Raw genomic sequence first — 144,179 nt, 5'->3', positions numbered from 1 at the left:
GAACATAAGGGTAAAAGATATTCCAGAGGAGCATAGGATTGATGTGTTCATAGGTTCTTTAAAGGATAATATCCAACATGATGTTCGCCTTTGGGAACCTGATTCATTAGAGAAGGCATTCGAGTTAGCAAGAAAAATGGAAAGCAAAATTATGGCAACCAGGAAGCATACCACTCACAACTATAAAGACGGAAGTGTTGTTGCCCCTAGTCTTCCACAACCTATTAGGTTGACACCACAACAATTGGAAGAAAAAAGAGCAAAAGGGCTTTGTTACAGTTGTGATAGCAAATACATTAAAGGTCATAAGTGTGCTGAGAAGAAATTATTCTACATAGATTGTGAAGAGGAAGAAGAAAAGGAGCAAGAAAGGTCAAAAGAAGAGGATATACTCCAGGAACAAAGCCTAGATGAAGAAAAAATAAATCTGACCATATCTTGTAATGCATTGGCGGGAATTACCACTCCTCAAACCATCAAGATAGAAGGACAAATCAAGAAGAAAAAGGTAATAGTGTTGATTAATTCAGGAAGCACCCACAATTTTATTCATTGTAAGGTAGCAAAAGAATTGAATTGCTTCCTATATCCAGCACCAGAGTGTCAAGTGATGATTGCAAATGGAGGAACAATAAATTTCTCTAGAAAGTGCCATAATATCAAGCTATCCATGGGAGAATATGTATTGACTAGCCCAATGCTTTCCATTCCAATGGGAGGTGTTGATGTTGTACTAGGAGTCCAATGGCTACAATCCCTAGGTACAATAGCTTTTAATTTTCAAGAATGTTTCATCAAATTTTCTACTGAAGGAAAGGAAGTTGAATTAAGGGGTATTGCAGGGAAACCAGGAAAGATAATCAGCTCTAATAGTATGACAAAGCTTCTAAAAAAGGAGCAAAGAGGTGTAATTGCACAATTATGCTCGCTAGTTGTTTCCACATCGGAATCATCTATTTCTCTAGATCTCCAAAAAGTCCTGGACAATCATTCCAAGGTATTTGAGACTCCCAAAGGTCTCCCACCTATGCGTGATCATGATCATGCTATTCATCTGATTCCAGGAAGTGTTCCTCCAAACATCAGGCCGTACAGATATCCCTATGTCCAAAAGAGTGAAATTGAACATATTGTTGCAGAAATGCTAGAGGCTGGTATAATTCAACCGAGTCAAAGTTCTTTCTCTGCTCCAGTAGTATTGGTGCACAAGAAGGATGGATCATGGCGCATGTGTCCGGATTATAGGGAGCTCAACAAGCTCACTATTAAAGATAAGTTCCCCATTCCTTTCATTGATGAATTACTGGATGAAATGCATGGATCAATTTACTTCACCAAGTTGGATATTCGTTCAGGATATCATCAAATCAGAATGAAGACTGAAGACATTCCAAAAACACCATTTAGAACTCATGAGGGTCATTATGAATTTTTGGTCATGCCTTTTGGCCTTACCAATTCACCTTCAACATTTCAAGGTTTGATGAATTCAATTTTCAAACCATTCCTTAGAAAATTTGTGTTAGTATTTTTTGATGATATACTAATCTACAGCAAGTCTTGGAAGGATCATGTTGAGCATGTTGACAAGGTGCTACAACTATTGAAGGAGAAACAATTATATGCAAAAGGATCCAAATGTTTCTTTGGAGACCAGGAGGTGGAATATTTGGGTCATATTGTATCTCATGAAGGAGTTAAGGTAGACCCTAGCAAAATGAAAGCCATTAAGGAATGGAAAATCCCCACATCCATAAAGCATCTGCGAAGATTTCTCGGGTTGACAGGGTATTATCGCAAGTTTATTAAGAATTATGGGAGAATAGCAGCACCTCTAACAACATTATTGAAGAAAGATGCATTTTCATGGACTCCGGAAGCAACAAAGGCGTTTGAACATCTTAAAGAGGCAATGTGCTAAGCACCGGTCTTAGCTACACCGGACTTCACAAAAACCTTTATTATGGAATGTGATGCTTTAGGAAATGGAATTGGTGCTGTTCTAATGCAAGATGAAAGACCCATTGCTTTTGAAAGTTGTCCAATCTAGGGAAAGTTTTTAAGCAAAGCTATTTATGAGAAGGAAATGTTGGCAATACTCCATGCACTTAAGAAATGGCGACCCTACCTAATGGGTAGACACTTCAATGTAAAACGGATCATGATAGCCTTAAATACTTTTTACAACAAATATTATCCTCTGAAGAGCAACAAAAGTGGGTCACAAAGATGTTGGGTTATGACTTTGAAATCATCTACAAAAAAGGGAAGCAAAATGTGGTGGCAGATGCACTCACAAGAAAGGATGAGGATGTGGAAGCATTGTTGTGCGCCATTTCTATTATCCAACCAGATTGGATAAACGAAGCAAGGGAGGAATTGAAGAATGACGAAGAAGTATGGGCACTTATTCGAAAGTTACAACAAGATTCCAGTACTTCTGGTACATTTAGCTAGCAAAATGATTCATTATGGTATAAAGATCGCTTATACCTCTGTAAGAATTCCCAGCTAAAAAAAAAGATTCTTATGGAATTGCACACTTCTCCCTTAGGAGGGCACTCAGGATTTTTAAAAACTTACCACAGGGTTAAGAAAGAATTTTTTTGGGATGGCCTTAAATCAGACATTCAAAATTTTGTGGTTGAATGTTTGTTTTGCCAACAAAATAATGTTGAAACAATTAAGACACCAGGTCTATTACAACCTTTATCCATTCCAAGCCAACGTTGGGAGGAGGTTTCAATGGATTTTATCACAGGTTTACCCAAGTCTGAGGGAAAGAGTGTCATCATGGTGGTAGTTGACAGACTTACCAAGTATGCACACTTTTGTGCATTATCACATCCATTTTAAGCCAGTAAAATTTCTACTGCATTTATGGAAACAATTCAAAAGCTACATGGAAACCCAAAGATTATTGTAAGTGACAGAGATCCCATTATCACTGGCAATTTTTGGACAGAATTATTTTCTTGTCTTGGTACTCAGTTAGCTCATAGCTCATCTTATCATCCTCAATCTGATGGGAAAACTGACATAGTAAACAAATGTTTGGAAGGATATCTTCGTTGCTTTGTATCTGATAAACAGACACAATGGGTCAAATGGTTGCCTCTAGCTGAATGGTGGTATAACACTTCCTTCCATACAACAACAAAAATGACCCCATTTATGGCACTTTATGGGCATCAACCACCATCCATCACATCATATTTAAGAGAAAACTCTAAGGTTCAGGCAGTGGAACATCACATCGAACATCAACAACAAGTCCTCCAACTCTTAAAGGATAACCTCGTGTTGGCACAGAATAGAATGAAACAACAGGCAGATCAACATCGCAGTAAAAGAAGTTTTGATGTAGGTGATTGGGTATTCCTACAGCTACAACCATATAAGCAAATGTCCCTCAAGCAAGCTAAGAAGGATAATAAATTATCACCAAAGTATTATGCTCCATACAAGGTGTTGCAAAAGATTGGTACTATGGCATACAAATTGGAGCTTCCTGCAGCTTCTCAATTGAACCCAGTTTTCCATGCTTCATGTTTAAAGAAGGTTATAGGCGACAAGCTCCTAGTTCAAACAATATTGCCAGAACTTGACGAGGAAGGAAAAATTATATTGGAACCGAAAGCAGTCACAGAAACAAGAACTTGATAGCTACGAAATCGTTCAATTTCAGAGTATCTTATCAACTGGAAGAACTTATCTGCTGAAGATTCCACATGGGAGGATGAGAATTTTATGCAGAAGTATCCATAACTACTCAAGCATTGAGGAAAACACTTTTTTGAAGGAGAGGGGCATGTTGGGTCCCTATAATACTAGTGATTACCCCATTACTATTGTAGTTATACCCCTTATTTATATTGTTGTGCCCCTATTGCCCCCATATTGTTATTATTGTGCCCCATAGAATCCCTCTATTGTTATTTTTGTGGCTTTATATTATTATTGTTAGGTTGGCCGGATTATATTGTGACTCCTTAGACTCCTATATATAGAAAGGGGGTTTTTTCATTTGAATCATCCAAGAATTGTTCATTTATGTAATGTAAAGGAGGTTGCCCCCTCGAAGAGGCTGAATTCTAAGGCGTTGATCTATATTTTCTATCTTTTCTTGAGCTGGTTTCATAACAAAATGATATTTCAAAGGAGCATAGAATTGATTCTTTCTTAGCGACTTTAAAGGATAACATCCAACATGAGGTTTGCCTTTGGGAACCTAATTCATTAGAAAAGGCATTCAAGGTGGAAAGAAAGTTGAAAGAAAAATTATGGAAACAAGGAAGTTTACCACTCATAAATATAAAGATGGAAGTGTTTCTGTTACTATCCTCACACAACCTACAAGGTTGACACCACAACACCTAGAGGAAAAAAGAGAAAAGGAGTTTTGTTACAGTTGTGATAAAAAATACACTAGAGGTCATAAGTCCACTAAGAAGAAATTATTTTACATAGATTGTGAAGAGGAAGAAGAAAAGGAATAAGAAACATAAAAAGAAGAGGATCTATACCAACAACCAATCCTAGAGAAATAATAAATGAATCTGACCATATCTTATAATGCATTGGTAGGAATTACCACTGCTAAAACTCTCATGATAGAAGGATATATGAAGAAAAAAAGGTAATAGTTTTTATCGATTCTAGGAGTACCCATAATTGTATTCATTGTAAGATAGCCAAGGAATTTAATTTCACTTTATATCCAACACCGAAGTTTCAAGTGATGGATGCAAATGGAGGAACTATAAATTGGTTAGGGAAGTGCCATAATATCAATCGAACCATGGGGGAATATGTATTGAATAGTCCAATGTCTTCCACTCCAATGGGTAGTGTTGATGCATTATTAGGAGTCCAACAATTGCAATGTTTGGGGAGGATAGGTTTTAATTTTCAAGAACTTTTTTAAAATTCTCCTATGAAGGAAAGGAAACTGATTAAGGGGCATCACAGGGAAAATGGGGAAGATAATCAGCTCTAATGGCATGAAAGGTATTTTGAAGAAAGAAAAATGAGTCATAATTTCACCATTATGATCACTTGATGTTAAAACATTGAAATCGTCTATTTCTCAAGCTCTCCAAAGAATCTTGGACAATCATTTCAAGGTATTTGAGAATCCAAAAGGCCTTCCTCCTATTCATGATCATGATAATACTATTCACTTGATTCTAGGAAGCTTTCCTCCAAACATCAAACCTTACAAATATCCCTATGCCCAAAAGAGTGAAATTGAATGTATGGTTATAGAAATTCTAGAGGCAAGTATAATTCAACCTAGAAAAAGTTTTTTCTTTTCTCCAATAGTATTGGTACACAAGAAGGATGGATCATAGTGTATGTGTCTAGATTATATGGAGCTGAATACACTCATTGCTAAAGATAAATTTCCCATTCCTATCATTTATGAATTGTTATATGAATTACATGGAGAAATTTACTTCACCAAATTATATTTTCACTCAGGATATCATCAAATTAGAATGAAGATTGAAGACATTTTGAAAAGAGTATTCAAAACTTATGAAGGTCATTATGAGATTTTGGTCATGCCTTTTGGTATTACTAATGCACTTTACACAAATCAAGGTTTGATGAATTCCATTTTCAAACCCTTCCTTAGAAAATTTGCGTTAGTATTTTTGGATGATATACTAATCTACAAAAATTCTTGGAAGCATAATGTTCAACATGTTGATAGGGTGCTCAAACTATTGGAGGAGAAACAATTGTATGAAAAAACCATCAAATGTTTCTTTGGGATACAAGAGGTGGAATATTTGGGTCATATTGTATCTCATGAGGGTGTTAAGGTAGATCTTAAAAAAATAAAAGAAATCAAGGAATGGAAAATCCCCACAACCCTAAAGCATCTTCGAGGATTTCTTAGGTTGACAAGATATTATCACAAGTTGGATAAGAATTATGGGAAAACAGTAGCACCCCTAGCAACATTAGTCAAGAAAGATGCATTTTTTTTACTCCCGAAGCAACTAAGTCCTTTGAATATATTAAAGAGGGAATGTATCGAGCTTCAGTTTTAGATACTCCAAACTTCACAAAAACCTTTATGGTGGAATGTGATGCCTTAAGAAATGGAATTGGTATTTTTTTAATGCAATAAGGATGAGCCATTTCTTTTGAAAGTCATCCAATCAAAGGAAAGTATTTGCACAAACCTATTTACGAGAAGGAAATGGTGACAATACTACATGCCATGAAGCAATGGCCCCCTTACCTAATTGGAAGACACTTCAAAGTAAAAACAATTAGGATAATCTTAAATACTTTTTGGAACAAATATTATCTTAAGAAGAGCATCAAAAATGGGTCACTAAAATGTTGGGTTATGACTTTGAAATCATCTACAAAAAGGGAAGCAAAATGTTATTGCATATGCACTATCAATAAGGGATGAGGATGTGGAAAAATTTCTCTATGCCATTTCTATTCTCCAAGCTCACTGGATAATTGAAGCAAGGGTGGAATGGAAGAATGACGAAAAGGTGTGGAAAATCATTCAAAATTTGAAACAAGATGCTAGTACTTCTGATACATTTATGTGGAAAAATGACTCGTTATGGTACAAAGATAGCATATATATATGTAATAATTCCCAACTCAAACAAAATATTATTTTGGAATTGCACACCTCTCCTTTAAGTTGATGGTCAGGATTTCTAAAACTTACCACACGGTCAAGAAGGAATCTTTTCGGGATGACCTTATGTATGACATTTAGAATTTTGTGGCAGATTGTTTATTTTTCCAACAAAATAAAGTTGAGACAATTAAGACCCCATGTATGTTACAATATTTATCCATTCCAAGCCATCATTGGGAGGAGGTCTTAATGGATTTGATCATAGGTTTACAAGTCTAAAGGAAAGAGTGTCATCATGGTCGTAGTTAATATACTTCCCAAGTATGCACACTTTTGTGCATTGTCTCATCTTTTTAAATCCATTATAGTTGCTACTACAATTATGGAAACAATTCAAAAGCTTCATGGAAACACAAAGATTATTGTAAATGACAAAGATCCCATTTTCATTGGAAACTTTTGGAAATAATTATTTTCTTATCTTGGTACTCAATTAGCTCATACCTCATCTTATCATCAATAATCAATAATCAATAATCTTAACAGAAAACTTAGATAGTGAACAAATTTTTGGAAGGATATCTTCGTTGCTTTGTATCTGATAAACACACACAATGGATTAAGTGGTTACCTTTGGCTAAATGGCGTTATAACACTTTCTTCCATACTACAGAAAAAATGATCCAATTTATGACACTTTATGGATATCATCCATCATGTCATGTTTAAGAGAAAATTCTAAGGTTCAAGCAGTGGAAGATCACATTGAGCATCAACAACAATTGTCCAACTCTTAAAGGATAACCTCACTCTAGTGCATAATAGAATGAAGTAATAGGAAAACCAAAATCATTGTGAAATAAGTTTTCACATACGTGATTGGGTATTTTTATGGCTACAACCACACAAACAAATGTCCCTCAAGCAAACTAAAAAGGATAATAAATTATCACCCAAGTACTATGTTCCTTACAAGGTGTTTCAAAAGATGGGTAGTATGGCATATAAGAGCTACCTACACCTTCTCAAGTACACCTAGTTTTCCATGTTTCATTCTTAAATAAGGTTATCAGTGACAAGCTCCTAGTTCAAACAATATTTCCAAAACTTTATGAGGAAAGAAAAATCATATTGGATCCTAAAGTAGTCATGCAAACAAGAATCTGACACCTATAGAATCAATCAATTCCAGAGTATCAGATTAAGTGGAAGAACTTAACCATCAAATATTCCAAATGGGAGGATGATAATTTTATATAGAAACATCGATAACTACTACTTCTTTCCATGCTACCTCTTGGAATACACATGTATGATTGTTAATGGAGAAATAGAAATTATCTCATCTCAGTTACCATAATTCGTCCTAATTTGGTTCGGTTGAGAAGTTGCAGCAATAATGTCCTTTTCATATGAACAGGAAGGATTTCATTTAGGAAATTGAAAAGCAGTTGGTATCAATTCTATTCAACTGATTTTTATTTTGATTTTGAGCTGGTGAAGCTTGGGGTTAAATATCACTCTCTTTCAACATTTTAGATTTTTGCATTATTTCATCTACTTACAACATATACGATCAAGCTAAGGATGTTCAAAATCTATGTGTAGTGTAGGAAGGTCTAATTGTACATTAGACAAATATTACATATCAATTTCACTCAGGTACCAAGCCATTGAAGAAAAACATTTTTTTGGAAAAGGACATAAAATGAACAGTTTTATGTGTTAGAAAATGTAACTATGTTCGGTCTTCAATAATGTACTTGATTCATCATGTAATGTACTTGGATCATTATGTAATTTAGTTTTCAAAAGAATAAAGAAAATAATTTTTATTATTGTAACAATGAATTATTAAAGCATGTCTTTCAGGCTTAGGTCATCATTATATTAGTCAAAGTCTCCATTGTGAAAACCTAGGATTAATATTGAGTTTATAGAGTAATTGTACATTCAAAGAGACCCTTGTTGGGCTTTTGAAACATGTAAAAATGTTTTTCATCAAGTCAAATCTGAATTAGGTACCCTCGACATCAAATCTTCCTAAGAGTGGTCAAGTCAGCCTAAGGACCCTAATTTGACCCACAAGAAGCCTATATATACACGGAGGTTGAAATCATTTGAAGCATCAACTCTCAAGCTAGTTTGATATCTCAAGAAGAGTTGGAAAAGTTTGAATTCTTTTGCTGGGAGGTCAAAAGAAGTGCGAGTTTGCGGAAGTCTATAGAGAGGAAGAAAATTGAGATTTTGGGGCATCTCTCTCTCTATTTCATTCTTAGGATTGGGAAATCGAAGTCTCCTAAGATTTCAATGTGTTTGGAAGGGGTCAAAGATCTAGGAGGTAGACTTTGTGTAAAGGGAAAGTCTGATCCTAGTCTAGGGTGAAGAGTCTCAAAGAATACTATTGAAAGGAAGGATTATCTTGACTGGGTTTTCCACTCGAAGGGGATTTTTCCCTGGCATGTGCCTATATCTTGTGTGTCTTGTTTTATGATCTTCATACACACATAATAAGGTAATTTACTGATGAAAGATAAGATAATAAAGAAGTAAAATAATACAACACACTCACATGTAATTATTGATAAAGGATAATCAAACCCTAATATCATTACTTTGATTTTCCAACATGGTGTTGAATGTCCCTAGGGAATCAACCAAAATTGTCACATAGCAAGGCCTTGACTTGTTACATTTTTTTGCAAGGGTGTTGAACTTCCTCAGGATTATCCTTGTTTCTATGTTGGAGTGTGTATGATAGAACAAGAAAGTAATTATTGTGGCTAACTGACTGGTACCATAACAATGAACATCAAGAAGAAGTGGATCGACTGATGGCTAGAAGAATCCATGTCATCCTCACAGAAAATCATATGGGTGGGCAGTCCCTTAGAAGCTTGCACGTGCATGGTCTATCTCAACAATTGAAATTTAGTTCATAACAAATGTAGAATTCTTCATTTATTTTCAAGAGGAAAAAAAATATTGTATTAATCATAATACCATTACTGCTAAGATGGAATCCTCTTTGAAGGGAGATGATAGTTGTGTAGGGAATTTTAAACATGGAAATGCTATAAGGCCAATTGAAATTGCTACCATTACTGAAAAATATGGAGGCCTGGAGAACTCAATAGGAGTTAAGCATCTTATTCATCTGATGCAGGAACATGTAGATGACAATGCAAAGGAAGGAATTGACTTACTTTCATGGCACCTGTAGAAGTAATTGAAAACACCAACATAGATGAATGTCTAAATCAATCCATCCAACTCAGTGTACTTCTCAATATGGATTAGTGGCTTCAAGCCACACATAAAGGAAAGATGGCGAAGGTGATAGTCCAAAGGGAGGTGATTCCGTTGATGATGAACTTATTTTAATGTTGTTATATTCTTTCAAAAAGTTACTTGTAGATCATATGCTCTTAAAAAGTCGAGTGTTGGAAGATCAGTGAATTTATTGCTCAGGCACATATATTTTGAGAATAACAGAGCTAAATATTTAGTTGGCATATGGAAAAAAACGTATGGCTATAGAACTGAAGGATAATGATGCAATATCTAGACCAAGTTAAGATGCATCTTTTCTTTCTAAATATTCATTGGATGAAGAAGTTAATTTCCAATGTAAGGGTGGAGGATCTACCAAAGTAGTTCCTAAAGCATCAAAAACATTAATGCCAAGGTAAATGAAATTACAAGTATATTATCTAAAGCAGTGTCATGGAAATCTCAACTTATGCCACTCCAAGGTTAGTTGAAGAACTCTCATTGCACTCTTCAATCCATGGTTACAAATATTGTTATTGTAAGGAGACATTTATTAGTGCCACTACAAATATGTTAGTCCCATCAACAAAGGAAGAGAAAATCAGTAGTCCAATCCAGTCACAGAGTAATAGTCCATCAAGTTCCACTCTTGGAAAGGCTTCAGGATCATCTTGTAGAGAGGATTCTATGAGTTCTATAATGGTTTCATCGATTAATAAAGCCTTGATTTTATTATTTCACCAAAGCACGATAGCAAAGGGTATCACAAGATCTGATATGCAAGGAAAGCAACATGAGTCTATAGGACAAGACTCTATTGGATGTGGTAGCATACAGAATGTGAGGAAATGTTGCACTCTAGAATAATGTGTGACAAGGGGGTTGATGTTGTGCATGGAGATAACTGATAATATGATTCGTAACCAAGCAAAAATTAGATTTTCAAACATGGGGGACAGTTTGGGTTGTGACATGCGTACAAAACATAATGAAAATAATGAATCTATTTGTAATGTTGACCTATAGATTAATATTGAGTTGAAGAAGAGCACTAGAAATGAAGTTGGAGCTACTTGAAATGATGATGGATACAAATCCTTCACTTCTAATCATGCTGATGAATGCATTAAGAGTGTTGAGGAAGCTGGGAACCTAATACAGATTCCAAAAATAGATCAACCTTCTTCATCAAGATTCTAGGAATAGATAGATCCTGTAGAGGGTTTGACTAAAGTAAAGACATTGTTTCCTAGTCCAGATGCACCTATTGGTTGGGTGCGTGCATGTTTTCAATTTTGCTTCATGTTTCATCTACAAAGCACCGAAGAGTTGCAAAAATAAATATGAAGACTACCAATTATCAACTAGCAGCAAAAATCTTAATGGGTATAAATTTCTATAGAGGATTATGTTCTTCCTTTTTATAAATTTGCAAGCTATTTCATTCATTTTTATCGAATCCTTTGAGTCAATAGGGTTAGAAACTAATTCTTAAAAGAAAAAAAAATCTGTGAAAATATACAAATGATGTTTTGAATAGGAAGAGCAGAAGCTCTTAGTACATAAGTTAATGCTATCATTCTTTCAAATTGATGCACTCACGGGATATTTTTTAATAATTCCATATATGGTTTTATAAAATAGAAACCACCACTAATATGTATTTGGGCATCGGTTTTTATTTTTTTATTTCTTCTCTTTCTTATAAATTCAATGTGTTTCTATTCTTATGTTGTGATATCTTGGGCTATCTATGTTATGATTTATTTTAGAATAACCTATTTTTAGATTCTGTCATTATTATTTATTTGTTTAATTTATTTTTAATTTGAGAGACTATTAATTTCAGAGATGTAATGAGTTGAAATTAGAAGTTTCTCATTCTGATGGAGTTTTCCTAGTATTTGTATTCTATGAGGACATTTCTTTTGTTTGATCAGAGGCCGTATATTTGCAGGCTATGATGCTTATCTTCCATGAATCTGATAATGTAATGTGCGCCCAATAGTCTGAACTAGTTGACTATCATATTATTGATTACAATTTAAAATCAATAAAACATGGTTAAAGGTGGCTTCAGGTTGTTCATGAATCTCTCCTTGCTCAACAACACAAGCCAAAGTTGTTTTGGGATGAGAAGAACATGGAGCTTGCCAGCCTCCTCAATAAGTCAATATCAATTTTCTATGTAAATATCATTACGGTTGAACTTGGGGATCTTTATGATGCGACTCATACAAAGCCCATTCCTTGTCTCAAGAAATTTGATGTCAACTTTCAAGGAATATGCTCACTCACATATTCAAATTATCTTTCTTTGCTAAGATCCCTGACTAAATTTTTCTATGTAATTGTTAAATGCCGATGTCCAGGAACACTACTTAAAAATCTAAGAGCCTTTCTATGTGATCTAAATATTCCCGTGATGGGACAGTAAAGCATGCTAGTGGGAAGTTTGAATATGAGACTGTCAGTTTTTCAATGTGGCCTTGGGATCTAGGGACTTTAATGGAGTAACATTTCCATTATAGTGATGAGTATATGAGTAGGTAACCAGGTGGATCTTGGTTAGTGAAAATCACACCAAAAGTGCCTCTACACCAAATAGATCCTTACAGAGAATCTACGTCCTAATGTTGGTGACATCTTACTGCATTCACTTAATTTGCGAGCTTTCACCGAGAGGCATAACCGTATGTAGAGAATCTAGCTCAATGGGCCTCGTAGTTTGTGAGAAAGAGTAAGCATATCACATAGTATATTCTTATTTCAATTTGAGTACTCCTGATGATATACTCCCCTGAGGACCCTCCAAAAAAACTATTTTGTGTGAACAAAACCAAAAACTAATAAGGTTTTCCTAATTTTTATTCCAAGCGAACTTAGTGCCCGTGGTGAACTTGGTAGGAAATAAATCAATTTTTTAATCAGATGGTGCTATTGTCTGGTAAATCATAATCATTCGTCAAGACCTTGTTGTTACCGGGAATAGTGTCTATGCAAAGCTGCTAATCCCACTAAGGATGGCAGCTACCTTAGAAACAAACAAACTAAAACTACTTTCGTTTTCCTTTGTGAGAGATAGATGAGAGAAGAATAAAGGAGACCAACCTCTGTCTTGCGCTTGGTTCCTTGTTCGATTCCTCTCTCTTCTGGTAGTCCTTTGCTACTTGCTTTCTTGTGTACCCAGCTTCACAGAGTACCTGTAGAATCAAAGCAGCATAACACTATACGAGAACATAGATCTATTATCATAAGCAATATAGGATCATATGTATATTAACCACACAAATGCATAAAACATCAATCGCACAAGTGTATGGAGGAAAACTTGAATAGCTTTATTGATAATCAAGAAAGAGCCAAGAGAATTACAACCGATTGTTCTGACCCAACACCATCCTCTCATCAAGTAAACCCTTCTTCACCTCATGGAAAGCTTAGATCGCCCAACACTATGATATTGCCTCAAGAAACCAACAACACTTCCTTACAAGATACAAAATTCCAGACTCCAACCTCCTGGATCTCTAGGATGAGAGATCTATATATAGATATTTTCAGAGGTGTGAGTCAGCTCTGGGTTTTTGATTAGTGTCTTCTATATGATAGTTCTTGATTCCCCTTGGAGATATTATTGATCTCTTAATCATCCTTGGGCGATTCTGAGAGGCAAGTGTCACAGGAGAAGTCTATTGCCTCAAGAAACCAACAGCACTTCCTTACAAGATACAAAATTCCAGCCTCCAACCTCCTGGATCTCTAGGATGAGAGATCTATATATAGATATTTTCAGAGGTGTGAGTCAGCTCTGGGTTTTTTATTAGTGTCTTCTCCCTGATAGTTCTTGATTCCACTTGGAGATCTCATTGATCTCTTACTCATCCTTGGGCGATTTTGAGAGGCAAGTGTCACAGCAGAGGTTTCTAGAAGATTCCATGATCATCCACCTCGTAAACTGTCTCTGCCACTTGTCTTTTCTCGTGCATCACACCCCATAGAAGGGATTTTCAACATGCATCGCACTTTCCGTGTGTATTAGGTGGGATGCATCGCACTTTGACCATGGCGCAGGTGAAATGATGCAGTTTTGACTAGTTCTGAGTAGTTTTTCATGGATAACTTTTGGGAGATGCTGTAATCAGTTGACCTTGTTCTTTTAGGGGTTGGAACAACACCTTTAGGGACTTAGGAGCCCTTGGTTTATGGACATTTATGCTTGGGTTTGTAGTGCCCAAAAATGTCTATAACAGTTGCCCCCTAAAGCATGAGGTCGTTAATCTTTTGATGTCAGGTGAAATGCTTTATCATGAGGATCCGAAGCTTTTTCAAGCTGGAAGGCGACCTGTAATAAGATACAATACAATACATTATCTTCATAATATTTTCACGATCTAGCTGAGGCGGGCATTCCCATGCTCAGCTTTATAAATTCATTTTCATGTACATAGGACAGACAATCGTCTGAGTGTAGACTGATGATTTTGGTAGAGCCATCATCCCTTGGATTGGATGATTATCTGTGCAGCAATGATGTACATTTGATGTCTTTATTTTCCTGAATATATATCGTAGCCCAGATGGATGAAACTAGATCCAGGGTCTTCAATCTCATTCGATCTTCACTCAAAGTACAAGTCGATCGATGTGAGAGATGTTCTGGAGTCGAACATGGAAAGACATCGCCTGATTACCAGCCAATGATGTAAGTTGTTAACAGGCGCGAGAGTAATCACCGATAATGATGATGACCCTCAAGGTACTACAGTACAATTCACGTGGTGTGAATAAGGGACTTGGCGTCGAACACCACGCAAAATCTTTCGGTCGAAGGCCATTGATGTAAACCTGTCGCCGGAAGTGAGAAACTTGCCATTGAGGCATGCAAGCTTCAAAGTACTGAAAGGGTTGTTCCTAGACCAACTTCTTGGATAATGAGCTAAATCGACAAGAAGCGATCCGTCATAGGAGGGCCTTAGTGAATCCCACATCAATGACACAGAATGGAGAAAATGATTTTAATGGAGGTGAAAACGATCTGGTGATATAAGGTTCAGGGTGGCGGTCATGAAAGAATGGAGTGTAAATGTATTGCAGTGGGTGAGACACAGGTGAATTCTCTAAGTGACTTCTCTTGAACATATCGACGACACTGACATGATGGATTGCTAGCATTAACCCCAAATGTGGATGGTGTGATGGAACCATGGTGATGTGACCAGTGAATGGAACAACCCAACCCAACTCGGATGCGAAGTGAAAGTGTCATGTTCAAGAGCAACTTGCTACCAATAAAGTTTCTTCAAGTTTTCTTCCCAATTTTTCCCCAGTCATTGCTGACCAGTACCTCTTTATTTTTTTCAAGCTTGAGGAGGATAACATATGCTTGTTCTATAATTTTCCCTTCAGGGAAACCCATCGCTATGTTTTAACGAACCTAGCGATAATGAAACTCGTTCTTGTCTGTTATGGACAAGTTTGTCGCTATTAGGTTTTAACGAGTTTAACGACAAAGATAACTCGGTCCTTTTCAATTTTAGAGAGTTTGAAAAGGTACGTAAAGGAAACTCCAAAAATCCTTTTTCGTCATCTAATCCCTTAAGTCCGAAAAAGTATAAAATAATACAAAAGGGATGAATTTTCGGTAATTTTAACGAGCCGAACAAAATAAGCGCTCGATCTTTTTGCGTAATAATCCCTCAGGTCCAAAAAGATTAAAATCTAAAGGAGGGATAGCACTTCTGGTCACTTTAACGAGCTAGAGAGGCCAATGGCTCGGCAATATTTTCATATTTTATGAGTCAGTTGGAAAGAGCTTAAAGGAGACTCGTTTTTGAGGAATGAGTGATAGATTCAGGTAGCAGCTGATTCCAGGTAAGGTTTGGAACTTTCCAATCATGGTAGTGTCACAAGGATGGCTAATAAGATCACTCTTCATAGTTGTTCCTCAAAAGGGGTAAACAATCAAGTGGAGGTGAATGATCGGCCAATGCAGAGTGGAGGTGATGATGAGAACATGACCAAGGCTTCAAAGGCTAAAGTAATACATTCACGATGGTTATTTACCAGGAATTGGTTCATTTTTTAATGAGCTTAAACGCTGGGGGGAAACACTTGCTCATTTCTTATGTTTATTTTTTAATGAGCTTGAATTCGTCGTTAAAACTGCTCGAGGCGGGTTTATTTTTTAACGAGCTTGAACCTTGCGGTAACACTGCTCATGGCAGGTTTATTTTTTAATGAGCTTGAACCCTACGGTAACACTGCTCATGATAAGTTTGCATGCCCCCAGCATAATAACTCAAGTCGAGGTGCATGCCCCCCAAGCTTCATTGCATTCATCTTGGTGGTTGGAATGAAGGTTTACCTTCGAGATCTTCGAAAGACTCGACTTTGATTTTACGAGATCGTAATCAACGACTCGATTTGGAAAGGGAGTCGTTTCATTTTTTAATGAGGTTAACACAGTAAAAGAACTATCCTCCTGACTCCTTGTTTCATTTTTTAACGAGGTCGACACGAGATAAGAACCGTCCTTGGAATCCATCGTATTTACAGTATTTGATAGAAAATCAAAAACTAAAGGATGATTAAGGTCATTGGAATAATCTTCGTTGTAATCCGGGAGATGGGAACGATGGTGGTAATCTTCCCATGGTGCCTCTCCTAACATCATTAACTGAATGATTCCTTTGTCTATAGAATGTACATGCGACCAAGGATCTGAAGAGGTACCATATTCCTTAGACCTATCTATCCAAACACTTGATGAGCATTGATTTGGGTTTACCCCCCAGGCCAAGAAAATTGATTGCTACAATATTTCTAAAATGGCGATGATCCATGCTGACAAAATGTTTAGGAATCTTCCAAATCCATTAGATATAGAAGATTTCATATTGCAGGTTTCCACTATGGCCATTTCCGCCAGATTACTCGGAGGCAGTAGGGCAAAAGTACCCATTAAGGCAGGGCCTTTTAGGAGACCTTCTCCGATATTTTGAAGTGAATAATTGCTTCCATGGATCATTGGAATGCTTCCCGTAACTTGTGAACTGTTGGGGAGAAATGTTTGTTGGTCGACAATTGTAATTCCTCCTTGAAATGGAAATGCAATCTTCCTGAAGTAGGTCGACACAACTGCGGCCATGGCATATATCCAGGGTCTTCCGAGTAGGATGTTGTAATCGAGGTTTCCGTTGATTACTTCAACATCAATTTCTACTGTTTTCCCTCCTAGCTCAACTTGAAAGTTACTTATAATACCATATGGGGTATACGTTCGTCTGTCAAATGCTTTTAATTTTGTTTAAGATCGCGACAAGGTTGGAGATCCTAAAGTTTTCCCGAAACTCATCGACATAATACATGTAGATGCTCCCTCATCGATAATTGTTCAATGAACAGTTTTGTTGAGGGCTTTCACTTGAATGAGGAAAGCTAGTTGAGCTGGTAACTGAGGATCATATCCTTTATGATTAAAGGACACAAGATTAGAATCCTTTGGGTCTATCCTACCGATAGCTGATAACAAAGCCTGCTTTTAGGATGGGAAATTTTGAAATACCTCAAGTGTCGACATAGCGAATGGCAATTGGGCCAGATCTTCCACTATATTATAATGTTGTGCTGCTCTAGCACGAGGATTAAATGTTGACTTGTGGACTACTCCCTTTGGCAGTTTTATTGTTAGCTCAGGAATGATGGGCGGCGCAACTTCTGTGGAAGTCGTTGTCGAACTACTAGGTTGATCTTTATCCTTGTTGTTTGAGAGCTGTGGATTCCCATAATCTTTGTTCCTTGTCGATATCAAAGCATCATTTTTCTGTTTCGAAACCGACAACATCAATACTTGGGACGGGGAAGCATTTTCACTAGCAACCGTATTTGTCCCTGGATTTGGAAATGGATCAGTCAATACTGCCAAGGTTTTTTAATTCTTGATGAATCTTTTAAGCTCAACCTTCTGTGGACAATCTCTTGTCCAATGATCCTCATCACATATTACGCATGGATTTTTTGGTTTCCTATCTCCGGGAGGGTTTACAGAAGATTTTTTAGGTGATGGTTCCTCTTGTTTCTTCTTCTTCACTTTATTTTTATTCTTTCCTCCCGGTTGCTTGGTTTCTTTGCCTTTATCTGTCGAGACGACATTTACTTCCGAGGCAAGAAGTTCTTCTTTTGCATTTTGACTAGAATTCTTACGGGCATTTTTAGATGTAGCCTTTGTCAATTTCGTGTCTGTCGTGCCAATCACGCCATTCCCGGCATGAGAGTCATTGTTCGATTTAGGAGGAGGGGGAATGGAGAATTCCGGTCTGGGAGCGTCAGGTATTTTATCGTAGAGTGTGCCAGACTGAGTATAAATCAAGTCTAAATATTGTGCACGAGCAATAACTTGCTCTTCAATGACAACTCCTCCTTTTGCCACATCTTCTGTAATGGAAGGTAATAAAGACTTAATAAACCATTCAGCTAAAAGATGATCAGGAACATACGTTTTTACCATTCTACGATGACGTTGCCACTCATGAATATGATCGGATACGTGAGTGGCCGTTGTTTGCTTGAAGTTGGTAAGAAGTTCTGTCCCCATTTCGTACCTTATCGGTAACTGAAAATGGGTTAAAAAGGTTGTGGCTAGGGTACTAAAGTTGTCAAACGAAGCTCTGGGTAACTCGATATACCATTTTGCTGCCGAACCAGTTAACGTCCTCTGAAAAAGGCAAAGTCGAATCGAATCATTCTTTAGGGTGTTTGATGAACACCACAGATGAAATGTCATCACATGATTCGATGGGTCTTCACCTGGATTTCCATTAAATTTAGGAATATCTAACGGAAGTTTATGCGGAATCGCTGGCCACCAAGGGGCATAAGAAATTGGATCGTTTGTTAACCTATTTAGATCCGGTAACTCCAAAGTTGCCACGAAGGGTAACTGTTGATTCAAGTTTGGCGAGGCATACCCAGGATACGACGGAATTGCCTGAGCAGTTGGTCTTTGCATACCAGCATAATGCATTTGATGCTGGTAACTTTGGTAAGGTTGATGGGCATAACCATTGTAGAACGGTTGATTTTGACCATTTTGAATATATGACTGCCCACTATTTGCAAAGATTTGTTGCTCAGATCCTTGGTATACTTGTTGGAATTGTGGTTGTTGGTATTGCACTAGCCATGGTTGTGAAGCCATGTGTTGTTGTCCAATACTGACTGTTTGACCAAGATGAGGGGTAATTGTACCCGTCTGTGCCTGTGTCATCCCACCAGTTGGCGATTGTGGTTGAGTCGTAGGGACAAGAGGCTATTGCATTACCACCTGAGAAACCTGAGGTTGGCATATAACAGGCAATGCTTGTACTTGCGACACTGTCACAATAGCTGGCGTCGTCGGTATATTTGACATAGGTAAGAATTGTTGCATTGAATATACAACTCTTGGTTGTTGAGGTAGTATTGGTACCCAACCGCTAGATGTAATTCCAGCATAACCTGAATTTTGTTGTGAACTCTCGTATGGTTGTCCTCCCGGAGGAGACAATGAAAGGCTATACTACCCCCCATACGGAAATAATCTGGTACTTAAAGGAATTGTTTGCCCTTGAGGACCGGACTACCCAAATTGACACCCTGAAGGATCAATTTGCTGAGATTCAACATAAGAGTTCCCAGATACTATTCTGTATGAACAAATAGGAACGGACCATACTGTCGAAATAGCCCCTGAGTGGACCCCATCTAGCGATTGAGAGCTAGTTGGGACAGATGGTATGCCAGCGAACATTGTTGGAGTGACAGCAGGGAGTTCTGCCATCGCTGCGTTGGATGACATTGTCCTTGATGTCAACGGTTTTTCAAACATTTCCAGTCTATCCAAAAGATTGCCTAGCGATTCTACAGGAGCTTCCGATGGCGGTAGACTAATTTCTGACGAAGAAGGATATAGATTGGTCCAGACTCCAAATCGCGACGGAGTACTCGATGGAGGATCCTCCACAATCTATTCTATAGCAATCAGACTAGGTGGAAGAGGTAGACCGTTAGGTCTGTAAAATATTTCTGGTGTCGAAGAAGGTATAGAATCTGCAGCGACAGATGTTTGGGGAATAACACCTTCCGAATCAGCTGTAGATGGAGCTGGCTCAGTAACACAGGTGTTTACCTTCACACTAGGATCAGTTCTACTGTCCTTTGGTGGCTGTTGAACTTCTTCTGTAAAGGCAGGGATACCAGAAATGTTTGGAGTAATCGGAGTCTCCGATGGTGTTGGAACAGTTGTTCAAACTTTACCAGGGGATTTGGAACCGGTTAAATGAGTTCGCTTTGTCCGTAACAGTTTCGACTCGGGAGACAAAGACATTTGACCCGTAAGCCTCCGCGAACGATGGGGTTTCAATTGACTTTCTTCCACGGTTGCGGATTACTCAATCAACTAAAAATCAAAGGGGAAGTATGTTTCCGAATTAGATGAATTTTAGACGCTTTGACACAACTTGTTTTTTCAATTTTTAAGAGTCGAGAAAAAACAAAAGATGACTCTAGTCGCCTTCGATTTTTAATGAGCCTGAAGTGACAAGTGCTCAGATGGACCTTTTCCGTTAAGGAGTCTGAAAAGGAACGAAAGGGACTACTCTGGAAATCTAGACAGAGGGATTACCAAACCAATCGCAAAACTGTAGAGTACTTTTTACGGTACGGCAGTCAATCTTCCCGAATGCTGTGTTCAGCGCATTACGATCGATAGGGCGGCAGACATGGCTTCCTATGGATAAAGGATAAAGCCTATTGTGGTCTCCCAAAATATACTCGACGGTACGTGGGTGCATAAGTCCGTACTGGCACTTATCGTCTCAAAGTGGAGGAATCACCCAACAAACAATGAAAACAACAATTACCAGGCTTTACGACGCCGGAATACGTCTCTAGCCTAGACTTCTAGATGTTGTGCGTTAGGTTCCAAAGCGTTTTTAGATTCATTAAATTTATTTTATATTTGATCTTGCTTAAGAAATTTGCCTTTCAGGTTCACCGTGTGATGTAGATGTATAATTCCTAAAATGCAATCTAAGATGATAAACAGTCATTTAATCTTCTTTTTGCAATGAAAATCCTAGCTACTAAGGAAAGAGAGATGGCGTTCTTTCAACAAAGAGCATAGAGCACACACTATGTGCACTATTCTAAATCAAACCAAAAAATAGTCTAAATGCAAATGCACATGCATGTATTTGTTTTCAGCCTTCTTAATGTGTGAATGATAAAAAGAAAGCTAAGCACAAATCTAAATTATTTTCCAAAGCGACAATTACTAACAAGTTTCTTTTCAAAACAAAATGAGGACAATGACAACACTTTGCGATTTGGAATTGAAAACTTGCTTTCGACACTAGAAAAACTACTAATTCAAATCAAATACAAGACTAACAGTGTAATCGACTATCAAGAACAATCAGATTCTCTTTTATGACTGAAAACGACACTTGCGACACTTTCAAATCAAGAAACAACAGTACAATTACGCTACTTCTTTGTAAAGGAGAACTGAAAATGACTCAAAAATACATAAAAACATTTACAGTTCTTTGCACAATGGAGGCGGAATAACAGCAAGGAAATGGGTTTCAAACAGAGGTGTACTGACTACAGGCAGCAAAACTCCTGAATAGAGCTGAAAAGAGTGAACACAGAAACCAAAATTTAGGAACAAGGCCTTGTCTGATCAGCGCACCTGTAACACAGTGAAACTGAAATGTAACGCACCTACTACACTCGGGAAGTGCACTGCATTTGAAGTTCACAGAACAGACAGTGCACTGGACCAGGGACGAGACTTTGATTGGATTTCGGGTCACAGTTTGCAGTTCATTTCAGGGATTTAGGCCAAGCAAGTGGTAATCAGTAAATCAATCATAGGGGTAGATCTAAGGAGGTTACTAGAGCCACCAGGAGGGTAGTTGGAAAGCTTGTAAATAAATCGTTTAATTCATAAACAAAACTCAGAGATTGACTGAAGCAGCGTTGATCTACTTTGCACTTGCATAGAAAATGCAGTTCGAAGGCTAGCTGGCTTGACTTCAGGCTCCGTCTGTAAGTTTATAAAGTAAAAAAAATGTAGATGAACAAACAATCTACTCGTTCCCCAGTGGAGTCGCCATTTTTTTACCGGGAATAGTGTCTATGCAGAGCTACTAATCCCACTCAGGCTGGTAGCTACCTTAGAAACAAACAAACTAAAACTACTTTCATTTTCTTTTCTGAGAGATAGATGAGAGAAGAATAAAGGAGACCAACCTCTGTCTTGCGCTTGGTTCCTTGTTCGATTCCTCTCTCTTCTGATAGTCCTTTGCTACTTGCTTTCTTGTGTACCCAGCTTCACAGAGTACCTGTAGAATCAAAGCAGCATAACGCTATACGAGAACATAGATCTATTATCCTAAGCAATATAGGATCAGAAATATATTAACCATACAAATGCATAAGACATCAATCACACAATTTTATGGAGGAAAACTTGAATAGCTTTATTGATAATCAAGAAAGAGCCAAGAGAATTACAACCGCTTGTTCTGACCTAGCATCATCCTCTTAGCAAGTAAGCCCTTCTTCACCTCATGAAAAGCTTAGATCACCCAACACTATGATATTTCCTCAAGAAACCAACAACACTTCCTTGCAAGATACAAAATTCCAGCCTCCAACTTCCTGGATCTCTAGGATGAGAGATCTATATATAGATATTTTCAGAGGTGTGAGTCAGCTCTAGGTTGTTTATTAGTGTCTTCTCTCTGATAGTTCTTGATTCCACTTGGAGATCTCATTGATCTCTTACTCATCCTTGGGCGATTCTGAGAGGCAAGTGTCACAGGAGAAGCTTCTGGAAGATTCCATGATCATCCACCTCGCAAACTGTCTCCGCCACTTGTCTTTTCTCGTCCATCGCACCCCATAGAAGGGCTTTTCAACATGAATCGCACTTCTCGTGTGTATTAGTTGGGATGCATCGCACTTTGACCATGGAGCAGGTGAAATGATCCAGTTTTGACCAGTTCTGAGTAGTTTTTCATGGAGAACTTCTGGGAGATGCTGTAATCAGTTGACCTTGTTCTTTTAGGGGTTGGAACAACACCTTTAGGGACTTAGGAGCCCTTGGTTTATGGAAATTTATGCTTGGGTTTGTAGTGCCCAAAAATGTCTATAACACTTGTTTCTCCCAATCCATTTCATTTCATTTCATCTCCAAACCATTTTGTTTATTAGGCCAGCTGGGACTCAACCATCACGCCTCTTCTTTCTGCCAGCCCTCGATTCTTATCCCAACCTGGGTTTCTTCTCCCAACCTCCCTTGGTTTATTCTTCTTCTTATCGACCATATCTCCTTGATTTAAACCATCTCTCGGTTCACCCAGCCTGGGTTGATTCACTTGACCAGCCTAGGTTTGTTTCGCCCAACAAGAGGCCAAGAATATTTACAATTTTTTTGAAGTAATTTCTACTTATGAATCCTGTGTTTTTTTTAAGTAAATTCAACTTATTTTCATAATTTAAAGGGTTTCACTGATCCAAAAATCGAGAATGAATAAATGGAAGAGGAGCTTACGATGGTGGCATCACTGTCAATGCTCTTAAACATCTTTTCTATTCCTTTTGGCCTGAGTGAGGTGCGAAGGATTGTCGTAATGACCTTAGTGACCATGATGTTGACCTTATAAGAATTTAAGCTTCTCATTTAGTTCTTTTTCCCTTGCTATTTTATTATGATAAATGACAATGCATCAAATTCCAACACCATCCCTTCAAATAGTAACAAAATGAAACACAAAGATTAACCATGTAAACATACAAGCCTGGATAGAGAAAAACCAAAAAGTGGACTTTGAACCACAACCCTAAGGTGTGTGTACTCTCTATGTGGAAGACTGAAAGTGGGGTGAAAATGCAGTAAAGTTAAAAATGGAGCATACCTTACCTTCAAAGGTGGGGTTCAATATCGGGTCTGCTACTAGTTTGCAACTCCCTTCAATCTTGATTTCGCTCCCACCCTGTTAAAATCGAACAAACTACTTTTTTTGGGTTGAGAGGGGTTTTGTAAAACAAAATTAACCATTAGCTTTTTCAAAAATGAACTAATTCCCTCTTCCATGCTTTTGGTTGTGTTTAAAAGTATTTCTAGTTGTGTTTAAAAGTGTATCTAGTATATTGGGGATATTTATCATAATAATAATTTAATTTTAAAATAATTTTTTATACAATTATTTTGTTGTTAAAGTTTATAGAGTAGATAGGTACTTTTGGAATTTGAATGTGAGACTTGTCAAAGGAAATATGCTTTTAACTTGGTTGTATTGAAAAAATTTATGTGTAAGAAAGAAACAAGTGTTGTTAATTTAGTTGTATTGAAAACATTTAAGTGTAAGAAAGAAACTTGGTTGTATTGAAAACATTGAAGTGTTCTTGCATATTAGGTGGGTGCAAACAAAAGAGAATATATAGTAAGTAGATTTAATAGTTAAAAACAAGTGTTAGTTTCTTAAAAGTCATATGTCAAATTTGGAAGCAGCAGGGTATGTACCCTTATTTAGGTTAAATATATTTGAACTGTTGGGTGAATGGGGCTGTAGGACTCTATGTTTTCATCTTGAGAAAATGGAGTCATCTACAAGTCACTCACATAGTTTAGGTTGCATATTCAGGGAAAATTTTAAGGACAATAGTTTATCTTGAAATTTTTAGAAACCTTGGTGAATCTTACTAGTCATTAATATTTAAACTATAAAATGTTTCGTTATATTTTTATAGAATTATTGGAATTTCTAATGATTTTATATTGTCTCTATAAAATATTCGTGATTGGGTAAAAAAAAATTTTACTATAAAATTTTGGCGAATCGCTTTAGAAAAAAATTAAAATTAGCGAATCTTTTTTTCTCAAAAAGCATGGAAAATGAGGCCACCAACAAATATTAGCCCCTAAATTTTCCCCTGCCCATTGTTTACTTTAGGTGGTTTCAGAGAGGCATTAAAAGATGGAACGACCATGCACATTGGGATGCTAGTGTTATGTTATACTTGAGGCATGAGTGCACATCTAAGAAGACTTTAATAAGGGTTAAATAGGTGGAATCATTTGAGAGGTTGGGGAGTTGTAGCCTCACTTAGAGGTGTAGACAAGAAACATAAGCACCATGAGAAGTTGTCAAGAAAACTTAAGACATTTGACAAGCTGCACAAAGGAACCTTGGTAGTGGTACTAAGTGAACAATCCTTGATCAAATTTTATACCCTCTCCGTGGTACTACCACTTTGCAAGATGAAGAAGAAATGTCATATATATGTGCAACCCACTAAAGAATTTTTAAGGGTTGTTGCAACATCTATAGGTGGTTTTGTCATGTTGCAAAAGGAGGTGTTGGAACTTAGAATATGACCATTAGAGTAGATTTGTCATGGAGTGTCAAGGAGGTGCAAGGATCTGACTAGGAGTGAATTACACAAATCTAACAAATAGGCCATATTGGGTTAGGATATTACTATTTTGGGACATCCAAAGTTGAAGGTGGATTTTATGGAGGTGTAGCCTAAGTGCTTGGATTTGGGCCACATCTTACGAGTATCTTGGAATTTTGGTGTGTGCTAATGGTGTTAGTGCATTGTGTTTGATGAGCACTAGCCAGAACCTATTCCATGAAGGAAACAAGGGCCACTAGTTTGAGATTGCTTAACCATCTGGCATTGTAAGGTATGTTATGCACTAGTTTTAGGAGACAATTAGAACCATCTTAGAGTGTGATTGTTATGGACATATTTGGGAACTGCAACCCCAATCACATGTGTCCATAAACCAAGGGCTTCTAAGTCCCTAGGAGTGTTGTTTCAGACCCTAAAGGAGCAAGGTCAGCTGATTACATCATCTCCCAGAAATTCTCCTTGAAAAACTACTCAGAACTAGTCAAAACTGGACCATACAGACTGCTCAATGCTAAGGGTGCGATGCATCTCACCTGCCACATGCAAAAATTGTGATGCATACTGGAAAGCCCTTTTGTAGGGTGCGATGAGCGAGAGCAGACAAATGGCAGAAGCAGTTTGATATGTGGAAACCTAGAGAATCTTCTAGAAGTTTCTCATTCGACACTTGCCTCTCTGAATTCGCCCGGGGATGAGTAAGAGATCATGAAATCTCCAAGTGGAACCAAGAACTATTAGAGAGATGACACTAATCAAAATCCCAAAAGCTGACTCACCCACCTGCAAACATCTATATATGGATCCCTCATCCAAGACATCTAGAGGCTGGAATCTTGTATTTTGTAAGGAAGTGTTGTTGGTTTCTCTGTGCAACATTGTATTGTTGGGTGATCTAAGATTTTCATGAGGTGAAGAGGGCTTTCATGCTGGGATGATGGCATTGGGTCAGACCAATGGGTTGTGATCCTCTCTTCTATTACTTCTATCAATAAAGCTATTTGAGTTTTCCTCCATATTCTTGTATATCTCTGAATCTTGTATCGATATATGCATTTGTATGGTTAATATACATCTGATCCTATATTTTTTATGGTTATAGATCTCTATGCTTTGATGGTATTATGCTGCTTTGACTCTACAGGTGCTCTTTGAAGCGGGACAAGTAAGGAAGGAGCAACAAAGTTCTATCAAAGGGGAAAGGAAACAAGCAAGGAGCCAAGTGAAAGACTGAGGTTGTTACTCTCTGCTTCTTTCTCATCTATCTCTCATAAGGGAAAACACAAGTGGCTTTAGTTTGTTTGTTTCTAAGATAGCTACCCGTCTTAGTGGGACTAGCAGCTCTAAATGGACACTAGTTTTCCCGATATCAAAATGGCGACTCCGCTGGGGATCGAATAGTTTGATTGCTTTTTTATATTTGTTTTCTTTATAAACTACAGACAGAGCCTGAAATTAAGCCAGCTAGCCTTCGAACTGCGTTTGCTATGCAAGTGCAAAGTAGATCAATGTTGCTTCAGTCTATCTCCAGGTTTTGTTTATAAACCAAACAACTGACATGCAAACATCATAAGTGCCCTGGTGGTAGCTCAAGTAACCTCATTAGATCAGCCCCTATGCTTTGTATTTACTGACTATCATTAAATCAGCCTAAATCCCTGAACTAAGCTGCAATCTGTGACCAAAGACCAAGTGAAATTCTTGTCCCTGGACCATCGCACTGTCTCCTTTTGACAGTCTGGATGCATCGCACCTCCCGTGTGTAGTAGGTGAGATGCATCCCTGTTTCCCTATGTTACAGGTGCGATGATCAGATAAGACTGTTAATGCCTCCAGATTTTCGTTTTTATTCATTCTCTTCAGCTTTATTCAGGAGTTTTGCTGTCTGTGATCATTATGCCACTATTGAAACTCCCTTCCTTTGCATTATTCAGCCTCCATTGTACAAATAATTGTGAACGTTTTTATGTATTTTTTGCCATTTACAGTTCTCTTTAGCAAATAGTATCTTAATCGAACTGTCATATTTTGATTTGAAAGTGTCGCAAGTATCATTTTCAGTCAAAGGAAAGAATCCTACTCTTTTTTATGGTTGATTATACTATTACTATTGTATTTGATTTGAATTAATAGTATTTCAAGTGTCAAAAGCAGTTTTCAAATTGAAGTTGAAAGTGTCGCTCTTAGCCTTCCTTTCATTTTTTAAATCGAAATTGCAAAGAGTCGTCTTAGCCTTCTTTTTGTTTTTTGAATTCGAAATTGCAAAGTAGTCTTCCTTTCATTTTTTGAATTCGAAATCGCAAAGTGTCCTCTTAGTCTTCCTTTGATTTTTTAAATTTGAAATCACAAAGTGTCGTCTTGTCGTCCTTTCGCCTTTTGAAGAGAAAATTGTTAGTACTATCGCTTTGAGAGAAAAGATAGTTCAGATTTGTACTTAGCATTCTTTTTGTCACTCACACATTAAGAAAGCAGAAAACAAATACATGCATGTGCATTTGCATTTAGACTGCTTGCTGATTTTGATTTAGGACAATGCATCTTAGTGTGTGCTCTCTGCTCTATGTTGAAAGAATTTCGCTTCTCTTTCCATAGTAGCTAGGATTTTCATTGCAAAAAGAAGAGTAAACAATTGTTTATCATCTTAGATTGCATATTTAGGAGTTGTATATCTACATCACGTGGTGAACCTCAAAGGAAAACTTCTTAAGAAAGATCAACTATAAAATAAATTCAGTGAACATAAAAACGCTTTGGAACCTAATGTACAACATTTAGAAGTCTAGGCTAGAGACATATTCTGGCGTCGTAAAGCCTGGTAACTGTCACCTTCATCATAGGTTGGGTGATTCCTCCTCTTTGAGATGACAAGTGCCAGTACGAACTTGTGCTCCCATGTACCATCAAGTATATATTAGGAGACCACAATAGGCTATATCCTTTATCCTTAGGAAGCCGTGTCTAACGCCCTATCGATCGCAATGCACTGAACATAGCATTCGGGAAGATTGACTGCCATACCGTAAAAATTATTCTGTAGCTCTGCGATTGATTTGGTAATCCCTCTGTCTAGATTTCCAGAGCAGTCACTTTTGTTCCTTTTCAGACTCCTTAAAAGAAAAGGTCCATCTGAGCACTTGTCACTTCAGGATCATTAAAAATCGAAGGTGACTAGAGTCATCTTTAGCTTTTTCTCGACTCTTAAAAATTGAAAAAGAAAGTTGTGTCAAAGCATCATAAAATTTATTTTAATTGAAATAACGTCACTATTCCCTCGTTGGTCTTAGGTTGAGAAAATGGAGTTCACCAATCAAGGATTTACCCTTGGGGGAAATGCTAGTCCCTTATCCTCTTGGGGAGATGTTGGTGCACCTCATATGGCCACATTGTCCCTTCTAGGACTGAAAATTGGCCTGCCAATGTGGCTTTCTCAACCTCTGTTGTTCAAAACACCGTGATTCTTGAGCAATCAAATCAGAAACCGGATGGTGCTAGAGTTACCCCCCAACCTTCTACTTCATTTTTTTCTCCCTCACCTTCTTCCTCTTCGCTTGGTGAAGCTAGTAAAGCTAAAAACCAAGTAACTGAGAAGAAGAAGAAAGGGAAGGAGAAGAAGAAGAAGAAGCCAACAGCAAAAGGGGACAACCAAGCATCATCTAGCGAAAATCCACACACCATCCAAACCTAAATCTCCATGTGTCATTTGCAATGGGACCACTATCATCGAGATTTTCCTTGCATCCCATGAATCTTAAGGGACTGGTCTCCCCGCTTGCACAATCCGGTGTTGTCAACCTCTGACGATCATGTTGAGAGTACACCGTCAACTAGTGAAAACAAAGTCAATGGAAAGAAAGGAAGATCCAAATTTCCTTGTATACTGTGTGAAGGCGATCATGCTCTCCACCATTGTCCCTTCCTGGATGAAGCTAAAAGAGTCTTGGATAACTATCCTGCGTCACCATAGTGACTTCCTCCTGGATACAAGAAACTCTTGCCGAATCCATCGCTAGTTGAAAATCCGACTGACACACCTTTGTTGTCGTTCGAAGCACCTATCATTGAAGATAAACCCTCTGAGTCCACATCAAACCAAAGTCAACAAGTCGAGATGGTAGTCGACCCAGTCTTGTCTTCAAAGGATCCACCTTCAGATGATACTGTCACGAAAGAGAATGAGAACGACACCGTTCAAATTATTTTCATAAACACAGAATCCAATGAACATGGGGGAAATCTACCTATTCCCTTACCGCAGGAAGGAAGCTCATCAGAGATTTATCCAGCCGTTTATTCTGTCCCACCTCCAAGCAACCTAGTCGTTTCCTTCGACTGGAATCTACTAGACAGACCCTGCCTACCATCTAATGTACCATTCTGAATCATAGTGAAAACTTACAGAATGGTCATGGTTGGTACCATCATAGATGAAGGGGCTTCTATGAGTATCCTTTCCTCAACTTCTTGGAAAGTGCTTGGTTTGCCATCGCTTCTGCCTGAGATGCGAAATCTAACTAGCTTCGACAAAGGAACCAGTGGACCGTTAGGGATCCTTCCAAATTTGCCTATAACTTTGAGAAGGAAAACCATTCATATAAACGTGATGGTAGACCAAGGACCTTTAGATTACAGTCTACTCCTTGGGCATGACTACATTTATAGCATGGTAGCTATTATTTCCTCACTCTTTCGAGTGATGTGTTTTCCACATGAAGGCAGAGTGGTCCAGCTCATAGACCAGCTTTCATTCCCCAGTTCACACATAGCTAGTAGTCAAATGCCATCCCTATCTAGTATTTTTACGCAAGGAATGCCTCATCAATCTGCAGTCCGCCCACCTGATGAGCCCAAGTAATTCGGTGATTGTAACTGAAACCCAGGAGGCATGCGCCCTGGTCTGCTTCGGTAGGAAAACCCGAGTTATAAGGTAGGTTTCCGCGTAGGAATATGACTAGTCTAACACACCCATCCATTTAGGAAAATGGGATTAGACTGGAATGAGATTCCTCCATCAGAAGGTATGCCTTTCCTGATAGAGCAAGAGTTTTGTCTGCAAATTGAAGGGTAACCTAGAAACTCTACTTCGTTATACCTGGGGGCATGCAAACCCTTTTGCATGCAAGTAAAAAGCGACCATTTATTTTCTTAGTTTGTAGGTTCTTAACAATTTAAACTCATAGGATTGGTCATTCCTAGCTTGCATAATGGAAGGATCTAGAGCAAAGTTTCAAATGGGGCAAGCTCCATAAAAGATGAACCTATTGATGAGACATCCTTAGTATACGACTGGCACGAGCAATTTTACGCAAAGTTCAAGCTCGTTAATAAATAAACCTAGCAATGAGCATATGTTCCACCATAGTTTAAGCTCATTAAAAAATGAACCCACCTTCGGTAGATAACCATTGCGATCGTATTATTATCAACTTTTAAGCCTTGGACGTGTTTTTACCATCACCTCCATTCTTTTTTAGCCGATCATACACCTCCATTTGATTGTTTACTCCTTTTGAGGAACAGCTACGATGAGTGATCCTATTAGCCTCTTTCTCTACACTGTCATGATTGAGAAAGTTCCAAACCTTATCTGGAACCAGCTGCTATCCGAAAAACACCACTCGTTCCTCAAAAAAAGAGTCTCCTTTAAGCTCTTTTCATCTGACTCGTAAAATATGAAAAGACTACCCAGAAATTGGCCTCTCCAACTCTTTAAAGCGACCGAGAGTGCTATCCCTCCTCTAGATTTTAATCTTTTTGGACCTGAGGGATCATTACACAAAAATATTGAGCGTTTGTCTTGTTCGGCTCGTTAAAACTATCAAAACGTCATCCCTCTCGCATTGTTTTATACTTTTTCGGACTTAAGGGATTATATTATGAAAAAGGAATATTGGAGTTTCCTTTCTGTCTCTTTTCAAACTCTCTAAAATTGAAAAGAACCGAGTTATCCTTGCCATTAAACTCATTAAAACAATAGCAACAAACTTGTCCATGCAGACAAGAGTGAGTCTCACTGTCGCTAGGCTTGTTAAAACATAGCGACGGGTTTTCCCGAAGGGAAAATTAGAACAAGAATATGTTATCCTCCTCAAGCTTGACAAAAATAAAGAGGTACTGATCAGAAATGACTGGGGAAAAATTGGGAAGAAAACTTGAAGAAACTTTATTGGTAGTAGGTCACTCTTGAACATGACACTTTCACTCCATCACCATGATTGAGTCGGGTTGGGTTATTCCGTTCACCAATCATATCACCATTGGTCCACCGTACCATCCATTTTTGGGGTTAACGCTACTAATCCATTTCAGTGTCATCAATATGCTCAAGAGAAGTCGCTCAGAGAATTCACCAACCCAACTTGTGTCTCATCAACTGCAATACCTTCATGCTTCATTCTTTCATGACCACCACCTTGAACCTTGTATCATGAGATCATTTTCACCTCCATAAAATCATTTGCTTCATTCCGTGTCGTAGATGTGGGATTCATTAATGCCCTCCTACGACGGGTCACTTCTTGTTGACATCAGCTGATTATCCAAGAAGTCAACCTATGGACAACCCTTTCAGTTCTTTGAAGCTTGTATGCCTCAATGGAAAGTTTCTCACTTTCGGCGACAGGTTTACATTAATGGCCTTCGACTGAAAGAGTTTGCGTGGTGTTCGACATCGACTCATGTATTCACACCACGTGAATTGTACTGCAGTACCTTGAGGGTCATTATCATTATCGGTGATTCCTCTCGTGCCTGTTAACAGCTTACATCATTGGCTGGTAATCAAGCGATGTCTTTCCATGTTCGATACCAGAACATATTTTCACATGGACCGACTTGTACTTCGGGCGAAGATTGAACGAGCTTTGAAGAACCCGGATCTAGTTTCATCCATCTGAGCTGCGATATATTCAGGAAAATAAAGACATCAAATGTACATCATTGCTGCACAGATAATCATCCAAACCAAAGGATGATGGCTCTACCAGAATCATCAGTCTGCTACAGAGATGGTTGTCTGTCCTATGTACATGAAAATGAATTTATAAAGTTGAGCATGGGAATGCCTGCCTTAGCTAGATCATGAAAATATTATGAAGATAATGTATTGTATTGTATCTTATTACAGGTCACCTTCCGGTTCAAAAAACCTTGGATCCTCATGATAAAGCTTTTGACCCGACATCAAAAAGATTTACGACCTCATGCTTTAGAGGGCAACTGTTATAGACATATTTGGGCACGGCAACCCCAATCAGATGTAAAGGTACCCCAAGAGTTGAGGAAAATGATTGCAATTCTTACCTATATAAAGTTTTTATGATATAAGATTAATGTTTTTTCGTTGGAGAATGGAAGAGAAGAAAGGACATGAACTGAGGTTTGTTGTAAATCAATCAAAAGGAAGAAAAAATGTCTCCTATTAGTAGGATTTTTCAAGTTGTGTCTTCAATAGGATTAAATTTTATTTAGACCTAGGGAGTTGGCCTCAAAATCATTGGTTAAGTACTCTAGAATTCCAGTACCTGATATATCCAAGCTACTCCATTAGATAGATTTGTCTTGGGCAAAGATTGCAAAGGCTAAGGTGCAAATCTTCCCTTTTTAATGCCAGTTTTAAACTTTCCATTTGAGAATGCTAAAAACAAGGTCATGATCTTGAAAGTAGGTCCTTGAAAATCAATGCCAATGCTGAATCCATGGTGTGATTCTTTCTATTTGGGTCTGGACTTGAATGATGAAATTTACCTTTAAGTCTAATAATCAATCTATCATTTCATTTATGTGTTGAGAAAGGTTTAAGGGATATGGGGGATACGATGGTTATTTTCCAATACCTCTCCCTTGAAACCCTATAAAGAGATGGTGTGCCTCATTTTTTTGTCATAATATTTGAACCACGAGCTATTCCTATGAGGATACACTTGAAGGGAGGGTATGTAAAGGAAGTGAAAAAAAAAAAATCATGTTGAGTCAAAGGAGGGGTATAGATTGCAAGTGTCTCTAAAGGTCTTGACAAAAGTGAAGGGAAGGGAGTTTGTGACAAGAAGTGTCAGTGAGTTCCAATTGTGCTAAGGGAGTGACAAGATATTCTTTGTAGTGCTAAGGAATGCTAGAGGCATGGGCAATGATATGCCAAGATGTTCCAAGTGTTAGGGTGTACCAATGCATGCCATGAAGTGTTAGGGAGTGCCATAGAAACACAAGGGAGCGCTAGTTTCAAATGCATGGAAATGAATGAATAAGAGTATGTGATAGGGAGTGACAGTGATTTCTAGGTGTGTTAAGGAGGGATTGAAAAGGTATGCTAGGTAGTGCTAAGGAATTTTAGAGTGTTAGGGTGACATGCCAAGATGAGCCAGGTGTAGGGAGTGTTTGGTAGTGCCATGGAAATGAACAAATAAAAGTGTGTGATAGGGAGTGTCAGTGAGTTTCAAGTATTTTAAGGAGGGAGTGACAAGGTTATATGCTAGGCAGTGCCAAGGAATGCTATATTTCTAGGGCATGTCAAGGAGTGATAGGGTGTGTTAGGGAGTGCCAAAGCATGTCAAGCAATGTAGGGGTTCCTAACATGTGCCACATAGTGCCAATGGATTTTTAGATGTGTTGGTGATATGGCATGTCAATATGTAAACTATGTTGCTCAATTTTTTTATGGCCATGGTTGGACATGAGCCTTGACATGGTAGCTTGTAACTTGTTAAGTTGGATGAGTTGAAATTATACATGAGTGGCCTAAGATGAGTTATAGTCGGTTCTTAGGTGAACAAGGCATAGTCTATTTGTAGTAACTGTAACTTGGTCAAGTTGTTGTAGTCGAGGCAAGACTAGGTTGGGTTCCCAAGTCCCAAAAAAATTAAGGGTAGTTGTGAGGGAATTATAGCTAAGGAGTGTCAGGGCATGTAAAGGAATGAAATGGCATGATAAAACATGTTGGACATTGCCAATGCATGTTGAGAAATCTTAGGGAGTGTTAGGACATCACAAGGGAGAAATAAGGCAAAATACATGGAAATGAACAAATAAGAGTGTGTTCCAAGGAGTGTCAATGAATTACAGGTGTCTCAACTGTAGAAGTTCCCACTGTAGATCACCTGGGAATGCAATGTACTAAAGCAAAACACTTGATCTACTTCTACAAACAATTTAGTGGAAGCTTAATTGAACATGAGCAACATCAATAAGAACACATATAACTGATAAGAAGGAACCAATCACACATAATGCAGAAGAATTTACCCGGGGAAAGCCTCAGCCTAAAACCCCAACTCTGTATTATCATACAAGTAGAAATATAGTTAGTATTACAAAAAGAATCAGCTCAAAAGTTATCCTGCTCTATCTACAATACCTCTGCTACTCATAGAAAATCAAAGGCCTCTATCTAACCTATGGTCTACCCTCCAAGCCTCCTATTTCTTCCCGCAATTCTGATTGGGGTCCAGTGCAACCACTTGTGTGAATTGGCCTCTTCACACACTCACTAACCTCTAATCCAACTACGCAGTCCTGAAGGAGATAAATCCTCATCATGGATGAGCTTCCCTTATAGGAAAACTATTCATCCAATTGATAGTACACTGTCCCTTCTCTGATCTCAACTGGGTCTCTGTCTGAACTGACATGCATGAGTTATCCATGAGTGAATACTCAGTTATCTAAAATACAGTAGTTACATGCATGTAAGCATTAACTAACTGAACTCTCATTAATTTAACAAACTGTTAAATTAATCTAACTAGACTTGACTCAGTTAACTGAGCCAACTAATTACAACTCATCCTTTTATCTTTAACTGATGGATAAATCCCTCAATTAATAGATAAACTATTGCATGTCCTCACATAGACTTCAAGTTTGTTTTTCCTTAACTAATTAACTCAAGATGAATTAATTAATTAATTTACAAACTACTGTTAATATCAAATTCGAATTTTACTTCCTATTTTTAGTTTAGGGACTGACTAAAATAGGAATCCATCCCGAACTGCTAAAAATAGAGTGTTATTTTTAGCACTTCCATTTTTCATTCCCTGTTGCCCAATCCAGCACTGGTACTCAAACTGTTATTTTTAGCAGTGCTATTTTTAGCACTTCTATTTTTAGCATTTATTGTTGCCATTTTCAACACTCCCTCTCAACAAGAAAGGCATTCAACTTGAACCCGATCCTATACCTTTAGAATGTTCCACATGCAACACCTCTACCAAGTGTGGTTGGTCCAGCAACTCTCGGAACAAAAAAAACTCCCAACTGACCTCTCTGTTGGGCTAGAAACATACTCTAATGATGAACCTCTACCTGTTGCTGACAAGTGCTCCCTCTCTGACCTTTACGCTACTGCAACATATCCATGCATCTCGTATTATTGCACACCTCTCTGTGCCATCTTGCACTGGTGCAACACACTTGTGCCTCTCGCATTTCTGCAACCTACTAGCTCTGTGATGTCTTGGGATTCCTACACTATAGCTCTCTCTGCTGCTCCATCCGCATATGTCTCTACCCAATCAGTCAGTCCTGTTACTCCTCATCGGGGCTCCTCTAGCAAAGTTGAATCAAATAGGTTGGGTACCTCAAGGATCCTGCCCCTCCTCCTTGGGACGATCACTCCACATCGCCCCGCCTCCTACCTGGAGGTATGGCTGCATGTGATCCCTCAGCCCACCTGGCTAAAAGTTTCCCCCTACTGGAGGTCTCTACATGAGTAGATGTTTCTACTCAATCTCCTCTCAACTTCCCCTATTGTGGCTGCTCCACAACCTCCTGAAGCTGCTGCACCAATTGTGGCTCCTCCACAATCATATGAGACTTCTTTTGACGCTGCATGTTGAGAGGTAATATACTCTCCCTCTCAACCACTGAGTCTCCACTAGCTGCCTTGCTGCTCAAGGCTTTGCATGCATCTTGAACCTCAAGAGCATACAGGTTCTTGACCCGTGAACCGATATTCTTCACCTTTCTACTGATGATGTGTCTAAGGAAAACCTTTCCCTTACTAAAGACTACATCATTGCCTTTGTCTCCCAGCATCACGATCGACACCAAGTTTCTCTTCAGTCCTGGTACATACTTGACATCAGTTAAGGTAAGGCGAGCTCCATGCTCCCTCTGAAAAATAACCTTGCCTACACCTGAGACACTGTACTTTTCATCATTATCCATCGCTATGAGTATTTCAAGATCTTTCTCCTCCAAAGTACTGAACAAACTCTTACTGTTGGTCATGTGGAAAGAAGCTCCACTATCAAGAAACCAACCATTTCCCACCATGGATGAAACCATGCATGCGAAGAGTGTGAAATCCAACTCGAACTATGAAGGAAGTGCCTCACCTTCATATCCTTCCCCAGGTCACTTCTTGGATTTCCTTTATGGATAATTTGCAGCAAAATGGCCCACCTCATGACAATGAAAGCATCACACTTTCGATTTGTCAAACTTCTTCCCACCATGGGAAGAGCTGGATTTGGAAATGGAAACCTTCTCCTTCCCCTTCTTCGTGTTACTCGCTAAGGCACAATTTTCTTCATCGTCCATTGATGAAGAACCATCTCTGGTGCTTCTTCTTATCTCTGCCTGCATCAAATCCGACCAAAGTCATTCCCAATCTGGTAGTTTCTCTCTTCCATTAACCGAATCCTCATAGCTATGCCTGCTCTTAGGAAGACCGAGGAGTGCAAGACTCACCATGTCATCATCAGCTGTCACGATCCCTAACTTCCAAGCTCATCCTTGCATGAGATGAGCTTGTTTAGATACATAGAGATCGTTTCACCCTTTTCACACTTGATCTTTCAAAGTTTGTCCTTTAGTGCCAGCTTCCTCTGATCACTACTGATAAAGATCTTTCAATGTTTTTCACATCGAAAATGAAGTCTCCTTCCCATGGAGGCTAGAGACAATGTGATCTTGAACTCCCTCCAGGAGGATTCTCCTTGCTCTAGCCACACACTTTTCCCATTCCACCAGTTAAGTAGCATCAATCAGCTTCTAGACTTCTTGATCAATGAAGTCCTTTAGACCATTATCTTCTAATACTGCCTCTATGCGATCCTTCCAGGCTATATAATTCGAACTGCCATCAAGAGCATATTCGAGTCTTAAACCACTGAATTCCATTGGTGAAATAGATGTGATAAGAACTCAAGTCAATATTCAGAAACCACAAACTTCAAATTCTCCCTTCTTTTATATTGTTCTTCCTTGATCACCTGTGCTCTGATACCATGTAGAAATTCCCATTGTAGATCACCTAGTAATACAATGTACTAAAGCAAAATGCTTGATCTACTTCTACAAACAATTTAGCAAAATCTTAATCAAACATGAGTAACATCAATAAGAACACATATAACTGATAAGAATGAATCAATCGCACATAATACAAAAGAATTTACTCAGGGAAAGCCTCAGCCTAAAACCCCAACTCTGTATTATCATAGAAGTCGAAATATAGACAATATTACGAAAAGAATCAGCTCAAAAGCTATCCTGCTCTCTCTGCAATACCTCTGCTACTCATAGACAGTCAAAGGCCTCTATCTAACCTTTGGTCTACCATCCAAGCCTCCTATTTCTTTGCACAATTCTGATTGGGGTCCAGTGTAGCCACTTGTGTGAATTGGCCTCTTCACACACTCACTAACCTCTAATCCAACTACGCAGTCATGAAGGAGATAAATCCTCATCATGGATGAGCTTCCTTTATAGGGAAAATATTCATCCAACTGATAGTACATTGTCCCTTCTCTGATCTCAACTGGGTCTCTGTCTAAACTAACATGCATGAGTTATCCATGAGTGAATACTCAGTTATCTGAAATACAATAGTTACATGCATGCAAGCATTAACTAACTAAACTCTCATTAATTTAACAAACTGTTAAATTAATCTAACTGGACTTGACTCAGTTAACTAAGCCAACTAATTACAATTCATCCTTATCTCTTTAACTTATGGATAAATTCCTCAATTAATAGATGAACTATTGCATGTCCTCACATAGACTTCAAGTTTGTTTTTCCTTAACTAATTAACTCAAGATGAATTAATTAATTAATTTACAAACTTTTGTTAATATCAAATTCGAATTTTACTTCCTATTTTTGGTCCAGGGACTGAATAAAATAGGAATCCATCCTGAACTGCTGAATGCTATTTTTAGCACTTCCATTTTCCATTCTTTGTTGCCCAATCCATCACTGGTACTCAAACTGCTATTTTTAGCATTTCTTGTTGCCATTTTCAACATCAATGACAAAGTGTGTTAGGAGAAGGTTTGAATAGGAATTGTACGATGTGATCCTATGGTTACAATTAGAAGGGGATAGTCAAAGCATTTTTAGACAAAGGGAGACTTTGGGTTGGGCAGAACACTGTTTTTCCAATGATTTGGTTTGGTTCCCAAGTTGCAAAAATAGTAACTATATCTATGAGGGCATGAAAATTAGGGGGTGCCAAGGTGTGCCAAGGAATGCGAAGAAGTACTAACACATGATAGATAGTTCCAAGGCATGTTAGGCATGCTCAAAAAAGTGAACTATGTAGAAATTCCCACTGTAGATCAACATATTATGCAATATACTAAAGCAAAATACATGATCTACTTCTACAACGAACTTTGCGGAATCTTAATTGAATATAAGCAAGATAGAATAGAACAAATATAACAAATGAAGAGAAATCAATCACACATGAACATAGAAGAATAACCCTGGGAAAGCCTCAGCCTAAAACCCAAATCTATGTATTATCATACAAGTGGAAATATGTTCATATTACAAAAAGAATCAGCTCTCAAGCTATCCTAATCTCTCTGCAAAAACAATACAGCTCACAAACTGAATAGACACAAGATATGCCTTCCCTCAACCCTCCAAGCCTCCTATTTCCTTGCGTAGTTTTTCTTGGGGTCCAATGATGCCACCTATGTGTTTGGCCTCATCACACACTCACTAAACTGAAGAAGTAACTTTGCAATCCTCAAGGAAGGAATTCCTTCTGCAAGCAAGAGATAATCATAATGGAATATTCCTGCAACTGATAGTACACTGTCCCTCCATCTGATATCAACTGGGTCTCTGACTGAATTGACATGCATGAGTGATTTATGAGAGAATATTTAGTTATCTGAAGTGCAACAGCATGCATGCATTGACTAACTGAACTCACAATTAGTTCAACAAACTATTTGAACTAATATAACTAGACTCAACTCAATTAACTAAGATAACTAATTACAACTCAAATTACAACTCATCTTTATCTCTTTAATTGATGGATAATGTTATGAAACCAACTGACAAAAAGATAGAAAAGATAGATCAACGCCTTAGAATTCAGCCTCTTCGAGGGGGAAACCTCCTTTACATTACACAAATTAACAATTCTTGTATGATACAAATGAAAAGACCCCCTTTCTATATATAGGAGTCTAAGGGGTCATAATATAATCACAGCCGACATAACAATAATAACGTAAGGGAACAATAATAACAATAGTGGGCTTCTATGGGGCACAATAATAACAATATGGGGACTACATGGGCACAACAATATAATAAGGGGGTTGTACTAATAACAATAAGGGGTTACACTAGTAGTATAGGGACCTAACATACCCCTGTCCTTCAAAAAGTGTTGTCCTCAATGCTTGAGTAGTTCTTGATGCTTCTGTATAAATTCTTGTCCTCCCATGTGTAATATTCAGTGGGTAAGCTCTTCCACTTGATGAAATACTCTGAAATTGATCTATTTCATAGCTTTCAATTTCTCGGTTCTGTGACTGCTTCAGGTTCCAATATGATTTTTCCTTCCTTGTCAAGTTCTCGCAATACTGTTTGAACTAGGATCTTCTGCAACTTTTGAATGAGTTCCCACTCCTTTGGGCATATGGATATATGTAAGGCCTGATGTTTGGAGGAACACTTCGTGGAATCAAATGAATAACATGATCATGATCACGAATAGGTGGGAGGCTTTTGGGACTCTCAAACACTTTGGAATGATTTTCCAAAACGTTTTGGAGATCTAGAGAAATACATGATTTCGATGTGGAACATAATTGTGCAATTACACCCCGTTTTTCTTTATTTAGAACCTTTTTCATGTTGTTAGAGTTGATTATATTTCTAGGTTTTCCTTTGATGCCCCTCAATTCAACTTCCTTTCCTTCCCAAAAAAATTTCAAGAAAAGTTCTTGAAAATTAAAAGTTATCATACCCAAGGATTGTATCCGTTGGACAACTAGTAAAACATCAACACCACCCATTGGAATGGAAAGCATTGGGATATTCAATACATATTCTCCCATTGATAGCTTGATATTATGGAACTTTCCAAAGCAATATATGGTTCCTCCACTTGCAACCATCACTTGACACTCCAGTGTTGGATATAGGAAGCAATTCAATTCCTTGGCTATCTTACAATCAATAAAATTATGGGTACTTCCTAAATCAATCAACACTCTTACCTTTTTCTTCTTGATATGTCCTATTTTGATAGTTTGAGGAGTGGTAATTTCTTCCAATGCATTACAAGGTATGGTTGGATTGATTTCTTGAGATTCAATGTGATCTTTCAATTCTTGAACATTTTTCTTCTTGATATGTCCTTCTATATTGATAGTTTGAGGAGTGGTAATTTCATCCAATGCATTACAACATATGGTCGTATTCATTTCTTCTTTCTCGATGTGATATTTCACTTCTTGAACCTTTTTTTTCCTGATATGTCCTTCTATCTTGAGAGTTTTAAGAGTGGTAATTCTTTTCAATGATTTACAAGATATGGTCATATTCATTTCTTCTTTCTCTTGGTTTGGTTCCTGGTGTATATACTCTTCTTTTGACGTTTCTTGATAATTTTTTTCCTCCTCTCCACAATCAATGTAAAATAATTTCTTCTCAACACACTTATGACCTTTAATGTATTTGTTATCACAATTGTAACAAATCCCTTTATTCTCTTTTTTCTTCCAATTGTTGTGGTGTAACCCTTGTAGGTTGTGGAAGGCTAGGAGAAACAACACTTCCATCTTTATAGTTGTGAGGGGTAGGCTTCATTGTTGCCATAATTTTTCTTTCTACTTTGTAACAAAGCCCTTTTTCTCTTTTTTCTTCCAATCGTTGGGGTGTTGCTCTAAAGAAGGTGTTTCTCTTTGTATCCTCATAATGCTTTATCATTTCCTCTATGAAAATTGACCACGTAACAAGTTATTTATGAGAACAAAGCCATTTATACCATAAAAATTGATCAGGTTCTAAATATGAAGATACAATACATACCTTTTGTAACATTGGTACACCATGTATATCAAAATATTGCTCCATCTGTAGTATCCAATTTACTAGATCTTTTCCATCAAACTTCCTCATATTTCCTTTTCTTGATTTCAGGAGCTCAATCTTGAAATGACTGTAACTCTATACTTTCGACTCTTCCAGTTCTAAAATTATGACCTACAGTAGCTCTCTGTATCCTCTTTCCAATGCCACTAGTCTGATTGAATTTATATTCGCCAAGAAAGAGTTATGCACAATCTCCCAATATAACCTGATTATATACCTTTTTAGAAGAGCGAACTTGTATGAAGTTCCACGTGTCGCTGTTTTGACCTTAGGATCTAAAAAACATATACAAGAAACTATCGTCTGTCCTATTTTTGTATGTTCTGACGAAATTTCAATCTGATGCTCAAAAAAATAGTTATGGCTATTTTCCCAAGGTCAGTTGTTTGGAATGTAATTCAAGAGTCTGCAAAAATACCAACTTCCTCAGATCATATCTCTACAAATGTTACGCAAAAAGCTCTAAAATTCAGATCCGCGGTTTAGCACGATCTCTTCTCAAATGGGTTTTTTTTTTCACTTCTAAAACATCACAAAGAAAAAGTTATAGTGAAAATAGACCTGTTTGGAGTAGCGAAACCCTAGAATCCAAAGCTCTGATACCAAATGTTATGAAACCAACTCACAAAAAGATAGAAAAGATAGATCAATGCCTTAGAATCCAGCCTCTTCGAGGGGGCAACCACCTTTAAATTACACAAATGAACAATTCTTGGATGATACAAATGACAAGACCTCCTTTCTATATATAGGAGTCTAAGGGGTCATAATATAATCAGAGCTAACCTAACATTAATAATGTAAGGGCACAATAATAACAATAATGGGCTTCTATGGGGCACAATAATAACAATATGGGGACTACATGGGCAGAACAATATAATAAGGGGGTTGTAATAATAACAATAAGGGGTTGCACTAGTAGTATAGGGACCTAACAGATAAATTCCTCAATCAATGGAGAAACTGTTGCATGTCTTCACATAGACTTCATGTTTGATTTTCTACAACTAATTAACTCAAGATGAATTAATTAATTATTCTACAAACAGCTGTTAAGATCAAATTCAAATTTTAATTCTCTATTTTAGTTCAGGGACTAGCCAAAATAGGAAGGTATCCGAAATGCTATTTATACTAAGTTAAATTTAGCACTTCTATATTTAGCATTTCTTGTTGCTATTTTTAACACTCCCTCTCAACAAGAAAGGGATTATCAGTAACCCCAATCCTGTCTCTGTGGAACTTGAACTTGCATTTTGATGATGCCTTCATCAAAATATCTACGTCTTGTTCCTCGGTCAAAACATACAGCAACAACATGATACTCTTGACCACACAGTATCAAGGATGGTGATACCGGATATCAATGTGCTTGGACCTGTCATGAAAAACTGGATTCTAATAGATTTTGATACAGCTCTGATTATCACAATAGATCACAGTTGGATCCACCTCTGACCAAACAATCCCACTAGAATATTCTACATCCAAATGGCCTCACATGCAACTTGATTAGCAGCCATGTATTCAGCCTCTACTGAGCTAAGTGGAACTGATTTCTGTTTCCTGTTGTACTAGGAAACTGCCGCTGAACCAAGGTTGAAGATTCCTCCAGAAGTGCTCTTCTAGTCCGATGGACTCCCTGCCAAATCTGCATCTGTGAAGCCCTGTAGCTTCACTCCCTTTGTCCGTCTGTACCATAATCCGAACTGAGATGTGCCTCTGAGGTATCTCAACACACGCTTCACTACCTTCCAAAACAGCTTGGTAGGTTGAACCATAGCTTGACTCAGCTGGTTCACTGCAAATCATAAGTCAGGTCATGTGTTCACCAGATACATAAGTGAACCCACCAACTGTCGATAAACAGTAGCAGCTACTACCTCACCTGAAGTAGAATCCTCCTTCCTCTAGTTCCCAGCTAGAGGAGTCGGCATGGGTTTGCACTTCTCCATGTGAAAGCACTTGAGTATCTCATTGGCATACTTACCTTGAGATACAAATACTACACCATCTTTCTACCACACCTCCATGCCTAGAAAGTAGTGCATAAGACCCATGTCTTTCATTTCGAGCTATCTTGCAAGGTCCTCCTTGCAAGACTGGATCATCTGATCATCACATGTCAAAATCAGATCATCGAAATAAAGAACAATGATCAATGGCTCACCTTCTACCATGATGTGGTAAAGGTTCGCATCTGCTTCACTCTTGGTGAAGCCCAACCTGATGAAATAGCTGTCAATCCTGGAGTACCAACCATGGGGTGCTTGCTTCAGCCCATACAAAGCCCTCTTGAGTCGACACACATGCGACTCACGATCGAAGGTCTCAAAACCCTCTAGCTGCTCAATGTACACCTCCTCCTCAATCTTCCCATTGAGGAATGTTGTCTTCACATCCATGTGATGGATCTTCCAACCCATCTGAGCTGATAGTGCCAACATCGATCTGATATATGAGTACCTTGATACGGGAGAAAAGGTCTCATCGTAGTTGATCCCCTCGACCTGTGAGAAACCTCGAGCAACAAACCTTGCCTTATGTTTCTAAACACTGCCATCAGCTGCTTGCTTTACCTTGTAAAGCCATCTCGAGCTAACCACTGGCTTGTCTTAACGTCTTGGGACAACATCGCACACACTGTTCTGAATGATAGAGTCGTACTCCTCTACCATTGCATCAACCCAGACTCCCCAACCACACACTCCCCAACCAGGGCCATGTACCCAGTGTACTACTCCGGTGACCTCCTCTGTATCCGCTGAGAAGATGGTTGTCCCACATTCTCCCGCACATCCTGCATTAACCTGTTAGCTTCCCTTGAGCATTTCTTCCCATCTCTAGAAGTCTCAGCATGAGTGGATGTCTCCACTCCCAGTTCCTCTGCATGTGACTGCTCCGCATCAATCTGAGGCTCCTCCTCCTTAGGAACTGAAATTTCCTCCTCTCCATGCAACTTGAGCTCCCTCTCAAGTGATACTCACATGGCTTTCTGCTTGTCAAACTTCAAATCCCTACGTACCATTGTCCTCTGACTAGTAGGTAGGTACACCCGATAGTTGTAGAGTGTATCCGTGTACCCCACAAGTATTCCCAACTTAGCTGTTGGATCTAACTTATTCCGAGCATCTTTGGTCGCATGACAGTAAACTGATGATCCAAAGATTTAGAAGTGACTAACATCTGGTCGCTTCCCTGAAAAGGCCTCCATAGGTGTCTTCATTCCCAGTATACGGTGCAAGTTTCTGTTCTCCAAGTATACTATTGTATTGCATGCCTTAGCCCACAAATGTAGTGATAGGTTTCATTCATGCAACATCGCTCAAGATGCTCCCACAATCAATCCGTTCTTCCTTTCGGCCACCCCATTCTGCTGTGGGTTATGGGGTGCCGTCAACTCCTGTTTAATTCCTTTTATAGCGTAGAAGTCTTTAAACTGTTGGGAGACATACTCTCCACCATTGTCGCTATGCAAGGCTTTTATTTTCTTTCCATATTCTTTCTCTTCCAAGGCTTTAAACTCACCAAAACCCCAACAAGGTCTGATCCTTTTGCATAAAGTAGATCCAGCATCTACGAGAAAAATCATCAATGAAAATAACATAGTACCTTTGTTTAGTAGTGCAGGCTATAGAGAAAGGTCCACAAACATCTGAGTGAACTCGCTCCAGGATTGCTCTAGCTCTACTATCTCAATCTGGAAAGGAATATTTCACATACTTATCCAAGGTACAACCTTTGCATGTATTCATCTGCTCTAGTTTTCCATTGGGAAGTCCGGTAGAAATCTGTTGCATGATCTTCAGGGCTCCATGGTGTAAGTGGCCTAATCCTATATGCCATAGCTCACCAACATCTTGGCTCTACACCATCTCAGCTTTGGAACTCAATGCATCACAGTCATTTACCTCCATCTTGTAGAGATTCTTTACTCAAATCCTGATTCGCTTGGTCTGTCCAGTGCCGGTATGCCTCAGAAATACTTTTCCTTTACTAAAGACTACATCATAGCCTTTATCTTCTAGCATAGCTGCGAACAGAAGATTCTTCTTCAGACCTGGTACATACTTTACATCAATCAGGGTGAGAGGAGCTCCATGCTCCCTCTAAAACGCAACCGTACCTTCACCTAAAACACAGTACTTTCCATCATCACCCATCTCGATCTGCATCTAGAGATCCTTCTCCTTCAAGGTACTGAAAATATTCTTGTCACCTGACATGTGTAATGAAGCTCCACTATCGAGGTACCACACACATCCCACCATGGATGAAACCATGCATGTGATAAGAAATAAATCCAACTCAAACTATTAGGCCAGTGCCTCACCATCAGAACCCTTCAAAGATTCCTTCTTGAATTTCTTCTATGGACAATTTGTAGCATAATGGCCCACTTCATGACAATGAAAGCATCACACTTTCGATTTGTCAAACTTCTTCCCACCATGGGAAGAACTGGATTTGGAATGGGATGCCTTCCCTTTCCCCTTCCTTGCCTTACTCACTAAGGCTATATTTTCCTCATCATCTTTCTTTGATGAGGATCCATCTCTGGTGCTTCTTCTTATCTCCTCCTGCATCATATCAGACCAAAGTCATTCCCAATCTGGCAGTTTTTCTTTTCCATTAACCGAGTCTTGCTAGCTATGCTAGCCCTTAGGAAGACCGAGGACTACAAGACTCACCATGTCATCATCGGTTTCCATGATCCCTACACTTCCAAGCTCATCCCTATAGGTCGTGAGCTTGTTTAGATATGTAGAGATCGTGTTGCCCTTTTCACACTTAATTTTCTGAAGATTGTCTTTTTGTGCTAGCTTCCTTTGATCTTTGTTGTTCTGATATAGATCTTTCAATGTTTTCCACATCAAAAATGGTGTCTCCTTCCCATGGAGACTCGAGACTATGTGGTCTCGAACTCCCTCCAGAAGGATTCTCCTTTCTCTAGCCACACATTTCTTCCATTCCACCAATTCTGTAGCATCAGCCACTACCGGGTTGGGGACTTCTTGATCAATGATGTCCTTTAGACTGTTATCCTCTAATAGTACTTCCATGCGATCCTTTTAGGCTATATAATTCGAGCTGCCATCAAGGACATACTCGAGTCTTAAACCGTTGAAGGCCATTGGTGAAATTGAGATGTGATAAGAACTCGATTTCTATATTCAGGAACCTCAAACTTCAAACTTCTCCCTTCTTGTATATTTTTCTTTGCTTTGATCACCTTTGCTCTGATACCATGTATAAATTCCCACTGTAGATCAACAGATTATGCAATATACTAAAGAAAAATACAAGATATACTTCTACAACAAAATTTGCAGAAGCTTAATTGAATATGATCAAGATCAAATGGAACACATATAACAGATGAAGAGAAATCAATCACACATGAACATAGAAGAATAACCCAGGGAAAGCCTCAGCCTAAAACCCCAATCTCTGTATTATCATACAAGTGGAAATATGTTCAGATTACAAAAAGAATCAGCTCTTAAGCTATCCTGCTCTCTCTACAAAAACAATATAGCTCATAGACTGAATAGAGACAAGATATGCCTTCCCTCAGCCCTCCAAGCCTCCTATTTCCTTGTGCAATTTTTCTTGGGGTCCAATGATGTCACTTGTGTGATTGGCCTCATCACACACTCACTAAACTGAAGAAGTACCAGCACAATCCTAAAGGAGATGAATTCCTTCTGCATGCAAGAGATATTCACAATGGAATATTCCTGCAACTAATAGTACATTGTCCCTCCATCTAATCTCAATTGGGCCTCTGACTGAACTAACATGCATGAGTTATTTATGAGAGAATATTCAGTTATCTGAAGTGCAGCAATTACATGCATGCATACATTAACTAACTGAACTCAAAATTAGTTCAACAAACTATTTGAACTAATCTAACTAGACTTAACTCAGTTATATGAGCTAACTAATTAGAACTCAAATTAAAACTCATCCTTATCTCTGTAATTGAAGGATAAATTCCTCAATCAATGGAGAAATTGTTGCATGTCTTCACATAAACTTCATGTTTGTTCTACAACTAATTAAGTCAAGATGAATTAATTAATCATTCTACAAACAGCTACTAAGATCAAATTCGAATTTTACTTCTCTATTTTAGTTCAGGGAGTAACTAAAATAGGAAGGTATCCCAAAATTCTATTTATAGCAATGCTAAATTTAGCACTTCTATATTTAGCATTTCTTGTTGTTATTTTCAACAAACTACTATGGCATGCCAAGATGTTCCAAGTGCTAGGGTGTGGCTTCAATGCATTCTAGGGAGTGTTAGGGCCAATTACCAAGGAAACACAAGGAAACACTAGTTTCAAATGCATGGAAATGAAGTGTCAACAAGTTCTAGGTGTGCTAAGGAGGGAGTGACAAGGTATGTTATGCATTTCCAAGGCATGTTAGATTTCTAGGGAAGCATACCAAGATGTTCCAAGCACCAAGGTGTGCCAATAAGTACTAAGGAGTGTTAGGGAGTTCCAGGGAAACATAAGGCAACACTAGGTCAAAATGCATGGAAATGAATGAGTAAAAGTGTGTGAGAGAGACTGTCAATGAGTTCCAAGTGTGCTAAGGAGAGAGTGACATTGTATGCTAAGTTTCAATAAGTCATGTTGGATTGATAGGGCAACATGAAGTCAAGATGTGTCAAGTTCCAGGGTGTGTCATCATGCTAGGAAGTGTTAGGGAGTGTCAAGGAAACATAACAGAGCACTAGGTCAGATTGATTCATGCAAATGAACAAATAAGAGTTTGTGACAGGAAGTGTCAGTGAGTTAAAGGTTTGTTGAGGGAGTCACAATGTATGATAGCAAGTGTTAAGGCATGTTAGAGGCCAGGGAAACATGCCAAGATGTCCTAGGTGCTAGGGTGTGCCAATGCATGCCAAGGAGTGTTATAGAGTTCCAAGGAAACAAAAGAGATCACTAGTTTCCAATACATGGAAATTAGTTATTAAGAGTGTGTGATGGGGGGTGTTAGTGAGTTCTAAGTGTGGTAAGGAGGGAGTGACAAGATATGTTAGGTAGTGCCAAGGAATGCTAGAGTTCCACGGAAACATGCTAAGATGTGTGAGGTGCCAGGGTGTTCCAATGCGTTCCAACAAGTGTTAGGGAGTACCGCAGAAACACAAGGGATAACTAGTTCAAAATGCATGGAAATGAACAAATAAGAGTGTGTGATATGGTGTGTCAACAAGCTCCAAGTGTTCTAAGGAGGGAGTGACAAGGTTATATGATATGCAGTGCCAATGCATGCTAGAGTTCCAAGGCATGTCAGGGAGTGCTAGGCATGATAGGGAGTTCAAAGAACCCGATGAAATGCATGGGATACTAACACGCACTACATAGTGCTAAGTGATTTTTAGACATGCCAGGTGCTATGGCATGTTAAGATGTAAACTGTATTTCTTAGTTGTTTTATGGACATGGTTGGATGTGAGCCTTGACTAGGTAACTTGTTAAGTGGGATGAGTTGAGATTGGAAATGAGTAGCCTAAGATGTGTTATAGGTAGTTCTTAGGTGAACAAGGCATAGTATAGTTGTAGTAACTATAACTTGGTTAGGTTTTTGTAGTCGAGGCAGGACATGGTTGGGTTCCCAAGTCTAAAACAAAGTAAGGGTAGTTGTGAGGGAATGATATGTAATGTGTGCTAGGGAATGAAAAGGAATGAAAAGGCATGCTAACATATGGAAGAAAGTGTCAATGGATGTTGAGGAGTTTTAGGGAGTGTCAGGGGAGCACAAGCGATAACTAGTTCAAAATGCTTGGAAATGAACGAATAAGAGTGTGTGCCCAGGAGTGTCAGTGAATTCCAGGTGTCCCAAGGATGAAGTGTTTTAGGAAAAGTTTAGAATAGGACTTGTAGGAGGCAAGCCTATGGTTTTGATAAGCTGTGGAAAAAGAAATTTCAGAGACAGGGAGACTTTGGGTTGGGCATAATATTGTTTTTTTCATGAATTGGTTGGGTTCCCAAGTCGCAAAAAAAGTAAGGCTATCTATGAGAGCATGACAACTAGGGAGTTCCAAGGTTTTGTAGGTGTTAAGGTCCTATCTTTTATTGAATGACTTGATTGTAGATGTAATTTTGTATATGAGATGTTCTAAATAATTTTCCATTCTGCAATTTATTTCCAAAGAAAAAACAAAAGAGAAAAATATAAAAACAAAAGAGGGTACAAAATATATACATATGAAAAGAATAAAAAATAAAAAATATTATAAAATAGAAAAAGAAAAAATAATGAAAATACGCCACAAAAAAATTTGTATGCAAGTGAGCAAGTCTAAATGCCACTCAAAATAAAAAATGCATATATAGAACTTCATATTTTTTTTGAATGTGTTATCACAAAATCAAACCCTAAAAGGCTGCTCATCAGGTAGACCTTGAGTAACTATTTCAAACCAAAATTTTGGCTGAGGCTTAGCCTTCTCAACATAAGAGGGCTCTCTCACTAGGTTAAATATTTTACTTTGAAGATAAGATGGCTAACTCTATGGAAAATTCGAAAAACAATGTATAAATGTTAAATACCAATTAACAAACTTCCATTGGGCTATGGAGTCAAAGTGTGTTTTAGTACAATAGTAAGATCAATTTCACATGGAAGTCAGGGCATAGAGGGTTTTAACATAAAAGAAAAACAGAGACATGATGTAAAGAACACAGCCTACAAACACATGAAGGAAGTTAGAGCATCATCAGTGAATTCTAAGTAACATGTGTCTATACCACTGCAAGTAAGTATATGAAGGAATCCATGAGGAAAATCAAACATTAAAACCCTTTCTGAATCCTGAGTAGTGAAAGCAACTCTTTGTATTAACCTGAAAACATACAGTCACATAAAATAACACAATGTGCTTGTTTCTTTGAACATTTCCAACCCTTGATGCATTACATCTCTTGTCATATATAGAGTTCATTACAAGCTTGGATTTCTTCCTCCATCATGAGGGGAATTCGAATTTCACTTGACCTGACACCTACTAATCCTTAAACAAACTATTAATTAGAACTAGTTGTTAACTAGCAGTGCTAGTGACCTAATACAACTAGGAGTGTAACTCCTTATTATGATTACAACAACCTTATCTAAAAATTGAAAGCATTCTTTTAAATCTGCATCCTCTTGAAGTTGAATTCGATGAATCCTCTCACGTTGTTACCTTACTGCTGATGACAAACCCTAGAAATTAGGGAACATGTTTCCCTATTTTTAGGTTTAGGATCCTTGAACATTGGCACGTGGGACAGAGCCTTTATCTTCTCATCCACGACATATTTTATGAAACTGAAGGAGGTTTTTGTATTCCATGCTATCTAGAACAAAAACCTCTCTTGGTTTTTTAGAAAACATCTCCAGCTATCCAGAATCTGTCCTTGAAAAACACTTGTAAAACAAGAAAAGTTTGTTCTCTGAAATTAGGGTTTCAAATAAATATTATTATATCCCAATTGGTAACACTTATGAAGAAATTGAGATAGGTTATTGTAGCTGGAGCGTTTTTTAAAAGAAACCTCCGTTTGAATTCCAAAATACCTTTTCCTGTGACCAGAAACGGATCTTGAAAAAGACTATTAAAACCAGAAGACAAAGCTTGACTTTCAGCAGTTTCGTAGCGCAAGTTAAACCATAAATTCCTCCCACCTCAGAACGAATTTGATGAAACTGAAAGATATTTTTGTATTTCAGTATGTTAGGAATAAAAGCCTCTTTCCGTTTTCAAAATTGAGTTCTCCGCTGCTCAGGAACCCTTCTGGAAGTTGATTAGTAAAAGCAGAAAACAAAGTCTTTTATGCTGAAACAGGCTTTTTCAAGGGTTTCGTAGGGTGCTACGAAAACTCCTAGTTCAGTGAAAATTCTGGGTTTTGCACTACAAAAAATCCTGGGCAGTTTCTTAGTGCATGAAAACCTTGACACATGTTTGACACATGGAAATTTATTTGTGATGTGGGACCAGTAATAGGCAAAACCAAAGTGTTGACCCTATTTGACAATACCAACAAGGCTCCCTTCTAGGTCTTAGACTCTAAGTCAAACCATGGAATGACTAGACCAAGACTAACACCAATCCTTTGGAATCCAACTGATCTTCAAAATTTAGGATTTTTTCTTGAGTGATAACAACGGCTCCATTTGGGATAGTGTGCCCTTGTGGTACACTAAGAACTTGCAGGTCCAGTGCTTCATCCTCTTATGATAAACAAAAATTTATTTGAAAGAAATCCCCTTTAAGATACTTGGGCCTTCACCTCGGGCTTAAGCTTGATGATCATTGTAGGAGAAAGAAATCTATATCTACTGAAAAATGCTCAGTCAACCTTGAGCTTATTTGCATTTTCCTACCTACCTACCCTATCAATTGCAAACTTCTTTCAACTCAATCAATGTGAAATTCCCAATGTAGCCAATCATTTGTCTTATCTGATATTTGAGTTTTTTGACTGCATCGAAGTTCAAAGCAACTATGATATTGTGATGACCACTGCCACTGGAAATGCCTATGATCTTCATAGAAAAACTAAAACACTGAAGAGTAAAACTCTTCCATGTATCTAGCTATAGGATCCCAGAATACATGATTAGCTTGATGATCCTCATAACATCTTGTTACTTCTAACAACTCATCTTTAGTCACACAACATTTATTTGATAAGTTATCCAACTAATTTTCTGAATGATTCCCACAAACAATGTAATTTTCTTCATTATTAAGATCGTTCTTTGATGTAAGCTGCTGCAAGGAATTACAAAAATGAACAACCTTTTCCTCTGCCTGAGGGTTATAAAAATTTTCTTCCAGTATTTCTTCTTGGTGTTTGTAATCATTTTCATCTTCATTAAGATCCGAATACTGACAAGTCTGCTGCATCTCTACATCAATCTTAGAGGATGTAATATGATTTTCATAAGTAAACCCCTGCTGATCTTCATGCTGCATTTCATGGGATGTTATCCTTTCTTCTAGTTGTTGAAATGTATTGTCATGAAGAGCCTCTAAAATTTCTTCACCATAAATTCATCATCATCATAACAATCCTCCATATACTAAATAAGACTCAAAGAATTTTTATAGCAATCTTTGACCAGGAATAAGGAAGGATGACATTCTTTATACATCTCATAGAATTCATCATGGAAATTAGCAAGAGAATATAATGAACCATTTTCCAAGCTTTTATACCAAGACCATGATTTTCCTTCTAAAGTGGTCATAAACATCTTCATGAGACAATCTTCAGGGAACTGAACCTTAAGACTATGTACATGCATATGGAACCTAACCAAATGAAGAGCATCATTGTCTTTCTTTTCATCTTTGAATATTGGAAGATCATCTAACCAATCAACATTTGGCATAGGATTCGAAAAACCACGGATATGAGACCGATTCATAGGGGCATACCTGTCATTCATTCTTGCAATGACACTCATCTTGAAACTTCATCAAGCTACTATTCTTCTAGTAGTGGAGTCACCTTCCAATTTTTTATTTGATGTGTGGAGTCACCAAAGTAGATTGCAGCCTCGAAAACTTTCTGAGCTCCTGCTACCTTCAGAAGTTCAGCTTCTTGATTTCGGGAATGAATAATCTTTAGACTCCCAGCAGATGCACCAAAATGTTATCACAAAATCAAACCCTGAAAGGCTACTGATCAGGTAGACCTTGAGTAACTATTTCAAACCAAACTTTTGGCTGAGGCTTAGCCTCCTCAACCTGAGAGGGCTCTCTCACTGGGTTAAAGATTTTACTTTGAAGATAAGATGGCTAACTCTATGGAAAATTCGAAAAAAAATGTATAAATGGTTGAAATACCAATTAAAAAACTTCCATTGGGCTATGGAGTCAAAGTGTGTTTCAGTACAACAGCAAGATCAATTTCACATTGAAGTCAAGGCATAGAGGGTTTTAACATAAAAACAAAACAGAGACATAATGTAAAGAACACAGCCTACAAACACATGAAGGATGTTAGAGCATCATCAGTGAATTCTAAGTAACATGTGTCTATACCACTGAAAGTAAGTATATGAAGGAAGCCATGAGGAAAATCAAACATTAAAACCCTTTCTGAATCCTGAGTAGTGAAAGCAACTCTTTGTATTAACCTAAAAACATACAATCACATACAATAACACAATGTGCTTGTTTCTTTGAAAATTTCCAACCCTTGAAGCATTACATCTCTTTTCATATATAGAGTTCATTACAAGCTTAGATTCCTTCCTCCATCATGAGGGTAATTCGAATTTCACTTGACCTGACACCTACTGATCCTTAAACAAACTATTAATTAGAACTAGCTGTTAACTAGCAGTGCTAGTGACCTAATACAACTAGGAGTGTAACTCCTTATTATGATTACAACAACCTTATCTAAACATTGAAAGCATTCTTTGACAGCTACAACCTCCTAAAGTCAAATTTGATGAAGCCTCCCACTTTGTCACCTTACTGCTGATGACAAACCCTAGCAATTAGGGAACATGTTTCCCTGTTTTTAAGTTTACGATCCTTAAAAATTGGCACGTGGGACAAAGCCTTTATCCTCTCATCCATGAAATATTTTATGATACTAAATGAGTTTTTTGTATTCCATGCTATCTAGAACAAAAACCTCTCTTGGTTTTTTAAAACATTTCTCCAGCTGTCCAGAATCTGTCCTTGAAAAACACATGTAAAACAGGAAAAGTTTGTTCTCTGAAATTAGGGTTTTAAAGAAAGCTCAGTATCTCCCAACTGATAACACTTATGAAAAACGTGAGATAGGTTATTGTATATAGAGAGTTTATGAAGAGAAACCTCCTTCAAAATTCCAAAATACCTTTTCCTACGACCCGAAACGGATCTTGAAAAAGACTGTTAAAACCAGAAGACAAAGCTTGATTTTCAGCAGTTTCGTAGCGCACGTTTAACCATAAATTACTCCCACCTAAGAACGAATTTGAAGAAACTGAAAGCGGTTTTTGTATTTTAGTATGTTAGGAAGAAAAGCCGCTTTCAGTTTTGAAAATGGAGTTCTCAGCTGCTCAGGAACCCTTCTGGAAGTTGACTAGTAAAAGCATAAAACAGAGTCTTTTATGCTGAAACATGCTTTTTCAGGGGTTTCGTAGCGCACTACGAAAACTCCTAGTTCAGTGCAAATTCTGGGTTTTGTGCTACGAAAACTCCTAGGTAGTTTTGTAGTGCATGAAAACCTTGACACAAGTTTGACACATGGAAATTTATGTGTGATGTGGGACCAGTGATAGGCAAAACCAAAGTGTTGACCCTATTTGACAATACCAACAAGGCTCCCTTATAGGCCTTAGACTCTAAGTCAAACCATGGAAAAACTAGACCAAGACTAACACCAATCCTTTGGAATCCAACTGATGTTCAAAATTTAGGAATTTTTTCTTGAGTGATAACAGAATGTATGTGATTCTAGTTAAAATCCCACAATGAATTAGGAGAAATCGATTAGTTAGCATAATCACACTGTTTAAATGTGATTAAGCGGGATTGAATAAATTTAGTTTAGATTAGTGAATAATTAACCACACAATTTAATCATGGCTGAATTAGATTAGGTAGAATAAAAATTGATTAACCAGATTGTTTAAGCTTGGTTGATTGATAAATAAATGAGAAGAAGAGGAAAAAACCTTAGAAAAATAAAAAATTTAGGCATGCTAGTCAAAATGCGCCTTTCTTAAGTCAATTAAGTGTGTTTAAATTAATTAAATTGCAAATATTTAACAATGATTATCAAATTTGTAATAAAGTTATGGTTATGGTCGGAAGTGACTTTTTGTCGTATGTGATAAGTGGCGAGCAAGTTTTGATAGCCACGATCCACCCCGCCCAGATAATCGGCGGGGGAATCACATTTGACCCCCCCCCCCCCCCCCCCCCCCCCGAGCCCTTCCAAGGTTTAATCGGTGGGGCAATCCAAAACGGTGGTAAACCTCAGTAATGTGGTGGCTCTAGAGTAATTCACACCCCCCCCCCCCCCCCCCCCCGCCCCTCGGGAAAACTGTTGTCTCGCTCCTGCTCATGCGACCGTTGACATTTGTTGCTCCTAGACCACTATCCTTCTACCATGTGGACTCCCCCTATCACCACCTCTCCTCTTACATCATCCTTTCCCCTCCTTTCATTGTCCACCACCTCAACCCTGCAAACCCTGATACCCTTTCACTATGTCACCTTGGTGAACTCCACATACTTCCCACCACCGGTTCTCCCCCAACACCACTCTACCATGTGGTACTCCTGCCACTACTTTAGTAAGTCATTGGGCCAAATAATGTTTCCCACTCCCGTGACAGTAGACCCATTCTGTTAAACAATTAATAAACAATGGTTAAAACACATTTTTCCTATAAACCCATCAAACCCCATTACTCTGCATCCTTTTCATTGTTTCAAGTGAATCAAGAAGCTCTAGTGCACTGCCACAAAACAAAATTACCACAACATCCAATCAGTAGACCATGCCATCACTCCGATAATCAACATAATAACCTACCGATGCCAAGTACCTTTCTTTGTCTAGATACTAATCCTCCTATATTTTCCTAGGTAATTCTGAATTTCTTGTTCTCTTGTTTCTAAAAATGGCACCAAAAGGAAAATCTAAAGCCTCTGATGAAAACCCTATGCTACCCCCTACCATAGACCTAGATTACCAGCCATTAGTGGACCAACAATACAAGATTGTTGAAACCAATTGCGATTTTGACCTCTATGAGCTTCACAGTTGGCTAAATAAAAAGTTTCTTGACCTAAGTGATGAATTGGGCCTTTGGGAATCCTCCCTACCCTAATTCATCTTCCCACAGACCTATCATTTCCTAGAATTCATATCTTGGTGCCAAATTCGCTATATCCCCAGCCAAAGAGCAATTGTGGCTCAAAATGGTGACATCCTTTTCACCATCACAACAAAAACCATTTCTCAGATGCTACAATTGCCAACTTCTAACTCCCTAAAGCCATTTATAGTAGATTCCCTCATGGAACTCTACAAAAACCTAACCTTTCCATAGAGAGCCAAAAATTTTGAGATTTTTCTCCTAGAAGATGCCCAATTACCCAAGAAAAATCCCCCCTACTCGTCTTCCATGTTTCCTGAGATGACCAAGAAAATAATTTCAATCATATCATGCATACTTGGCTATCACTTTGATCAATGGGTGGATGATGCGATTGTTGGATTTTTATTAGTTTTTACAACTAGTGAAAACCCCCCTATTGTCAATTATAGTGAATTCATTGCAGAGACAATTCATGACCAGCTCCTCAAGTTCTCTACTGAGGGGACTTTCAAGTACTCTTCAATGTTGGTGTATTTGTTTCTTTACCATCAATTATATAGGTTTTCATTCCCCTTGCAGAAATTATATGATCAAAGTAATCCATAGTCTCTCATACATTGGACCTCCCTGGTGAGGAAAAATTCCACCGAGTATAGTTTTTCTGATTTTTGTGATCAATTCCTACATACAGTTGCATGCTTACTTAACAGTGATGTAGAGCCTAGAATAGGACCAGAAATACAAAGGATTATACACCTCAGTGAGCAGACTAAGACAAGGGACTAGTACTTATACCATAATTATACAAAGATTAGGGTTTATGGTTGTGAATTGCCACCCTACAGGCTACCAAAGTATGTTCCCATGAGAATTTTCTCATTGGAATATATAAGGTAGATGGTACACATGGATGACTTACATTTTGTTGCAGCCAAGAAGAAGTCTCAGTTCAAGATCAAGGCACAGGTTGGACCCTTCATTTGTAACACCAGGGAAGTAGGTAAAGAGGCTGACTCACTCAAACAAATGAACTTCAAATTGAGTTTTACCTGGTCATATGACCCTTTTGGAATTATCTCCAAACTAAGAGTGGAGCAGAAAACCACTCCATACACTCACACTCTAAGACCAGAAATAGAGAAGTTCATGAATCATAATCAGTGGGAGGAGAATACACTACAGGAGGCCGAAGAGCAGGTCATATCTACAACAACCTCCCAGAATCCAGTACCTCAAGAGAAAAATACAAAAGGCCAAGGGAGGAAGAGTCTCCTTCAGTCATAGAGATTGGGGTCAAGGAATTTCTAATATACAAGAAGAAACAAAAGACAAAACCAGCCTTTTTGTAGGAAGATGAAGAACAATCCACCATAGTCTTAACAGGCCCACATGTTTCTACAAGGGAGGAAGACATTTTTATAGGTTCTCCCTCTTCTTCAGCTTCCCAAGATCCCCCATATGCAACTCAAAATATAGAATTGGCTCAAGATCAAGTTGAGCCTAACATATTTTCCAAGTTCAAGGATATCAAACAGAAGAATGAAATGCTCAAGGAAACTACATACACTCAGTTCTAGAAACAAACGACCTCCTCACAACATAGGTTGCTTTCAACCTTTGATACAGAGAAGGGAAAAATGCAGATTTCATTTCTCCAAGCACAGGTTCCATTCCCAAAGACACCAGCAGATTACAAGAAATCCATTTTTTCTTTTGATGCCAATCAGATTCATCTGATTGACCAAATGGATATGCACAAGCAAACTGGAGAAATTTGTACTCAACTTTAACCAATACTACCATGACAACTTCAAAGTTGTAGGCCTCAATTAGTAATATACAGTCACAATTGAAGATGGAAAAGATTTCATCTTTGGCCAAGGACACCAAGATCAAATCACTAGAGGACTTTGTCATCAAACTCGGGTATAATCCCAGTGATGTAAAGGCAGCAGAGGAAATTGTAAGGAGAAAAAAATGTAGATATAGAAGCATTGAAGAAACAGCTTAAGATGCCTTCTATAGAAGACCCAGAGATGAAGGAAGTGGGAGAGCTAGAAAAACAGAAGGATGACATGTTCAAAATCATAATTGAACAAAGCAGTCAGATTAAAGAAATGGAAATGGAAATGGAAAGACTACTGAAAGAAAAAGAGCAGTCATCACAGCTAGTTATAGTGCCTCTTACAGCAGTCCCTATCTCAGTATCAACAACAATAGGAACATCTACAATGACCGTAGCATCAACACAGAGTACATATTCTCCTAATGAGTTAGTTAAATCCATGGAAGACCTATCCATTCAGGGGAGAGAAATTGAAAAGTTAAAGGCTTAGCTCAAAACTTTGCAGGAACAAAAGTTGAAGATAGATAACTCATATGTAGCAGAGTTGCAGAAGTCTCACAAGCTCTCTCAGAAGATTGAAAAACTGGAGAGTGAATCAGTTATGGCACAAACTTTGGCACAGGAAAAGGAAACTATATGGGTGGAAATCAATGAGGCCATGACTAAGATATGGCCTTCCATTCAGATTATTTTTTAATAGGAAGACTTGATCCAAAAATCAAAAGAAGCAGTGGTAGAAACAAAAGTAGATTTGGGGCAGAAGCCTAGTGAAGCTAATGCACTAATAAAGGTTTGAATTCTAAAGCCAGAGACAAGTTAGAGGATTTTGGTATTTAGGACAATACTACTACTATTTTGGAGGTAAGAAGGATCCTTACCAAAAGGAGCCTGATGCTATAATTGGAGAACAAGTGTCAAACAATGGAATCCAACATTCAGAAATTTCACAAAAAGTTCAATGTACTTTATCAGAAAGGGCTGCTAGGGTTAATTGGAATTGGAGATAAGTTGATTAGCTTAGAAGATTACCACCAGAAGTTGTATAAAATTGCAAGAGATAAGTCAAAGTTTGTTGGCATCAAAGGAAGCATCACAGGGAAGCATTTTATGGAGGCCTTAAACTTCAAATTATTCATCAAACATGAGATTAAGCACCTATTTCTCATCAATCCTACCTTCCAAAAGTATACTGAGGTAGATGAGACTTACAGGAAGTTAATAAAATTTTCTACTTCAAGTGAAGATTGATGGGATAAATTGTGTGAGTTTCTTGAGTAAATCAATTTCACCTCCAATAGCCAGACTACAGGATGTCAACATTTTTTTATGCCTAATAATAAAAAACAACCCTCAAGGATAGTGCCAGCAACTTCAATAGTTTTAGATTGCCTAGATTTTTGTTCTATTTTTGTAAAACAATTTGAGATATTTTGTAATAAATATTACTATTTTATATCAAGATATTTAGACAAAATGTTTGTATAAATACTTCAACATTCGAAGTATTAGTGTTCGGACTTGTACTAAGAAAGAATAGCATTCATTATAAAGTTGTTCACTGAGTTTAAGTGGCCATTTTCATTAATACAAGAAATTTGTTCTAGGATTCATGTGTCATATCTATGTGGTGAAGTGCTTCTTATTGTAATCTTGTTACTCATTTGTTTTCATATGTGTTTCTTTTCTCTATTGTTTTAAAGAAAATTAAGTTCAGGCTTTGTTTTAAAACACTTTGTTTTGGCTTAAAGAAATATCAACGTTTTCTTCTCAAGTTTAAATATAGAATTCAGGTAACAATGCTCTATATTTGAAGTGAATCTAAATCAATTCTTCCTTCTCCATTTCATAAATTTTGAAGATCCAGTAGCATGCCTACCTTGCCCTATTGCACTTAAGCTTGGTTATTTCTACATTTGATCACTCCAATCCCCTTTGACTCCATTGCCCAATGGCCTTCCCTTGTTGTTCCAACCAAACTATTTCAAAAAACAAACCCTGAACTTTCACAACTAGACTAAAATCCTACTACCAACAAATATAAATTGTAAAGAGAGATCTCCCTCTAAATTTGGCAGGGCTAGATCCCATATTCCAAAGTGGTTTTGTGGTTACCTATGCAATTACTTTCATAACCTTAAGAAATTACGGAGTGATAACACTAGGGAATGTAAGGTTCCCAAGTCGTGGAAAAATGTAATTCTAGTTATGAGGGCATGACTTCCAAGGTGTGTTAGGGAATTCTAGGGCATGCTAACATGTGCCACATAGTGCGAAGGCATGTCAAACATGATAATATGTGCCAAGTGCTAAGGCATGCCAAGATGTGCAAGGGTGTGACAATGCATGCCAGGGACTGCCAATGCAATAACAGGCAGAAACAAGTTAAACTACAAGGAAATGAACACATAATAGGGTTAATAAGTCATTAATTTACCTTTTTCGTGAGGGGCATGTTAGGCACACTAACACTAGAAGCCAATAGTTGCCAAGTGCCAAGTGTCACTACAGTATAAGCACCAAATATTACTCTACTTCTTTTATAGAGTTCAGGCTTCTGTGATCCATATCAAGTTTGTGAGAGATTTTTCGGCGTAAATCACATGGAAAACCATTTGTCGACGCGTTTCGAACCAACTAGTGTGGTTCATCGTCAGGACAAGTTGGTTCGAAACGCGTCGACAAATGGTTTTCCATGTGATTTACACCGAAAAATCTCTCACATACTCTATTTCTTCTCATCTACTTTCCAATAATTGATCTCAAGTAATTTTAATATTAAACCATGCCAAAGCATACCAAGTAATCTCAACACATGCAAAACATGCTAAGACCTTCCATGTGCCAACACATGCCAAGTGCCAATGTGTGTCGGTGAGTGTGAAGCATGCTATCAAGTGGCATAGAATGCCAAAGAGTGCTTAGGTGTGCTAGATAGTGCCAATGCATGCTAAGGAGTGTTAGGGACTACAAGGACAAGACAAGGGAGCACTAGGTCAAAATGCATGGAAGGAATGAATACGAGGGTGTGTCAGGCAGTGTCAATGAGTGTTAGTTGTCATGCCAAGGAGGGAGTGACAAGGTATGTTAAGAACTAGTAAGGCATGCTAGGTAATATTAGGGCATGTCAATAAGTTCTAGGTTCTTTGGGGGTGTGATAACAAGTGCCAAATAGTACCAATGCATGCCAAGGCATTCCATGTGCTAAGACATGCTAGAATATGCAGGGTGCCAGAGTATGTCAATATGATTCAAGGCGTCTCAATGGACAAAAAGGAAAAACAAAGCTAAAATGCCATAAAATGGAAACGTAAGAGGGTTAATAAGTCGGGAATTTATCTTTTTCAAAAGGGGCATGCTAGGCACACTAATAATAGGTTCAGATACATTCCAAGTGCTAATGTGTGCCAAGTGCTAGTGTATGTCAATGCAATATCATGCCAAGGTGTTCCAGGGAATGCTAGGGACTATAGGGCATACCAACACATGCTAGGGGAGTGCTATGATATTCTAGGGCATGCTAACCTGTTCTTGGTTGTCCTACTTGTTGTACCTTAAGAAACCAATTTCCTCGCTGTAGAGAAATTGTGCTTAAGACATTAATAATTATTGTTTGTTGTCACTTATTTGTCACTTAGATATATGTTGTGTTCTCGAATGAAGGACCTGGAGGCTTGTTTTTTTACTCTCAATACTTAGGTGACAAGGAAATATCAGAATTCCATTTGATTAGCTAAATATGAATGATAAATGAGGAAAGCTTGAAGAAGTTAAAAATAGTATGCTTCCTTACGCAGAAACTACTATCTGTACAACTTATAATAATTATGAAGGTGAGAACTGAATCATGGACAATATGTTGTTTAACACAAAACCTACTATCTATGACAGCTTGAAGAAGTTAAAGATAATATGTTGCCTTGCACAGAAACTACTATCTATAACTTAGAAAGAAAGGTGAAAATTTCAAGTACAGGAGCACTCTTTTAAGGAAGTTTACCTTTATCTACCTAAGAAAATAAAGACCTGAAACTTCATTACCATACTTGAAGGAAGAAAACATAAGATGGCACATAATAGAGAGCTCACAAAATCATACCCAACAAATGCATGGAAACTTCTGATTCTTCATTAATCAACAATTATATCATGAATACAATGGCCTTGTCTCCAGGTTCTCCAAAATTTGAACCTCTTCTCTGTAAATTTTCCCCTTCTTATACATTGCGAAACAGTTGTTGATCTCAGAAACTGTCAAACTATTAAACTGTTTCCCTAACGATCTGAAGTAAAAACTATTACAAAATATTACACAGAGGATAAAATACCCCTCAAAAAGCATAAAATAACAAGAAAATAACTTAATTTAGAAGATAACGATAACTGTTGGCTTGCTCTATTGATCAGCTACCAAGTTCCTCTGTAAATGCTTCAATAATGATTAATCTGCTTTTACCATAATGAACCTTGTTTTACTTGTGTAAACTTGGGATTACACATGTATCGGGTGCATTTCAATTGGCCAAAACACCAAGAAACTCCACCAATTGCCTTTTCTTTGAATTTGGCTTTAACACTGATTTTCCCTTTATACAAAAAAATTAATGCAAACCTTTGGTTTACTACGGAGCTCAAAAAGAATTAAATCTATTTCATAATTCCATTGGGTCCACCCACTCAATGCTCCATTGACTTCCTATCGCAAATCGCAATCGGCACTTTCAAATGGTGTATCAACCCAAACGTTAATAGTGGACGATATGATGGACACGCTGAAGTATTAAACATAATGTATATATCATATCGGGTCTGCCCATCGCATATCGCAATCGATGGAACCAAAACATATGCATTCAGTGCTTTACGGACCCGTCGGCATTATAAAACGCAATATATCATTTTTCGGGTCCAGCCATCGCATATCGCAATCAGCGGAACCATAGATATATATATATATATATATATATATATATATATATATATATATATATATATATATATATATATATATATATATATATATATATAGATATATATATATATATAATACATTATGTGATATGACGGACCCACTGAAATTATAAAACATGGTATATATGTTTTTCGGATCTATCATAGCAAATCGCAAATAGCAGAACACATATACATGTAGCCCAGTCTTTCTTTTCTATTGGGACTTTATAACCACTCTTCATTAATCCTTCGATTAATGTTTATTAACCCTTTGATTACGCTTTATGCCGCATATATATATCCAAGACCCATAACCTTATTACTTTCAACATAGCTCACATAAACATCCTATCGACATTTATTTCTATTGTAAACCCTTCAAAAGGGAAATACACATAATACATACCTTTTTTCTGCTTATTCCATGTCTGTGCACATTTCTCGATGTGATATTTATCGCTAATCGCAATCGCATCCTCCGAGGGTCACATTCACATATGCCCCTCCAACTCCTCCGATATGTGAATAAACTATAACCTTCTGGATTTCAAATATATCCAAGCCGTGCTCAATACCTTATCAGGGCCGTCATATCTCATGTAATATTTCTTTTTGCTGATATAGGTCCCATGGATATTTGCGATGCGATCAAACTTTAAACAACGATTTAATTTTCCATTTCTTTTGATTTTTTGATTTGTTTTGTGATAAAACTGATAAATAAAGCTTAAACACAATATATAAGCTACAACATCTGGTGCCACCTAGGGATAGTGCTTTTGCCACAAAAGCACTAAGAACCGTATATTAGTGCCTTCACCTCGGGCATGGATTCATATATTGCTTTGCATTAATTTAAATTCTATGGCATTTGTACACTAATTTCACTCAGGTATTTACAATGAAATGATGATTATTCTTCAGAACTGGAAGTAATGCTCTAAGTATTGCCCATTGACAGGCAACTATAGAGTTTCACCATCAATATTTTAAAGAATGAAGGTACTATTGGATCTTACTTCAGCAATTCTAAAAGGGCCATACCAGAGAGGATCAAACTTCCCATTTTACCCTTATCTTCTCTTCTAGTGTCCCATCTCAATACTAAATCTGCAACTTCAAAATCAATTTCCTTGGCTTTTTTGTCAAAAATATTTTTCATCTTGGATTGATACATAATCAAGTTGTCTCTTACCTTGTCCCTGTTCTCGCTTATCTCCATCACTTTATTCATTCTTCTAATCAAAGCATTTGGTTCTTCTTTCGCCTCTTGAATCATTGCAATCACCGGCTTCACAAGTTGACTTGGAAACAAAGCCTGAGTTCCATATACTAATTCAAAATGTGATTTCCCTATAGATCTTCTTGTAGTTACTCTAACAACCCATAGATAAAACTTTAACTTAGAATCCTAATCTCTTTGATTTTCTGCAATGGTTTTCTTAAGGATCTTCATCAAAGTTTTGTTAGTAGATTCAGCTAATCCATTTCCCTGCAGATGGTAAGCTGTTGAATGGGACGAAATAACATTATACTTATGACAAAAAGCAATGAACTTACTTGAATTGAAGACTTGAGCATTGTCTATTATAATTTTAATGGGGCATCCAAATCTGCTGAAAATATTTTCCTCCATGAACTTTATTACTATCTGATCATTTTCTCTCTCAGTAGGGGTTGCCTCTACCCATTTGGTGAAGCAATCAGTTGTTGTGAGAACCCACTTGTGTTGTCTACTTGAAGGTGGATTGATTTCTCTGAAAAAATCCAATCCCCATTGTCTCAATGGTTCCTCTATGAACACTGGAATCAAAGGTAAAGGAGCCAATCTCTTTTTCTGAGCAAAAAGCTAACACTTCTGACAACTTCTAACAAACCTATATGTATCACCAAATAAATTAGGCCAATAAAATCGTACCTGAATAATTTTATGTGCAGTGATCTTCCAACTATAATGTCCTCCACATAACCCCTCATGATAATCTTTGATTGTTTCTGTAAATTCATCCTCTGTTAAACATAGCAATAAAATTCTAGCAGGATCCTTCCAGTACAATCTACCTTCCACAATCACATATGGTTGTGCCTTGATCTTTAGTGCCCTATACTTTGTTCTATATAAGGATTGGGGATAGGAAAGAAAGCACAAATAATGAATTATGCTTATACCATTCTGAACACAAAAATTTATACCTGATCTTCATACCTAGATCTTGCTTTCCTTCAATTTCTTTAGCTTCGTTTTCATCCACAGGTGCTAGCAAGTTGATTCCCAATGCCTGAAAAGATGGATTCTATCAACATTTTTGCCAATCCTTGTCCTTTCACCAACTTTGTGGGTTTTATGTCCAAATCATATTCTTGGATCTTGGCGTTCCATTTTCCTCTTCTACGTTTTACATCTCCCTGTAGTAATACATCTTTCACTGCAGCATTTGGCACATAAGCAATTATTTACGACTGAAGCAAATAAGTTCTAAAATATTTCAAGGCTTTTACCAAAGCATACACCTATTTCTCAAGAATATTATATTTCAGCTTAGAATCCCTAAGAATCTTACTAAAGAATGCAACTGGCTACTCTTTCTCTTCATCATTCTTCTCCAGTAAGACAGCAGCTATTGAACTTGATAATGCAAATGAAAAAACCTGGAAAGGATTTTGGTAATCAGGGCTGATTAAGACTGGAGCTGCCTGTAATGCCTCTTTGATCCTGGTAAATGATTCTTTAGCTTCCTTGGTCCAACTCACTTCATTCTCCTTCTTTTTCATATTAGTAATTTCTTTTACAATTTCTGCATAGTTGGACAAAAATCTTCTCAGGAAGTTTATCTTTCCAAACAACTTTTGAATATCCTTTTTACTCCTAGGCAATGGTATTTTTTGCACAGCTTGTACTCTAGCTCGATATATATTCACTCCATCTCTGGAAACAATGTGCCCCAATAGTTTTCCTTCTTCCAGAGCAAAAATTGATTTCTTGGGATTTAAGGAAAGTCCAAATATTCTACATTTATCAAAAGTTTTTTTCAAATGGTCCAAATGTTCTTCATCAGACTTTGAGAAAACAATAATATCATCCAAATATATTACTACAAACTTATCTCCAACAAAAGAAATGTCCATAGCCCTTTGAAATGTAGCACCTGTGTTCATCAATCCAAAAGGCATTCTGGCATACATAAAGGTTCCCCAGGGAGTTGTGAACGTTGTTTTCTTCTGATCCTCCTTATTTGTCTAAGCTTCTGTTTGAAGGGTTTAATTCCCTCCTTCAAAGGAATCTTGTGCTGAATAATATTTACATCACAGGTTTTGAGATCTTCATAAGACCATGAAAAGACATAAAAATAATTCTTGAAAAGTTTAATATATCTCTCTTGAAAATTAGGTGAAACTCCACCGTATAATTTTACTAACCTGGGTTTCTCCTGAGTTCTAATGTTGTGATCTTGAATATGTTCATCTTGTGAAATTTTCCCTTAGTCAACAGCCACATCATTGGAATTAAAAAGCCTTTCAAGAGGAACAAGTCCCTTGGGTAGAATATTATCTTTCAATTGAAAGATCTTCTAATTTGCAATTGAATGTTTTAAATCACTGACTTATGCAATTTTTGTTGTTTCTTCTTCATCCTGATCAATTTTTGTGCCTTGAAACTCTTCAAATATAGTCAAAAACTCCTTAATCTACTGATCATCCTCAAAAAAATTCCAATTCTTAACATTATCAGGAACAGACGGTCTATGTCTCATCTCTATCTCGTATCTTAGTCTTGGATTAATAGGAGGCTTAAAAGTAGTAGCAGCGACAGCTAATGAATCTACTAATATATTCTCATCTCTTGGAATGAATTGAATGTTAAAAGCTTCAAACAAGTTCTCAATCAAATCCCATACCTCATTTTTGTATGCCCTAAGCCTAGGGTGCTTTGTTTGGGAGTGATCTTTTATTTTCTTAATAATCAGCTCAGAATCTCCAAAAGCTAAAATTGACTTAAATCCCATCTGTTTAGTTGTTTGTAAAGAAATAATCAAGGACTCATATTCTGCCACATTGTTTGTTGCATCGAACTCTAATTTATAGGAAAAAGGGAACATATTACCTCCAGGTGCAATTAGAAGAAAACCAGCATCTGCTCCTTCCTTGGAATAAGCTCCATCAAAGAAGCATTTCCAATCTCCTTCAGTTTGTAGCTTTGTAATTACATTGGCTGAAGTAAGTTGCTTCTGATTATCTTCAACCAGCTCTACATTATCATGCAGTGGAAACAAGCAAAGTCATCCTTCTTCTGACTATATACAGGTGAATTACTTGCTCCATTTATTGTAATTGTGTTTACAAATCTAGTTTCTCTATACAATCTCCTCTCTTCCCCAGCAAAAATTGGTATAGCAGCATATGTAAAATCCAGTTTCAAAACACCACCTCATTTAGCCCCCTAGGACCTAGATAGAAGCATTCCAAATCTAGCAGGAATATCTGCTACTACTACATCCATGACCAAGCTTCTAGCTGTAATTTGGGCCAGTGACATTGCCAGATCCTTAATAACCCCCAGACACTTGACTTTGTTCAAATCAAAAGAGAACAAGTCCCTATAAGGTTTGGTAACTTGTAGATTTAGTTGCTTCATCACTGACAAAGGCATAAGATTATATGAAGCTCCTGAATCAAACATACAATTATGTAGGAGGAAATCATGAACCAATAAGGAAATATAAAAAGGAGGTATTGAAGAATCTACTTCCTCTGCATGTGGACCAAAAACCACTACTAGTTTATCTTCCTACAGATTTACAGTGTCATTTATACTCTCATTTTCTTTTAAATTAATAAACTCAGCAATCTCCTTTTGATAAATAGGTGTTTTTTCCAATTCTGTAAGGGGAACTTGTATTCTTACCTTTTCCAACTCCTTAGTAAGACTAAACAAGTGACCCTATTTTACAGTCCTTTCATTCTCATCTTCACCTTTCTTCATGACTGGAATTACTTGAGGAATTGAAACAAGTTTCTCCAAACGAATTTTTTCAGTTTGATCTTCAGAAGACTCACCTTGAAGCATCTATGTCTTGCCATTTACATTCTGTTGCTGCTTTATTCACTTGTTTTGCAGGCTGAGATTTTGGTGGAGTCGCCTTTGGTGAGGAAGTTAAACCTTGCTGCTCACTTTCATTTTCTTGATTTCTTGATCTTTTCCTCGATCTCAAGTCATATTTCTTATGTACTTTAGCCTGCATAAAATTAGAGAATTGTTTCCAATATTCATCAATTTCATTTTCATGATGAATGGCATTTGTTTCATCATATACATACTCTTCTCCTTCATTGCCAAGTTCATCTTCATCTACTGCATATAACGTAGAAATTTGATCTTCAGGTTGTTCTTCACTAGGATCTGCTTCTATATATAATGGTGCTTGAATTTAATCTTGATCTTTTCTTTCCCTTTGCAAGATTTGCAAAGGTTGTCTTCTATATTGGGGACTAAATTTCTTATTATACTGTGTTTGCTTCTGAAAATTCTTATTTTCTAACTCTAATTTATTTACCTTATCTGACAAAGTTTTAATTACATTACACATATCCTCAAATGCTTGACTTTGAGAGGATTATAGCTTTGCCTTTCCATTGTCTTGGATAGGCTTTGTTTCTGGTGCTTTTCCTACAACCACTAGATTTTCTTCTATCTCTAATGCATCTGTTTGGATTTGATCAAGGGTTGGAGATCTTCTTTCCTTTAACATGAATCCAATTTTTTTTTCAAAATCCCCTAAAAATGTTATTTTTGCACCAATAGGAGGAGGCTTAATCTCCACAGGAAGACTATTGTATAATTTTTTAAACCTTCTGACAAATTCGACCACAAATTCATCAAACTTTTTCTTTATGGCATTAAACTCTGTTATTGAATACCCATTATCTCTTTTTTCTCCCCATTTCTAAATGAATAAACGTTCCATCTCTTTCCAAGAAGGAATAGAATTATTGGCAAGCCCTTTAAACCATTTCCTTGCTTCTCCATCCAAGGACTGGAAAAAAAAAAAAAGTCTTAGAACAACATCTACATGTTCAACATTTTTGTTTTCTGAAAATTTCAAAATACTGACACATGATTCTCTGCAGTTTCTTCATCTTCCCTCGTAAAACGAGGAAGAATTTTGAGGTAACTATGGCATTTAATTTAACAGTTGTGGCAGTTGAAGAGGTGCGTACCTATTCATCAAGAATGCAGGTGCTACCATGTTTATTGAACTTTGATTACCCACAGATGTGGAACCTGACTGAGAGGTAGATAGAATGTAAGAGGTGGTAATGTGGCTATTGGTTGAGGTTGAATGATTATAGTAGATAAATGAAAAGTAATAGATTCTAAAGATTTCTCTTGACAGTTAGGTTCCTAAAATGAAGATGATGAAAAAGATGACTCTTTATCATATGAATGTTCAGGTGAGTTGTTGCTTGATGCAGACAATATAGGAATTGGTGTAATTGGAATCTTAGACCTTCCAACCCTCTTAGAAACTAGCCTTTTAGGATCTGAAAGAGCTTGAACCTTCTATTGTGATGTATCTGATCTTGTATGAGGTCTTCTTGAAGCTAGAGTTACTGCTTTGATTCAAAACAACCAAATATTTCCTCCTCACTGAACAACTAAAACCTAGGGAAAAGTGTTCTTGTCTTCTCTCCCTAGCAATGGTGCCAATTAATGTTGTACCTTAAGAAACCAATTTCCTGGAGGTAGAGAAATTGTGCTTAAGACATTAATAATTATTGTTTATTTTCACTTATTTGTCACTTAAGTATATGTTGTGTTCTCGAATGGAGGACCTAGCGACTTAGATTGTTACTCTCAATACTTAGGTGACAAGGAAATATCAGAATGCCATTTGATTAGCTAAATATGAATGATAAATGAATAAAGCTTGAAGAATTTCAAAATAGTATGTTGCCTTACGCAGAAGCTACTATCTGTAACTTAGAATAATTATGAAGGTGAGAACTGAATCATGGACAATATCCTGTTTAACAAAGAACCCATTATCTATGATAGCTTGAAGAGGTTAAAGATAATATGCTACCATGCACGGAAAACATAAGATGGCACATAGCAGAGAGGTCACAAAATCATACCCAACAAATGCATGGAAACTTCTGATTCTTCATTAATCAACAATTATATCATGAATACAATGGCCTTGTCTCTAGGTTCTCGAAAATTCGAACCTCTTCTTTGTAAATTTTCCCCTTCTTATACATTGTGAAACAGTTGCTAATCTCAGAAGTTGTCAAACTACTAAATTTTTTCCCTAACTATTTGAAGTAAAAAATATTACAAAATATTACACAGAGGGTAAAATACACCTCAAAGAGCATAAAATAATAGGAAAATAATTGAATTTAGAAGATAACGATAACTATTTTCTTTCTTTGTTGATCGGCTGTTGAGTTCCTCTGTAAATGCTTCAATAATGATTAATCTGCTTTTACCATAATGAACTGTGTTTGACTTTTGTAAACTTGGGATTACACATGATTAATCTGCTTTTACCAATTTCCTTTTCTTTGAATTTGGCTTTAACACTGATCTTCCCTTTATACAACGAAATTAACACAAACCTTTGGTTTACCGCGAAACTAAAAAAGAATTAATCTATTTCATAATTCCATCGGGTCCGCCTGCTCAATGCTCGATTGGCTTCCTATCACAAATCGCAATCGGCACTTTCAAATGGTGTATCAACCCAAACCTTAACAATCGATGATATGACAGATGCACCAGAGTATTAAACATAATGTATATATCGTATTAGGTCTGGCCGTCGCATATCACAATCGACGGAACCATAGATATAGATATATATATATATATATATATATATATATATATATATATATATATATATATATATATATATATATATATATATATATAATACGTTATGCGATATGACAGACCCGCCGAAATTATAAAACACGATATATATGTTTTTCGGGTCCGTCATCGCAAATCGCAATCGGCGGAACCCATATACATGTAGCCCAGTCTTTCTTTTCTATCGGGACTTTATAACCCCTCTTCATTAATCCTTCGATTAATGTTTATTAACCCTTTGATTATGCTTTATGCCACATATATATATCCAAGCCCCATAACCTTATTACTTTGGACTTAACTCACATAAACCTCCTATCGTCACTTATTTCTATTATAAACCCTTCAAAAGGGAAATACACATAATACATACCTTTTTCCGTTTATTTCATGTCTATGCACACTTTTCAATGCAATCTTTATTGCTAATTGCAATCGCATCCTCCGAGGGTCACATTCACATACACCCCTCCAACTTCTCTGATATGCGAATAAACATAACCTTCCGAATTTCAAATATATCAAAGCCGCGCTCAAAGACTACTCCAAGCATTGTGGTTTGCCTTCTTCATTTCTCAGATGTAGACCTACCCGCTCATCGGTGGGTGCAACAGATGACCCAAGCAGTTCTCGCGTGGCTTCTCCCTTTATTTCTCAACCTGCGTCTGATTAGGTTTCGATGGCAACTGACTGGAGGATCTACGCTTACGTTCCTGAAATATCGGCTCACTCTGCTTCTCAAGTTCAGCATGTTAGCAGTTGCTTGAATCTTTCCTTTGCCCATAGTGTTGGTGCTGCTGACCTGAGGGACGGTGTGGTCTCTCCTTTGTGTGGTCATAGTTTTCTGCAGGTTTCCTCCCGTAGTTTTCCTAAGCTTGATAATATGTTGTCCAATCGTAATAATAATGATTCTGTTTATATCAACAATAATAATTATTATTATAAGAATAATAATAATAATAATAATATATTAATATGTAATTTTAATAATAATAATAATAATAGTATATGTAATTTTAATAATAACAATAATAATATTAATATTAATAATAAAAATTTAGGTATTTTTAATAATATTAGTAATAATAACAATAATAATGATAATAATTTTTATAATAATAATAATTATTATTATAATAATAATAATGATGATAATAATAATTTATGTAATTTTGATAATAATAATAATAATAATGTATATGATAATATTAATAACCATAATAGTATTAGTGATATTATTAATAATCAAAACAAGGACATAGAATCTATTAACAATAACATTATTATTAGCAATGATATCCATAGCAATAAGCTTATGAATTTGGACCAGAACATTCTTCCCCCTCCCTCCCGGAATAATAGAGTTGTTAACTTATCTAGTTTTTCTTTTTCCCCTTCTGTTTTTAGACTTTTAGGCAAAGGTTTAAACTTTGCCCTTGCCCCTAGGAAAATCCCGGTGGATGACATTATTTGCGACGTGGAATATGGGATTAGAGATATTCCAAATAATATCAAGGACACTATTAGGCAGGATTGTGCTGTCGTCCTTAGAAAGGCTAAGCCCCCTCGGAAGAACCTCAGCAATGAGGAAATCATTTCCCTTAAATCCTTAAACCAAAACAATGATGTCGTTGTTCTAAAGGCTGACAAAGGAGGGGCTGCGTTCATCCTTAATATGGATGATTACCGCAAGAAGTGTTAGCTCATCTTTACAATAGTGTCAGTTATAAAAATCTGCATAAGAACCCTCTAAAGAAAATTTTTAGGACGGTGGCTCTCGCCATCAAGTCCAGTAGCTCGGTGACTTCCCTATGCCATAAACTCGTTGAGAGTAGTCCCATTACTCCTAGGATCTATGGGCTGCCTAAGATTCACAAAGAAGGGGCCCCTCTGAGGCCTATCGTCAACACCATTGGTGTTCTGACCTACCTTCTTGCTAAGTTCCTTTCCCTTAAGCTTAAGCCCCTGGTTGGCCGTACAAAGTCCTTCATGAAAGACTATACATCCTTCATTAAAGAGCTTAAGGACACAAAGCTTAACCCCGAGGACATTCTCGTCAACTTTGATGTGGTCTCCCTTTATACTTGTATCCCTATAAAGGAGGCCTTAGAAGTGATCTATCGCCTAACAGATCCCGATACCGCGCATCTTGTTGAGATTCGTCTCACTTCCATTTTCTTCTATTTCGAGGGCGAGTTCTTTGAACAGACCTGTGGTGTTCCCATGGACTCACCCCTATCCCCTATTGTTGGGAATCTTTTCATGGAAGATTTCGAAGCTAAAGCTTTAGCCTCGGCTCGTCTCCTTCCCAAGCTGTGGAAAAGGTATGTAGATGACACTAATTTCATCTAGTCCCATGGCCAAGAGGAGTTGCATCTCTTCTTCAATCACCTCCACTGTCAGTCCTCTGCCATTAAGTTCACCATGGAAAAAGAGGTCAATGGTTGCCTCCCTTTCCTGGATATTCTTATAGCTAAGAATAAGGACGGTTCACTCTCGAACTCAGTGTTTCGGAAGAAAATGCATATTAAGCAGTATATTCATGCCGATTCCTGTTGTTTCCCTGCTCAAAAGATGGGTATTCTTAACACCCTCACTACTCCTGCCCTTAGGATTTCTAATAATGAGAGCTTCGATAAGGAGAGATCCCATATCCTTAATGTCCTTGTGGAGAATGGCTATAGTAGGCGCCTAGGTTAGAAGGCTTTCCTTAAAGCCTCTAAAAATTCGTTAATTAAAAAAGAACCTAAAGAACGTTGACTAGGTGTCCATCTTCCCTATGTCCAGGGAACCATGAACAAGATTGCTCGGATCCTTAAGAAGTATGATATTCCCTCAACATTTAGGCCCCTCAACACCATTCGTAAATCCCTCCGATCGATGAAAGATCCCATTGACCCTAAAGACATGAAGGGTGTCTACTTGATCCCTTGTTCTTGTGGGACCCCGTATATCGGGGAAACAGGGCACTACATCCATCATAGGATCAGCGAACATGCAGTTGAACTAAGACATGGGAGAACCAAGTCTTCAACGTTACTAGAGCATGCAGAAAAAACCAAGCATTAGGTTTGTACAGAAGAGGCCAAGGTTGCGCAGTTCCATCACCGTAAATTCAGGGAAGCTATTGAAATTGAAAGAAGGCCTGGCAATATTAATAGACATGATGGCTAGAAGATCAGTAGTTGTTGGATCCCTGCCCTTTCTTCCTAGTCTTGATTTTCATTCCCCCCCCCTTTTTTAACCTTTTCGAGCTTTCGATGTTTCCCTTGGAGCCTTGTCTTTTCCTTCCTCCTAGGGTTTCTCCTTTTGGCTAAGTGGTTTACTAATGGTCCTGTTCCTAACCTTCTTTTTTAATATGTGTCGCTCATTCTATTTATTTTTTCCTGAAAGATATAAATAAATAAAAGCTTAACTAATATTCTTTAATGGTTTATTATTTCCATTAAATCAATTTTATTAAAAAAAAAAACACTTTTTTACTCATCCCTAGTGATATAAATACTTATTTAAATAAGTTAATTTAACAACCATAGAATAATAAATAAATATTTATATTTGTAAATAAATAAATAGAAATTTAACCAATATTCATTAATAGTTTATTATTTCCACTAAATCTATCCTTTTGAAAAAACCCCTTTACTTTCCCCTAGTGATTAATTAAGTTATTTTACAACCATAGAATAATATATAATAAAATAAAATAGAATAACATTCTTGGAATTAAATAAATTAATTTAATAACCGAAGAAAAACTTTCTAAAAAAACCCCTTTACTTATCCCTAGTATATAAATCAATAAGGAATTAAATATATTATTGACCAAAGAATATTATATGAATAAAATGGAATCACTTTCGGATATATAATATATTAAATAAATAAATAAATTTCACTATAATTATAATATTAATTTTTTATTACCTTTTGAATAAAATAAAATAGTATTACATTTGATATATAATATATTATAATTACTATATTTATAATATTATTATTATTTTTTTCACCTTTTAACTTTTTAACATTATAATATTATCTAGCCGTTTTTCTTTATAGCTGTTGTTGGTCAACCTAGTCAACCTAGCCGTTTGGAGGATCTCCTCTCCCTATTTAATATGCAACCATGATCTGACTCCTCAACTTGTCCTGATGATGAACCACACTAGCTGGTTCGAAACGCGTCGACAAAGATTTTCTGAATGTGATTTACGCCGAAATTTCTTCTTATAATTGTTATGGATCACAGAAGCCTCAATTCAACCATATTTCTTTCCACCAATATAGGTCCCATGGATATTTTCGATGTGATCAAACTTTAAACAATGATTTAATTTTCCATTTCTTTTGATTTTTTTATTTGTTCTGTGATAAAATTGATAAATAAAGCTTAAACGCAATATATAAGCTACAACACTACTCATGGAAATATGTTCTAGGTACAACGATGTTCCAAGACATGTGACGTGCCAAGGAATGTTAGTCTGTGCCAAAGCATGTTAAGGTGTGCCATGAGTGTTGAGGAGTGTTAGTTATCTCTCATTAAGAGAATTCGCATAGCTTTATTAAGTATTAAATTATATAGTTACTACACACACTAGTGGAACTTTATCTAAAGGGAATTTTCTAGATAATAAACATAATAGAAATGAATCATGTGTTGACTCATAGGAAAATTATATTATAATTACTTGAGGGAAATGATACACACTAATTACTTCTTAAAGAATTCACTGACACTAACCACTATGGCCTTGGACACATAATGAAAAGGACTCCAAAATATGGTCTTAAATCATTATCTTTTGACAAAAAATATAGTAACAAGTACATAGTGTCATCCAAAACTCATTGGAATGATCAATGATGATGAACATTTTTTTACCGTCACCAAAAGTAACCAAAAAGAGAATTGGTGAGGGTCAATAAAGGATCATCTCTAGAAGTGTCACCAAAGAGAGAATTCGTGATGGGCCTTTAATGACCCTCACCAAAAGTGTCACCAAAGAGAGAATTAGTGACAGGCCTTTAACGACCCTCACCAAAAGTGTCATTGAAAATGGCTTTGGTGACAAACCTTAAAGGAACATCACTATATACACTTACAACACATTTTTAAGGACTGTCACCATATGTGATATTGGTGACAAACCTTAAAGGTCTATCACACGCATGACCCTCACTAATGACCTTTTTTCTTGTAGTGTGTAGGCCCAATATTGTTATTGTTATGCCCCATAGAAGCCCACTATTGTTGTTTTTGTGACCTTACATAATTATTTTCATGTAGGATTTTATTATATTGTGACCATTTACATTCCTATATATACCAAGTAGGTCTTGTCATTTGTATCATCCAAGAATTGTTCATTTATTCAATGTAAAGGAGGTTTCCCCCTCAAAGAGGATAATTTTAAAGTCATTGATCAATATTTTCTTTGCTTTTGTGATGTGGTTGCATAACAAATTTCCTATGAAACAACATGGACAACCATAATAGAACACCTAGATTCAAGTTCTAAGAAACTTTGGCCTTCATTCCAATAAAATTAGGGATTTATATGTTGGATAGTTTCAAGCATGCCAAGTTGGAGGAAACATCCTTATATTTGATTAAGTTTTCAGATAATTCATCTAAAAAGCATTATCCCTTCAATATAATGCAGAAGAACTATAAAACGTAGAGTGGATTAAAAGTATATAACAATGAATATCTTCCATTTGATGAAATATTTACAAGGGTCAAGAATTGTGAAGAGGATTTTCTTTTCAAAGGTGAAGGAAACTATGTTTGGGACCTAATTTTGTGATTCATAATTAGACACAAGAAGTTATAAAGAACCAAGAAATTTAAAGTACAATTCCCCCATTGTTAAAATAAACAAAGGTAAAGAATACACAAATAGAGCACACTATGATAGAAAAGGAACAATTAGGTAAGATAAAAATAGTTGAAGTGAAAATTGAACATGCAAATTTAGATAATTATAGAAAGATTAGCCTTTAACTAAAAATTCACAAATAGAGAAGCTTCAAACAAAAGGGCCTCAATTTGAGAAGGTTAAGACTAAAAATATTGATGTTGTACAAGGACAAACTAAGGTACAAGTACAACATGAGCTACCTTAACATGTCCAAGGAAAGCATACAGACTAAAACATGCCAAGTGGATAAATCTAAAAGTCAAGATAATTTTTCGCGAGGTTAGTATCCAACAAAGGAGTTTCATACACCTGTCTCTAAAATTACTCAAATCCTCAACCTAACGAAAAAATATGGTATTATTACCACAAGTATTACTCAAAAACTCTTATTTGTTCTTATTTAAGGATCAGTTCACCTAAAGTTATTTTGTATATGCTAATGAGCTTATGAAGAATAAGAGCTTCCTCTTATCAGTTTATTTTTCAATAGTATTATAAAGGCCATTATTAAAGGGAGACCAAAGAAGATGAGAGTGGAAGAAAAGGAAGGATCCCCCACAAGATAAATGATGTATTGGTATGCCTCCAAGTTTACTTAGGATGAGTTTGGAGATGAAGTTGTTGATTTAATTACGGAATTTTGCCACGCCAAAAAGTGGTTCATAAGAAATATGAGACAAAAAAATAGAACAATAGTAGAACAAGATCAATGATATTGAAAACAAATTGCAACAAAAATATATAGTATCACATTGAACATGAGTATTAACAAAGTGTTTGTATTGATTTGTGTTGCAGTGTTGCAGATGTGTGCTTGGTTGTGATTGATGTCAACTTGGTCTCTTAGGCTACAGGTGTGTTGGATATGCATGAGTTTAGGTGGCTACAGGTCACTTGTGTATGGACTAGCTTGGAGATGGCCCTTGCCTTGTCTACTAGCTTGTACTAGATTGGTGATGATGGTTGAGGTGTATATGGTCCTTGGTTGGATGATGGTGTGTTGCACTAGTTTAGAGGTTTTACCATAATGATGATCTTCATGATCATGTTGTTGCATACATTTCGTGATGGTTTCTTCAGGATTTAGAGTTAACTAGCCTTGTTGGTTTGGTTTCCTTGGTCTCCATGTCCCGAATTAGGCCTCCTAAGATGATGATGTTATACCTTGGGCTTGGAGAGGGTATACATGTGTTTGTGGATGATTTATATGGTTGTACATGTATTGGAGGATGTTTGACATGTATTGGAGCTACATATTGATGGCAAGGACGTTGCTGACAAGTTTGATGGCCTAGTTGTTTAGTATGATGTTTGGATAGAAGTGAAAATTTTTCATTGGATTTTCTAGGAAAATTAGGATGGATCTCAAAATTATGAGACATGGGTTTTGTGGAGAACGGGCCAAATTAGGTTTCTAGTGAGAAATGTTTCACAATTTGGTATAGATTGAGAATAATGAAAGTCTCTTAGAAGGATCCCCTGCCTAGTCACATGGAGAGCAACTAGTGGGAGCAGTTTTAGGTCCCAGTCACTGATAGAGTATCCTATTGAACCGACTATAGGTTCCATTTGCATGGAAGTAGTGTTGTGGGAGTGACTAAGGCATTTTCTCTACTTTTTCTTCGCATTCCTCACGTTGTTCAACCTATTTTGGTGTTTTGGCGATGTTACTGATCATGAGATTTTGGCATATGGTCGAAAAACATTTGTGGGCCCTCTAAAATTTGATCAAGGTTGAATATATAAAAGGGTTGTTGGAATTAGTGCTTTATTTGGTAAAGGTTCCTTCCTCAACCAAATCCAAACAATGTGAAAAGAGTTGTTTAGTATTCCTTGACCTGTAGCATTTATTGAACATCTCAAAACAAGAATTTGATAAATAGAGGAAGCCATTGAGTCTATTTGGTTGGTTCCTTGGAGAGAGTGTGAGTATGCTATTGTGAGAGAATTGTGAGTGTGTAGAGTATGATGTAGTTTCTCACATATTTTATGCAGAGATATATCATATATTTGTGAGAAAAAATTAGAGATAGAATTGAGAAGAAGATACAGAAATTCTGTGTTTCATTATGGTGGAAATTTATGCATCTTGATGTGTTGAAGTAGTGAAGAATTCCCTTCTTTGGGTGAGATTTATGATTCTAATTTGATGAGAATAATGCTAGAGCTGTTGGGTTTCTCATGTTGTGTGAATTGAGAACCCAATTGAAATATTGGGAAACACTGTTTGCATGGAGGAAGTGAAGGTGTGTTAAGGCTTCAGTAGAGACATTGATTTGGGAATTCATATTAGAAATAGTTTTCTCCATCCAATATGAGTTGGACACTCTAATGGTGGTTGGGCGGGGATAATTTGTTGTGGGAGCTTCCAACGGATCATACTTTGTAGATATGTGAGAGAAACAAAGTTCTGAATTGATAGACATTAGCATATTGTAGAGGAAGCCAAGTCTTCCATATTATGGTGATAATATAATCCATGTAAAAATTTCTTGAGCAGATTAATAGAAGATTTTATCAGTGCAAAAACAGCAGGGTGGTTTTCTCTTGAAAGGGTTTCCACTAGAAATAATTATGTTCTTGTGTGTGCATGTTTGTTTTCTCATGGTTATCTCTTATGATTGTTTTGGTTTAATTTTATTGTTGCTCACATTTATTAATGAACTAATGTTATGGATGTGCATGGATAGTAAAAATTGACGAAAAGTATTTATAATTGGTCAAAAGTTGTATAAAGGTCATCACTACCTATTCACCCCCCCCCCCCCCCCCACCTCTCAGTAGTGAATATATTTCCAACAATTAGTATTAGAGCTAGTGTGATTTAGTGAATCTTAACTGCTTGGAGAGTAGATCGTGGATCATGGCTAGAAACATAAGGAGGATGTCTCAAAAGACAAGAATTTTCAAGAAGGAAGAAAATCGATCCATTGCAAAAAAAGTTTCAAATTCTAAATCAGATGTGTCATGAGGTACTATTTTGAAAAAAAAATTTAGTTATAATTTTGATGATTCTTTTGAGGTTGATGATGAGAAGAATATTCATATCATTTAAGATGAATATGAATCAACAATTGTTGTGATCAAGGAATTCGCTTCTGAAGTACTTAAGCCAACAACTACATGTTGAGATAATAAGAAATTGTTACAGTTTTGTGATGAGGAGGAGAAAAATCTCGAGGAGCTCACTACCTTGTAGAGTCTAAAGATTGCCCTACCATGACATCCTTTTTGCCCAATAATCCTCTCTTTTTCATGTTTATGCACCACTTAATAAAGCCATATCTCCAAGGTTTTGATGAAGGTATCCATTATTATGTTTTCTTGTTCATATTCAACTGAATGCCCTATTGTTTTAACTAAAGTTGCAATTAGCTACTGAATTGACGTGTTTCCACAACTAGTCAAGGATTCTGTAGCTTCCTTCATTGTTCATGAGGATTCAGAGCTCCAGTTCAGTAACGAAAGGCTCTGATGGATAGAATGTGATTCCCTCATGAATACCTTCCTATTCACTCGAAACCATTTTCCAAAGGTGGCACAGGAGATCGCGGTGAAACTCCGAATCAACCGTCGAATTAATGCAACACAGAGCCGAGATAAGCTTAAACTTTAGTGTTTTTCTTTTGAAATAGTGAAACGATGGTTTCATGATATAAGATTAGATAGGGTTAAGATATATTAGGCTTATAATTCTCATACAGTTATCCAAAAGACATGTTATGAATTCAATGGCCGCACTGGTACTTGGGTGTGCACCGTATGAAGTGTTTTCTGAACAATTTATGATTTCCATGTGAATGAATTTGGCTTTTGTGTGCAAGTATTATAATTGTTTAAAGCTCTGAGCTTCTATGTGGAGGGCCCCTACAATCAATGTCAGGTTTTGATTGAATGCAATCTGATTTCTTTCAATTATTCAATTACTCTATTTTGTGTGAATATGTTGTATAATGATTTCCAATCGTTACCTGCATAATAATTCTACTTTTATTTATACCTAGATTAGATTGATGTTTACTTCGCTTTATACTTGGTACTGCACAGTTATTTTCTTTGTTTATTATCCATCATAATTGAGTGTGTTCAATTCAGAAATGTTGCTTGGATTACAGTTCTTGAATAGAAATTGAACAACTGAGAAGACTTCTCCTAAAACAATTGAATTCAACAGTAATTCCTTCATAGATGCTAGAGTAAGATTCTATTTTACACTTAGAAGATTAGAAGCTGCAGCAAGAGGTTTAAAATAAAACTCCAAACAACTTAATATAATTAAAACCACCCTCACATCATCCACAAATGCATTGAACGTCGATTGATTCCTAGGAAACTTATCCTTAAAAATGACAAGATTAGTTCAATTAAAAACATCGCCTCCACCCTCGGATTAGATTGTGACAAATACATAACAACATACTAAGATAGCTTCTAAGAAGATATTGTGCACCTACTGATTTCCAATTCAAGGACATTGAATTGACCAAACATTTTGTCATCGTCGCCAGGGAAGAATAATTAGAAGCCATAACAAAAAAAAAAACAAAACCATCATTAATTTAAAAACATGACATGTGTAGAGATAGAGAATCTAGAGGTAGATTTGTAGGACGAGGAAGAAGTTTAATTCCCACAAATCCACTCACTCCACCACAATTTCAATATTCATCACCACCTACTCAAACCCAAATTCCATCTAAGGGATGACAAAGACTTCCTGAAATCTCAAGATCAGAAATTCAATCCAAAAACTTTGCCTACTTCCTCTACTGAGGCTGTAATTGAAAAAAATCCTACATCCCCAACCTCAGGAGTAATCTTTCTATCCTCCACTAGTGAACAAACTGAGGAAGAAGAATTAGAAATTCCCAATGAAGAGGAGGGATTGGAAACTTATTCTGAACAACCATTGGTAGAGGAACCAAAAATATTAGAAGAACACTATCTTAGTTCCGAAGAATCTATCATTACTGAAGAACAAGGACAAGTACATAATGTCCATGGTGAAGACGATACTATTGGAGGCAGAGGAAGAGGAAGAGGTAGAGGTAGAGGAGGGGGTAGAGGTAGGGGGAATCAAGATCTTTCGAGACTCCCTTTCCTTGATGAGGATAAAACCCTCATAATGAAAAATGTATCACCCTTGATTCCTCCTAATTTCCATGGGAAAAGAAACGAGGATCCGGAGACATTTCTCTTTGAATTTTAAGTATTGTGCAGATCATATGACTATCTGCATGATGCTCAAAAGTTGAAATTATTCCCTGCCACATTAAAATAATCAACATTAAAATGGTTTATGAGTTTGGGAGTACATTCTATAGCAACATGGGCATATAAGAAGGAGGCTTTTTGGGCAAGTACAGAGACTATTATATGCCTAGCAACCTTAAGGATGAAGTCTTCAAGATGACACAGAAAGAAGATGAGAATCTTGGAGACTTAGTAGAAATATTTGTTTACAATGTTAAAAGAGAAAAAATGGATAATTTGGATGAAGAAACCTTAAAAGCTCTTTTACTCAGAGTTGTTAAAGATGAATGCATCGATCTACTTAACTTGACAAGGAAAGGAGATATATACCAACTCCCATTTGCAGATATTTGTGATTTGTGTGTACATATCTCAAGGGACAAAGAAAGAGTTGGAAAGAGTCCTAAAGACCCTCTCTTATCAAGAATAAACAAGTCTGCAACTGGAATAGTTAGTAGGGCAGAAATAGGGAACCTACTTGATATCTTTAAGACATATATTTTAGGGACCTTAAGTGAACAAATGGACACCCTTAAAATACAGAACAAGAAAAATTCCAAAAATTTTGCATTATCTATCTTCTATCCCAAATGTTGGAAGAAACATGCTCTGAGAGAATGTCCCTTAGACTCAAAAGTCATAGAAACCTGTCATATGTACGGATAATCATGATACAAAGGAATGTCCATCCTTACCAGGTCTCAAGGTTGTATTCAATGATGAATGAATCTCAGAACCAGTAGACCCTCTCTAAATTTTAGCTAAAAGACCATGGTAAAACCCCCAACCAAATCAACCACAAGGATTTATACCACAACAATTTTCCCATTCTTCACAAAGTAATTGGAATCCATCTTGGCAATCTTGGGCTCTGCCACAATCACAACCTTGGGATCAAGGATGGCAAAATCCCTATGCAGCCTATGCTCAATATCAGCAATACTCACCATCCTATATTCCACCACAATTCATAAGCCCGTCCAATCAAATTCCTCAAACTAATCAATTACCACAAGTCCCAGTATAGAGTCAAAATCCACAACTTTCCCTACCATTTCCACAAAAATCAAATCAACAAGCCGCTCAACCACTTCCAAATGCTAATAATAAATTACCACAATAACCAGTATACAACATGCAAGGTCAGAATCCTCAAACTTATGTAATAACCCCACTAGACCTAAACAATGTTCAATTGAGGTCTGGAAGGGTATTACCAAAAATCCCTCCCGTTGTCATTCAGAAAACAAAATTGGATGTTCAAAAATATAAGAATCAGTTAGAAGAAGGAGAGACCTCTCTTCCACAAAAAGAAACTAGACAAATAGAAGAAATTCCAATAAATACTCCTATCATAAAACAACCATCAATATCAGTTAAGCCACGTTTCCCAGAAATATTGAAAATTGATGAAGGAGTAGAGAAACAAATTATCTTGCCTGATTTAATATGATGGACAAATTGAGAAATGACTGTATTAAGATTGCTTTATTGCAAGCCATAAAATAAATACCAATTTTTTCAAAAACAATTAAGGAATTAAGTACACAACGATCAAGAAGAAAAAGAAAAGATATAAAAAAAAAAATTAGTTTGTCAAAAAAATTGCAAACATTATGATGGGAAAAATGATAATCCAAAAGCATCTAGACCCAGGAAGTCCCATTGTAAAAATTCACATCATTGGAACCAAAATACCAAACACACTGGTTGACCTAGGAGCGACTATAAACATAATGAGCAAACAGGTGATGGATACACTTAGGCTTCCTAATCTTTAATACACATTAACTTTGTTGCAATTAGTAGATAGATCTGTTATTAAACCAGATGGTGTGTTAGAGGATGTTTTGATATCCTTAGATTCTTGGGAATATCCTATTGATTTCATGGTCTTAATACCCTAGAGCAATCTAGGAGGACATCCCTTAATTCTAGGAAGACATTGGTTAGCCACAGTAGATGCTTTCATTGGCTGTAGGTCAGGAGATATGTTTATCTCAGATGGAATTTCTACAAAGAAATTTACATTATACCCCCCTACAAGAACAACAATAGATACAGAAATTGAAGAATGGATAGAAGATGGAGAAGACATCCAACCTATTTTTGTCACTGAACAAGTAAAAGAGGAAGACAAACTTTTAAACTTGTTAGAAAATAATGAATCTTCCTCACACTATGAGTGTAGTCAAAATGAATATCTCTCCTCTAAACAAGTATCCTTGTTGTCCATGGAGAAATTTTGGAATTCCTCAATAGAAGTATTTCGGGGAAAAACCTTAAATATCAATGAAAACTTGGAAGACATTCAAAAGAAATAATTGATAGAAATTTTACAGAAACATTCTTCTAGTTTTCATGGGAATATATTGACATGAGAGGGATTGATCCTAAAACTTGCATACATCATATCAACATTGAAAAAAATGCAAGACCAGATAGACAACCTTAGCGAAGAATGAACCGAAATCTAAAAGAAATTGTTAAATGAGAATTGGAGAAATTATTGAATGTAAATTTCATTTATCCAATATGTGATAGTCAATGGGTTTAACCCATGGTAATCGTCCCTAAAAAAATGTAAAATGGAGAGTACGCATCGATTACAAGGAATTGAATAAAGCAACATTAAAACACCACTCTCTGCTACCTTTCATAGATAAGGTCTTAGAAACTCTAGCAAGAAAAAGATATTTTTCCTTCCTGGATGGGTTTAGTGGATACACCCAGATTCAAGTGGCCCCTGAAGATCGGAATAAAGCCACATTCACTTGTCCATGGGGAACTTATGCTTACTGAGTACTTCCCTTTGGGTTATGTAATTCTCTTGCAACATTCCAAAGGGCAGTCCTTGGCATTTTCTCTAACCTTATCCATGATTGTGTAGAGGTATACATGGATGATTTCACAATCTATGGGGATTCTTTCAATGAAGCACTAGTGTCATGCGGAAAGAGTCAATTTTGCGGACAAAACCGACCTCCCTAGAAAACAAGGCTTTTCTAGTGACAAACAAAACAATCAAGCACTATCTTTCCCTAAATATGCATTTAAAATAAAATCAACCAGGTGTTTAAGGCTTACCTCTAGTCCAAGGCTGTTTGTAGCAGCCAAGCCTCTTCGATCCAGATGAACTCCTTCTCCTTGAAGCCTGCATACACAAACAAGCAAATGATTACATAGCACCTGAATAACTCATATAATAAAACATATTCATCATAAAGACCAAGGAGTTTATGAAACAAATTATATATAACAACTTGTTGAGAAAAATGAACTTAATTGTATTAATTGTAAACAAAAGAAACCTTACAACCAGTGCCTTGGTGTTGTGCAGGTCCCTCCCAGGGTCCAGCAAGAGTTCTCCTCTACTTTGATCAGCTCACCCACTTCCAAATGAAGCTAAGAAAGGAATGGAATCTCTCCTCTCAAGCTCTATATGGGAGTCCTAATTTCAGCAGCATCTACCCTTAGGAATGTTCAGCTTTCAACCTCCCTTGCCTCCGGCCCAATGCCTGTATTTATAATGCTTTGGAGGAAGTTAAACAGGTCCACCATCAATGGGATAAGCCCCTCTTTCAAAGGGATAGTTCCCCTCTTCATGGGATAAGTTCCTCTTTCATTGGGATGCATGGACCATCTGGAGGCGCTCAATCCACGTCAAACCATCTTCTACAATGCTCTAGAATCGACCGCAAGTAATTTTTTTGAAGTAAAACTTGCGCCTTTTGACTTTTACAGGGGTACGCACCCACCCCTTTGCAGACAGAGCATACAAGTACGCAGGTATTATGTACTTGAGGTGCGTGTCCATAGGTAAGAGTAAGAGAAAGTGCGGAACCAAAGTTATATTGATTTTTTAAAGGCTTTCTCTCTTTTTTGGAGTTTGACATGAGGAGCAGAGGTATAAGACTTGCCAAGGAGGACAGTATGGTTATTGATGGAGCCATACTGACTGCAAATAGTCACGGTGACAAATTTTAGTGTAACAAGAAAAAGATATTTTTCCTTCCTGGATGGGTTTAGTGGATACACCCAGATTCAGGTGGCCCTTGAAGATCGGGATAAAGCCACATTCACTTGTCCATGGGGAACTTATCCTTACTGAGTACTTCCCTTTGGGTTATGTAATTCTCCTGCAACATTTCAAAGGGCAGTCCTTGGCATTTTCTCTAACCTTATCCATGATTGTGTAGAGGTATACATGGATGATTTCACAATCTATGGGGATTCTTTCAATGAAGCACTAGGGAACATGGAGGAAGTTTTAGTAAGATGTCAAGAAACAAACCTCTCATTAAGCCATGAAAAATGTTTCATGATGTTTAACGAAGGAGTTGTTTTAGATAACTATATATCTAGATATGGAATTAAAGTAGACTCATCTAAGGTAGAAGTCATTTCCAAGTTATCAGTGCCAATTTGTCAAAAGGACGTCAAACGTTTTCTCAGTTTTATCGGATATTATAGAAGATTTATAGAAAACTTCACAAAGATTTCATCTCCACTCTTCAAACTACTTACAAAAGACTGTGAATTCAATTGGGATACTGAATGTCAAGTTGCCTTTGAAACATTGAAAAAGAGAATTTCTGAAGCACTCACCTTAAAAGGACCTAACTGGAAATTACCTTTCCATATCTCAATAGATGCTTTAGATTCAGCCTTAGGAGCTATTTTGGGACAAAACGATCTCACTCCTTATGCCATTTATTATACCAATAAAAATTTAACCCCTGTAAGTTTAAATTATACTATAACCAAGAAGGAGTTCTTACCTGTGATTCATGCCATTAATAAGTTCAGACATTATATAACTGGCTATGAAACTTTTGTCCACACAGACCATTCTATCATTAGATACTTAATGAATAAACCAGTCACTAATGGGAGAATAACCATATGGCTCCTACTTTTACAGGAATTTAACATAACCATTCTAGATAGGCCAGGAAAACAAAACACAATTGCCAATTTTCTATCTAGAATACAAAATGAAAACAATGATCAGCCTGTAGAAGATAAATTTCTAGATGAATATCATTTTGCAGTATTTACTAAATCACCTTGATATGCAGATATTGCTAATTATTTGGCCACATGAAAAAGGCCATTTCATTTACCCCCAAAGAAAAAATAAGAATAGTCCACAATAGCACATCGTACTCATGGATAAATGAAGAATTGTATAAGATGGGGCCAGAACTCATCATCAAAAGATGTGTTCGGGAGGATGAAATACCAGAGATACTAAAAGCTTGTCACTATCAGCCATGTGGAGGACATTTCTCTGACAAAAGAACCGCTTACAAAATCTTTCTTTTAAGATATTATTGTCCTTCATTTTTCATGGACACCAAGGAATATGTTAAGAGATGGGACAATTTTTAGAGAATGTCAAAACCTACTCTTTCAAATGAGATGTCATTGCAACCATAGGTACTTATCGAACAATTTGAAAAATGGGCACTAGATTTTGTTGGACCAGTCAGTCCACCTTCAAAGCAAAAGAAGTATATTTTGGTATGTACTGATTACCACAGTAAATGGGTACAAGCTAAAGCACTTCCTTTTGCTATTGAAAATATTGTAGTTTCATTTCTTTTTTAGGGCATTTTTACTCGCTTCGGTGTGCCAAGAGAAATTGTAACAGATAAAGGGACACATTTCACATCTAGACTAGTGCAGAAGCTTGTAGACCAATACAATATAAAACTTCGGAAGTCAACTCCATATCATCCACAAGCCAATGGACAAGTTGAGTCCACAAATAAAGTTATTGAAGCTATCCTTACAAAGACTGTACACCTAGACAAGAAGAACTGGGTGGAAAAACTTCCAGAAGCCTTATGGGCCTATAGGACTACTTGGAGGAACACTATAGGACATACTCCCTATGAACTTGTTAATGGGAAGCAAGTCTTACTTCCAATAGTGTTCCAGATCTAAACCTATAAGATAGCAGTCCAGTTAGATCTTGACTTGTCAGAAGCCTAGAAGCAAAGGGTGACACAATTAAATGAACTCGATGAGATCAGACAAGAAGCCTTTCAGAGGACCAGCTTAGTGAAACAAGAAAGGTCAAGATGGCATGATAAGTATATTAAAGAAAGGAAGTTTCATCCGGGAGATTGGGCATTTCTCTTTGATTCAAAATTCAAACATTTTCAAAGGAAATTCCAAACCCATTGGCTGGGACCTTATGAGGTTGAGAATATCTTTGATAATGGTGTAGTTAGAATCAGAACTATTGATGAAGAAAGAACTCCTCTATTAGTAAATGGACATCGACTCAAGCTTTATCAGAAACCATTAACAAGAGAGGAATTTGTCAAAATATTTCAGGATAATTTAGAACTGAAGATGGTCAAGAAGAATTCTTCTTCTTTTCCACCTTAGAAATTTTCATTCAATTTGTTTTTTGTTTAAAAAAATAAAAGGAAAAAAAAAATAATATATATATATATATATAACAAAATATAATAAATAAATTATATGTGTATATATGCATATATATATATATATACATATAATAAAAAAATAAAAAATAAATTGTATAAACATGAAAACAAACATGTTGTTGGCATGTTTATACAGAAAATTTAAAGTGAAAACCAATTTATTCGAACTTCAAATTTTATTTTCAAAAAAAAAAATAATAATCTCATCTACTAAATTTTTCTTTCTCTTAAGTTGTAGAAACAACAAGTTTCCACAGCTCGTCCAACTTTCTGTAGCTTGGACAAGTTTCCGTAGCCAAGCAAATTTCTACAGCCTAATAATGTTAAAGATTACAAGAATGCTTGGTGATCTGGATTAAAGGACAGTTGACAACAATGCACCTGTAGAAGATCAAAGGACAGCAAATGAGGTTAGCAACAGAAAATTAAAGGTACGTGTTGCTTTAATTTAATAATAGGGAAATATATATGGCATGTATGAATAAGAAAATACAGTACTAAAGTGAAATCATTATAACCTAAGGGTAATGGCCATTTAACAAAATATCATATGCCACCACTCTAGAAGTCACATCACGACCTTGCGCCAAATCTGCCAACTTAATTACCAAATCATAAGTTTGAATGCGCCCAATGATTGAATCCATTTCCATAATCATTTTGATAATCCATCCATTCTTCCCTATTCCTACACTCCTCTATTTGTTCACCATCACTCCATCTTTCTGCCAGTTAACAAACCCTACCAATCCCATTTTCCTATCAAGGTAACCAATATTCAAGGTGAAGCATCCTTCAGAATGGGGGTAATTGTTCAAACAGAGGTAGAAGGGAAGCAATTCCTCGAAGGGTAGCCACAAACTAGGGTGTTGTTGTAAAGAAGACAATGGTTGCAGTTCATTGAGAAGTTTAGCGGTTTCCACAAAGAGGTAACCAAGACATTCTCATGTTCCTTCGATGGAATGGAGGCCAAAATTGGGGATATCAAGCTCACAGTAACGGAGTGTATGATCGCTGAGGCCACTGAGTTGCCAAGGCATGGAGAAAAATGGTTTAAAAACAGAATGATTGATAGTGAAGACTGGAGGATTTTTCTTAAGAATCCAAGCATGGACACGACGATCTACGAGAAAGGTATTCCAAGCACTGCTCTTAAAGGTAAATGGAGAAACTTATTGCTTGTGTTTCAGAAGTTTATCACTTGTGAGGGTAGGTTTGGACGTATGTACTTGTATCATATTAGTATGATGATGCACTTCTTGGAGGATCATCAGATGAATCTTCCCTATTTTCTCTTGAATAGCCTTAGAAAAATGGCTACAAATGTTCAGAAGAAAGTTCAATCCATAGAAAACACAAGGTACCATCATGGTCTGGTGAAAATATTGGTCAAATTTCACCTCCAAAGTACAGGGGATGTTTGGGAAAGTTTCTTAATAAGGAATCATTTCGAGGAAAGATCCCCAAAAAAACCAAGTAGCAGCAGGACCCTCAGGGGAAGAAAAATAACCATAGAAATGACAAAATAACAGGCACCTCAAACTCAAATAGAGGTAATAGAAGAAGAGTTTCCCATAGTCAAGATTTTACAGAGAATGAAGAGGGGACACCTTAGAAGAAAGAAAGCTAGCCCAGGAAAGGAAGAACTCTCACGAATTGTGACCTCTCCTCTAAAATGAAAATCAAAGGATAAAAGGAGGAAGGTGCATAAAATACAAACCCCAGGGTTGAGAAGAAGCATAAAGTTGAGCACAACTTAAAAAACCCACCAAAAATTATAGAAAATATCAACCTAGAGGAAAATGAGCCAACTGAAGAAGAGCCAAGAGAAAAAACTCCGACAGAGATTGAACCAATAGAGGATGAGCCAATTGGAAGCCCTAGGGATTCTCCAAAAGGTTCACGAAGACCATCACCACAACCTTACAACTCACCTCTAGGGAGCCCAATATGTAGTCTAAGTATTGACCCTGCACAACAGGAAATATATGACTACATAGAATCACTCGAAAGGAAGGTGACAACAACAAAGGAAACAATACAGAGCCCTCGAGAAGGAAACAACCAGGTAAATGAACAATTAGCCTCAAACATCTTGAAGCAGGAGATCTTTGAACTGGAAACATTGAATCGATATCTTAAAAATGAAAATCAAGCCCTGAAGACATAGAGTGAAATACAGATCACCAAGAGTGATAATTTAATTTTACATATAAGCCTGTGGTATAAGAAAAACAAGAAGGTGAAAAAGGAGAACAAAATATGCAGAGAGAGGTAACTAGTTTAAAGTACAAAATCCTAATGAGGAAGCCCAGCGTTCCAATATCTACCAGAAAGAAGAAATCAGTGGAAAATGGAAATAACAAACAAGAGACACAAGCAAAAGACAAAGAGGAAGTGTATGAGGACATACAACATCTCTAGTCTGGGGGAATGTAGAGTCTGAAGATTGCCCTACCATGACATCCTTTTTGCCGAATAATCCTCCCTTTTTCATATATATGCACCACTTAATAAAGCCATATCTCCAAGGTTTTGATGAAGGCATGCATTAGTATTTTTTCTTGTTCATATTCAGCTGAATTCCCTATTGTTTTCATTAAAATTGTAATTAGCTACCAAATTGACATGTTTCCGCAGCTAGTCCAGGATTTCGTAGTTTCCTTCATTGTTTGAGAGGTTTCAGAGGTCCAGTTCGATAATGAAAGGTGTGGATGGATAGAAGGTGATTCCCTCATGAATACCTTCCTATTCACCTGAAACCATTTTCCAAAGGTGGCACAGGAGATCGCAGTCAAACCCTAAGTCAACCGTCAAATTAACGTAGCACAGAGCCGAGATAAGCCGAAACCTTATCGTTTTTCTTTCAAAATAGAAAAATGATGGTTTCACGATATAAGATTAGATAGGGTTCAGAGTTATTAGGGTTAGAATTCTCATACAGGTATGCAAAAGACATGTTATAAATTAATGGCCGCACTGGTATTTGGGTGTGCGTCGTATGAAATGTTTTCTAAACAATTTATGATTTTCGTACAAATGAATTTGGCTTTTGTGTGCAAGTATTTTACTTGTTTAAAGATATCAACTGTTATGTGGAGGGCTCCTGCAATCAGCGCTAGGTTTTGATCGAATGCAACCTAATTTCTTTCAATTATTAAATTACTCTGTTTTGTGTGAATATGCTGTATAATGATTTCAAATTGTTACCTACATAAGAATTCTACTTTTCTTTAGACCTATATTAGAGTATTGTTTACTTTGCTTTATACCTGGTACTGCACAGTTATTTTCTTTGCTTATTATCCAGCATAATTGAGTGTGTTCAATTCAGAAATGTTGCTTGGATTACAGTGCTTGAACATAAATTGAACAAGTGAGAAGACTTCTCCTAAAACAATTGAGTTCAATAGTAATTCCTTCATATATGCTAAAGAAAGATTCTATTTTACACTTAGAATATTAGGAGATATAGCAAGAGGTTTAAAATCAAACTCCAAACAACATAACATAAGTAAAACCACCCTCACATCATCCACAAACTGCTTGAACAACAATTGATTCCTAGGATGCTTATCCTTAAAAATGACAAGATTGGTTCAACTAACAACATCACCTCCACCCTTGGACTAGACTGTGACAAATACATAATGACATACTAAGATAGCTTCTAAGCACATATTTTGCACCTATACTTCGTCAGTCTATGCACCATGGGTGACAATTTATGATTGCGAATTCAAGGACATTGAATTGACTAAACATACCTTAAGAACCTAGCTGGAGGATGCAAAAATAAATGAAAAAGTTATGTGTAGTAAACAAAATTAAAAGAAATATTATGTTGAGGAACTTTAAAATGTTGTAGAAAATTTGAGGAAGAAAATCAAAGAAAAATACCAGCAGCTTGAAAACGTTAAGAGCAACATAGCAATGAGAAAATCTAGCTCTAAACTTTAAATATGAGATATAAGTTTGTATGTAGGAAAAATTAACAAGATAGATTCAAAGAAACCTACAAATAAATTTGGGAGAATCCTTGATAATTTTGGAGAGAAGAGGCAACAATTTCATCAGCAACAAAGAAGATATTTGAAAGGATATTCTTCTATGCCAAGAAGATCATACACTACTAAATTTGAAAGTAGCAAGATTCAAAGCATAAATTAGAATTCATTTTCTCCATTAACCAATGAGATTGAAAGCTTTCACTATCATCAATTTGGACATAAAGCAACCTTTTGTAGGAGTAAGTTGGACACATTCATGTAGCAGTTTGGACAACAAGGAAAGAGATCTTCTTTTAGGTATACAATTTGTTTAATGGTTTATGTTATGCTTGTAACCTTTTTGGCCATAAGGTCATTGATTGCATGACCAGTACAAGAAATTGGATAGCTATCATGAAGAAAAAAAGATCAGATACTTTGGATTCTTATCTTGGTCATGTAGAATGTCTTATGTGTCACAATGTTCGACACATGGGAAAGGATTTCTTGATTCCTAGATCCATGAGATCCTCAGTAAAAAAGAAATAGACAAATATACATGCAAAGAAAAGGAACCCATCAAGTACCTTATGGAAGAAAAATAAAGAACAATTAGGAAGATGTGAGATTTCTCTTTTCTCACATGATGGGGATGAAAAATGGTATATAGATGGTGGATGTTCTCATCATATGTCAGGAGATAGGAGAAAATTCCACTTAAGAGAATTAAAGGTGGTCATGTTGTTTTTGAAGGATGTGAACCAACAAGAGTATTGGGATGTGGCAAGACCAACCTTGGAGAGAAGATGTTATGAAACCAGCTCACAAAAAGATAGAAAAGAGAGATCCACACCTTAGAATTCAGCCTCTTCGAGGGGGCAACCTCCTTTACATTACATAAATGAGCAATTCTTTCATGATACAAATGACAAAACCTCCTATCTATATATAGGAGTCTAAGGAGTCACAATATAACCCAGTCAACCTAACAATAATAATATAAAGCCACAAAAACAACAATAGAGGGATTCTATGGGGCACAGTAATAACAATATAGGGATAATAGGGGCACAACAATATTAATAAGGGATACAACTACAATAGTAATGGGGCAATCACTAGTATTATAGGGACCCAACATGGCCCTCTCCTTCAAAAAAGTGTTGTCCTCAATGCTTAAGTAGTTCTGGATGCTTCTGTATAAAATTCTCATCCTCCCATGTGGAATCTTCAGTGGATAAGTTCTTCCACTTGATAAGATACTCCAAAATTGATCGATTTCATAACTGTCAAGTTCTTGTTTCTGTGACTGCTTCTGGTTCCAATATAATTTTTCCTTCCTCGTCAAGTTCTGGCAATATTGTTTGAACTGGGAGCTTTTTGCCTATAACCTTCTTTAAACATGAAACATGGAAAACTAGGTGCAATCGAGAAGCTACAGGAAGCTCCAATTTGTATGCCACATTACCAATCTTTTGCAACACCTTGTACGGACCATAATACTTTGGTGATAACCTATTATCCTTCTTAGCTTGCTTGAGGGACATTTGCTTATATGGTTGTAGCTGTAGGAATACCCAATCACCTACATCAAAACTTCTTTTGCTGCGATGTTGATCTGCCTGTTGTTTCATTCTATTCTGTGCCAACACGAGGTTATCCTTTAAGAGTTGGAGGACATGTTGTTGATGTTCGATGTGATGTTCCACTGCTTCAACCTTAGATTTTTTCTCTTAAATATGATGTGATGGATGGTGGCTGATATCCAGAAAGTGCCATAAGTGGGGTCATTTTTGTTGTTGTATGGAAGGAAGTTTTATACCACCATTCAGCCAGAGGCAACCCCATTTGACCCATTGTGTCTGTTTATTAGATACAAAGCAACGAATATATCCTTCCAAACATTTGTTTACTATCTTAGTTTTCCCATCAGAGTGAGGATGATAAGATGAGCTATGAGCTAACTGAGTACCAAGAAATGAAAATAATTCTATCCAAAAATTTCCAGTGAAAATGGGATCTCTATCACTTACAATAATCTTTGCGTTTCCATGTAGCTTTTGAATTGTTTCCATAAATGCAGTAGAAACTGTACTGGCTTTAAATGGATGTGATAATGCACAAAAGTGTGCATACTTGGTAAGTCTGTCAACTACCACCATGATGACACTCTTTCCCTCAGACTTGGATAAACCTGTGATAAAATCCATTGAAACCTCCTCCCAACATTGGCTTGGAATGGATAAAGGTTGTAATAGACCCGGTGTCTTAATTGTTTCAACTTTATTTTGTTGGCAAACCAAACATTCCACCACAAACTTTTGAATATCTGATTTAAGGCCCTCCCAAAAAAATTCCTTCTTAACCCTGTGGTCAGTTCTTAAAAATCTTGAGTGCCCTCCTAAGGGAGAAGTGTGCAATTCCATAATAATCTTTTGTTTTAGCTGTGAATTCTTACAGAGGTATAAGCGATCTTTGTACCATAACGAATCATTTTTCCAGCTAAATGTATCAGACGTACTGGAGTCTTGTTGTAACTTTTGAATAAGTGCCCACACTTCTTTGTCATTCTTCCGTTCCTCCCTTGCTTCATTTATCCAATCTGGTTGGATAATAGAAATGGCGCACAACAATGCTTCCACATCCTCATCCTTTCTTGAGAGTGCATCTGCCACCACATTTTTCTTTCCTTTTTTGTAGATGGTTTCAAAGTCATAACCCAACATCTTTGTGACCCACTTTTGTTGCTCTTCAGAGGATAATCTTTGTTCTAAAAAGTATTTAAGGCTATCATGATCCGTTTTTACCTTGAAGTGTCTTCTCATTAGGTAGGGTCGTCATTTCTTAAGTGCATGAAGTATTTCCAACATTTGCTTCTCATAAATAGCTTTGTGTAAAAGCTTTCCCTTGATTGGACGACTTTCGAAATCAATGGGTCTTTCATCTTACATTAAAACAACACCAATTCCATTTCCTGAAGCATCACATTCCACAATAAAGGTTTTTGTGAAGTCTGGTGTAGCTAAGACTGATGCTTGGCACATTGCCTCTTTAAGATGCTCAAAGGCCTTTGTTGCTTTTGGATTCCATGAAAATGCATCTTTCTTCAATAATGTTGTTAGAGGTACTGCTATTCTCCCATAATTCTTAACAAACTTGCAATAATACCCTGTCAACCCGAGAAATCCTCGCAGATGCTTTATGGATGTGGGGATTTTCCATTCCTTAATGGCTTTAATTTTGCTAGGGTCTACCTTAACTCCTTCATGAGATACAATATGACCCAGATATTCCACCTCTTGTACTCCAAAGAAACATTTAGATATTTTTGCATAAAATTGTTTCTCCTCCAATAATTGTAGCACCCTGTCAACATCTTCAACATGATCCTTCCAAGACTTGCTATAGATTAGTATATCATCAAAAAATACTAACACAAATTTTCTAAGGAATGGTTTGAAAATGGAATTAATCAAACTTTGATATGTTGAAGGTGAATTGGTAAGGCCAAAAGGCATGACCAAAAATTCATAATGACCCTCATGAGTTCTAAATGCTATTTTCGGAATGTCTTCAGTCTTCATTCTGATTTCATGATATCCTGAACGAAGGTCCAACTTGGTGAAGTAAATTGATCCATGCAATTCATCCAGTAATTCATCAATGACTGGAATGGGAAACTTATCTTTAATACTGAGCTTGTTGAGCTCCCTATAATCCGAACACATGCGCCATGATCCATCCTTCTTGTGCACCAATACTACTGGAGCAGAGAAAGAACTTTGACTCGGTTGAATTATACCACCCTCTAGCATTTCTGCAACCATGCGTTCAATTTCCCTCTTTTGGGCATAGGGATATCTATACGGCCTGATGTTTGGAGGACACTTCCTGTAATCGAATGAATAGCATGATCATGATCACGAATAGGTGGGAGACCTTTACGAGTCTCAAATACCTTGGAATGATTGTTCAAGACTTTTTGGAGATCTGGAGAAATAGATGATTCCAATGTGGAAACATCTAGCGAACATAATTGTGCAATTACACCTCTTTGTTCCTTTTTTAGAAGCTTTGTCATACCGTTAGAGCTAATTATCTTTCTCAGTTTCCCTGCAATACCCCTTAATTCAACTTCCTTTCCTTCCACAGAAAATTTCATGAAAAGTTCTTGAAAATTAAAAGCTATTGTACCCGAGGATTGTAGCCATTGGACTCCTAGTACAACATCAGCACCTCCCATTGGAATGGAAAGCATTGGGCTAGTCAATACATATTCTCCCATGGATAGCTTGATATTATGACACTTTCTAGAGAAATTTATTGTTCCTCCATTTGCAACCATCACTTGACACTCTGGTGCTAGATATAAGAAGCAATTCAATTCTTTTGCTACCTTACAATGAATAAAATTGTGGGTACTTCCTGAATCAATCAACACTATTACCCTTTTCTTCTTGATTTGTCCTTCTATCTTGATGGTTTGAGGAGTGGTAATTCCTGCCAATGCATTACAAGATATGGTCAGATTCATTTCTTCTTTATCTAGGCTTTGTTCCTGGAGTATATCCTCTTCTTTTGACTTTTCTTGCTCCTTTTCTTCTTCCTCTTCACAATCTATGTAGAATAATTTCTTCTCAGCACAGTTATGACCTTTAGTGTATTTGCTATCACAACTGTAACAAAGCCATTTTGATCTTTTTTCTTCCAATTTTTGTGGTGTCAACCTTATAGGTTGTGGAAGACTAGGGGCAGCAACACTTCCATCTTTATAGTTGTAAGTGGTATGCTTCCTGGTTGCCATAATTTTGCTTTCCATTTTTCTTGCTAACCTGAATGCCTTCTCTAATGAATCAGGTTCCCAAAGGTGAACATCATGTTGGATATTATCCTTTAAAGTCCCTATGAACACATCAATCCTATGCTCCTCTGGAATATTTTTTACCCTTATGTTCAATTTTTGGAACTCCTTAATGTGCTCCATTATTGAACCCTTTTGTTTGAGACTTATCAATTCGCTAAAAAAAGTGTTTCTTTTTGTATCCTCATAATGTGCTGTCAATTCTTCCATAAAAATTTCCCAAGTGATAATTTGTTTACGAGATCAAAGCCATTGATACCATACAAACTGATTTAGTTCCAAATATAAAGTTGCAATACGTACCTTTTGTGTGTTTTGCACATTATTGAGATCGAAAAATTGCTCCATCTGTAATATCCATGTTGTGGGATCCTTGCCATCAAACTTCCTCATATCGATTTTTGGAATATGGTGGGTCTTCAATCCAACATTAGAGTCTATGGAATCATGATTTGTTCTCATCATGAGTTTCATTTACTACCCTTTCACCATTAGTGACCATTTCTTGTAGCAACTTATTCATATTTATCTTCAATTCTTCCATCTTATAATCCATGCCATCAATTTTAGCGTCCATGCCATTCATCTTAGCTTCCATGCCATTCATCTTAGCTTCCATGCCATCCATCTTAGCTTCTATGCCTTTATTTAAACAATACATCTTAGCTTCTACACCTTTTTTTAAACCATCCATATTAGCTTCTACATCTTTCCTTAAACCATCCATCTTAGATTCTGTTGCTTTTTGTGCAAGTGACACTTGTTGCACTTGGTCTCGTAATTTTGATATATCATGTTGCATTTCTTCCTCTTCTTCATAAGTCATGCTAGAGCTTTCAGGTTTCTTACTAAGTGTTTGCATTTTCTTTCCTTGCATCAATTACCGATTCAAACTATTTTTTCAAACCAAGATTATGCAAAAATTTAAAAAAAACTACCTTTTTTCACTTTGTAGAAGCTTGATATTGAAGCTGATGTATCTCTACAATTTCAGATCATCCAATTTTGAAATTGTGACCTATAGTAGCCCTCTATGTCCTCTTTCCAATGCCACCAGTCTGATCCAAGGTGGATTCTCCGAGGAAGAGTTATGCATAATCTCCCAAGATGACCTTATTATAGACTAGTTCAGTAGAGAGAACTTGTACGACGTGCCACGAGTCACTTTTTTGACCTTTGGATTTGAAAAAGATAGACAAGAAACTACAGTCTATCCTCTTTTTGTACCATCTTACGAAATTTCAATCCGATTCTCAGAGAGAAAGTTATGATGGTTTTCCCCAGGTCACCTGTTTGGAATGTAATTCAGGCGTCTGCAAAAAGACCAACTTCTTCAGATCATATCTCCGCAAATATAGCGCGAAAAGCTCTGAAATTTGGACCTGAGATTCAGCGCGATTTCTTCTCAAATGGGTTTTTTTTTTTAGCTTCTGAAACATTGCAGAAAAAAAAAAAAAATTATAGCTAAAATGCCACGATGACCTATTTGGAGCAGCGAAACCCTAGAATCCAAAGCATTGATACCAAATGTTCTGAAACCAGCTCACAAAAAGATAGAAAAGAGAGATTCACGCCTTAGAATTAAGCCTCTTCGAGGGGGAAACCTCCTTTACATTACATAAATGAGTAATTATTTGATGATACAAATGACAAAACCTCCTTTCTATATATAGGAGTCGAAGGAGTCACAATATAACCCAGCTGACTTAACAATAATAATATAAAGCCACAAAAATAACAATAGAGGGATTCTATGGGGCACAGTAATAACAATATGGGGACAATAGGGGCACAAAAATATTAATAAGGGATACAACTACAATAGTAATGGGGTAATCACTAGTATTATAGGGACCCAATAGAAGAGGACCAATGCAGAAAATGTGTGGCTCATAGAGGGTTTAAAGCACAATATTTTAAGTGTGAGACAAATGGTTGATGGAGGTAAGGAAGTTGTCTTCAACTCCAAATGTTTTTTCATTTGATAGTAGGGATCAAAGAGGGTGATAGTTAGAGGATCCAATACCCAAGACAATGTGTATGAGTTGAAGGGTAAAGTGAAGAGTAAGAAGAGACCAAGAGAGTACTCTTCTTCATCAGATTCAAAGTAGAGGAGATAAACACATATTGCAGTCCACTTTTGCATGGTTGATCTTTTGGACTACAAAATGGATGTGAAGCCTTCATAGGCTTAGGGGGAGTATATGACACTCTTTCTTTTGCATGCAGTAGTTTGTATTCATGCTTATCTCTATGATTATGTTTCTTGATGATGGATTATTGCTACTAATGATGTTTTTGTTGAGGTGTTACCAAGAGGAGAGATGGCACATGTTCAGGGGGATCACTTTATATGCTTCCAATATTTCGATGGCATTATGACTCCTTGGAGGAGTGGGATATACATTTCATGCTATGTTCTTATCAGTTGCACATGTTTATGCTTTAATCATGCATGTAATATATGTTGCATATATGATTTGACTTGCAGGTGGCTTGTTTCTTGCATTTTTGATTGATGATCTTATGCATGTTTTATTGCCATGGAGATTAGTATGAAGATGGTGCATAATGTGTATACATATGATGGATTTTTCATATTTTTGTTGTTGCATATGGTGATGATTTCCATGATGGTAGATGATGTTTATCTTTCTTAGCATGATTCTTGATGAGATGAAATTGTTGTCACTACATCTGGTTGCTACTATCGGTTCAACTTATATTTTAGAGATTATTGCTCCATGTGATGGTTATTGTTTCTTCCATGTATGGTTGTAGAGCACTGATATATTCTACTGATTTATGTGATATCTTGTTGTTTTATGATGTTGATGATAAATTCAAATTGATGGTCCACTTTATATTGTTATGGATTGTCAGTTACTATTGCTGGAATATTGATTCATGGTTTATGTTTTGGAGAGATTTATACATATCTCCTATGTCATTTGTATTGAAATTATCTTGCTTCAGTAGAGAGGACATGTGGCTAGTCATATGCTCCATGTCCTTGAATTATGACATTGCATTAGACATGCATTGATGAGAGGACTTTTAATATTGATATGTATAACAAAGTCTCATTCTTGTATGTTTTATGCATAACATTGAAAGCCATGCTTGGTATATGTGTAAAATGATTTATTAGAGTTGTTGCAACTAAGTATGAGTTGTTAGTAGTATTTTTATATCCATGTATTTCATGTCTTATTTTTGTACACTCTCATACTTATGGTGGAGAGATGATCGAGATTCACGTATGCATTGACAGAGAGTCATGTGATTCAAGGTTTAGCCATATATGGGATTATTGATGTAATTGTACAATAATGTATTATCAATCATGTAGTCATGTAATAAGTCTCTCAGGCCACATACTTCATTGGATATCTTTTGGTCACAGTCTTTGGTCCATGTGGAGTAGCTTGTTGCATATGGAAAGGAGGCATTGATAGCCATGTAATTAATTTTACATTCAACCATGGAGATGCTTCAGTAGAGTATGGTTGGTCATACTATTGTGACTTATCATCATGATTTGTTGCCACCATGTCTACATCATATAGATGTTGCTTCTAGACAGTTATTATTGTTGTTCGTGTATGGATTTTAAGTTGGTGGAGAGTACATCATGGAAAGGATGTATGGAGTTGTTTTAGAGTTGGTTGGATGTTTGTTGCTACTACTATGGATATGATCAGAGTTGTTGTTTCTAGTTGGTCATATATGTTGTTGCTACTATGAACTTGATGAGTGTTGTCACTTCTAATATATCACATTATGTTTCTATTTCTATGTGTTGGTGATATTATATGTTATTATCACTATTACATGGATTATGATGTTGATTGTTGATGTGGCTTATTGTCATTCTGTCTTGGGTGTGAGATTTTATTATTGTTTTTGGTAGGATATGTATGTTATTCCTCTTGTGTGTTGTTGATTGGGCATAACTTATGTCTAGGGGGAGCGTTGTTGTATTTCTACCTTGCACTCCAATGTTTGTCACTCGCATATGTTTTTGAGTGGAGTATATGTTTTTTTCATGGATCCCCTTACATGTACAGGAGTATATAACATTAATATTTTACATGTTTAGTGCTTTTTCAATTTTTCAAAGGGGAAGAATGTAAGGATGTTTTGATTAGATGAATTATTCAACAGGGGGGTTGACATGAATGCCAAAGGGGGAGATTATTGGCATTGATGTGTGCTGCAATGTTATATATGTGTGCTTGGTTGTCATTGATATCAACCTAGTTTCCTGGCTTGTAGGTGTTTTGGATATGCATGAGTATAGGTGGCTGCAGGTGGCTTGTGTATGGACTAGCTTGGAGATGGTCCTTGATTTGTCTACTAGCTTGGACTAGCTTGGAGATGATGGTTGAGGCGTAGATGGTCCTTGGATCGATAATGGTGTGTTGCACTAGTTTAGAGGTCTTCCCATGATGATGATTGACATGATCATGTTGCCACATACATTTGATGATAGTTGCCTCAGGAGTTACAGTTGATGAGCCTTGTTGGTTTGGTCTTATTGGTCTCCATGTCCTGGATTAGGCCTCCTATGATGATGATGTTATACCTTGGGCTTGTTGTGGATCTACATGTGTTTCTGGATTCTTTAGATGGTTCTACAAGTGTTAGAGGATGTCTGAGAGTTATTGGAACTACATGATTATGGTAGGGATGTTGCAGAGAAGTTTGATGGCCCAATTGTTTCCTATGGTGTTTGGACAGAACTAGTACATTGGGTTATCTAGGAAAATGAGTATGGATCTCAAAATTTTAAGGCATGGGTTTTATGCAAAACAAACCAAATTATCTTTCTAATGAATTTTTTGTCAAAAATCGATCTAGATTGAGAGAAACAAAAGGTTCTTTGAAGTATCCCCTACCCAGTTGCATGGAGAGAAGCTTATGGGAGTTGTTTTAGGTCCCAGTCGCTGGCAGAGTAGCCTATGGGAGTGACTATAGGTTCCAGTCGCATGGAAGTAATGTTGTGGGAGAGAATAAGGTAGTTTCTTGAGTTTCACTACACATTCCTCATGCTGCTCAGCCTATTTTGGTGTTTTGGAGATGTTACTAATCAAGAATTTTTGGCATATGGTAGGAAAAGGTTTTTCGACCCTTTAGAAGTTGATCAAGTTTGAAGATATCAAAGGGCTAGTGGAATTAGTGATCGATTTGGTCAATATTCCTTCCTCAACTAAATCTTAAGCATGTGAAAGGAGTGTTTGAGTCTTCCATAACCACTAGCATTTACTCAACATCTCAACAAAGGAATTTGGTAAATAGAGGAAGACATTGAGTCTATCTGGTAGGTTTCTTGGAGAGTGTGTGAGTATGTTGTTATCACCAAAAAATTGATCATCTAACCTAATTTACTAGATGGATCGAAGTACACCATGTAAAGCCAATTTTACCATTGTAAAATTTCTTTCGCTGTGAGAAATTACTTAATAAACCACCTTTGTTAAATAATTTATAGTTAAACCCATGAAGAACAATTAAATAAATCACTATTTATTTGATTTTCTTCTAGGAATAATTAATTAAACCATTGTTCAATTATTATTCCCTATCATATTTGACCCAATCATGAAAAATAAATACATAAATCATTAATTATCTTATTTTCTCTAAGAATAATTAATTACTCACTAATTAATAATTATTGTTTGTCAAACTTGACTAAATCCCTTAGGATTAATTAAATGAATCATTATTTGTTTATTATTCCTTAGCTAATTTCTTGAGATGATAAATAAATCATTTATTTATTTATTATTTCTAAATAAAAGTTTAAATATTTTTTCCCTCCTAAACAAATATAATAAAATATTCCAAGTGGTTATTCCAAGAATGGGGTTAATAATATTTTATTATTGCTTATTATTCAAGGATAACTCAATATTTTGTTATAAATAGCAAGGTTTTCCATTCATTATTCACTTTTGCTTATTTTCATTGTTGCACTCACTGTTGTAACTCTAATTATTTTCATTGTCGCACACAATATTTTTGTTGGGTTTACACATTATATTGCAGAGAGACTCTACTCAAGCTGAAGATGTTTGAGGATAGCCAAGAACCCATCCCATAAAGGGGGGCTAGTAACATTTATTTGTTCCCTTCACAAGTGTTATAATAAAACTATTCTTTGTATTTCTGGTTTCCATTATATGATTAGAGTTATTACTATTTATTTTTGTTGTTTAACTATGATTGTGGCATAGATCAGAATTTTGGTAGGTTTTGTTTCTATTAGTTGTTGCATATCTACAATGTTTATTAGCCATTTATATTGTTGAGATTGTTTGTCATTCACAATCTTAAGTGGGTTTTTTCAAGCATAATTGAGAAGAAAACACTACAACATATGCTATTGTGAGAGAATTGTGAGTTAGTAGAGTATGGAATAGTTGCTCACATATTTTATGCAGAGATAAATCAAAGATTTGTGAGAAGAAATATGAGATAGAATTGAGCAGAAGATTCATAAATTGTGTGTTTCATTGTGGCAGAAATTTATGCAACTTGTTGTGTGTTTGAGAGAGGTGTTTGATGTGCTGAAGTAGTAAATAATTCCCTTCTCTGGGTGAGATTTATGATTCAGATTTGATGAGAAGAATTCTAGAGTTTTTGGGTTGCTCATGTTGAGCTAATTGAGAACCCACTATGAAATATTGTGAAATGTGGTTAGCATGGAGGAAGTGAAGGCATATTGAAGATTCAATAGAGAAAGTGATTTTGTGATTCGTAGTTGGAAGATTGTTCTCCATCCAATAGGAGTTGGATAGTCCAATTGTGGTTCGGTGAGGATGTTGGGATGGGGTCCCCGTAGGTACAATTGAATTAATTTAGTCATTTTTTGTAAATAATTTTGTAAAGAATGTAATATCTCTGAAAAATATGGATGCGGAGCACATAGCTAGGCAAGAGTCACAGGGGCCTTATCCCCTTGTTCGGGTATGTGATAGGCAGTTTTGAAGACTCACCCATGAGCCGAGGGCCATGGTATTGTATCAGAAAGGTTATAAATAGTTGATTCATAGCAAGTCTTAGAAGTAACTAATAATGAGTGGTATGAAGGAATGAATGACATTGTAAGTGGTTGATAGACAAGAAGGTTTGTCCCTATCAGTAACAAAGGAAAGGATCCATAGCTGAATGGTTGGAGGCCTAGAAGAGTCCACAACTGAGTGTGTGGACCCCTAAAGCTGAGTGTGCAGGGTAGTTGAAATCTGTACTGGAACGATTCTGATTAATAAAGACTGATTTTGGGTTGAAAATACTTGCATCTATCTATTTAATTGTTATGTCACTTTCAATGATGTTTCTATAATTCATTGTGATTTCTCTACGTGAATCGAGTTATTTGAACAGGTTTATTCTTAACAAGATGATTGAATGATATTCACGATGATCTAAATCTATTTAGGTTTAGTTTCGGATAAGGAAGATAGATCTGCGTGATAGAAGATCTAGATCTCAAAAGCCCTAGAAAACATGTTCAATTGCATGAAAGTAGTAGACATATCTTATTATGGCCTGATTAACACAATTGGCTAGTCTCGTGAATAATTGAAGGTACCTAGGGCCAAATTAAGAGTTTTAACCCTATCAGAATGTGAGATCTATACAGAAGTAGGTCTAAGGCATTGAAAGACATCACATTAGTCTCTGGAGGCATAAACTTGGTTCTTGCATCCCCCAATACTACTTCGGGTGAGACTGCGACCTGTGCTACGCAAGTTGTTGCCCAAAGGGCCAGTAGTGTAGGGTTTTGTTGGTTGGCACAAAAACCTTTGAACTTAGGTTAGGACCCCTTAAACCAATAAATGGTTCCATTGTCGGGACCAAGATATGCTTAAGAGATGTGTGATGTCGCATCAATGGAATCTGACTAAGAAAGAGATTGAAAAGTGGATAGATCAGAAGATTCATGAGTTTGCAACTCAAGAAAATAGGAATCCACGCCTATTGAAGGAGGATTGGTTGAACACATATCTGTATATAGAGATACATGAAATTTTCTTTTGCACTTTTCCATGCGAATTATATGAGTGGTTAGCAAAATTAACAGACATTGAAGGGAGGTGGAAGCTCGATAGTCCTATAATGTGGACTCCAGAATTGGTGTGATGACTAGAGGCATCTAAAAACAAGATGTGCATGGGTTGTCGATCATTGGATTGATCAGATTCTAGGAGGATTTTTTATTGAATTTGCGGTTGACACCTCAGTTAGCTATAGCGAATATTCTTCAAAGGACCGCGAGGTAAGTACTTAAGGTCATTGAATACTTGGATTAAAATGCTATTATGTGAAACGAGGGTACTGCCATTACCTTAATGTTCGAAGCTATGCAAACTGGTCAATTATTTAGAAGTAATGGATCAGATCCAGAGTATAGTCCATTAATTGAACCTCCTTCAAGTGATGATGAAGGGGCGGTGCTAACTACACCGTGAAGCATTGTTTAGTTAATAAATTAGGGTATTTCGAGGATATCTCATCCATCCACTCCACCTCCAACTCCACCTCCACCACATACACCTCCACCTCCACCTCCACCATTCATCACGGAAAACACAATGAAGATGTTGATCTTCAAAGGAATAGGAAGTGAAGATCCGAAGCAATTTTGGTTTGTTGTGAAAGATATATGGACAACAGAACAAGTCACATATGATAATATAAAGAAGGCCAAGTTGGTTATCTCCTCGCAGGATCGTGCGCTAACCTGGTACATTAAGTATTGCACAGATAATCCCCAGGCATCGTTGGCAAAAACTCAAACAGCTCTGAACAAAGAATTTAGTAAGCCTAAATCTGAGGTGCAGTTGGTAACTGAATTTAAGGAGATTCAAATGAGAGTCGATGAGACACCTTGGGGCTTTAATCAAAGGTTTAAGTGCCAGATGAGGCAGGCTAACATGAAAATCTCAGATACCCACCATCGCAACTGGTTTATAACATCATTTTTTCCACACTTAAGAATACCTCTGTCACACCAGAAGATAGCAACACAAGCAGAATCCTTAGAGATTGCGATGAGCCTGCATGCATCACCTATTCATGATACAAACCTGGGGGTACAACAAATCGACTCGCATTTAGAAAGCCTACACCTAGAATTACAGATTCTAAAGAAAGAGAAGGAGACTAAGCCAGAAGTGAATGCAGAGGTTTGGTGCTCGAAGTACAAGGGCCACGTGCACAATAAAGATCATTTTCTAGTATACGAGAATTATCTTATGGGGGGCAGCCCCCCTAAATCTAGAAGCCCCAGCTGGGCTGAGCATGGGAGCTACACTATGGTGTGCCATTTTTCAAGTCATTAAGAAACATGCGATGGATAACTAACACTTACTTGAGAAGTTTGTTTAGACACCCGAGCGGTTGTTTTTAAATTTCTGTAAATCCGTGGGCCATGATGAGCACCATTGTCAAAGTTATGAGCTAATGAGGGAAAGAACCCTACTTAATGTATGCAAGTGGAAAGTCAGCCTCAAGTTCAAGGCGTAGGAGCAGCATGGGGAGGATTCCAAGGCCAAAGACGAGGAAGAGGTGCTAGACCAGGGCAAGGGTATGGACAAATAATTTTCTGTAAATGTGGTGAAGCAGGGAACTTCGCACGCAATTGTCCAAATCTCACGCATCCCTCATGTTATTATTTTCGACAGTTTGATCATGTCATAGAGGAATGTTCGGTCCTTATGGAAAGATGTAAGAGAAGAAGGTGCAACCCCAGCAGCCTACGCAAAATTTACAAATGATGAGGGTTGAGCTGCGCGAGGAGGATCAAAACATAAACATTGTATTAAGAAGTGGTATAAGAACTGACGTAGATAAAAGTAAGTAGCCTTAGGAAGCGGGATGGGTACGCAAGGTTGCTGAGAAGGAAGTCAACTTTGATCTGAATCGTGCTAAAGAAACATTCTTGGAAGCAAAGAAGAACTTTCCTGAGGCCTCTGCCATATGAAGTCAGGAGAAAACATTGGATTCTAATGCGTCACAGGAAGTAGCTCCTTCCATACTAGCTAATTTCCTGAAAACTTGTATGAAGTTATCGCACAATCAAAAAACTGTTAAAGGATTGCAAGAATTAATAGACAAGTGGGCCAATAAGGAAAAGACTCCTATGGAGCAGCACACAGCTAGAAAGATTGGTAAGCATAAGGCACGAAAAGGATGCAAGATATGGCTAATAGCATAGATAGGCGATTATGAAATGGACCAAGTAATTTTGGATCTGGGGTCTGATGCGAATGTTTTTCCAAAACAAACATGGGAAAGGATGGGGAGACCTACGCTGCAATGGTCTTTGATTCAGCTCCGAATGGTGAATTAGAATAAAATCATTCCCATAAGATGATTGTATGGTGTGATGGTCGACATTGAAGGTGCGAGTACATTAGCAGACTTCAAAGCTATATAAATTGTCGATGCCAATAATCCTTACCCCATGTTCCTGGGAATTGACTGGGCTATTGATATGAATGGGGTCATGAATTTGAAGAAGAGGAAAATGACCTTTGCAAAGAAGTCACTTAGGGTTGTAGTGCTATTGGATCCTGCAGAAGGAGCATGCTATACTGAACCCATACATAATTATGTAGAAAGTGACGACGAGCTAGACCAAATATACAAGATAACAACGCGAGATCATGATTGGATCAATCCAACGGTGGATGGATGGATCGCATGGGACTTGGAGTGTTCATGTACTTCTGACTTAGATGAGGAATTAGAGCATTGGAAAAACTGCTTACATGAAGTATCTACATTACAATGCAATATGATGACGAAGTCACTCTGCTGTGTTTCATCAGAGGTAAGAAAGCTACCTTATTATGATGGGTTGATTGATGTGGAATTGTTTTTAAATGAATCTGAATGTGAAGTACCAAAAGAACATCGATTCCAGGCACTGGAATTGGCACTGTACGGTACACTTGCCCATTGGTGGGGTACGCATAAATAAATTTTGTTGGATGGAGGGATTACAGTCGAATGATGAAGCTACAATTTGGGTATCCTAATACTAGAATAACTAATAAGTATAGTGGGAAGGATGATCCACGTGATCACTTGGCGAAGTGGGGGATGAAACCGCATCCAGAATGGGTACATATATTTTGTCATACCTTGGATACAATCCCTATGAACTGGTACCTCAAGACAGAGTTCCACCATGACACTACGGAATGGGATGTATTAAGAGAAAGTTTCTTATTAGCTTTCAGCTTTGAGGACAGTTTTGCAAGCATCAACGAAGTGCTTAAAGAGATTAAAGAGGTTATCTCCAGGATGCCGAAGGATCCTATGGAATGGAACCAACCTGATTAGAGCACCCAACTGTGCCACGCATTGGAATGCTATAATGTGACTGCTGAAGAGGAGGAAGAAGACCTGAGGAATATCAATATTCTAGAAACAGAAGGGCATCGCATAATAGAAGGACCATAAGTAGAGAACCCAGATATCTCCACACCTTTGAAAACAAGACAGGTAAACATTGGCACTGAGGAAGAACCAAATTTCGTGAAGATTGGAGATTATTGGGACGATGCTATGGTAGAAAAAGTTTCTGAATGACTTTGCGAGTACCAAGATCTCTTCCCCACTAAGTTTTCATATTTAAAGGGCATACTTGGTGATTTGGGTGTTATGTGGATCACATTGAAGCCAAATGTGAAGCCTATCAAACATAGGCATTATCACCTTAATACTAAGTATAAGGAGAAGGTTCTCAAAGAGCTGGATAAAATGATGGATCCTGGCATTATAGAACCTATTGAAGAGTTTGATTGGGTGAGCCTGATGGTAGTCCAAGAGAAGAAACAAAAGGGAGAAATAGGGACCTGTGTAGATCTGTGGAAGCTGAATGATGCATGCGTTCATGATCCATTTACAACGTCGTTTATAGATGAAGTGTTAAACAATGTTGGAGGGCAGGAGGCCTATTCCTTTACTGATGGGTTCTCCGGCTATCATCAAATTAAGATTCCACTAGAGGATCAAAGAAAAATGACTTTCACGACAGAGTGGGGCTTCTTTTAGTACATTGTATGCCTTTTAGGTTAAAGAACACACCTGCAATATTTTCCTGCGTAGTCATAGCAGTGTTCAAAGTATTTATTCATAAATTTTTGGAAGTATATTTCGATGATTGGACTGTGTTTGGATTATTAAAACGTTATGTAGCAAGTCTACACCTTATGTTGGATACATGTCAAAGGTACCAGATTGTGCTGAATTTGAAAAAATGTATATTCTGTGTTCCTTTTGGGATATTTATGGGTCATGTCATCTGTAAGCAAGGATTGATGGTGGACCCTGCAAATATCATTGTTATTGTGAACTTGGAGGCCCCTAGGAACACCAAGCAGTTGCATGCGATGCTGGGACACACTGGATACTATAGAAAATTCATTAAAGCCTATGCTCAAATTACCTAGCCTATGGCAAAATGTCTGCAGAAGGATGTGACATTTTGTCAGGATGAGGAATGTCAGCACAACTTAGATGTTTTGAAAGAAAATATGGTGACTGCGCCCATCCTGGTACTTCCCGATTGGAAGAAGGAGCTTCATGTACATATGGATGCTTCTTACATTGCGCTGGACACAATATCAACACATGCAGATGAGGCCGAACTGGACCATACTATAACCTTTGCAAGTAGGAAGTTATCAAAGGCTAGAAATATCACAGGTGTATCAACGTCTTTCAGAGGAATATAAACATTGTTGTCATATTTTTTCTTCCATTAGATCATGGCCTCTTGTAGCCTTAAAAGATCACAGGTGTATCAATGTCTTTCAGAGAAATATAAACTCCGATATATCTTTTCTTTATTTTGGATGATTCTTAAAGTAGCAATATATCGTTATTTAATATAATAGACAAATTAGACAAATTGAGACTGGTTGGTCCCTACCTAGGTTTCCAAGTGTTTGTACATTGCAACATGTTTTGCTTCATGGCATTTGTTAACTATTAGGGAAGAGGTTAATGCTTATTTTCTTGGACACCCGCATTATCTTACGATTTTATAACATAAGAAAACCTTTAAATTCCTGCAAAGCCTTGAGTTTTACAATGACGATATACATAGCAATCAAGAACCCCAACATTGAGAGATTCAACTATGACAACAACACAATTGTGTTCTATTACTATGGTACGCAGATTGAAATTATCAATTCAGTTCCGGGAGGACGGATAGTGGCAGAGGAAACAGAGTATCTTTCTGCAACCCTAATAGTTCAATCATTTCCTTTCATTCCTGCTTCTCAGAATCCAGATTTCTTCTCTGATGTCAATTTCTCCAAGATTATTCCCATAGACTTCACAGTATACATGGGTGAAGATTCCAGAGTGTTATATTTCTTCACTTCTTATGTTAAATATATTGTTTACTGCAACTTTGTGATTGATATCAAGCAGGGAACAAATCTTAGAATGGAATGTTCGTAGATTTATCAGTCCATTTTTTTGCATGTCAATAATGGGTTCAAGTATGGAACAAAAATAATGGGTTCCAGTATGTAACAAATAATTATTTTCAGATTCAATTCTCGCCAGTGATATGATGATGTTTGATTGATAATTGGTTAGAAGAGAAGCATACCAAAGATTTCACATCTCTCAAATACTGATGCGAGTTATACTTAAGTTATTCAATGAAATAAAGCCAGTTGTGAACCATCCATTAAATCATGGTCTGTTGTAGCCTTCAAAGATCACGGGTGTATCAGAATGTTTTGCTACATATATCCATTAGAGCATGGCCTGTTATAGCTTTAAAATATCATAGGTGTATCGAAATGTCTTCCATTAGATCATGGCCTCGTATAGCCTTAAAATATCACAGGTATATCAATGTCTTTCAGAGGAATATAAATATTGTTGTCATATTTTTTCTTCCATTAGAACATGGCCTCTTGTAGCCTTAAAAGATCACAGGTGTATCAATGTCTTTCAGAGAAATATAAACTCCGGTATATCTTTTCTTTATTTTGGATGATTCTTAAAGTAGCAATATATTGTTATTCAATATAATAGACAAATTAGAAAAATTGAGACTAGTTGGTCCCTACCTAGGTTTCCAAGTGTTTTTACATTGCAACATGTTTTGCTTCATGGAATTTGTTAACTATTAGGGAAGAGGTTATATGCTTATTTGCTTGGACACCCACATTAGCTTAGGATTTTATAACATAAGAAAACCTTTAAATTCCTGCAAAACCTTGAGTTTTATAGTGACGATATACATAACAGTCAAGAACCCCAACATTGAGAGATTCAACTATGACAACAACACAATTATGTTCTATTACTATGGTATGCAGATTGGAATTATCAATTCAGTTCTGGGAGGACAGATAGTGGCAGAGGAAATAGAGTATCTTTCTGCAACCCTAATAGTTCAATCGTTTCCTTTCATTCCTGCTTCTCAGAATCCAGATTTCTTCTCTGATGCCAATTCCTCCAAGATTATTCCCATAGACTTCACAGTATACATGGGTGGAGATGTCAGAGTGTTATATTTCTTCACTTCTTATTTTAAATCTATTGTTTATTACAACTTTGTGATTGATATCAAGCAAAGGAAAAATCTTAGAATGGAATTTTCATAGATTTATCAGTCCATTTTTTTGCATGTCAATAATGGGTTCGAGTATGGAACAAAAATAATCGGTTCTAGTATGTAACAAATAATTATTTTTAGATTCAATTCTGGCCAGTGATATGATGATGTTTGATTGATAATTGGCCAGAAGAGAAGCATACCAGAGATTTCACATCTCTCAAATACTGCTGCGAGTTATACTTAAGTTATTCAATGAAATAAAGCCAGTTGTGAACCATCCATTAGATCATGGTCTGTTGTAGCCTTCAAAGGTCACAGGTGTATCAGAATGTTTTGTTGCCTAGATCCATTAGAGCATGGCCTGTTATAGCTTTAAAATATCATAGGTGTATCAGAATGTCTTCCATTAGATCATGGCCTCATATAGCCTTAAAAGATCACAGGTATATCATTGTCTTTCAAAGGAATATAAACACTGTTGTCATACTTTTTCTTCCATTTGACATAAGCCATAAGTTTATTTTCCATTTTATCCCCCAATAATAACAAAATATATCTTCTATGTTCTTTCTTGCTTTAGTCTATTGAAAGGATTACTTCCTCCAAAAATTACCAATACCGGATAACAGCTTCAGTCACATCTTTTAAAGGAAATATGCTGGAAGATATTATGCTTCAAGCAGTGCTTAGAAGATGCTGCTAGCTTAACTTGTCAAAAGAGTTGTAATGGTAATTTCAAGTCGAAATTACATAGCACACTGATTAGAAAATGCTACTAGAATAACTTGTCAGAAGATCTGTAATGGTAATTTAAAGTCGAAATTATATAGCATACTGATTGGTTCTTGTGATGCTTCTAAAGCTGACTGATTTAAGTACATAGTCATCACACCTCATATCCACATGGATATGTTGAATTTATGGCCTTGTTAGGGATTTTGGGCTAAAACTTGGGTTTGTTTCCCTACAGATACATTAGGATTGCCTAAGGCTCTATTGTCATTATCCCATACTCCCTTTTTTTTCTTTTTATTGTATAGTATATTGATTCCTATCTATTCTTTGATTACTGTTTAGATTGTATGCTTAATAGTAAGTAGGTATTATGGTGTTGAATTTATTCATTCTAAACTAGAGGGTCAACCTCTCAGTAAATGCCAAGGATTAACACCATAACAAAATTAGACTTAGAATTCTGGAGGCACTTTAAAAACAATTATTGCAAGTCATTCAAATGCTTATTTTCCTTGAAAATTCAAGACTATTCGGGGGCCATGCTGGAGTTTTAGATTTCAATTAACAAGTTATTGAAAAACTAGAAATGCTAATCTGTAAGAATACTTGATACAACCCACTGTTATCTGTCTAATTACGTAGTCTGAAACAACATCATTCATAAACAAAGGGATTTGACCATCATATAAAAATTTCAGTTATTTATTTATAGAATAATCAGAAATGCCCATCTAGAAGAAGAGTTTGTACAGTTCATAAACTCTCTCTTGTATCCCTGTCATGTTGTTAATTTTTCTTCCATTTCATCTACAATTTTACATTAACCTCTCTCTTGTATCCCTGTCACGCTGTTAATTTTTCTTCCATTTCATCTACAATTTTACATTTTGTGATCACTACTATCGCTTTGAAAGAAAAATAGTTGAGATCTGTACTTAACATTCTTTTTGTCATTCACACATTAAAAAAATTGGAAAACAAATACATGCATGTGCATTTGCATTTAGAATGCATGCATAAATTGATTTAGGAAAGTGCATCTTCATGTGTGCTCCTTGCTCTATGTTGAAACAATTTCACTTCTCTTTCCTTAGTAGCTAGCATTTCCATTGCAAAAAGAAATTAAACAGTTGTTTATCATCTTAGATTTCATATTTAGGAATTGTAAATCTACATCACGCGGTCAACCTTAAAGGAAAACTTCTTAAGAAAGATCAACTGTAAAATAACTTTCAATAAACATAAAAATGCTTTGGAACCCAATGCACAACATTTAGAAGTCTAGGCTAGAGACGTATTTCGGCGTCGTAAAGCCTGGTAACTATCGCTTTCATCGTAGGTTGGGTGATTCCTCCTCTTTGAGACGACAAGTGCCAATATAGACTTGTGCTCCCACATACCGTCGATTATATATTGGGAGACCACAATAGGCTATATTCTTTATCCTTAGGAAGCCGTGTTTGCCACCCTATCGATTGCAATGCACTGAACACAACATTCGGGAAGATTGATTGTCGTACCATAAAAAGTATTTTTCAGTTTTGCAATTGGTTTGGTAATCCCCCGATCTAGATTTCCAGAGTAGTTAATTTTGTTCCTTTTTAGACTCCTTAAAAGAAAATGTCCATCTGAGCACTTGTCACTTCGAGCTCATTAAAAATCGAAGGCAACTAGAGTCATCTTTAGCTTTTTCTCGAATCTTAAAAATTGAAAAAGCAAGTTGTGTCAAAGCGTCATAAAATTTATTTAAATCGGAATAACATCACTGTTCCCTCGTTGGTCTTAGGTTAAGGAAATGGAGTCCACCAATCAAGGATTTCCCCTCAGGGGAATCCTACTCCCTTTTCCTCTAGGGGAGATGTTGGTACACCTCATATGGCTACATTGTCCCTTTCAGGGCTTGCAATTGGCCCGCCAGTATGGCTTTTCTCGACCTCTGTCATTCAAAACACCGTGATTCTTGAGAAATCAAATTAACACCCAAATGATACTATAGTTACCCAAATCGAAGGCGACTAGAGTCATCTTTAGCTTTTTCTCGACTCTTAAAAATTGAAAAAGCAAGTTGTGTCAAAGCATCATAAAATTTATTTAATTCGGAATAACATCATTGTTCCCTCATTGGTCTTAGGTTGAGAAAATGAAGTCCACCAATCAAGGATTGCCCCTTGGGGGAATCCTACTCCCTTTTCCTCTAGGGGAGATGTTGGTGCACCTCATATGGCTACATTGTCCCTTCCAGGGCTTGTAATTGGCCTGCCGGTATGGCTTTTCTCAACCTCCGTCATTCAAAACACCATGATTCTTGAGCAATCAAATCAATAACCAGATGATAGTAGAGTTACCCCCCAACCTTCTACTTCGTTTGTTTCTCCCTCTCCTTCTTCCTCTTCGCTTGGTGAAACTAGTCAAACTAAAAACCAAGTAATTGAGAAGAAGAAGAAAAGGAAGGAGAAGAAGAAGAAGAAGCCAACGACGAAAGGGGGCAACCATGCATCATCTGACGAAAATCCACACACTGCACCATCCAAACCTAAATCTCCATGTGTCATTTGCAAAGGAGATCACAATCATCGAGATTGTCCTTGCATCCCACAGATCTTAAGGGACTGGTCTCCCCGCTTGCCGTTCCTTTCTAGCACTACTTTTGGCTATTGCATATTCCTTTACTCTTTTGAATGACATACCTCATTTTATCCTCTCATCTGGCTTTCACAAGACCTGTCCTTTCTTTGTTTGCGAATATGTCAACTAAACAAATGCCAACTGATCCTGAGGATTTAAAACATCTAATTCCAAGCCCGTACAACATACTAAGTACTAGGTAGGTAAGCTGTTCAAAGCTTTTAGATGTTCCAGAATGGTGCCAAAGGTGAAGTTGTTTGGCTTAAAAACACTCTCCTCATTTGACCTAAAACATTTCGGGCCTCATGGCATTACCCAATGCAGGCCTTGACAATGGTGCCAAAGCTGAAGTTGTTTTGCTTAGAAACAATCTGCTTATTTGAGCAAAAACATTTAGGGCCTCATGGCATTACCCATTCTGTGCATATCATCAAACTACAAACCCTGAAATTACATAATTTTATGTATCCTCATCTAGCATAGGCATTGCATTAAATAGTTTCAGTGCTTGGTCATTGGACCACGATTGAAATGTGTTATCATAAAAGAATAAAAGTTGCATTTCATGACAGAAAGCAACAACATCCTTCAAGAAATTCATAACATCTCGATATTGTAGATAAATATCGCAAAATGTATTCCTTGCTTTCTGACAATTCCTATTGTCCAATTTTAGAAATACAACTTTACACGATATACTATTACATGCCTTCTTACGAAATTTTCTTATATACCATTGAAATAAGTATTCGTCCTCCATTTGTATCTAGCATTATGTGAGTAGGAAAATTCACATTCTTTTTTTCTTTTATCATCTTCTTCCTTTTAAAAAATGATGTAACTTGCTACGTTACACATGAAACTATCTACATGTATAAAGAAAAAATACTAATATGTTCTTTCAAACACATTATTCAAGTAAAATAATTCACATAAGACTATTCAAAACTTTATTTTTTTTCCCTCTTTTGCTTTCACTTAAATTTTTTACCCTTCTTTCACTTTCATATAGTAACATGGTTGTTGTCTCCAAATAACATTCTTCTTTTCCCCTCTCTTGCTTATAGGTACCATAAATTTTGCGAATGGCTTCTTCTTCTAATAATGAACATGCTCGAAGATACTATGCAACAAATAAAGAACGAATAAATGCACGTCGCCGTGAGCTTTATCAAGCAAAAAAAGACATCAGAGAATGTCAAAAACACAAAAAATAGAAGGAAAACCAACATTCCTCATCTGGAATGGCCCACCGCGAAAACAATCCTCCCTTGCAATTATCAAACTCTTTATCTTCTCAGAAAACCTCTCAAACAAATACATCCATACCTCATTGCCCTAACCCCTCGTTCACACATGCTTTCAGCAATGTTTATACTAATCAAGCACATCGAGATTTCCGTGAAAAGATTGATAAACTTCCACCTAAATGCCCATGCTCCATTTGTCTTGAATCATATCCTAGAATACATATCCGCAATTCCAACCACATGTATTGCTGCTCCAGATGCGTCTCTGAAACAAAGGGTCGTCGCTTCTCATTATCAAGCAACATGGACCCTGGTCCTCAACCAAATATCCTTACTTCTCTTTCACAAATAGAACAAATGCTCGTTGCTAGGGTTAACCCTATACTGCAAGTAACACATGCACGTGGTGACCAATATAAATACAGTGGCCACACAATTTGTTTTCCTCAAGACATTACAAAAATCGCAAACATGTTTCCACGACGTGTTGAAAACTTGGACATTCTAATTGTCACTCGTCATAGTAATGACCATAAGGCTTATAATTTCATTGTCAGTAGACATCGCATTCTCGCTACATTAGAATACAAATTGGCAAATGACCCATACTATAAGCATGTTCGTATTGATAACAACGCACTGGCATCCTTACCAACAATCCCCACCGATGTCTCCTCCTCCCTTCACCATTCCAATACTACAGAAACCACTATCCACCTTTCACTAGAACCACCACATGAGCTCACCAAAGATTCCGCAGACCCATCCGTAAACCAAACATCATCATTCGTACCCATCATACCTAATACAGATACAGAAATCCGCCATTATTTACATGCTTACAACCACCAATCTGAGACTATAATTGAGTGGCCAACAATTGGTTTATCGCCAATCAATGAATACAACACAGAAGGTATACTCTCTATGGCTTTCCCCACCCTTTTTCCGACAGGAGCTGCAATGCCAAATCAACCAAGAATGAAAGCAGTGCAGTTACATGAATATGCACTTCATCTCATACATTACTATGATAACAGATTTGGAAAGCACCCACGCTTTCGTTATTACATATATAATCTCATGATGCGACATCGCAGTCAAGCAACAACATCGATTTTTGTGAAAAAGAACATCACAGATAACTTCCCAATATCTATTCAAGATCTGAACATCTGATTAGAACAATTTCTAGATGAGCAATTGGCAGAGAAAGTCATGCGATTTGGTAGCTCTTTACGTGGAACAAGATCATTTTGGCACAAAGCTAAAAATGAACTAACTGACATGATATCTCAACTCGGTTGCCTGATGTTCTTCTTCACATTAAGTGCAGCTGATACAAAATGGCCTGATCTTCATGCAATCATGCCCGGATGTCTTCCTTCTAATATTGCAAAACAACAAAAGTGGAGAAACGATAACATTATCTCTAACCCACATTTAACATCACTATATATGCACCATATATTCACAGCATTTCGTGAGATTATCTTAGAGAAACACATGAAGACAAAAGATTACTGGTACAGGTACGCATTCTACAGCATTTATTTTCCAAAAACTCGAAACAACATTCCTCACCTATTACAAAATTATCTTACAAAAACGCATACTTGACAGGTATGAATGGCAACATAGGGGATCTGCGCACATCCATGGTTTCCTTTGGATAGAAAATGCACCTGATATGGAAAACCTCAACTGGGAAGACACAGAAGCAGTTGATATTACAAGGTAGTTCTTTGACAAATATATTTCTGCTTGGAACCCTCGTACTCCTTCGACTTCAAACCAACCAATTTCTTAGAAAAATCCCGGAGACCCTTGTCTATTGTCCACACCACAAATCTTCAGAAAAAATCCTTTCAATGGCTATGAACAGCTCATCAATTGTGTTGAATGTCACACAAAATGCTCAGAAAGCACATGCCTAAGAAAAAATGGATCCTCACTCCAACGCTGTTATAAAGCACCATGGGAATTACATCCAAAATCGGCCTTATTCATTGATTCCAATGGCAAAAAAACATACACCCCTGCTCGCAACGATGATCAACTCAATAGCCATAACCCTACCATCCTATCTATTTTGCGTGCAATTGTTGACTGCCAACCAGTACTCTCCATACACGCCGTACAAAAATATATCGCCAAATATGCATCCAAAGCAAAAAAAAAAAAAAAATCTGAAAGCTTCCACCACATGCTATGTAGAATTGTCCTAGCTTCACCCATTGCTGACCCAGCAACATCCGCATTTCGAAAATTTCTTGCAGAAATCCTTGTTGATCATGACATTGGAGCATAAGAAAACTGCCATATGCTGCAAAAATTACCATTAACAATATGCAGTCGACCATTCATTTCTTTGAATGTAAGCCAAAAAATTCTTATGCACCTTCCACAAACGAACACCACCTCCACTACATCCCCACACATCATATATACATATATCCAGTGCCCTTCTACCCTAGAATCAACATCACTAATAGAATTAGAAAGATCCTGGTCATACGATCCTCGTCACAAAACAAACAAATGGAAACAAAGACCTACAAAAGCAATTGTTCGAGTCATACCACATTACTCCTCCATACCATCCACAACTGAACCTTGCTACGCTGACTATTGTAGAGTTGAACTTATGCTATACAAACCTTTTCGCCATATCGTACAAGATATAGGAGATGCTGCTGCAGAATTCATCACAAATTGGCAAACATTTCGTCCATTCTACAAACCTTGGCATCAACGCCACCCACTATCTGATATTGAATCTGTCGCAGATGATACCTCAACTATTCATGAAACCAATCCTCCAGACACCATGGAAATAAATGAATGGGAATTACTTTCCCAATTACACCCTACAAATGAGCTTCTCATAAATGACCTTGACATGCTTGGTCTTCGTGGCTTTGATGACACCCATAACTGGAATCATACCACTATCCCATTAGATATACAAAATAATGCCATACAATTCATTGAGAATAGCCGCTCCATCCACCGCATTCTTCAAACACATCAACATATCCTGGCGACCCTTACTACATTATCTCCAATGCAAAGAAAAGTTCTAAATATTATTTCTAATAATTTTGCTAAGAAGGATTATTTACCCGCTCTCAGAATGATAATACAAGGCACTGCTGGTACAAGAAAATCCCTCCTTATCAATTGCATCAAAGATATGCTCATAAGCCTTGCAAGCGCAGAACCTTCACCGATCATGCTCCTCACCCCTACAGGGGTTGCTGCCTTTAAGATACAAGCATCGACAATCCATTATGGTCTGCACCTTCCTATAAAGGATCTTATGCCCTTAGAAGGTAATGCTCTTGCAAAATTCCAAGAAGAACTCGGGCATATAAGATACATACTAATCAATGAAATGAGCTTCATTGGGCCAAATCTTCTCAACCATATTGATGAACGTCTTCGAGAGGCATTTCCACAGCAAAGAAACACTCCTTTCGGTGGCTGTTCCATTATATTGGTTGGTGATCTCGGTCAGCTACCACCCGTCAAAGACATACCTCTATATGCAGGGATGAGCCATAGAAGCGCACTGTGGAACACCTTCAACACAGTCATGACATTAGACACAATATTTCATCAACAAGGCGACAACATCACATAGGTTACTTTAAGGAACATTCTCCAGAACATTAGAGATGCAAATCCAACAATCAACGACTACAATGTACTCATGTCACGCACAGATTCCTTTTTATCATAAGAAGAAATATGTTCATTCCATGATTCCATGCATCTATTCCCAACAAATGCTCAAAAAATGGTCCATAATAAGCAAATGATGAAATCTCTAAACACTCCTATTGCAAGATCCATTGCTGAAGATGACAACACATATTCCAACATTTCCTCAGAAAACGAGCAACTTGAGTGAATTGTATTACTATGCAATGGCGAAAAAGTGATCTTGACTTCCAACCTTTGGGTTTCAGTCGAACTTGTTTATGGTTCCCTCGGAGAAATTGTAACCATCTTTTACAAAGAATCAACTGCACCACCACAAATTCCAACATTTGTTGTCGTAGATTTTCCCAATACATCTGGCCTCCTTGGGATGAAAGAAACCCCACTCACTTGCCTATTCCAGCAAGTAAAAAGAAATGGACGTGCAAAAAATTCCACTAAAGATGGCTTGGGCTTTAACCATACATAAATCTCAAGGTATGACACTTCCAAAAGCAACAATTGACATTGGAAAAACAGAATATCAAGGTCTCACATTCACAGCAATTTCAAGAGTACCTTCTCTACGAGATCTCTGGATTAGCCCCGCATTCAGTTTCAATCGTTATAGTAAAATGAAGGACAACAAAAACATTTCTCGCAGAAAACACGCAGAAGAAATTCTCCGTTCAATGCCGCCTCTAGATAATCTACTCCAACCCATACTTTAACATCACCAAAAGGTTTCCTCCATTTATTTACCTCATTCTATTTCATAACATACTTTTCATATCTTTCAACAACAACCAACTTTAATCAATATTAATAATTAACCAAATATTAGAATGTCTTTATATTATCTATACATCTCATTCTAACATTTTCTTTCTTTTGCAACAGGACACATGGACTCAGAAATAGCATACCTAAGCAACTACAAGTAGAATGGCAAGCAAAAAATATGCATCTCCAACTACGCATATACCTCCAATGGTGTTCAATATGTCGTTATTCACCATGCATCTTCCACTAACAATATATAAATCCCCATAGCAAAGGTAACTTCATTTCCATTCATTCCAAATTCATTTTAACACAACTCACCTACAAAGTATTACTAATAAATTTCCACAACTAATTTACATATTACTAATTCTAACAAATATACATTTTGCAGGTCCATTACTACTTCTTCAGGTCTTCGATGCCTCCAACATGTTTTGATACAACTTCAAATATGGAATGACAAGCACAATGTTCTTTAGAATAATATATTCCTCCTCGAACCTCTTCTGTTACAATTCACTATTTTTATTTTCCATTTCAAACTTAAAAAAGGATGTTTCAAGATCAAATACCATTTTGATGGTTTATGTCCTCACAACTATTTGTATTTTCCATTTCAAACTTAAAAAAGGATGTTACAATTCACTATTTGTATTTTCCATTTCAAACTTAAAAAAGGATGTTTCAAGATCAAATACCATTTTGATGGTTTATGTCCTCACAACTATTTGTATTTTCCATTTCAAACTTAAAAAAGGATGTTTCAAGATCAAATACCATTTTGATAGTTTATGTCCTCACAACCAATTCATTGTCAATGGGTTTTAACATATTTTGTTAACAAAATCAATTGATTTTAATGAATATAATACATGTTTTCAATATATCTTCATATTAATTTAATTTCCCCTTTGAATAATGATTTCTTAAATAACCCTATCCAAATCAATATGGATACCCAGTTGTTGTTCGCATGGATTCATTCATTTATCTTCACCTTTAACTCCACAATTTTTACCAACTACGAACAAAGGTCTCCAAACAAGTTCAATGGATATTTATGGCTACTTGCATTCCATTTCAGCGGTTTTTGACATGGCTTTCTCAAATTAAAACTCAGAATCATCGACCCTTGATTTCAAAAAAGCCCACAAAAGCCCATTCACATTTCAATATTCTTCCACACACTATGACTTACGGCGTTTCCTTTGCAACATTATGTGCAAATTCTAGTTTAATTATATTTAACCCAACTATATTATTATATGTTATGACTAATGTTATACGGGTGAATAGGTGAACTATTATATGTTATGATTAATGTTATATGGGTGAATAGGTAAATTGTCACTGTGGAATGATGTAACTGCTAGTGTTGACTCCCGTGTGATGTGTTATACCGCATTTGGGGGTGGAACCATGCTGGCAGAGAGTGGGATCGTGCCACGAAAATTTATGTTAGCGGAGAGTGTTTGTCAGTGGCAAGGTGTTAGTTCAGTGGAAGATAATGTTCAAAAGGAGACAGGGACACAGGGACGTTGACGTGATCAGATTACGAAAGTAGGAAAATGATATGATGTTCAAATGGAAGATGAAAATCAGGGACAATAATTGGGAGGACGGAGGTGGTGTTTTCAATGGATAATAATTGGTGAAAAATGACTTAAAATTGCAGTGGTTTGACCTGTGCCCTCAACTACAAAATTAAGGTTTTTGGCGATATAGGGTGATGGGGAACAATGGAAACACGACTAGGAGCAAGGGATGAAATGGCGAGACGTGAGGACAAAATGGATTGATGGATAACAAAAGATGGCATAGGGAGATTATGGAGAAGAGTGAATGAAGAATAGCATACATGAAATGATTAGTTGTTAGGTGTAGCGTTTTTTGGCCAAAGAACTAGAACTCTCAGATACCACTGGAATATTAAATTTTTTCACTGGTGTTCTCAGATCTGAAATACATTTAAACGTGTGTGCAAGAATATGATTGTGTGTAGACTTGTATTTGTAGTAGTAGTAATTATATTATAAAAATATGAATGGTGCTTACAAATCTTTGTGGCGTTGTGCTTATATAGGCATCGACTAGCCACAAATATAGAATGACACAACTTTTGACCCATGTCTCTTCATAACTAATGAGACATTAACTAATTTAATTAACTTATTATTAATAATATTTTCTTATTTTAATATTTATTATTTAATTCATGTTTTATGAATATTTTTATTCATAACAAGATGATAGATTAGTTCATATACTATCTACAAATATAATAGAAATAGATTTATGATTTAGAAAATATTTCATGAAGTCATCAATCAAGGAGTATGTTAGGTCCCGATAATACTAGTGCATCCCCCTTATTGTTATTGATAGTGTAGCCCACATATTGTTATTCTTTTGCCCATGTAGCCCCAATATTTTTATTGTTGCGCCCCATAGAACCCCACTATTGTTAATGTTGTGCCCTTACATTATTATTGTTATCCAGGCTCTAATTACATCGTGGCCCCTTAGATAGTATATATACAAAGGAGGTCTTATCATTTGTATCATCCAAGAACTTTTCATTTATGTAATTGTTGTAGGGAAAACCCAACACCCCCCATTATTTGACATAATGGGGACCCTTTCCATTAATTTTTGGCTAAGCATCTTTTATGATTTTCATTTAAGTTAATTGTCTTACAACTCTATTATTTTTTCATTTTCTTCGGATTTATGTTTTGATTGTTTCATTCAATCTAGCTTTTCACAAGCTTTCCCTCGATACTTGTTTCAACTCATTTGGTCAACTGGTTTGTAAATGGCACTCCTTTGAAGTTTGATCATTTTCTTTCCTGTACTAAAAATGTAAATAAATGTATAAAATTTCTATTTTTCATAGCTAATTAAGTCCAATAGTCATTCATTGTTAATATTAACTCTTATTTAGTTATTACTAATATTCTTTCATTTTTCACTAATGGTCCTACAAAATGACCCAGCTAAATCATACAATGGATGAATACGTGTTTCAGAATCTTGGTAATTTACTCAAATTTATTATTTTCAAACAAGTTTCCAAGACCGAATTCTCAAAATTTCAAAATGGCTATAGTCCAATTTGTAGGATTATTAATTCCATGTGGGCCCCACTTCATATAACTTCCTTCCTCCCAAAATCTTGATCTAAGAAAGAAATGCGATCCAAAAATTGTTATTTTAAAAATGCAATCAAAATTTGTGATTTTAGAAATGCGATCCAAAAATTATGTTTTCAAACATGTGATCAAAATTTGTGATTTCATAAATACGATCAAAATTTGCAAGGCAATATTGTGATATCGCATATCGCACATCGCAAAAATATAATCCATTTATTTAACCGATGTCATTTCATGTGATTATGTTATGTCATAAGGAAAGTTCATATAATGTTTTGGTGTTTTGTTCGCACATTATATCTCCTAGACTTACGTCACCCTCACCTCCATTACCTTATCCCTCCATACTCCTTATCCCTCCATTCCCCATTTAACATATGGTTAATATGAATTTTTAATTTAATTTGCAAATTGTATAATTAGTATATTATATTTTTATTATAACATACTATATTTTAATTATAATATTATATTAGAATTTTAATATAATTTGTTTATAATATTAATATAATTAAATTTTTAATTTATTTAATTAATTAAATTTTGTTAATAATTAATTAAATTTTGTAACTTAATTAATTTTTCAATTAAATTACCATTAATTAAATAATAGCTTTGATCCAATTTAGGATTAAAATTTAATTTTAAAATTTAGTTTGATAGCCCAAAAAACAGAATTTCTAGAATTCTGGCAATTTTAACATACCAAGTTCAGAAGCTCATAAATGGACTTTTACTTGGCCAAATGATGCCCACGACTGCTCATTGAAAAGATAAAATTGTGGAGAATATTTATGAAGTGGTTTAATTTCCATAATTGTTCATTTATTGGGTATAAAATCCAGCAGAATATCAGGGTTTGAATTTTTAACAAACTCAATTTTCTGGGTTTTATTTTCTGCATTCTTATTTGCCCACGACTTCTTTTGAGTGTAGACTCATTCATCAATAATCTCCTCGACTAGTTAAATCATCACATGCATCAATAGAAATCCCCAATTTCCTTTTCAATTATTTATTTAATTGAATTTGATTGGATTTCTTTTAATTCCAGATTTATCATTTTGATTTTATTTTTGTATTTTAATTTTGTTTTGAAGAAAAACAATGGAAGAGACGAAGAGAAAAGAATCTCAATTAATGAGAATGATCGAGCAATAGAAGAATGGAATTCTGAACCAATGAAAATTAATTAAACATATTTCTTCTTCAACAAACTTTCTTGTTAAGAATTCTTTTGAAACAATTATAAATAGTAGATTGTAGAATGAAATAATAGGCTTCTCTCCTCTGCAATTTTGGAATTCTAAAACAACTTTTATAATAGGAATTTAGAGTTGTAGGTGGGAGGAGAGAAAATCTTAGATCTCGGGATTATTGAGGATTTTTCTTTTGCATTCTGAATTCTCTATGATGCGCAGAGTTTGCACTTTGTAGCACTTGTTCTAACAAAAGAAGTTCAACCAATATAAAGGACTGTTGGAGACCAGAGCCAGAGAAATGGATTAAATAAATTGGTATTTCTAATATTATTGTTTTAAATATTAATTTCATTTTATGATGGCAGGAATGTGTCATTTTATTCATATTTGTGCACTTTTGTCGGTATGAGTAATTTGTCTCAATCATATGTTATTATTTATCTTTGCTCTTATGGATTGAATTGTAATATCTAAGTAACTATTTACTCAGAAATCTATCTTTTAATAATGGTTTAAAAAATAGTGATATGGTGTGAACTACTTCCTCATATTATTATTTAATTATACGAATTACTGATTAAAAAATTAGTATCATTTTGTGAATTTCTTCCTAAATGTTGTTGGTTTATTATTTCACTTAAGAGGTCTCTGAATAGAATATATTTTGGTATACGCAATGTCAGTTAATTAAACTACCTCGTTAGATTGATATTCATTATAATCCAGACATATTTAAATCCTAATCATTTAAATATCTTACTCTCAGTTGGGTTAGATCTATATATCTGCTTAATTGAAATAGGATTAGGATTTAGTTCCTTTTTTCTTGCATTATAGAATAAATTTGCATTTAGATTTACGTTCTTATAAGTCCTCTTCCCAAAGAGGCAAAATTTATTGGTGGATTGGCTAAGCCCCAGATCAGCTTAAGGATTACTTTCTTCCCTGATCAGCAAGAGGGTTGATCTGACGTCTCTTCTCCACTGGTGGATGAAAGTATTATTGCAATCCATTTTGGATATTGAGAGAAGGTAACTAGACCTAGTTAAACTAGTCAGAACCACCATTCCAAATGGAAAAGGAACTGCTTTAAGGTCTGGACTTGGTGGTCATCCCCCATGTTGTTGCAGTGAATTTCAATGCTTCAACATTTTTTGTGCTAGAATGAAGGTTTGAAACTTGTTGTCTATTGGAGTCTTTGAATTATAATGTTTTATTTAACTACAATGACTCATATTAAACTTGCAATTTGGAGTTGTATCCATGGACGTGCATCTTCCACTACTCCACCTGAAGTGGTAAGACCCTTATCTAAGGTAAATTTTAATGGTAAGGGGAATACTTTTGCATTTAATCATGTTTTACAATTTATTATAAAAATTCAAATTCTACTTTTCAAGGAATTGATGAAGGTATTTTATGCAATATTTTCGCTCTTACATTCTTAGCAAAAGCCAAAAGCTGGTGTCAATAGCGTCCAACTTCCTAAATTCGTAGCTGGGATCAATTTGTTACAATGTTCCTTTTTAAATTTGATGGCTATAACTACGAACATGTATATAATGATTTTGAAGATTTACAAAGATTCAAAAATGAATCTTTGATTGATTTTACCATCAAGTTTCACTTAAATTGTTTGAAATTTAAAATTGAAGAAAAACCTACGAATGAGGAATTATTAGATTGCTATGAACATATTTTCTCTCTTCCTCCCATTCATAATCCATGTGAAATTATTTCAATCTTTTCTCAAACTCCTTCCAAATTACATTAACATAATTAAAAATTCAAATATGAAGATGCAAACAAATGATGATGAAGTGGCATCTATTATGTACAAACAACTCCTTCATTTAGTGCACACTTCCTACAATATTGATAATGATCGAGATGCACCTTCACATGTCAATGAATCTCAATCACAAGGCTTGGGAAATTTTACTATTCAAATGCAAAAAGATTAACTATAATCTTGAAGAAGATACCACTTTCAAATCTGAAAAATCAGTGTATGTCAAATTCAGAAGATTAGAGAATAAATCAGAAAATACAAGAAGCGATTAAACTTTCCAATAACATGCAATCTACTGTACAAATTTCTAAACTCTTTTATGATGAGAAAATACCAAATTCAGAACAATAGAGCAACATTCTTCAAGAAAGAACAAGTACACAGATGAATGATCTCAAATCTAAAATTTACATTGAACAGAATGCACAAGAGTTCTCAAATAGAGACATTTTGAAATCCGTTACTTCTAATTCTCACTTTCCCCTTTATCTGGATATTTTTGCTGATAGCAATTTATTCCCTCTTAACATTAATGATATTTTAGAAAATAGAGAGGTTGATCTAAATAAATTTCCAATTATTTTTTATCAAGATAGAGAATTAATTATTGATCATTCTTCTGGCATTAATGAACATGTGCTTTATATTCCTTCTTGTTTTGATATATTGGTTAAGATCGAAGGGAATTCTAATGAATGTCGTGAGGTCATTTATGATAGTTACTTTCACATTGAGGATATTGATTTGTTATCTTCACAATTGAATTCTCGTGATCAAAGTCAAATCACATTTGAAAATAAAGAACACTCTAATTCAAAAATTGTTTCAAATAGTTCTCATTTTCAGACAACTAATCATACTCATTATTTCAACATTCAAAAAACCATCCCAATCTATGATTTATATGATGATCAACCTCTCATTCCTATTCATAATCGTGATTCTCTTTCTAATTCACAAGTTGGTATTAGCAATTATTTGAATTCTATTATTTTGTCCAATTCTTGTGAAAAGGAAATTGTTTCAAATCATTCTCAATTATGTTGTAACAATAGTGTAAACTACGATTTGATTTTGTTATTTTTCCTTAACTTATTTTGTTTAACTTTATATTTCCTTTCTGTTCTTAATTTTCAATTTTTAGATAATTTTTGTTGGCATATTGAGCAGCTCAGTATTGAACACTCAATTGATGTGTTTTCGGAATGGGAAAATGAAGTTTCAGGTTCTAATCGTGAACATCAAGAGATATTTCTCTTCCAATTTCAAGTGATGTTCATTTATTATCGATGACTTCTAGCTTCTCAAAGGCAGTGTCAATTTAACATTTATAATTTATAATTTACAATTTACAATTTAGTAAAATTTCTAATTTGCAACTTAGTAACATTTCTAATTTCTAATTTAGCAACATTTCTAAATTATAATTTCTAGCTTTGAATTTCTAATTTCTAATTTCGTAACATTTCTAGTTTCTAATTTCCAATTTTTAACTCTTATATGTTAACTAAAAATAGAATGAATTACATATCATGTAAAATCAATTATAATAGTTTTACATGTAAGCTTCTCCACATTAAATACTAAAGAAATCACATATCTCTTTAATATTTAAAAGTAATTTATTTTTGTTCCTTTACTTTCAATTATTTTACTTTTATTTCTCAATGTCATAACAAAAAATAAAATTAAAATATTGTATTCATGACCACAATATGCCGAGCAATCTAATTCAGTTAATAATCTTCCATTATATCTAATAGATTTTCATCCATTTTTCATATACCCCTTTGAAAAATATTTGGAAAGTTTTCATTCACAGAAGATTGTTAATAGTTTAACACTTGTACATAACACTAACAAATTTATGCAAGCCATTGTATCTAAAAGCTTATTCTCACAATTTGACATGTCATCTCCTCTTTTGAACATCTTCCAATCAATAATGGAAATCCATCCATATTTCTATGATCCAATTGAAATTCAATTGGAAAGGACATTTCGAGATAAATTAATTGTAAATAATATATTAGCAATAACTATACATTCTGCTTTCAGATTTATTTTCCTTAGTTTAATTTTATTTGTATTTTTGTTATTAATGATTGATCTCTAGATACATGCATGAATTAAAATGAGAGAGTGGTTACATTGGAAGTATGACTATACCTAGTCATGTTTCCTTAATTAAGTTAGAGGTAGGAATAGATTAATTTAGATTAGATTTATTTTATGTTAGCACCTATTTCATTATTTCTGATTCAACAAAGCAAGTAATGAATTTGACTTCTTTTGGGCATTCCCTTTCATTTTCAAAAAAAGAAGATTAGAATATTTTAGAAGCTCTTAGATCATACACATTTGTGAAAATAACTTGATTGTCTTATTTTGCAAAAAATTCATCACGATGATCATACATGAAGAAATTCCAAGAATTTGCTACAGCTTAATAGTTTTGGATTCATAAGTATTTACGAAAAGGAGTTAGTTTTCACCACTCTTGTATTTTGATGTAAATTGGAGGTGGATGAAATTTAATGAAAACTCATTACTTAGCATTTTTAAGATCAAATAAGTAGATGATACTGAACATGGGAGAAATTGAATATTCATGAGGTAAAATTTACAATCAATTTTCATCCAGGTATGCATTTTAAAGGGTCATCTTCATCTATTGTTTGATTTTCTTTTTCATGATTTATTGCTTATTTATCTTCTATTTATTTTTGTAGGTCTTCATTGCTTTGATTTTGGAGACTTGAAACAAGAAGGCAACTATTTTAAATCTGCAGCATGCTCGGGGAAGTATTAGTTGTTTTTTCAGAATTTGAGAATTCATTAATTTGTATTATATATTTCATTAAAATTCCGTTTAGAATTTTAAATAAATTATTGAGAAATTCATGTTGGATCATTAGAATATCTCAACTCTCTTCATGAGAAAGTCACGATAACATCTTCCTCTGATCGAATAATCTGATGGTTAATCAAATTATTGAATGGATTTTTTATAGAAATGAACAATCAAGTTGGAAACTTCTATTTTGGATACTTTAAAACGTCCCAAATCTCGTCAAATTGTCATATATCATTATCAAAGCATCCTATTTTCGAGACATTTCATATAAAGCATCAATTGAAGTATTGCCATATCCACCCAATTACGGACTCGATACCACATTTAATTCTAGTTCTGAAAGATATCACATCAGTTTATAAATCGCAATTTTAGTTGAAGCATAGGTTTTAAAAGTTCTGATGTCCTGGTGGAATTTAAATTCAATTTTAAAAGATATCGCATCCGCACATAAAATCACAATCTCAATTGGGACATACATTTAAAAGTTATGATATCTTGAATCTGATAAGATATTGAATCTATTTAACAAAACTATCATGTCCATTCTACATCGCACATCGACATATCGATGATGTTACATCTCATTTTAAATCATCTAATCACTAATCTCTTATCAAGCCCAAATTCGATCCCACAAAGATGCCATATCACATATCACAAAGCGCATATCAGAGGTTTTCAAATAATATTGCACCAAATATCTTTAATCCTGCGATAGCCCCATCACCTCTAATCTTCCATAAAATTTTCACGATATCACATCCTCCATACTACATCATCCATATCACAACATTTGATCATAAACATTCCCGATATGTAACCTATGATACAAGATCCCCAATATAATTGCCCGCTTTCCATATCGCAATTTTCATATCGTGAAATTCAATTGGTTGTTCTCCTTTGGGACACCCAATATTGAAACTCCGATAAAGACCTATGATATTCATTTTTTCTTGTATCTTTAATCAAGGCCTATCGGAAGTTCATAATATCGCATGTTTCAAAAAATACAACTATAATATTTCACCGATACTTTTCTCTGATAACACTCATATGTGCAGAAACCCATAAATTAAGGTTATGGGGAAATGATTATATTATGTCTCTCATCGATATAGCTAGAATCAAATGCTTATGCTCATTATAAAACTCAGATTTGCTACAAATGGAGGAAATTTTTGCACAAAATGCTTACAACAAATGACCTTATCTATGAGTTTATATAGGTGTGTTCCAAATATTCAAATTGTGAAGATAAAGCTGAACCATTGAATCACAATTACTAAATTGTTTCCCTTTAGTCATATTCATTTCTTCCAAAGTGACTCTAAGCCTCTATCTGATGAAATTTGAAATCCTAATCCACTACTTAAAATTTTTCAAGACTTTTCTCAAGATTTCAAAATTCGTAGACTCTTGGAATTATATTATATCAGAAGCATTTAAAAAAAAATCCAATATTTACTTCTTTGAGCCTCACATTTCCTTTTACCACTATCATCTCCATTACATCTATCAAAGGAAAAATTTATTATGATGACATGAACTTTTGTTGCATTACCTTTGAATATGTATGCTACTTTCATGTTATCATGATGACTTAATACTTAGATGTGTTTCAATCATAACTTTGTGAAATCAGTCATAGGGATGAATTTCTGACTAAAGGATATATATTCTTCATGATATACTCACATGGACCTCTTTTACTCTTCTCAGCAATCTGCTTGGCTAATGAAATATTTCATCACCTGTGGTTCATTTAAATTTTTGCCTTTGATTCATTATTAGATGCACATTTTATTATATCAATCATCTTTTAGTGAGCATCTTCATTTACTACAAAGGCACTCATGAGCATCCACTATGGTAATGTAGAAATTCGTAGAAAATTTGGAATAGGTAAAGATAATAGATCATGATTAATCCATTTGGAATTCTCTTTTATTTTGAATTTTGATATTCACCCCATACTTATCATTTAAAGATTCAAATCATCTTCATATATATAATTAATATATTATTTGGGATTTCGAATCAACTTTAATATAATGGGACTAATACAAAAAAAATTAAGGAAATGAAAGAGAGCATTTATCACTATGATTTATTAAAGAGCATATTTACATTCTCATCTCCGATGAATTCAGTTTTCTACAAATTCCTAGAACATGAATCATTGTTTTCTTCTATTTTGTTGCTTGTTTTAGTTTAGATTTAATAAGTGATGATTATGGGCCAATAAAATTTCAGTCAATTCAACTTCTTCATCCTTTTAATTCTAATTAAAGGAAGAAGTTATGTTTTGTTGGAGAAAATGATACCTCTCAGGTAAGATTAAACGAAATTATCCAAATGGTAAGGTCCATGTGCCAACTTTCATTTATTTACTTTTAATTTCAGTTTTTTTTTTTTTTGCTGATATAATAATATGTTTTGCAATTCCTCATAAAAATTCTCACACTTCCACCAGATAAGATTTGGAATTCACTCTCCTTTGTTCTGTAATGATCCTCAACGAATCAACTACACTAGGGAGTTTCTGAACCTTTAGTTTGTTTCTTTAGACATTTCTTTCGTTAGAAAATGGTTAAGATGATGCTTTGAAACAAAACAATTGAGACCAGACATAAATTTTTTCGTTATCGTTGAATTTTATCATCACTGCTATCGAAAGCCAAAACGCTTATAAATCTGCCAGATAAAAATTATCTAAATCTCAACAAAAGAAGGAACATTCACATTTATTTTCTTTTACTTCGTCTCATTGAGACATTAGTATAAATTGTATTGTTGGAGTTTATCTTTTAAAAATTTGGATTTTTCTTTTCACCTTCTTCATTTTTATTTTTGATTTTTGATTTATTTTGTTATTTTAGCTTAGGAATTCTTTCTCTTTTATTTTCAGTTTCATTTTGGTTTTGGTGACTCTACCATGATATATGTGAAAGGACCTTTCTTGTTCAACAACGGTTGACATATAGGAGGAAATTTTAACTCTTCCTATATCAATAAATTTCATTGATCATTAAATGCATATCCTTATATACCATAATCCCTCTTTCTTTAAATATTTTTCATGGAGGAACACACATCTTTTCTAGGTGATTGAATTTACCTTTTCAAGAAAAAAATTGATTTGATTTTAACATAATGAATCCCTCCCACCCCTCCACATAAAAACCCTTGATTCATAGTTGCAGGGAAAGAATTTGGAGCAAACATTATCAAATTATTATGATCATTAAACATAAATCTCTATTACCATCCCACCTCTTTCACTCAAATATATCATAAACAACAAGCTTTCAAATTCTCTTATCAAAAAGGTGATTAAAGAGGAAGCATGGGAAATAAAAGTAAACCCATCAGGGCTATGAATGCTGGCTAACAACGGGACTAAGCTTGTATGACATAAAAGATAACTTTGTCAGGGTATTGTTCAAGCTCGTTGGCAGCGAAGCGATGTTAGAGACAATCATAAAATGGATATTTGCTTTGTTGGGGCTTGGTTTTGCCCAATTTTGACACCCTTTTCCATACTTTACCTCTCCCATTTTGAACTATCTTTAACCCCTATTATTCCTATTTCGGTTATAATACTTAGGTTTTTTCCAAAAGGGTGTCGTAGACCGAAGGTATGCAAATTAACATGAAAAACCATATTTTACCTTAACTTTAAGTATTCCATATAGCTAGTTGTTCTTTGTTTAATTACCATGCCAACTAATCTATAGTTCTTGTGGAGATTTTTTTTATTCGAAAACAAACCTGGGTTTCCTGCAGACAGTTGTGCGATCCTATTTCCAACAAACACTCCAGAATTCTTACAGCCATGGATTTCCTGTAGCAACATCGACAGTTATCTATGTTCCATGAATATCTAAGTCAAACGGGAACATGAGTTTTGTGGGGAATCGATCACATATGGATGTTGTCCTATTGGTTGTTTCAGATCTGCCAATGGTACCGCCTGGATTCATAAACATTCTCTCGTTGGTTTTTTGAAGCAAAGCTACAACCATGTAATGAATTTTGTTTAATCCATGCTTTCAGTCATGGATTACACCCAGTATGGAAAATTTTGATATTTTGTAATAGGACTATTAGTCGATGGCTTAGATTAGTAGACTTCCTTACTTCAAGCCATATATGGGCTTTTGTAAATGTATAAATTCTATTCTAGTTTATATGATAGGGGGTTGCTGGGTTGGTTTCAACTAAGACTGCATATCATATTGTACTCAACCATATATTTTTTAGATTAATACAACATTATATGTTCTGTCTACTTCAGTGAGCAAGCTCTTCTAATTTGAAGGGGTTGTGAGTAAGGGACGGCCCCTTTGCTCACAACTCCCGTAGTTTAGTGTTTATGAATTTTATTTCTGTTACGTAATAATAATTTTTTCCTACAGCTAATGCACTCTTTCTGATATATCAACAACAATTGATTAAATGAATTATTTTCCCATTAATGTGTTGAATTCATTTAATGAAAATTTGATTTCTAATGTTGAGTGAATTTCTGAGTTTGTTGTAAGTTGATTGTTGTATCTTTTCCTAATCATCATCAGCAATCTTAAGAGCTGTGGAGGAATTTTTGATCCACTCTATAGCCTTTGCTGCTAAGTGATTGATGTAGGAACGAGTCATTGCTTTTGTATGATTGACTAGTTAGATTAATCAGCACTCACATTATTAAGCATGCATATATTTTGTGCAGCATCTCACAAGTTTACCTACCATGGGTTGATGATTTATGTTAATCAAATTATAAGGCTATAGTTTGACTCAAAATTTTGGCACCATTGTCAGGGAGGTGCTAAAGGGATAATACTAAAGTGTTTCTAGTACATGCATTTTTGGGAATTTTTCAGGACTGGGGGAGTCGAAGTGGTAAGACGAAAGGCAAAGCCTACGCATCGGAGGAGGTCAGAAATTCGCCAAAGCCATGTCCTGATTGTTTGGTAAGTAGTCTTTTTTGAATTTGTTTGCATAGTAGATGATTGGGTCCTGTTAGTGTTGGTATCTTCATCCCTCCATCAGTGATCAAAGTTCTCATTTTGCATGCATATTAGGTGTCCCATCGGATCAGCTGCGTTCCATTAGGTCATGGATCAACTGATGGTAGTGGTTCATTGTCAAATTTCCCTCACGTTATTTACCTGCTAGCCTGTTTTCACATGTTCAGGTCATTTACTGTTATTTTATATTATTCCATTCACCAAAATCATTTTTAGGGTTTTAGGTCTCATTAGGTCTAGGGTTTGCCACCATGGTCATGCAAAAACTCAATAAACTGTCAGCAGGCACATGAGGAGGTCTAATAAGTCCATCAGTTCAAAATTTCATTAAATATTTTCTCAATAAATGGTTTTTACCTCAAAACTCTATTTTGAGGTGAAAACAGAGTTTTTATCCCTATGTGCAAAAATTTTATGTAATTTCAATATTTTCTATATCTAATAAGTTTAACGATGTTGCCCTTGGTCACATTGCCAACTCCAGCCACTGCAGACAAAAACACAAGCATCAATCCATCAGTTTACCAAGTGACTAAGAAAATTCAATTCAAATGAAAAACAGAGATTATGACCAAAAGTGACTTTGACATTAGAAAAGTGGGTTTGGAATAAGTAAAAATTAAAGGTCATCCACCTATAAAGTGAAAGAGGAGCCATTTATCATTTTATTGTGCAAAATACCCTTGGAGAGAAAAAAATCGTGATTTGGAGCAAAGGAGATCAAAAACTCTATTTTTCAAGGAGACTTTCCTGGCGTTGTGCATCAGAGGTAGTGCGTTGTGCATCAGGTTGGTGCTACGCATCAGTGGCTATCTTGTAGTGTAAATTTGCACGGGCGCTACGCATTAGAAGGGCGTTGCACATTGGGCCCAGTGCGCTGTGCATCAATTTATAAGCTGCCAAATCATTCCAGATTACTCAACAACCCTCAAAAACACTACATTTTCATTCTACAAGTAAGTGATCATTGTCCTAGAGCTGAATTTGAGGTCATGCTTGTGTTCTTCATGAATCTTGCATGTTTAAAGTGAAAACCTAGCTTGCTTCATTATTTTCCATTTCATTGTCAATTTTCACTCCATAATCATAATTCATATCATTAAAACCCTTTTCCCTCTTCCATAACCCTAAATCACTCCATTTATCCCATTTTCCATATCCCACTCCCCTAAAACAAATAATTCCCTTCACCAAACCCTAAATCCCTCACTAAACCCTAGTTTCTCAAAACTAATCCCTTCATCCCCCAACTCCATTTCCCAAGAGTAAAAGCTCTTCATGCTCATCACCCTTGTCCTCCTTCATTACCATTTTTCACCATATCGTCATCATATCACTTTCCTAAGGTAAGCACCAACACCATGGCAAGAAATAGTGACTCAAGTTATGAAGAAGAAACACTAAGTGACAGTTTAAGAGAAAGGAATGTACAACCTAGGAGACCGCACAAGGGTGGGAAAATTATCAAAGAGGAACCTATTAGCATTGCTGAACTCCTTGCTTGCCCCCTTGCTACCACTTGCTTTAGATACCAATCTTGCTTTGAGTTTTGTGAGATGGTTGAGAGGGTTAAGTATCATCATGAATTGGCAAGGCAATTTGTCATCAACATGGAGAACAATATGGTAAACCTTGTTGGCATCAATTTCATTAATTTCACACTTTCACCAGCCATTATTGCAGAAGCAACTAGAATGCTAAATGTAGGGGAAAGGTAGAACAAAAGATAGAATATCAGGAAACAACATTATGAACCATACATTAAGGCCAAATATCATGGTAAATTGAGCAAGGTGTTTCCTTTCAAGTTCTTGGAGGACCGGTATGTTCCACTTATGAAACTCATCATTAAATACTTCACATGTGAGGAAAGGTTCTCCAGACTCTATGCCTATCATATCAGATTGCTTATGCATTTCACCATGGTTAGAATGATGAGTATTCCATATTTCATTTGCAAAAACATAGACAGGATGACTATGATTGCAAAGAGGAAACCATACCCATAGTATCTCAACAGCATTTATCACTTTTCTGTCATCAAGATTATTGTTGTGCATCAGCTCACTTAGTTGGGAGTGCCATGGGAAACCTTCATTGCCCATGAAATCTTCAAGGGGCCTCAAATTTTTGCAGATCTTCAAGAGGAAGGTGGACCTTCCGGGCAACAAACTAAGCATGAAAGCAAAACTGAAGAGGCTCACATTCCTGTGTTTATAACTTATGAAAAAGGTACAAGAAGACTTTTTGCAGCTGCCAAACGAGTATTATCTCCACCAGGGGTGGAAGGGGTCTCGTTATCTTCACCGGATCACAGGAAAATGTTATCTTCACCTGGTATGAAAGGGGCTTTTCCTTCTTCTCCAGCAAAATAGGTATAGGACAAAGGAAAGCAACCATTTCATGATGAAGGCCCTTCTGAAGGGAAAGATAGGGATTTTGTTCTGATTGGCAAGACTCAAGGATATGGTCATCAAAGAGAAAGAAGCTGAGATCCAAGCCTTAACACTTGATCTTGAGAGGGCTACGTGGATCATTAACTTCCTTGAGCAAGTAAACAAGAAACTTACTGACAAACAAGAACTCCTGGAGCTGCGAATCATCAAAGAAAACCGGTAAAAGTCCAAGAGGGCAAAGGGCAAATTGACATCCATTGTAAAAGAAAATGACTGGGAATATTTGTTGGAGAAGGTGAAAATGCACTTGGAGAAACTCCTTGAGAAGGAAAACAAAGAAAAGAACATTATGCACCACATGGCTTATCACTACTTGGCCCGGAATAAAATTTGCAACACAAGGATAAGGTGCCTAAAACCCAAGTTAAAGAGAAACTTAAAAGCTAAAAAGGAGAAAGATAAACTTAAAATATTGGTTGAAGCTTCCTTGGCTCAGCAAAGCAATTGATAAGCTTGTCTCTTGCCAATTTTGAAGCAATTTGGAGAAATTTTTGTCATTTCATAAAGTTTAATTGCAAAAAGCAGGAATTTTCCTCTGATGCGCAGTGCCACTGGCGCTGTGCATTGAGTTGGCTTGGAATTTTGACAAATGGCTTACATTTTTGGATTCCTCATGGAAAAATACTGAAACCCAGAAAGTTTCATGAAATTTGGAGGAGATCTGGGTCACCTAAAGGGCAAAAAACGCCTAAAAAATGCCCTCTTTGCCACTTTTTGGAGCCACGGGAAGCAGTCTTGGGAGAAGTGATTTTTGAAGGGGCAAATGGACACCAAATCCAAAAATTATAGTTGTCCTAAAAATCAGACATATAGAGCTTTCCAACAAGCCATGTTGGAGCTAATTTTGTGAAGGTGAAGGCCTTCAAACTCAGCCTTGAAGTGGCATGGCGCATCAGGGAAAATTTTGCCAATTTTGCTCAGAAACTCAGAATTTCGCCTAGTTTTCTACCAGTTTGACTTTTTCTTCTCTCATGGTTAAATTCAAGATGTAATATGATGTAAATTGATGTACTATGATATAAAAATGATGAAAAATCACTTAAGGAGGTAGATACATTAGTTATAGGTGGTTTTGAGATGAATGAATCAGTTTCCATAGTTTTAGAGGCAAGTTGTTCCACTGCTTATTTTTCAGTTCCTAGTTAAGATCTTGTTGAAACAGCTCCTTGACTCATGGAATCGACCCCTAATGGCTAGCATAAGTGGTTTGATGCCTATATCATGTACTTTCTTACTCATTTGTCAAGGTTGGACTCTTGTGGATGCATTGAGCACTATTGTACATCTCTTCTGCAGTTTGGCAAGGAAATAAACCAGGGTTTTGCAGCATTTTATGGGATTCTTGTGGTAATGTGAATTATCATTGTTTTCTTCTCTGTTATTCAATTTATATTATGTTTATGTGTGCCATCATCTCTCTCTTTCTGCATGACTAAATGAATCGAGTTTAAAAGGTGGAATCCATTAGTGTTTCAGTGCTCTACCTTGGGGTTTATTTAGTTTTAAATGTTTTCTGTTGTTTGAAGAGGAATCATGACATTTGCATGCCCTCTCCAACTCCTCACTAGTCTTTAGACTCACCATTACACTCATTTCAAAGTGCTAAAACACTTGCCTACCTCACCCCACAGAAACCTCTGCAAATCTGTGTTGATTTCCTAGACCCAAAACAACCATTAAAATCATTCAAGTTCCTCTGAGCATATACCTAGCCTAAAATTAGTATTCATATCAGTCAATAAAGCCTTGTTTGCCATATTTTCTTTGAGATTGACAAGGAGAGATCCCTCTCCCGACCTGGTAGGGCTAGCTACCAGGTTAAGCATGGTTTGATGTTACCCTAGACCTGCCTTCCTTCAACCTGAGGTAGATTTAAGCTATAACAGGTCCAACATCTACAAATTTATTTTGTGGTGGTGTGAGAACCACTTCATTTACTAATACAATAGAAAGGAAAAAGAAGTCTATAAGGTATAAGGCAGCAAGAGAAGAAGAGTCTCGACAGGAGGTCTGTGGTCCTGAAAAGAGCCCAGAACATATTCCTACTTCTATAGTAACAAATTCTGCAAAAAAATATTTTTTTGTTGCCCATTTTGAATCTCCTGTCACAAGGAAAACAACATCTCTTCTCAGTGGTCAGCCTCAAAATGAATTCCTTGGAAATCCTATTCAAGAACCAGAATTCCAAACCATTGATTCCACAGAATTTGTAGTTTACAAGGGCCCCACTTCCTTTTGGTCCAAAATAGCTCATGAGGAAGGGACCAGTCACACAGATGGATATGACGAGAAGGAAGAAGAACTGGTCACATTCGAATTCCCTATCAAGGAGGATGGTGGAGCTACTCAGATGAAGAATATTCCTCCTTCATCCTTGCCTAACTTTCATGGGGTTCCTAATGAAGATATTGATGCCTTTCTTTTCGAGTTCGATGTGTTATGCAGGAGCTATGACTATTATTCCAATGCTCAAAAGCTAAAGTTGTTTCTTGCAACATTGAAGGATGCATCTCTGAGGTGGTTTATGGGGTTGGCTTCAAACTCAAATATAACTTCGTAGGAAATGAAAAATGTATTCTTAAGGAAATATCAAGAGTATTGCAAGACTAAGGACCTCAGAGAAGAGATGTTTGGCATGAATCATAAGGAAGGGGAGAGCCTTAAGGACTTAGTGGAGAGATTTCAATATAATATGCATACATCTAAAATGAATCAACTGAGAAAGGATACTAAAAGAGCAATTTTACTCAAAGAAATCAAACCAGAATCTCTGGAGATTCTGAACTTAATGGGAGGAGGTGACATATCAAATTTGAGCTACGATGACGTATGTGAGATATGTCGGTGATATTCAACAGGAAATTCTAAAGTTGGAGGAGGAACAAGAGATACTTCTTCCAGGCTTGTCAAGTCAATTGTTAGAGCTAGAGTAACCAGAGCTTAAATGGGTAATTTATTTGAAAATTTTAAAACTAATATTCTTAACACATTATCTTCTCAATTGGATTTTTTGCAGGTTAAGAAGAAATAGGAAAAATAGGAGGAACTAGAGAAATCCCTGGCTGTGTTCTATTCGAAATGTAGGAAAAATCATGCCTTGAGGAAATTCCCTGCAGATAATATAGAGGTATGCCAAATCTGTGAAGTAGAGCATTCCATTGATCAATGTCCTTCACTTCCTTAAATTAAAGCAGCATATCTAGCATATCAAGGAGTTGTCAATGCACTCTATTCAATGGAACCTCAAAGACCATGGCAACCATGTGTTGCAGGTATGGCTCAATCGCATTATCAAGTTCCTTATAATCAAAATTAGATGTGGAATATTCCAATGACCTGGCAGCCTTGGCCTCCACAGCAGCCTTGGCAGGGGACCTTTTCTTACCCTCAGGATTTTACTTCCCAAACTTTTATCCACTACAACCCACACAGCAACAAATGATTCAACCTCAACAACAGCAACTTTAGTTGCCTACCCCACCAAATCAACCTCTTCCTATGCAACTTCATGCCCAGTCAGTGTCTAACCCCAATAATAAAACCATCCAATCTACTCACAACATTGGATTGGTCACTTATCCCACTTTTCCTGCCTACTAAATTGCACCACAATCGTTGTAGGAATTCTTTGTTCCTATGTTACAGGAATTTCCTCTGTCACTATAGGAAATCTAGCTTAGTTCCGGAAAAGTGGTGACTCATCCTAGAAAAATTGAAGAGATTGTAGAGGAAGATAATCTACAAATGCCTGAAGTTAAAACCATGCCTGAACCCAACAAACAACCTACTTCAAGAACACAAGAACTTTCCTCATCCCATACGATCTAGCCGTCTTTTCCAAAGAGGTTGGAAATGAAACTAAAACAGCCCGAGTTGGATCTTGTGTCTGAACTGAGAAATGTATGCATTAAGATCCTGATGCTGCAAGAAATTAAATATATCTCGATCTATGCCAAAAAAGTAAGGGAGCTATGTACCAAGATACCAAGAAGACAAAAGAGAGAGCTCTCTACAATTCAAGTAGGTGGAAATCTTACAAGTTTAATGTCTACCAGATTTGTTACAGAAAAATATGCAGACCCTCAAATCCTTGTGGTTACAATCATTATCAATGGACAACCTATAAAAGAAACTTTCATTGATTTGAGTGCAGCCATTAATTTGATGACTATGAAAACCTTATCTAGAATAGGAACCTTTGACTTATTGCCTACTCCTACCATGTGAGAATTAACAGATAGTTCTAAGGTAAAGCCATAGGGGGTATTAGAAGACATTGTCATCTTATTGGATTCCTGGAAGTATCATGTAGATGTTTATGTTCTTCAACACAAAACTAACTTACGAAGGCATCCTTTGATCTTGGGAGACTGTGGTTAGCCACAGTAGACGCGTACATAGTGTGTAAGTCTGGAAACATGACCATCACTCATGGGACTAAAATAAAACATATTAATTTGTATGCTCCTCCTCAACCTCTCTTAAGATCAAAAAATACACATTGGGTTGAAAAAGAAGAACATGATTCAGAATCTACCTGTTAGCTCTACTACATAATTTGGTTTTTTGTCGGATCAATGACAGCTTGGCCATGCTATTGATGGTTAAAGAAAGCTACAATGGTTTCCTCTTCCTTCCTCCTTCAATTTTCTCTCACCTTCTTAAAACCCATTACCCTCGTTTCCTCCTTCCTCTTAGTCTTCACTATTCTCCTTCAAACCCCGCTTAAACCCTTTTCCGGCTCCCAGGCATTTTTGTTTTAACATTATAAAACCCCAACAATTCTTTACATAAACTTTGTTTATATCCTGTCTTTCAAGCCCAAGTGCAAAATATTAACCATAAGACTATGGTCATTTAACACCGCGTGCATATAAATCCTATCATTTTATATTCTGATGAAAGGAAATTTATATTCTGATGAAATGAAATTAATATTAATTTCTGATGAAATTAATATCTACCCCTGTGCTAAGGGTTTCTTTATAGTAGATTTTGAAAATCCTGAAAGCAGACAATGTATTCTAGATTCTGGCCCTTGGTTTTGGGAAAAATCAGGCCTATTCATGAAGCCATGGAACCCATCATTCGATCCCTCTACAACAGTCATAACCTCAGCACCAGTTTGGGTGAGATTGCCAAGCCTACCCTTGCATCTCTAGAAGCTCTCCTGGCTAAAATCTATTAGAAATGCAATTGGGAAATTTTACTGCAGGTGCCCAAAAATAGAGGAATATGCCAGAACCACCTATGCACACATTTGTGTGGAAATGGACTTCAGCGCCAGATTCCCAGCTGAAATAAACCTAACAAGTAAAGACTATGTGTGGAACCAAAAACTTGATTATGAAAGTTTCCTCTTCAGATGTTGATCTTGCTTTGAGACAAGCCATCTAGCCAAAAATTGCCCAAAAGCCTCCGAGATAAATTTTGCTAGAAAAAACCACCACAGATCTACATGGTGGGAAGGAGCACAAAAAGAAAACTACACTATCATCAAAGAAGAATACTCTAGAGAAAACTCTGAATCACAAGAAATCAGGCAAGAAAAAACAACTGTCAAAACAAGCAAGGAGAAAGCCCTGCCCAACAAATCAAGAGTTATGCAGATTCGAATACCGCACAAAATAAATCTTCATTTAACAGCGACGAAGATCTCCTAGACCAAACTTCTTCTCCGACCATCTTCAAAAGAATGAACACAATAGATCGCGAAGCTAAGACACAAAGGTCCAAGAACCAGAAGAGATGATGGAGATGCAAGATAAAGAAAGTTGGAAGACCGTAGAGAAAAAAAATAAAGCTACAGTACCAATCTCGCCAAGAAAGATGAGGAGCCAGATAATTAAAAACTAAGAAAATTATAGGTCCGATTGACCAATTTGGTCTCAGTGGACGTTAACCATCATCATCATCATCATCAAAAATCATAGCCCGCCGGGCCCTCACCTGTCGCATAAACCAAAGTACATGTTTTAAATCTCCACTGTCTGATCTTATCTCACCAGGATCCAACGGTTATCGCAACCCTCGCTCCCGTAACTTGCGCGTCCGTTAGATAGCGGGGAAGGCGGTTTCCCGTCGGACCTGCCTGCGACGCGACGCCATATTACACGATCACTCCTCTATGTATGAATACCACCCATTCCCATGAGGTGGTGCGGGGAAACCGCCCGCCACGAAAAACCGGCTTTCCACGCCGTTTAAAATCTGCACAACTTCCGCGTGCGATCGTTGTCGGATCTG

Source organism: Pinus tabuliformis, chromosome 7, assembly GCF_031772625.1.
Source record: "Pinus tabuliformis cultivar Carrire ecotype Pingquan chromosome 7, CPIR1, whole genome shotgun sequence".
NCBI lineage: Eukaryota > Viridiplantae > Streptophyta > Pinopsida > Pinales > Pinaceae > Pinus > Pinus tabuliformis.
Note: the sequence above shows the minus strand (reverse complement) of the source record.